Genomic DNA, 144,179 nt, shown 5'->3' with positions numbered 1-144,179 from the left:
CCGATTTTTTTAAATTGAGTGTTTTGTTAAACATAACAAAAGGCATTTTCATTAAAAGTATATTTTATTGAGAATTCAAGGATAAATTACAAAAAAAATAAGTAGAGTAGGTACATAATAAAATATTGTCACATTGTGTAGGTACATATAGCTTGGATGTATTATGTATTAAAACAATGATAGCCAAATTGATAATATTACATGATATTTTTTTGCCAGATTTTGAAATAAATAAAAATAGTTATAGCTAATATTAAAACATCCAAATAAACCAACGTGCTGATCAAATCGACAGTAAAATAATATTACTTTCATACATTCGAGTGTAGTATGAAAAGTTTGTTAAAAATCAAGTACATTTTTTGGGACACAACAATTGTATTATTCCACGTACCTACCTAATTCCCTTTAGAGCTACACACTTGTATAGTAGTTATTGTCGTTTAACTCAAGATGCTCATAGTTTCACCAATCTCGCGTACATGCATTCAGAAATCTTCAATTTTTCCGAGGTGACCTCAATTATTATTCAGGGCTCGAAATGGACCAGAGCGCACCGGAGCGCCGTTCCGGTTCATAAAGTCCCCAAAATTATCGCTCCGTCTCGTAGAATAATAACTGATTTGAGACCCCCTTTTAAATATTATAACAGACCGATTACGTCATCTGCGTTATAGTAAACACGCTACTGGTTTCAATGTTTACCAGTGGCGAAGACTCCATACTTAATGACGGTTTTTACTCCATGTATAAAGCTGTCAATATACTCGAAGAGGTAGCTGTTAATTTTGAGATCAGGCAGGTTCTGTGATTGGTTGAAGAAAGGTTTTAGGATTTAGGTATGATCCCAATATTGAAGCACGATATGATATACATAAAAAGGATTTCAAGTTGTACACATTTATATTTTTATAAAAATCGATGTTTTTTTAAAACCATCAATCTCCCGTACATGCATTCAGAAACCTTAAATTTTTTCCGAGGTGACCTCAATTTTATTCAGGGCTCGAAATGGACCAGAGCGCACCGCCGGGTCGTTCCGGTTCATAAAGTCCCCAAAACTATCGCTCCGTCTCGTAGAAACATTAATTTGACCGTCCGTGTTAGATACTGTTACTTATTTTATGTCATGTCGTGAACGCTTTGAATTTGTAATTTGTTATGTTCGCCATATGTAAAAATAAATAAATTTGATCCGATTTGAAATTTGATATGCCATATAATAAAAAAATCTAACACACTTATTTTTATAATATACACGTAGGTACAGTTAGATAACAATATTAACATAATATTATTTTCGTAAAATTATCGAGTGCTCCGGTTCGTAAAATTTTCCATTTTTAGCGCTGTTATTATTGGCCGTTCAGAGCGTAATTTATCTTCGTTGCGAGATTGGTTGCGAGTACGGTTACGTTTAAACTGATTTAGGTGCTCATCATCAAACAAAAATCAATAGTTCACGCCATAAACTAAAATATTTTATGCAGTCACTGATCAAGGCTGGAGATTTAAAGCTTTCTATATTATGTGGTTATGTAGACTTACCCTAAAAATGACTGACAGGGTAACAAACGTCCTTAAATGAATTTTAAAAGACCAAAAAGTTCTGCGTAGTCTCATCCAGAGAAATAAAGTACCTTGACCACGTTATGTGAGAAAGAAAGTATAGCATTCTCCAACTGGTTATTGAATAAAAGTTTAACAGTAAACAAACGGTCGGTACGAGTCCTGCTCTAGAGCAGATAGTAGAGTAATAATCGCCCTGATGGGGATGGCATTAGAATACGAAGAAAAACATGTAGACATGAAACTATTTTTTTCCATTGTTGTCAGCAACGTTCCCTCTAATTTTTCTATTGTGTGTGCAGATCATCAACGCATCTGAGCAGTGTCACTAGTCACCCAGTGCGGTAAATTTACACACCCCCCCCCCCGCCCCCACAAACACAGACATACAAATTTTACATTAAAACTTAATATTTTTAAGGTATTTATTAATTTCGTAATTAACGTATAAAATTAGCATTTTTTGCACAAATTTATCCGTACTTTCATCAACAATTATTAAGATTGTACCTCAGTTGAGGCACGGTCTAAAAAGATCGTGGCTAGGCGATGCGCGGATTGCGGGTCGCGGGTGCAATGACGCATTCGCCAAACGAAATATAATTTGTCATATAAATCTAACATACGTCCATTTTATGTTCTGTTTATTGTTCTATTAGTAACAATAATAATATATTCATTGACATGTTTTCTTTTTAAAGTAAATGGGTAACGTTTTTAGTCATCTTTACACGATTTAAGAATTAATACGCCCGTCGCCATCACGAAACAAAGTGACGTGTTTCCAGCTCGACGTTCTCTTTCAGAATGCGAGCGAGTCCAAAATTTTGTCGCGCCTATAGTTGAAAATTATTTGCCCTTTCACTGATGTATCACCTTAATGTATGAAACCCAGACTTCCGTAATTCATCAAAAAAATCTTTTTTAATGAAGGCATTAATGCATTCGACAAATTCGAGCGCATACTTTTTAATTCGCCAGCTTTCGGGAATATCTGTGTATTTAGATACATGATTATGAATATCTTGTACAGAAAGCATAGAAGCATTTTTATTTTTATAGCTAATTATCAATCAACATTATCAATTAGTACTTTGACTAGATCGCAACCAGAATTTTTGCGCTCAGCTATCTCAATCCTATTCTTTCATTCGTCGTCCTATTGTTTCCGTCATTATTTTCAAAAGTCCACCTCTTTTCAATTTCGTAATAGCATCCCGGTATACTTTTTGACTTAAATGCATTTTTAAAAATACAAACTCCATTCAATCCACTTTTTTCCAGATGTGAATTCTCCTTGCATATTTGCTGCGAGCGTATGGTACGTTTGACCCAATCATCTGTTTCCGAATAAACAAATAAATCACCAAATGATCGCATTTGAAATATCACATCTACTCCTTTTTGGCATTTTTAGGGGATAAGTTTTCTATAACAATTATTTCTATATTAATAAGTATAATTATTGTATTATATATGTAACTATGCAAGCAATTGTATTGTTCACTTGAATTGTTTGTTACGTACACTGAACACACAATATGTAGTTATTACTAAAATCTGGCAAAGGAAACTTTCTTTTACAATATTTTTGTGTGAGGACTGTGCGGAGGATGAAAACATGTGTGCGGACACATTTTGGAAGGTGTGCGCGCGCACACCTTACAGGGAACATTGGTTGTAAGTACGGTTCAAATAACTGTTCGATAACTACGCGTCGTATCCAACTGAAATTTTAATAGAAGTTGTTTGAATAATGATTCTTTTACTTTAGATTTTTACCCTCATCTCATAAAAATTTAACAAACTTTTCAAACTACCCTAGAGCATTTAGGCGTGGTCCAGTCGATAAGTTGTTCTTCGATGTCTTTGTTTACATATTATTATATATGGCAATCAACGAGTCCTGTGAGAACCAAGCATTGTTAGCAAAATCAGTGACATACGAATCGATCGCGAAAATATTTTTTAATTATTTTTATGTACATTTTTCACAGGCCGTCAGCAGTATCGGTTAGTATTTACTCAGTGAGAAATACTGACGGAAAAAATAATATTGTAAATAATTACACACATTTTTTTAGGATACAAATTTCTCACGAATCTAATTACCACTTGCAAATAAAAACGTTTACCTCAGTAATATTTATTATGTTAAAATGCATTTTTCACCGAAAGGCATGGGATACTCAGTGTCAGCATTATTCAACTGTGAGGGGTTTAATAAATAGCCTATCACGATTGAATGAATATCTCACTTCGCTTTTATCCTAATCGTGTAACTGTCACTCCATATCAGTCACTCAGTATTGTTGAGCCTCGCGCTAAATATCTCACTCGTTTTTATATTTTATGGTATTGTCTTTATTGTATCTATGTAAACTGACTCCGCTCATCATCCCTCCATCATCACACATCACCATCTTTCATTTACACACACGCCGCACGCCAAATCTATAGATATTTGTCAGAATATAACATAAGAAAACATATAATAAAATAAGTTATGTAATGATACGAGTACTTTGTATTAATATGAAAAATATTCATTAATCAGAGCGCATATACTTTGACGGATGTAACTTGGAGGTTCGATGCGCTGCTCCATGTTTGATTCCAGGTGGCCTGATTCTTCCAGAAATTTAACATGGCTTTCGGATCATCATTTTTCCAGGGTATATCATCCACCTTGTCATTGAATTCAGATCCTCCGACTGCCAGTCCAATCGCAATGTAGAACTGAAAAGATACAATTTGTAATAATATGTAGTAATTCGGTTATGATGGATTCAACCGTGTACGTAACACTGCGCAAGTTGCAAAATACGCACGCATACGTCGTGCGGCACTTGCCATGTCAGTCATGTATGGACCCAGTAACGTCCATTGGGGGTAGGCAAGCCATGCGTTGCTTAGAGCCTTGACTCGTCCGTAACAAGTTACGCGTTCACCAAGTAGTACACGTAACTAGAGTTGGGTATTGCCCGAGAAAATTCTGTCCCGAGATTCGGGATTTCCCGAAATGGTGAAATTTTGAATTCTCGAGATTCGGAATTTCTAGAAAAGAATTCTCGAGAATTCTCGAGATATCGCGAAATTTAAAAAAAACCTGTAAAAATCGTAAAATCAGTGTAAAAACAGACAAATTCCAAAAATATATATTTTTTTTAATTTATGTAAGAAGACAAACAAAATAGAAGTAGGAAAACAAAAATAATTCAAAACATTACTTATTAAAATAGGATTTTAAAAAACACAGTCTGACAATCGCTTACGTTTTTGAGACACAAAATTCCCTGATGTTGCAAAAATTGCGGTCATTTTGAGTCGACGTTGGCTTAATTGTGTTAAATGCCCCGATCAGTCTTTAAACATTTTGTATTTTCTGTCCACTTTTTTCATATAGAATTTTTTTTTTCAATTAATATTTGATAATAAAGAAATCCCGAATCCGAAAGATTCTCGAGATCCGGGATTTCCTGAAATTCCCGAAACCCAACTCTACACGTAACCCCATTGAGCCATCCACAAGCACTCGCGCCGTGACGATTGTTGCGCGACAAGCGCATTCTAGTCGCCAGATTCTCGAGCGCGCGCGACTTGTCTGCGAGTTGAGGTACCATCCCGGCAATAATTATTGCACCCAGCAATAAAGCGATCCTCAAGGTGCGTGGATGTGATTTGCCGGCTTGGTTTAGTTAGTTTTTTTTTCAAAATGAATGAATACAGCTTTATTTATTGATGAAGTGGAAAAAAGGAAGGCTGTATGGGACATGGAATCATCTGAAGTTTACCGGTTTGCTGATTAAGCAGTCGCATTGCTCATAAAGTAGGTAAGTGTGTTTAACTGGTAAACCGACATTATAGTGACGCAGTTGATGTTTTCCGTTAGCTAATTATTATGGAATACACGTTGGCATTGTTTATTTATTTTTTACTCAGTGTGTTGGTATACCTATTTAGCGACATTTCTCATTAGCTTATTTCATTAACTAACACATTAACTAGTTAAATAGTCTACGAGTAATGCTATTTTAATGTGCTTACATAGGTACTGAATTTATTACGCGTTTTTACAAACATTCAAAATGTTAAAAAATTGTTTTTATAGCTGATTCTTTACTTAGGGCGCAATGCAGAATCGTTGACGTTAAGTAGCCATTCTAACAAGAAAAATCCGTCACATGCTCTTTCTTTCTTCCACTTAGACGTTCTAATAAGAACTATATATGTTTTTCTCACTGAACTTAGGTTGTCGAAATCGGCCCATTAGCCGACTTTTACATCTGAACTTGCCTCGTCTACCGTATACATAGGCACCTAGCGACAGTCGCGCGTAATCCCTCGAAACGTAGATATTGTATGGAATGCGGTGACCGACAAGCTGGTATAGGAATGTCCAATTCGTAGGTATGTGTATGCAGTATGACTACTGGTGGCTTCGTCCCGCAGCCCGAGACGCATGCGATTTGTTGCTAGCAGCACTAGATGTTTTTGTAAACTATAAAGCCGCATACCACCAATGTGCAGAGCTCCATTTATTTTGGCAACGTATGTTTTGTAAATACCTAACGATGACTTCACATCGACATATTCGACACGTTGCAGATAAGGCGAGCTTAGATGCGAGAGCCGGCTTAAAGTTAGGCGCGTATCTTATGGACTTACGCGCCTAAGTATGGTTCTGCATCGCGCTCTTAGATAATAAGGAGTTTATCGTCTTTAATTATATTAAATAGCTATATACACAAGAATTAACTTTATTCGTTGTCAATGTCTATTTTTCATCGGTGAGTGCGCATAGTGCAAAAAGATGCCGAAAGGCGAAACCAGAGTCACAAAAAAACTTAAATGGAATAATGCAAAAATCAAATCAATTAGAATTTGTAGCCTTTATTTAAATTTAATGAATGGGTCCAGACGTGTTGCCAATTTTATTACATTGTTAACAATGTTGGGCCACTGCTTAAGGCTATACTTCAGATGAGGTATGGTCTAAAACGATCGTGACTAGGCGATGCGCGGAGTGTGCAAATGGTGCGTGCCGAACGAAATATAATTTGTCATAAAAATCCAACATACGTCCATTTAATGTTGTTTATTTTTATATTAATAATAATAATAGTATAATCATTGAAATGTTTTCTTTTCAAGTACATGCGTAACGTTTTTTAGTCATCTTTACACGATTTTAGAATATTTTCATCCGACGCCATGACAAAACAAATCGACGTGCAGACACCTCAGACTAGTGAGAAATTTCGTCGCACTTACTGTTGAAAAGTATTTGCCGTTTCACTGAAGTACGCTCTTAAAAGACGTTAGACAAATAAAATATCTTTAACTCACATGATCATCAAATGGAACCATTGCAGTTCGTCCTTTATTCAACCATTGCTGTGCGGCATCATTTGTTTCAACTCCTGTACCTCGATTTAGTCTTCCGTTCGTATCAGGAGATATGGTTCCGAAGTCTTCCCCATCCACGGATACAGTCACACTATCTGAAAAACATAATATTATATAAACACAATGAATGGTCAATCGTAGGTAGATCTCTAAATCCCCGAGATTATCTTTCCAAAAAAAAATATTTTTGAGAGTCTGAGGGCTCCAAAGACTTTTTCTTTGACCGGCAATATAAAATTTATAATATATTCATACATGGAATTCGATAAATATGTTAATATTTTCAGAAAACTATCGAGTGCTCCGTTACGTAAAATTTTCCATTTCGAGCCCTGGACTAAGATGCCATGACTCGCTATAGTGAAGCACCACCGTTAGAATTCAAGCGCTGAACAGGCGGCGCTGGGTTTAACCGTGTACCGATGTATAGCCATGAGTTCCAGACACTACGCATCGTATTTAATGTTGCATCAACTACTTCCATTTGGATAGTGAGCTCTTTTAGCTGTATTTCTTTTAAATTACTTCCACCAAGAATGACAGGAACGTTTTTAGTAAAAATGATAATTTTACTGATAACTTTAATTTTATATAACTAATTCACATCTGGTTACATTATGAAGATTTATTATGAAGACAGTATAAAAATATATGCAAGATATATTTACTCATAATTATTCAAATAGTACATGATGGAAAATCTAAAAAAAAAAATATTTTAGTGAAGGTCCAAACCCAAATTTATTGTACGCATGTGACATCTATCATTTATAGTTGAAAGCAATAAAATAATATAATATGCAATAAAAAAAACTCTAATGTACGCTTATTAGAATTTTTATTTTTAGAAGGTACTGTTACATTCCCAAATGGTCCCCATTTGGTGACGTCTCTGTGAATCTGGGGAGGACCAAATCGGTAGCAAACCAACAAATAGTAAGGGTTGATCACGAAAATAAATAATAATAAAGCCGGCAATGCTGTAAATTGCGGCCGTTTAAAAATATCTGCAACGTCGCCATTGTCGCCGTTTTTCGACAGCGCTTTCCGTTGAAAGCGAAACATAAAATGGCGGACAATACGCGGCAGACGGCCAGACAGTAAACATTGTTAACTCGCGTTACGCATAAAATAAATTATAAAAAATGTAACCATTAGTAGATATTAACGTAAATAAATCTCGTCGTTTCCACCACAATTCCGGTGTGTTATTTATCCACCTCCAAGTCCCGAATCCAGACGAAAAACCATACAAAGAAACAAAGTGATAGCATCTTTCCACTTTCGAAAATGGAGGGAGATGACAGTACCTACATAATATTTTATCATTAAAATGTAGTTTAATGTCTATCGAACACAGTAGGTTTTTTTTTTTTTTTTAAATAATTGAATCGTCGAGTCGTCAAAATAAGCTCTGGAAATTTGGTAAAATCCACTTAAAATATTTTTGAAAACCTTTTATTAAATTACATGACATTTGCTTGCAAATAAAATTATATAATATCAGTGGGTATGCAATAAAAATATTTTTTGTTATTTTAAGTAAAAAAAGTTGCCAGAGCGAGTTTGGTGATACGACAATAATTCAATTTATAGGCAGCAAAATCCAATATTCGATCCGTTATTGATACACATTACTCTGAGCAACGTTTGCTCGCAGTTAATCGGATTCCTTTCGACATTCTTAGAGCGACGTTTGCATTCATACACATACACTTCATCATAACACATATTTCTTGATAATGGGTCGCGCGAGCCCGAAACGTCTAGGAAAGAAGGAAGAAGTACACGCAGTGGAAACCCAAGAATCTATTGCGATACAAAACAACTGTGAAAGTCTCAAACATTATATCAATTCATATTTTTAATATAAGTATTAAAAAAAACATCGATTTTTCGATAAAATATAAATATTTATGAAATATGTTAGGAAAAGATATCAGCCGTCAGACCTGCGCATCTATTCTATACACAAGACTGCTTTTTGCCTTCACGGCAGCTAAATAGGGTAGGAAAATATCGAAATACGAGTATTAACACTTATTGCAACAATTGCAATAAGTTAGCCGTCAAAACTGTCTATCTCACTCTAAAATTTATCACAGCCAAGAGGTGCTGTTGAAACATAGCACTTATTGTAACAATTACATCTAACTTATTGTAATTGTTACAATGAGTGCTAATACTTGGATACTTTCCTACCCTAGATAGCGATCGAAAGCAATGTTGTGTGTAGAATAGATGCGCTGATGAGAAATAGGAAGAACAAAATATTGTTTCTTACTCTCCCTCCATGTCATGGTATAAGTATGAAAGTTTTCGCCCCAGTTCTGTCTCATAGACGTTGATTTCAGGTTGAGTCTCCTGACATCTTGATCATTGCTTATGATTACTCCAGCGTCCAATTTTCTGGCAAATCTCAGGTTTCCTTTAGTACTTGCTATTCTCATTAATCCAGATGCGTACTTTTGCTCCCCATACCTATTCAATTTTGGCTCCAATTGTATTTCTGAAATAAGTAAAGTTATCAACACTACTTTCATTTCCATGAGGTTGCAAAAGGTTAATAATATTAGTTAAAAAAAAAAATCATTTTTACTCCAAGAGAAAATATTAGGACCTGGATTTAATGACCTTTCTTGAGAATTGGTTAGTTAGCTATTCGACAAAAACACAAGACTCGCTCTCTTTTTACCACGTTTTTATTAGCTCGTCTTCTTGTTTATCCGGTACAATTTTTTTTCTTGTTTGTCCAAGATTTTAACTAACTTCCCGACTAACTAGACATTTGAAACTTTTAGAATACATCAGAATAAGACGGGAATGCATTTTTTAAATACTTTTGGTCATCTTTAAGCAGAATTGAATTAATTTTCAGTTAATTCTGTTTTGTATGTTACGAAAAAAATCGTTAAAAGTAGTATTTACTACTCAATATTATTGGTTGCTAAGGGGGTCCTAGCAACTAAATTATTAATATATACGTGCGTTACTATGGAAATCAATATGAAGTGTCAAAATGACATTTCAGTGTTCTATAGGTATTTATTAATAAATAGAATAATTGTCAAGTTTATATGATTCAGCAGAAAATTTAAGACCGTGGTATACAAAAAGTTCTTTTTATCTTGAAATTATTCTCTTTTACTTAAATATTTTTTATTTATTTTTATAATCCGTATTAAAGTAGTCAGAGGTATGTTTTGTCTCCCCAGTTGTTCATTATATATTATGGAGTACATAATGCGGAAAGCCCTAGGGCCTAGATCGTTGGAACAGCGGAATAACAATAAATTGGTAGCCAAAATATAAGTAACTTAAGGCCATCCGCTCACGAAGAAACTAAAATCTGACGAACTGGTTTTTGATGGAACTCATAAACTGGCCAGTGACTGATGCTCTGCAAATGGCGCTACTGAAACCTAATAACCTCATAATCTCAAACTGTCAAACACATTGTCTTTCTTACTTCATTCTAAGCCTTTTCCGTAATATCTTTACGGGAATATTCTGGCAACCTGTAATTATACAGGCAGGAGTATTTTTATCAACATCTGTCAAATATTTGAGATTAAAAATCGGTTCGGCCATCTTTAACTTTTGACGTCTTGACTTGTTATTGCTTGTTTATTTCAGTTCAGTACTAATTCTGTTTAAAAAATATGATTTTTCATCGAATATACTGATATTGGTACCACTGTTTAATGGGTGATTGGCAACTGAGAGACTTGGAGACTAGCATGTCATGTCTCCTCGGTTTCAGTTGCGGACGTTTTGAAAATGAGAGATTCCAGTCTTGCCGTCAGCGAGCCGCTATTGAAACAAATTAACTAGATAGTGTAGAGTCAGTCTCGTCTTTTTTGAGTATTCACGTGAGCGGATGGCCTAAGATTCGCAGATTCATTACATTGATCCATGTCGATGAAAGGAAACTCACCGAGAGTAGATGAAGACAGCCGTAAATACGGCCTCATTATTAATAGGAATAAGACCAAATTGATGGTTATTGATTGGGTTACTTGTTACTTTCCTACTCGCAGCGAGTAAATTTTGAGATCTTGAAACAGCGGCAAAGTTTGTGTTTATTATGTGATTGATCATAGCGAAACCCACGATGGCCGCGTGACTTAAGCGCCGGTCTATAGTATCAAGGGTCCCAGGTTCAAATCCTGGGTCTGGCAAGTACACATATTGTTGTTCAAATTGAGTCAGAGTATGAAACTAATAGATTGAGCAAGTGGCTGCCATCCATTTCTCGTAAAAATAACATTTGTTAATACAAAACCTCCACTCTGTGGAGGCCCATATTATGATCCTATTAGGATCGGACATGGTCGAAAGAAAAAGAAAAAGATCATATCGGAAAAGGCAGCAGAATAAGAAGGTGCACGCAGATTACGAAAAATGAGATCACACGTCTTACAACTATATGAAAGGATTAATGAATCTTGCTTGCATTAATGTTCAGCATATTTTTATATGCATGCCCTGATGGCAAGTGGTCGAAGACAATCGATGCCTTTGAAACGTGGTGTTGATACTGAATGTTTTGTATTTATGGGGTCATCACTATGGGTTTCATCACTGTGGGAGTAGAGTTGGGTTTCGGGAATTTCCCGAATATTCCGAATCTCGAAAATTAAATTTTTAACATTTCGGGAAATCCCGGATCTCATGAATCTTTTCTCGGGACTTGGGATTTCTTTGTAATCAAATATTAATTGAAAAAACGATTTTCTATATGAAAAAAGTGGACAGAAAACACAAAACGTTCAAAGACTGATCGGGACACTTAAGGTTGTACCTCAGTTGAGGCACGGTCTAAAAAGATCGTGGCTAGGCGATGCGCGGATTGCGGGTCGCGGGTGCAAATGACGCATTCGCCAAACGAAATATAATTTGTTATATAAATCTAACATGCGTCCATTTTATGTTCTGTTTATTGTTCTATTAGTAACAATAATAATATATTCATTGACATGTTTTCTTTTTAAAGTAAATGGGTAACGTTTTTATTCATCTTTACACGATTTAAGAATTAATACGCCCGTCGCCATCACGAAACAAAGTGACGTGTTTCCAGCTCGACGTTCTCTTTCAGAATGCGAGCGAGTCCAAAATTTTGTCGCGCCTATAGTTGAAAATTATTTGCCGTTTCACTGATGTATCACCTTAACACAACTAAGCCAACGTCGACTCAAAATGAGCGCAATTTTTGCAACATCAGGGAATTTTATGTCTCAAAAGCGTACGCGATTGTCAGACGCAGTGATTGACAGTCTGTGTTTTTTGAAATCCTATTTTAATTAGTAATGTTTTGAATTATTTTTGTTTTCCTACTTCTATTTTGTCTGTCTTCTTACATAAATAAAAAAAAAATCATATTATTTTCGAATTTGTCTGTTTTCACATTGATTTTAGGATTTTTACAGGTTTTTTTAAATTTCCCGATATCTCGAGAATTCAAAATTTCATCATTTCGGTAAATCCCGAATCTCGAGATTGAGATTTTCTCGGGAAATACCAACTCTATGTGGGAGTCATGGTTTTTTGGATGATAAGGCCGTTGAAAGGAGAGATTAGAAGTCAAGATTTGGTGGTTGCTCCGATGGATAAAGGAGCGAGTTCTATTTTCAGCGAAAACAGTCGGTGCAAGAGTATGTTATAGATCTGTTAACGAGAGTTGAGGCGAAGCAATACTCATACAGACGCATTGTTTACAAAAAAGATTTTTAAATCGACATCAACTTTATACGCATGTTGTCCTTTTTTCGCTATACGCGCAATAAGTAGGCGTAAGCAAGACAAACGGCTGCTCATATGATAAATAGGGTTTGCCAATTCGCATCCTGGAAGGCAAATCAGAGCTGGCGACTAAGTGAACGATCTTCTTGGGATTTGGGAACATCTTCATTCTTACCTGAGAGGTGGAGAGTTTTGGTCGCTCAAAAGATTGCTGCATTTTGAAGTGATAAACATTCACAACCACCAAGGAATGACCGAGAAGAGAAATTAATATTGAGTTTACCTGGGTAAATCCAATCTCCTATAGGGAGTTTGGCAACAACTTCAATTCTACCATAAGTAAAACTAAATGAGTTTTTGGTTGTAAGCTTTGCACTGATAACTGGAGGTGCAATGGTTTGTCCTGATGATATTGCGACGCACTGGTCGCTGTCAACGAGTGCGGTGCATCTGAGAAAAAAGAGAATTAAAAAATCGGTTATAAATTATTATGGATTTTGTTAAAAATAGACCGTCTCCACACCACTTTCCTTAGTGTGCGCCTATTTCCACATAAAACAGGTTTGTGTATTATTTTATACAAGTGGAAAATATGACCACCCAAAAAATCATAATATTTGCGACAATATTATGACAATCATAATTTATTATGTTCCCCATGCACAATACCAATTATGTAGATACAAATCGACCGCCGCCTCACCAACAGTTTAACTCATTAACAATTAGGAGAAACAAGTACTGGGTGACTCGTCGTGAGAGTGATAAATACAATCATAATCAAACAAGTGTACCAGTGCGTGACCTGGAGGCCAATTTTTGAACGAAGCGGTATCGAAATCATTCAATGAGAATAGCATAAGAAAGTGATTGGAATGTATGAGAATTTTTATTTCTAACTAGATTTTGACAAACGCTTAAGGGGCGGCTGAAGAGCTCCGTATTCAAATATAATTTAGTATGAAATCGACCTCGGCGTCGTACGCACGTTAATTTAAATCGATCTTTTGGCAAAAATCACTAATCATCGGAGATTTTATTTAAAAAAAAAATATTATTATTAGTATTATTACTATTGTCGACCTTATACATTATTATTATTGTGGACAATCTTACATTATTATTTGATAAACACCACCTGCACGTGTCCGCTGATCAGAAAACAGGACTGTCAAAATAATATAATATTTGTAAAATGTTAATTTCATCATAGTTTTTAATCAAACCTGTGCAAGTACATACTGATAACTTGGTTGGATATCGTGGCAAACATACTACTGATATATCTACGGGTATATTATTATTATAACCCAATTCAAATTGAACATAGGTTGATACTCAAATACTATTATAGTATCTTTATGATTTCGAGAAAATAATACGATGGAATATATTATATAATCCATTTTGGTTGCCAGTTTTTACTGCGATGAATCACTGTGTTCCTTACTGTCTTTTTTTATTCGTAGGTTTGTTTACTATGTACACCGAGAAATTTCCATTAATAATATCGGAAATGAGTTGGAATATAATGCAACCAAAACTGGAAAAATTCTATTATGGGTGTTTACTTTTTGAATTAGTTGACCCCAGAAAAACAGGTACATGCCACTACGTGAACCACAGTGGATATTATGCCGGGTCCAAATTGGCAACATGTTGCCGGCAACCTCGTTAAATTTTACGATAAGTATGATAATTATCGTAAAAATTTTTAAGCCATTATGATAATTATCGTATAATTTATCGAGGTTGTCGCGCGACATTGTTTTGCGCCAGTGTGGACCCGGCATTAGATGCACAAAACTTAAATAAAATATATTATAAATTAAATTTAAAAAGTACAATATAATTAATTGCGTCGGCAGCCCTGTCAGACACTTTTTCTAGCGACAGTCATTTTTTATAGTCATTTTTTATATGCCCGCCAGTCCTATGGATTAATAAAAAAATAATGTGTCTAGTGACTGTATGTTAATAATTATTTTTAGGCACTCTTAATATAATATATAATTTCGCCCATTGGCTTTACCTACCACTTGTTTCACTAGTATAAAAGTGAAGTTGCGCAGGCAATAAAAAGTCACTTTCTTTTTATAGGCAGACAGTAAATTCTACGTTTTAAAAAATATGCATTAGAATTAAACAATACCTATTATTAGTAGGTCCTAAACATTACAAATAAGCACTATTCATTAGTAATGTTTTTTGGATAGCACATGAAATAAAAATGTAGGTTGATATGTATGTCAACATCCTTCGTATGTTTAGTTGTCGGACAATTTCAGGTTAAAAAGTTATTAATATATTATTAAGTTTATATCGTGGCCAACACATAATCAAAAAAGTTATCATATCCATCATATCAGTTGCAATACTTCCCACCAAAGAACTGATAAACATATTGAATTTAGTAACATTAAATGTTATTAGTAAATTTATTAGAAAATAAATTTTATTAGAAAGTACTATTTTTTGGTCACCCCATAGCTTCACTTCACAAGCTTCACTTGTAGGGAGTTTATTGAGACAAACATTGGCGGCAACCTTTTTATTAGTAGATAGATAGTAGTAGATTAACTAGTAGACCAGTTATTATGGACCACATGTAAAAAAATCATATTTTCAATTCTCAAGGCCGATTCTGTAGAGCGTCCTCTTAAGGGCGGACATGCTCAGCGTAGGTCAAAATTGAGCTACCTACTTGAGTACCTAACCGATTTTTTTTAAACGGTACATGTTCAAACACGCTCGTTAACATCATTTTACTCCCTACTTCAATTATAGTGAGTCAATTTATGGCTACGGCCGTATAGCTTAACCACTGGGGAATGCCAAAAGAAATGGCGGATTTCAAAAAAATACTGCCTTATTCTTAAATCAATAATTATTATAAAGCAATCATAATTCGTAGGTTGTTTATTACACTTGAATGTTCAAAGACATAGCTTATAATTAGTATCTTTAGAATTATCTTCAAATGTGTTAATCTTGCCCATTTCTTGAATAATAAAATGCCTAATTCTTGTCAAATTTGGGATCACAGATATTATCAATATAATTTTTTAACGTAAATATTTCATTTCATAAATGCGTTTAAAAATTAATAAATGTAAAAAATCTTAACACCACTGCACATGCATGTACTGAAATATGACTATATTCTAAAACATTAGAGCGAGAGGTTTAAAAGAATACTATTTTATGTAATAAAAATACTTTATGCAGTCATCAAATGTTTAAAATAAATATAAAGGATAATAAGGCTTCAAAATTATATAAATAGATTATTTACAACCTTTAAGGAATGGCCAGGATCATGCTTTGAAAATGCAATAAAAGCTCAATTTTGACCTACGCTGAGCATGTCCCCCCTTAACCCTATCTGGCATATTTTTGTAAATGATAGTTGGCAACATTGTATTACCTCTAGTTTGTAGAAAATGATTGTTGTAAAATGGTAATACCTATATTAATTAATTTGAACGAACTATTCAATGGAAAGTATTTATTTATTGCGAATGGGTTACCACTTTTCGAAGACGATAAATAACTTGCATTACCATCATGATCTGACTGGCAATACGGGTATCTCTGATACTATCGGAAAATGTATGCACATCTGTGGGTCTATTCTATGCTTATCGAACACTAAATTGATAAATAGTAATATATATATAGCAAGATAGGTGCTGTTAAAATATAGCACTTATTGCAACAATAAAAACCGGCTTCGTGTAATTGTTACAATAAGTGCTAATATTTTGATACAAACCTACCCTAAGTTTGATACTATTTATCAATTTAGTGTTCGATAAGTATAGAATAGACCCACTGGTGTTGATACTTACGTCGCGCTCAAGTCAAGAGTTTCACGTGGAGACATATGACGGTCTTCCAATAGCTGAGGATGTATATTGACGGAACCTCCTTTGTAGAAAATATTTTCCTCACCCTTCATGTAGACGACGAATGGGTCCTGTAATAAATTTGACATTCATTTATTTGAAAATAAATTAGATAAAGTATACCTGCTTTTTATAACTTTGCACTGGTTTTATACTTCTTTTGGGACGTTTGGTAGAGAGAGAAATTGAGAGCTGCGCGCACACACTGTTACGTTAAATGGACTGGAGCGCATCGGAGCGCCGTTCCGTTTCATAAAATTCCCAAAATTATCGCTCCGTTTTGTTGAAAAATTAATTTGACCATCTGAGGTAGATAAGCCATATAACAAAGAATCTAACACTTATTTTTATAAAATACACATAAAATTAGTTAACTATGTATTTATAATATATTTATCTACGTAAATATTTTCGTAAAATTATCGAGCGCTCCGGTTCGTAAAATTTTCCATTTCGAGCGCTGGTCCATATGGTAGTTCATAGTTCTATTTTTGATCGTTTTTTAAATAAGTTTGTAGGACTGTACGTATTAGTGCAATTTTTCGTTCGCTAGAATAACAACGCAGGGCATGCATAGCGTGCGCATTGCGTGCCTCAAACCTGTTTCAAAATCGCCATTTTTCGTGTTGAAAGTGATAGCAAACGTAGCCTTACCAGCATTGGATTTATATTTGACATCATGTCAATGTTGTGAACTGAATAATTCCGTAATAGTAAATAATTATACTGTAATTTTAAAGAATTTAAAACGAAAAATAATTCGTGTACCCTAGTTTTTTCAAAACACTATAATTTTTAGGTATTTGTATTATAATCAGCAATTATTATAAAAAGTTGCTTACACTCCTTCCCGTGAAAAATTGAAAACTATTTGACGCACTAGTGAAGACAGTTAATGGAATGCGTCTAACACATGCGTAAAAAAGCAGAGTTAGGCTGCAACTTTAACTGAATTTAAATTGATGCCAAACGAAGGCAGCCATCAACGTAAATTGTTTGTTAATGCACTACTGCCTTATAAGAAGATCCGTCCATGTATGAAGTCAATTTCTCCAGCCAAAAGCGTTACATCTTGCATGAAAGACGCGCTCGAAATGAACAATTTTACGAACCGGAGCGCTCGATATTTTTTGGAACCTTGTGTTACGCCACCAAATTGTCATCAATTATGGGATGTCTCCTCTAGCGTCTAAAGAGGCCGGAACGATTTTCGAGCTGACTCAGGGTAATATGACCAGGGGTCGATTACGAGGAAAAAAATGCATAGAATCATTGTCGGTATTAATGTATGTAAATTCCTGCCTTTTTTCATACGTTAATTTAAGCATATTTTTATTTAAAAAAAATTACCATCAGTAATTAATTTAATAGCATTAATCGTAAGCATTAATTAGATAAAGGATTAAAATCAATGGTTCAGGCCTCTTTAGACCCCCAGAGGAGATATCCCCAAATGGGGACCATTCGGGGGTATAAAACTAGTTATTTAATTGTATGTATAAGTATATAATAAAACATAATATGTGTATTAATCAATTTTTTTTTTCGCGAGACGGAGCAATAATTTTGGGGATTTCTTGAACCGGAACGGTGCTCCAGTGCGCTTCGGTCCATTTCAAGCCCAGAGAAAAAGTTAATCTCGTGTCTTTATGATTTCTCTTATTGATATGATTAGTGGTAAATAATAATATGTGACGTGACAATGACTTTAAGAATATGAGTGCTTACATTTTCTATGGGGAACAGTACTTCTGGCGTAAATTTGGTGGAAGGATTATCAAAAGTTTCTTCGAAGATGAGTTCTCCCTGGCATACTTGGTTACTATTCAGTACTTTGGTAATTGATGGGATACAAGACACACGTGTCGGGAATACTACCGGTGTGAACTCAGTCGTGGTTGGTACTTGAGGTCGGTTACCATCTGGAACAAATGCTGGAATGGAAATATTGTATTAGAAGCGCTTAGTTTCAAATCCCCTAAAACGGTTTTTGAACATTTTTGAGTTAGATTTATGTATTTAGATGGATATTTTTGTTACATATTTGTTGGCCAAAGATTGAACTTAGACTGAAAGAAAAAAATGCCAAAAGCCGTCAATACGTATCGTCACTGTTTTGGCAGAAGACACTAATTCGAAAAAAATGACATATTGAGTTAGTACCAAAATGTTCATTATTTCAAACTTTACCGTCTGGAAACCTTCTTAATAAATAAACAATCTTTATTTTAAAGTCATCCTTTTTACGATTACTTAATAAACTCACATGATAGATCATTATTTCAAACATTTTAACAACTTCAAAGTCAAATTACTCAAAACTAGTATTCGCCAGTTAGTGTGTTCTCCCATAACAGAGACGTTATAATATAGAACATGCACATAAAGCACAAATAAATTAGCATTGTCTGAATTTGGAGGGCATTTCAAACTTCAAATTGCAATTACTTCATAACATGATTTCGAGACTTACCAACTTTTGGCTGTACCCCACGATTTATTTCATACACAAGTTATATTTTTATTTTAAGTTTTTAAAAATCAAAAAATACTATCTATAAAATATCTTAAATTATGCCATTAAATCATGATTTTGGATATTTTATAGATAGAATAATATTTTTTATCTATTCTAGTTTGGTTTAGGCAGGGCGTAATGAATTAAAAAAAAACTAACATATTGTGTAATATTTACCTATTTATAATTCAACGAAAACAAATAAGTATGAATGAAAAAGTGTGCACAATTTTGTCGGAACTTCCAAAATATACCAAAACTATTATGGTTTGGTTTAGGCAGGGTTTAATTGGTTTTTAAAAACTAACCAATAAACACCATCTGTAAATTATTGTAGTCTTAGTTCAATAAAAACCAATACGTTAGACTTCATAACAAAGCTTAATGTGAACTATTTAGTCAGATCTTAACAGTCTACCTCCACCCTTCGTCACTGTCATCTACAGCATATTATGGACCGCACGCTACTGACAAGTAAGTATGGATTCTTTTCTACTAATCATAATAGTTTTATTCAAGAACGACAAATAATGTGAACGTGAGTATGCTTTGTAATGGTAGGTGAGTGCTGTCGTTTAATTTGTAAATTTCAGTGCCCTCACAAAAATATATGAAGACCACAAGCTAATATCATTAACAGTCCATTTTTTGTATAAAATGAACTGTTAATGAATGCCTTCTTGTGGAGAATTTCTTAACGTATTTTTCTGTGTAAAAACATTTTCGGAAAAATAAATCTGTGTCCTATAGAAACGTGTTTCTAAGAAAGGTGGTCATGGAAAGATCATTTCATGTGCATGAATACTGGGTAATATATATTGTATTTTTGTTAATTATTGAGTAAATTTTCAAATAAATGGTAATCTTTATTAATCATATTTTTATGTTAAGTAAATAATTATAAAAATCGTTTAAAAATTAAAATGAAAGATTAATTGAAACAATTATTCATCTAAACAATAAAAATCGATTTACTTAAAATGATACAGATGTGAAATATAATGATATTTGCTTATGGTTTTCATATCGTGGACGTATAGGCAGAAGTCACTAACTCCAAATACACAGTTCTGAGATAATCAATGTTTTGTGTTTTTGGTGTTCTTAAAATGGTTGTAAAATCTTGATTTTTCGAGTTATTCATTACATTTATTTTTTATAACTGCCAATCAAGCAGCATAACTTTTTCTATATAATGACATCAAAATCTCAATTTCGTCAAAACTGAAGTTAGTGACTACTGCCTGTACGCCCACGAATGATGTATTACGTTTGTTCAAGTGAAAAATGACAATGAGTTAGTGTGGAAGATCACTGCCAGTTTTAAGATTAGATAGTAAATCATGGTATACATGAACATGGACTTGCAGGGATGTAGCATCACTTAAAAACGAGACCTTATTTACATAGTGTTGAAAAGTGTGTAGAATTTACAATCGAATATAATATATTTTGGATATTGATTTACAAAATATTATCATTGGTCCGGGGCATCAAAGAGACACTCACTGGCCGACCTTGGTGATGATTAGGGAATCCAATCCCGAACCAAAATTCTGATCCCGGGATTTCGGGATTACAATTTGACAATCCCGGGATTGGCATTTTTTTCCATTGTTAATATAAATTATTTATATTTACAAATAACATTGATAAAATCGGTCAAAAATAAATCTGGTATAATTTATTTAAGACATTTATTGTTAATATTGTATACGTTCAATCTTTTAATCAATCAAGTTTAAAGGAGTAAATAATATTGTTATATAAATAATAATGTGAATTTAAAATGAGATTGCTGTTTCTGATAGTAAGGACTTAATGAATGGGTTAGCGAGATTTAAAATAGTAAAGCAAATCATGGTGTACTTATGGCCTTTTCGCTTCATAAATCTAATTAGTCAGCCAAATATGAAACTGCCGTAAAACGTATGAGATCATGGTGGAATTACTTTGTTAATAGTGCGAAGCGTTGTTTTTTTCCAATATTTCTCAATTTTATTAATTTATGTGAAAAAATAAAATGAATCGGCAATTTACACATGGGTATAAATCAAACTTTATTCAAACTCAGTTTATTTCTAACGTTGTTATTTGTTATTAAAAGTATTTTTTCTGTTATATTTTCGTTTATATTTTATTTTCCATAAAAATTGATAAAAAATCAATACTGAAAGTTTCAGGATTATGTTTATCAATCCCGGGATTAATAGGTATCGAAAATAGCTCGGGATCCCGGGATTGGAATCCCTAGTGATGATTGACTTACTCGTAACAGTGAATTCCCCGTCTCTCTCGTATCCACGTTTCTCCTGTCCATCGAAGTAATCAACATTGATCCAATAATAAATCTTGTCTCCCAATTTGAACCTGGCACTTCTATCTATAAACGTCCACCTTCCGTCGACTGCCCTACGGATATCCCTGCTCCATCTGCCAGCTTCGCGGCCGTCCACGGGTTCGTTGAGTTTTCCGTGGAAGGCGAAGAGTGAGATACCTTCTTCATCTGTAAAAGAAAACATTTATCAGTTCAGTTGAGGGCAGTGGTTCTCAAACTTTTTCATACCACGACCCCCGAAATGTTTTGTCGCATTTGGGAAAACAGATCAGAGTGTATTTTTGGCGTGTGACGGAAGTTGCGCGCGCCGATGCAACACATAAATTATTATTATGATTATATTCATTTCGGTCTCAGGGGTCCATGCGCATCCGCATAGTGTCATTTAGTTAGTCGTTTAATACAACCAAGTAAACAGCACGTTTTGTAAACATAACCAATATTGTGTTATAATAAATATAATATATGTTTATAAACAAATTTCTGGAGACTAACATTATACACTGTTAATTTATATTCATAAAACTGTATTTGTATTGGAGTAGGTATATATTTATGTTTCATTGTAAAAAGTGTGTATCAAGATTTGAGGATTTATGTAAGTATTATTTATGAGTAAAATTATATATCAATAAATAAATGAATTTCGTGAATGTTTAGTTGGTAATTAATTCAAAAAATATATTAAAATTTGTTTTTTTATTAATTCATCATGGGCACTTCTGAATCGATTATAACCGCTGTATGGCAAAGATGAGTTTTGGTCCAATACAATAATTAAATTACAATCATCATGTGCTATGTGAGACACAGATGAATTGCGTACGTTTTCATCAACCTAATCCACTTTAAGGTGATTCATCAGTGAAACGGCAAATAATTTTCAACCATAGGCGCGACGAAATTTTGCACTCGCTCCCATTCGGAGAGAGAATGTAGAGCAGGAAACACGTCATTTTGCTTTGTGATGGCGACGGCCGTAATAATTCTTAAATCGTGTAAAGATAACTTAAAACGTTACCCATTTACTTTAAAAAGAAAACATGTAAATGAATATATTATTATTGTTACTGATAAAACAATAAACAGAACATTAAATGGACACATGTTGGCTTTATAAGACAAATTATATTTGGTTTGACATGCCTCATTTGCACCCGCGACCCGCAATCCGCGCATCGCCTAGCGACGATCTTTTTAGACCGTGTCTCAACTGATGTATGGCCTTAATATTAATAACTAACCTAACTCAGGTAACGGCTTATTTTGTGTTGTTACGCCAAAGAAGTATAACTTCTAACGCGCGTACATAAGTACATACACCGATTTTTTTCAATATGCCCAACGACATCTATCGTATAATTATCATAATAATTTTAAGATCTTTTCAATCTCTCAAAAGTTTAAAATAAGCGACATCTCGTTTCGCTTCACATTATGGATTGTATTCGCGTGAACTCGAAACATTTTTTTTTCATATGAACTTTGTTTCTCATAATTTCAAGATGTCTGGGGCCGCCTACATATTACATAAGAGCACATTTATTCAAAATAATTTCTATGGGATTCAATCACATTATATTGATTGTAGTTAAAAATATAAAATAATTTATCACATGATTTTTGTTCATACATAGACTAAGACAATTTATTCAGTTAGTTATGTCAGTTGAAATCTGATTTTGTACCTAAGTCTGTGTTTTAAATTTAGAAGTATTTTAAAATGTCTAGTTTTACTTGTTAAATTATAAATTGTTGATGACAATATATTTTGAGCGTATGTACGAGTACCTTGCATTTATAAATGTTTAGGAAAATACATAATTCCATAAATACCATCAGTGAGCTTTTGAAATTTCATCGATTTTTGTGTACCTATTCATCAGTAGTAATGTCGGATTATCTTCTTATTTCCCGTAAATATATCTGACAAGTGTGCTTTCTCCACTGCCTACCTGTTTCAAAAAATCATCCGACGCCACTGTCAGACACAGTACGGCACTACAGTTGCAGCGCGTCGAAACAGGTCTTACTTGATTCCAAATGTATACTATTTGAATCTCAAATTGATTTTTTTCCAACTAGAGATTTTAATAGGCTGCGCTTTGAAACAAGAGCTTCCGTCGGCAGCTGCAGTGATGTGTGTCTGAGCCATTAAAGTTTAGATGCACATTAAATTGCACAAATTCTACAATCAAGTTCAATGATTGGATGCGAAAAAGTACATACATCTTATATATAAAAATGAATATCTGTCTGTCTGTCTGTCCCGTATGGCTCCTATAACATTCATCCGATGGGACGAAACTTTCGTCAGTTGTTGTGCCCATACCCGCGAAGGTTTCTGAATTAGAAAAACCATCCACTTCTTCTTCTTCTTCATTATATCTTCTTTTATTCGTATGGTTCCTATACCATTCATCCGATTTCGATGAAATCTTCGTCAGGTGTTGTGGTAAAACCCGCAAATGTTTTTGAATTAGTACAACCATCTTCTTCCTCTTCATTCTATTTTCATTTATTCGTATGGTTCCTATACCATTCATCCGATTGCAATGAAACTTTCGTCAGTTGTTGTGCCAACACCCGTGAAGGTTTCTGATGTAGTATAACCATCTTCTTCTTTTTCTTCATTTTATCTTCTCTTATTCGTATGGTTCCTATACCATTAATCCGATTGCAATGAAACTTTCGTCAGTTGTTATGCCCACACCCGCGAAGGTTTCTGAATTAGTACAACTATATTCTTCTTCTGCTTCTTCTATTCTATATTCTTCTATTCGTAAGCGTTCCTATTCCATTCATCCGATTGCAATAAAACTTTCGTCAGTAATTGTACCAACACCCGTGAAGGTTTCTGGATTGGTACAACCATCTTCTTCTTCTTCTATTCGTATGCGTTCTTATACCATTCATCCGATTGCGATGAAATTTTGATCAGTTGTTGTGCACATGCCCGCGAAGGTTTATGAGTTAGAAAAACTATCATTCTATTTTCATTTATTCGTATGGTTCCTATACCATTCATCCGATTGCAATGAAACTTTCGTCAGTTGTTGTGCCAACACCCGTGAAGGTTTCTGATGTAGTATAACTATCTTCTTCTTCTTCTTCATTCTATCTTCTCTTATTCGTATGGTTCCTATACCATTAATCCGATTGCAATGAAACTTTCGTCAGTTGTTATGCCCACACCCGCGAAGGTTTCTTAATTAGTACAACTATATTTTTCTTCTGCTTCTTCTATTCTATATTCTTCTATTCGTAAGCGTTCCTATTCCATTCATCCGACTGCAATAAAACTTTCGTCAGTAATTGTGCCAACACCCGTGAAGGTTTCTGGATTGGTACAACCATCTTCTTCTTCTTCTATTCGTATGCGTTCTTATACCATTCATCTGATTGCGATGAAATTTTGATCAGTTGTTGTGTACACGCCCGCGAAGGTTTCTGAATTAGAAAAACTATCTTCTTCTTCATTATATCTTCTTTTATTCGTATGGTTCCTATACCAATCATACGATTGCGATGAAACCTTTGCCAGTTGTTGTGCGCACACCTGCGAAGGTTTTTAAATTAGTATTATATAAAATACAAAGTTTGCTATTTGTTTGTTCCATCCATTTTTTTTTTACTGCATATTAATAACGTTTGCATATTTTGGATTCGATTTTCATTTAGTATTCTTTTGTTTGGCCTTTACTCTTATTAGAATTACTTTCATATTGCCATATTGTATTACACATATATTTTAATATTAAAATTATTATTACTTATTATTATTTTTTAAATATCTAAGATAAATGTATGCACGAAGCGACCCTGTTAAAAATCCGGGCACATCAGCTTGTTCTTAATAAAATATTCAATACGTAACGCAAAAAGTAAAAAATATGTTATTTCATAAACCTATATTTCTAATAATAATAAGGTTTTGTGTTATTTTTGGGTGAAGAAAATAGTATAGTTCCATCTTCCTTTTTCGAATTCGAAACTCCAAATCGCGGGTCAAGTCGGTTTGTAATGATGTGTGCAGTTGCAGATAGATATGCTAGGATATGCATTTTATTAGTTTGATGAATTCGACCCTGAAACACTAGACCAGTGGCGAAGGGTGGAGGTAGGCTGTTAAGATCCGCCATAAACAGTGCACATTAAACTTTTTCAGACATTCATATTTGTTTTCATTGAAATAAGACTACATTTTAATAAAAGTGTTGGTTAGTTTTTAAAATTTAATTAAACCCTGAAAAACCAAGCCATAATAGATAATAGTCAAAAAATACATGTCTACCTATAAAATATCTAACATTATACAATTAAATCATACATAGCTTTGAATATTTTATAAATAGAATAATATTTTTTATTTATTAAGGTTTGGTTTAGGCAGGGCTTAATAAATTTAAAAAAATAACCAACAATATATGTAATATGTATTTTTAATCCAACGAAAACAAATAACTATGAATGAAAAAGTGTGCACAATTTTTTCGTATTGCCCAAATTAGACCAGAACTATTATGGTTTCGTTTAGGCATGGTTTAATTGATTTTTAAAAACTAACTAAAACCGTCCGTAAATTGTAGTCTTAGTTCATTAAAAACAAATACATATGACTAAAAAAGTTTAGTGTGCACTATTTATAGCGAATCTTAACAGCCTACCTCCACCCTTCGCCACTGCACTAGACACTCAGAAGTTTTACCTATGGCGTGACTTCCTCATCGCAAGATTATGCAAAGCATTGGGGTCTAGCTGGACAAGGGATCCTAAATCTCAGGTCGATGGCTGCTAATAAATTTCCTTTTAATAACTACGGAAAACGCTCTCGACATTGATTTGGGACAACACATAATATGTAGACCCAGTTTTTACGCCTGGAAACGTGTAATATAATGAACATAACAAATTATAAATTTAAAGCGTTCACGACATGACATAAAATAAGTGTTAACAATTTAAAAAAATATAAATACAGAGAAATGTGAGTTAATACAATAAGTAATAAAATAAGAAATACAATAAGAAAAGAAATAAAATAAAATAACAACAATAAAAGTAGATGGAAGCACACAGAGTAAACTTTGATAGACCCTATCTTAAGAACTTATAAAACAACGTCCACCTAAATTCACCCTCACGTAAGTGGAATATATCAATATTCGAAGCGATTTCTTTAAAGATGGTTATTGCCCTCCCAATTGGCATTACTAATGGCAGGTTAGTTATGCACCTTGGGAGAACAAACAACGGATGCCCTCGATTCCTACGGTAATTATCAGAGACACACAAGCCAACACCACCAAGAATGGTAGAGTTCACATTTACGCCTCGTATAAGTCTGAAAAAATATGTAGCTAAATAAAGATCCCTTCTAAATTGTAAGCTACAGTATGTAAGGTTACCTAAGAGAAAGTCAGTCGGATAGAGCCACGGATAATATCTATACAACCGAAAGTAAAGGAGTCTCAAAAATTTCTTTTGGACTCTCTCCACCGTAAGGCCGTACTTCAACTGATGCGGGGCCCAAACTATAGACCCACTCTGCTCAAGTCTGCTTCTAACTAAGGAGTTATAGAGAATTTTTAGTACCGTAACATCCGAATCCTGATCCGTGTCAGGAGCAGATACCCAAGACTGAGGTCACCACGCATTCAAGTGTGCTTTGACTGAGTTTACATAGACTTTCTAATGAAAAGTGCCCATGGGAGAGAGGAACACAGTGAGATAACAAAAATAAAAGATTCTTATTAATAAAATATATAATAAAAAAAACCCAAGACAGAAAAAAAAGAAATGGACCGGAGCGCACCAGAGCACACCGGAGCGGCATTCCAGGTCTCGACAATATCGTCGTTCCGTCTCGTGGAAAAAATAATTTTACCGATTGAGCCAGAATAGCCATATAACAAAAAATCTAAGTCATTTATGTTTATAAAACACACATAAGATTAGATAACTACTATATTCACATTTTCAGAAAATTAATGAGCGCTCCGGTTCGTGAAATTTTCCATTTCGAGCGCTACAAATACTGACGGTCAAAATAATGTTACCGAAAACTACGAGTCAATAATTGTAAAACTCGAATATAACATTTACCATTTATGTCTTAGGTACTACATAATAAAACTAACGGAATACGCGGCGTAAGTGCAAACTCTGCAGATTCCTGGTAGCGTTGACCTGTCGCGAGTGGAGAACTACGAGGTTCTAAGTGTTTGTCTTTGGAGAAACAAAAGTAACAATGAGGTAACTTAGAATACTACTTCTTTGTTGGGTTTGTTTTTTCAAGGACGAACACTTAGGACCTTGTAGTATTAGGCTCTGATAACTGCATTGGAAACCGGGAGCATCAGTTGTTTGTTCTTCCAAAGTGGCTTATTGACAAAACTTACCATTGGTGATACAAAGTGAGAGCGATAACTCTGTTCAACCAAATCGCTTCAGATATTGATAGATTCCACCACTACCTCTATACTTTCATGTACCTACTTTTAACTATTTTTTCAAATATTTTATAAATAAAAAGAATTTCAAGTTATACACATTTATATTTTTATAAAAATCGATGTTTTTTAAAATAAATATAAAAAATATTAAAACGATGAATAATTAGTTAAAAATCTAAACGTCAAAAAATTGAAAAATTAATAAACTAAATTTTAATATTAATATGACCATAAAATATAATGTAATAATAAGATGTGACCCTGCAACGAATTCACATTCTATTATATTTTTTACAATTGTAAGTTTATCTTCGAATTAAAAAAAAATCTTTTTAATGTTTTCAGATACATATTTATTAATTAATACAGTTGAAATTGTAAATTATCAAAAAAAACCTCAATTTGCAAGTTTCGTATATTTCCGCTAGGTTCTCGGTTGGCATAAATAGGGTACCCCTTAAGGGGGACAGGCACGCCAGCAGATAACCTAAGAAGGTTCGAGCTTCAATATTGGGACCATACCTAAAATTAAATTTGATATAAATAATAAGGATTTCAAGTTATAAACATTTATATTTTTATAAAAATCGATGTTTTTTAAAATAAATATAAAAAATATGAAAACCATGAATTAGTCAAAAATCTAAACGACAAAAAATTGAAAACTTAATAAACTAAATTTTAATCATAAATATGACCATAAAATATAATGTAATAATAAGACGTGATCCGGCAATGAATTCATATTTTATAATATTTTTTACAATTGTAAGTTTATCTTTAAATTTAAAAAAAAATCTTTTTAATGTTTTCAGATATACATTTATTGTTTAAAACAGTTGAAATTGTAAATTATCAAAAAAATCTCAATTTGTAAGCTTCGTATATTTCCGCTAGGTTCTCTGTTGGCATATAGGATTCCCCTTAAGTTAATAATAATAAAATTGAAGTTCTCCTGTGCGTTATACGTAAGAAGCACGGCTTCATAATATAGCTGAAAAATACACACTTTCTATAATTATTATATTATCTATTACTCTGAGGTTTTGACAGAAAATATGACGTAGTTAAAGCGACGCCGAGCGAGAGAAAACTATGCAATATGCTTCATGTAAGAGCAGTCAGAATTAATGACGGTAATAATTATTAAATTTATTATATATATTATTATTATGTAATTCGTGTGTACTAGAACACATCTAATTCTACGCAATTTTGTTGCAAGTTGTTCCACTATAATACCATGTTTTTCTATCAAGTATGTATTACCAGTGAACAAAATAATAATATAAATACATTAGATTTACTAACCTTCAGATTACATACTTAGCAGCTCATTTTAAATATAAAATGAATTATTATTTATTATTCAAACTAATTACGTGCTTAGAAAATACGTCCAATTATAATTAATTATTTATTGAATATAAACTTAATTGTTTACATTATTAAAATCGATCGAATTGAACTCAGAGACACTAAGGGCGAGATATGAACCGAAACGGTTTGCATAAATTTACATTATTTTTAGTTACTCACCGCTGACGTAGGAATTGCAATACCAATATTTCAAAAGCAGCATCCCAGTATTTTTCGATACCGAAATACCAGTTTTAAAAATCATACAATACCGATATATTCGGTATTGTCCGTGGAAATGAAATGTATTAATTAACATAAAAGGCTTTACAGGACTGTATTTTTTATCGGATTACGCGATGTCTGGTTTACTTCCGTCGCCCTTCATTGTCCATGGTGACCGGCAATGACATATCGTCGCTATAGGATTGGTTTGTCGAATATCCGTTTTTGTCGAAATCAACCTTTGAATGCAGAATGATTTTTTGTATCTAAATGGACCAGAATCATCCTTTACTTTAAATTGCTTTGACAGCATTCATATCTTGTAAAAACAACAATTTAAATACCTTCATTTATTTTAATATAGGATAATCAAAATTTGTTTTTCGTCTCCTGAACATTTGACATATTTTGGTCTATTCGACAAACCAATCCTAGAGCGACGATATGTTATAAAATATTAATATTTTAAAGAGATTTTGACATATTATATATTTATTGGTAGATACTTCTGTTTTTTTTCAATTATTTTACGAATGCCGGTATTCAATAGGAAGTACTGAAATACCGGTACTGATATTTTCATTTGGTATTGCAATCCCTAGTACGGCGGCATAGCTCAGTAATCTGTTATCCAATTATTTGTACTTTTGAATAAAAGCACGAAGATCGGCATAATGAATAAGCATATTGAAAGTTATTTTAAGATATTGAACCGTTTCAAAAAAAAATCCTAAGAGCCCCAAAGCAAAAATTCTAATATGGCGACAATAATTTAAATTTTCAATTATTACAGTTCCTAGGAGAGCCCTGATTATTCACACATGCAGCATTGCAAATTGTGTGGGTTTTTACCTTATATTATATTTATAAGGTAAAATAATATTTTAATATTATTATATTATTAATTTTCCTCAAAGCGCTCGACGTGGTCAAGTTGTAAAACTATCGGCTTCTAAAGATGGCGGTCTGGTGATTTCACATTTTATTATTCGTTGAATAATACGTTTTTGGATTTAATGAATGCATGTAATCAGCTAACAAAAACATCGGGATGCGGCCAAGAACCAAATAATATGAGACCCAATTTAAAAAAAATCGTAAATGGTTCCAATCAGGTAAGACAACATTAATATTAGAGCTGGATTACCCTACCGGGTGTGGTAGCAGTTTGAACCAGTGTTTCCCAACCTTACTTCTACCAAGCCCCACTTCAACGCTTCAAAAATCTCCTTGTCCCTATCAAAATTTTATAGTTAAGTACCTAAATAATTCTGAAAAAAAATGATTTCCTTCAAATAAAAATGCACATAGGCAATACTATTTTACAACGTTTTTCTTAGCTCGTATTCTTATTTGTCCGGTGGTTCTTTGTCCTGTAAAAATCTTGCAGTCGATTTTTAACTAACTTCCCGACTAGGTAGACATTTGAAACTTTTAGAATATATCAGAACACGATGCCAATGCATTTTTTAACACTTTTATCTTTAAGTAGAATTGAATTCATTTTCAGTTAATTCTGTTTTGTATGAAACGTTATTTCGAAAGAAATCCGTAATCCAATCCACTATTATTGGTTGCTAAGTGGGTGGTCCTAGCAACAAAATTATTAATATATACGTGCGTTACTATGGAAATCAATATGACATGTCAAGTACATTTTTTTTTGATCGTTTAAGCTAGTCAAGTCAAGTTTATATGATTCAACAGAAAATTTAAAAACCTTGTATATAAAAAGTTCTTTTTATCTTGTAATTATTTAATTTAAGTAAATATGTTAGGTATTACGTTACATGTACAAGTTGGAATAAAATTAGTGCGATCCTTGTGATATGCTTTGTCCTCAAATGATTTTCAAGATAACCTTTTTGCCCCCCAAAACATTCAAATTGCCTCCCGGTGGGGTGTAAGCCCCACGTTGGGAATCACTGGTTTAAACTGGAGCACAAAGCGCATCGACTGAATATTGAATGCGTATTACGTTTACGTGACAAACTTTAACGCATACTATTGAAATTAACATATTATTATTCTTTAACATTGTTTTAAGTTTATTTAATATTTTTCCAAACATCAGATCCGCACTCTGTTATACCTATTAATTATGTGTTTTGGTAATAAGGTCCAAATATTCGGGTAAAATCTAATTTATAATTTATCTAATAAAATTATGATTTATATTCGGGTTTATAATTTAAGTTTAAAATTGGCAATAAATTAATACCTGGAATAGAGACTCGAAGACCTCTTGGGGACAGGGCCTCGACGAGAGGCTCAGGAGGATTATACTGCGCGAGGCCATTGCTAATTCCGCTTGCGAGACAAAACAGAAGAAATACTGCGTGCCTGAAGGCCATTTTCTTGGGCAATAAAAATAAGGTAGGTAAATACACAGTTACGTGAAGTCAGACTGCTCACTCGTCGAGGTGTCACACAACTACTGTTCCGTACACTGTTGATGTTTACAATGTCATCTGACTCATTTAGTGCCCCCTGACTTCTAGAACAGCGCCCGGCAACCAATACCACGGGTGCCACTAGGTGGCACGAGAAAGTATTTTTGGTGGCATGCCAAAGTTTGTAGACACTTTAAGTAATGGCTTTGTAATAACTGATATAGGTAATGCAGAGCGTTGGAGCGGACCTTTTTTTGAGTTGCACCGGTCCAGCTCCGCTCCGAGACCTAATACTTGCTCCGGCTCTGTTCCAGGGTCTGCTCCACTCCGGGTTAAAAGTTTTAATAAGTATTAAATGTATACAAATGTTAAAAAAATAAAAAACAAGTAGTTTTAAAATAATCATCATTTTCATTATTAATTCTATTAAACAAAACGACAGCAAATCGTCTCTCCATTATATGAATCTCCTGTCAAAAAAGTAAGGTTATTTAGCACTCGGCAGTGTTGCTATATTTCAAATAATTCCAGTGTTGCAAAGTGTTAAATATACTTACTACATAGTTTCATTCGATTTTAGGTCGAAAATTTAATAATAAAAAAAAAAAACGTCCGGAGTAGTGGAGTACTACAAATTTTCGATGCTCCGGGTAAAATCCCATCGCTCCAGCGCTCCGTGCTCCTGCTCCGAGCTCCGCTCCAACGCTCTGATATAATGGATTATATATCAACTTTGCAGAAGTATTTCATAAACAGGTTTAAGGATTTACAAAAACACTCACCCATGTTCAAATATATTTTGCAGCTTGACATTAAAGACAAATACAAAATTGATAAAGAATGTTTTGAATTTTTGAACATTGAGTATATTGATTTAGAGTTAATCGAATTTAACGATTCTGAAATTTGGAAATTAAACTTCAAAACTGCTAGAGATGAAATTATGAAAAACGAAGACAATTTATTATCCTGACATGATAACCAAAACGTGGAATGAACTCCCAGACAGATTTCATTGCATGAAAAAAGTCGCATTCGCTCTTTTAAGTTAGTGTTTTCGGTACAACATACTACTAACTGTGAGCAAACATTTTCAATTATGAAATATAAACCCGTATCGAAATCGTTTAACTGAAGAAAAGTCGGAAATGTGCATAAAATTAAAAACTTCAAACTATGAACCAAATTTGAGGTGTTAGCTTCCAAAATTGAACCTCAAGGGAGTCACTAATGTTTAAATATTGTAATTTTATTATGTTTTTATGTAACGTGTATTATTATAGTCAAATAAAATTCTCTTACAATAGATTTACTAGTTTTATTTCAGTGGCACGCTGAGTGTCCAGTACTTTGAATTACCTGTTTTGTGGCACGTCAATGCGTTTGGGTTGCCGACCGCTGTTCTAGAGTCAGTGTTGCCATCTTTTTGTCACCGAATTATGGTACATGGTCCAAGTATTTACAATGTTTCAGAAAAATTATAGTACGCGTTGTTAAAAAAAAATTGTTTGTGCATTTGAAAAATTCCGAGGTACTTTTTGATTGAAGTATCTCTTCCCGCCAAAAATGCTTATCATAGAATTCAAAAAAATACATTTTAAACCAAACTCACGGGTTTTTTTAAAATCTATTTCGAGCAACTTTTTTTTCGTCTCGCCAAATTTGTACTTACTTTGCACCAATTTCTAATATTTCACATAAAAATACATATTTTCCGATCTTAAAAATTATGGTATTTTGGGCGTACTAAACCATTTTGATATCGTAAATAGTACGCGCATCAAAGCTATAGTATACATACTATAATTATAGTATTGATGGCAGCACTGCCCCCTGATTTCTAGTTTTGCATATTAGCCAGGTAGGGACGTCGAAACATTCAGTAAAAAAATATATATTCATTACCGAAGCAAATACATTTCGATAGAGTGAAAAGAAAATATATTATTAATATTTATTTTGATACGTTATTAGCGCTCGAAATGGACAATTTTACGAACCGGAGCGCTCAACAATATTTACAATAAGTGCTATGTTTTAACAGCACTTCTCTTGGGTATGCTAAATTTTAAAGTGAGATAGACAGTTTTGACTGTTTAGACGGTAATTGTTACAATAAGTGCTAATATTTCGATACAAACCTACCCTAGATAGCTGCCATAGCGGGGCCGAAAGCAGTATTATGTATAGAATAGATGCGCTGGACCAGTTTCGTCCGCCTCAGAGGGACATTTTTAACTAAATAATCTTTATACAACAAAATCAAAAAGTGACACAAATAATCAACCAATACTTTAAATTATCATAAATATATGTTTGGTGATATACTAAAATGTGTTGTAAATGTTTATTGCTTTATATTTTTGTTTTATGTTAATTATTTAGAATATTTTTTTCAGATTCCTTAATGAGGTATTATGAAATAATTATATCCAATTTCATTAATTTTAATTTAACTGTTATTGAAATAATATTATTGGATGGATAATCCAATGTATTGAAAGTAAAAAAAATAAGTTTCAATAATCTTATTTGCTTGCGTTGTAGATAGATTTTTTTACATTGGTAGACTTAAAAAAGGTTTTGGTTGACAAATTCCTTCGATACAATATTTCGATACTCTACCGACACCCAATATAGGTATTTCTTTTAGAGACTAGATACACGCTCGGATCGATAGCTGATTATCCATAGAACTGATTAATAATAAGAAATGTGAAGACAGTCACTATAGATCGAGATTTTAAAGTGAGATTTACTTTATGAATTAATGACAGTCATGCTAAAACACCCAAGAAATGCAAAGCCTCTGGAATGCTCTCAAATATTACCAATATTGAATGCTTGTTACGTTTCCGTGACAAAAATATTATAACTATTGAATATAACACATTATTAATTAATACATGTTTAAACTTATCCCATATTTCTCCACACTCACCCAGAAGACAACCCATTTCCCATTATTTATTGTGTGTTACGATATTATCATTACAGTTTTACACAATTTAATAGGATCGGCTGCTCGAAAGATGTGTTATTTGTGATTAAATTACAATTATTATTACCTGATATTTTAGAAAAAATTAAACATTAACAATTTTATACAATAAAATAAAGTTAAAAAAACAAAATGCAAAGTACATCATTGAAAATGTCTATGTCTTTAGGGAGCGCATTTACTAATCTTGCACCCCTCGCTAATGGTGCGTGATAGGCCTGATTCGAGGAAAGAGTTCTGACCCAGAATAGGTCATGGCTGCGACCACGTAGGTAATTGGAATGTGCATATAAATTTTAATTCTTTAGGACGCCAGGATTAGAAGTCCATCCCTCGTGATAGCAGGCAAAATTGTTCAAGAGCAGAAGTGACCTACGAGATTTAAGAAAGTGAAAAGTTAGCATGCCTTGTAGAAAGGCAGTCGGAAAGTAATCGTTTGACGAAGCATTAAAAGGAAAATAGTTATATGTCTTAAAGCAGCGATTTCCAAACTGGGAGGCGCGAAAAGTTTTACACAATTATTAATGCATAGATCATAAAACGGCCGCTAGTTATAAACTACATAAAAAAAGTACCATAAAAGGTTGTTTGCAAACCGGTCTGAAAATATGGAGCAAAAATTTATAATACCTCACTTCTATACTATTGTGAAGCGCACTGACTATCTCGCGAAAAAATGAAATAAAAGGGTCAAATCATAATGTTGAAATTTGAAGCAAAGTTGCTTAAGAACAATAATTTTATTGTTAAACTTGTCTATTTGGTTGATATTAAAAAAAATGGATGAATGAATCAATGCGAGGACCACTAATAAATGCATTCACTGATTTAAAAAGACAAAGTGAAGGCATTCATAAAAAATGGAGCTTTGGAAATCAAAATTACAAAAAAAAAGTTCGCCATGTTTCCACTTTTAAAATGATTTCTGCGCCAGATACATTGAAGCAAACAAAAATCTATTTACCGAGTTCTTGGTTAGTATGTTAATGCACTTTTCACATTATTTTATTAATACTAAAAAGTCGCCTGCGGCGCTGCTTTGTTTCAGGACTGTTAAATATTTAAAATATGTGGTTGCGTGTTGCAATTTGATGTGATACCTATAATATGATGATTGATATACTTAAATGATAACTCCCGTGTATAATTTAGGAAACACTACATTAGAGCACCACGCTGCCCTTAACCTCAGTGATAGGTAGGTGGGCCCGCCAAAGATCCTGGCCGGGGGGCCCGCTTCAGGTTGTGTAGCCCATGATAGAATCAATTTGTCAATTAAGGATTATGAATTTGGATTGACTACTATTGAGATTGATTGTGCTAATAAACTAGCAAATTCATCGCATGAAAAACAAATTAATTTAAAAATGAGTAATAATACATATTATATAAGTACATAGTATAAAACAATTATAAGGCCAGTGGTCACTTATGGCTGTGAGACTTGGTGCTTAACTCAAAACGAGGAAAACAAATTAGCTCTCTTCGAGCGCAAAATACTCCGCAAAATCTTTGGACCCACGTTGGGAAATGGGAATACAGAATAAAAATGAACCACGAGTTGGAAGAGCTGATTGAATAGCAAACAATCATAAGATACTGTAAGTCCCAAAGACTACGATGGGCGGGACATGTGGAGAGAATGCCTGAAGCTAGAGCGCCAAGGATCATGACAAAGTGGCTACCCCAACGGAAGAGACCCAGAGGCCGTCCAAGAAGGAGATGGGCTGACGCCGTAGAAGTGGAAGACCCGGTAACTGGAGAAGTGTGGCGAGAGACCGGAGTGAGTAGAGAGCGGTTGTGGAGGAGGCCAAATCCTACCCCGGGATGTAGCGCCGTGGAAGAAGATAAGTACATAGTATAACCTTGTTCATTTTTATATATTTTTTTATTATTGTATTAGTACATTTTTGAATATTTCAAAAGGTGTCTTATAATGAAATCAAAGGGGGGGGGGAGGCGCTAAGATTAGATTTTTTTAAAAAGGGAGACGTAGTTACATAAAGTTTGGAAACCACTGTCTTAAAGTAAAGACATCGAAGAATTTTCTTTTGGACGCACTCTAAAATAATCTTGAAGGAAACTTCATTGGGACTCCAGATAATAGACCCATATTCAAGAATACTACGCACTAGCGAGACGTAGAGTGTACGTATGATATTCGGATTATTGAATGGTTCGGCTTGTCGCATGTCAAATCCTAGAAGCACTTGCACGAACATAATGTAATAGGCCATCCATGGACTGAAACCGTATGCGGTTTCGGACCGTGTACCATACTAATCTTATCTTTTCTGTTCATGGAAATATATTTTCACAAAGTATGTTATAAATATCTGATCGTATCTGTTTATACTGTACAGTTACACTTACAAATTTAGTGAAAATATATTTTCATGAACAAAAATCATAAGTTTAGTATGGCACACGGATCTAAACCGCATACGGTTTCAGTCCATGGATGGCCCTAAGTGGGCTCGCACATCAGAACTCGCCGCATGCGTCTTACGACGAATTCGTCGATGTGACGTCATCGTAAACCAAGAAACAAACGTTATCAAATAATGGAGCTTCGCAGATTGGCCGATGCAACAGCGACTCTGTGACCCTGCGACATGCCTCGAGTTGCATTGGCCAAAGCTTGCATGTCGATCTCGAAAAATGTCGGCTCCGCGCAAGCGCACAGCCTGCGGCCATCAGCCATTTCTGTCTCTGTCTACACTGTCATTGCTCGCTCATCGCTGGTCACCGCGTTTGACGTTTGTTCATACAAATAACACAATAAAAATGGCAGACGAGAGATTTCTCCTTTTTCGCGTTTGACGTTTGCCGCTAGGCAGATGTGCGAGGTTGTAGCATGCAACATTCGTCGGCGGTCTCAGAAAATTTGATTTATGGCCGTCAGGCACACAAGGCGAGTTGTGATGTGCGAGCCGGCTAAATAACAGGGCATGGAGCCAATGAATACCAAACATAATGCGTAAAAAAATAATATTTACACTGTGAATGCCCATAACGGTTTATTACAATTTTTATCGAGATAGTTATCTAATTTTATATATATTTTTTCAAAATAAGTGTGTTAGATTTTTTGTTATATGGCCTATCTAGCTCAAACGGTCAACTATTTTTTTCCACGAGACGGAGCGATAATTTTGGGGATTTTATGAACCGGAACGGCGCTCCGGTTCATTTCGAGCCCTGATTACACGTAAGCCCAAAAGTCCCCCAAAATATTTTTTTATAAAATATTAAACAAAAACAGCCAAATTCATACCAGCGCATCTATTCTATATGTACACAAGACTGCTATTATAGGCCGCTATCGGCAGCTATTGAGGGTATTTTTTAATTTTTTTTGTATCGAAGTATTAGCAATTATTACAATAAGTGAGTTGTAATTGTTACAATAACTGCTATGTTTTAATAGCACATCTCTTGGCTGTGTTAAATTTTAGAGAGCAGTCTTGGTGTCATACGCCAGAGCACACCGGCTATGGATTTAAGATCTGGAGGTGGCGATATCTAGATATACTACTAAAGGAGAGGATATTGTCCGGATATACCCACTCCGTTACCGACCGCTTAATTTTCGGTGTCCAGACAGCGAGGTCAAATTGTCGAAAACCATAGCTTTAATATTCTGCTATAATACTTCCGGCTGCGGTTTGCGGCTGAATATTTACTGATTGGGGACCTTATCTTTCTGTGAGATTGTAACCACTCTGCGGTATGTCAACATTTAAATTACGTTTTTAAATGACATTTTCTATGTATACCTACATATTTATTTTATATTTTATATATATTTGTATATATATATATTTCTTACCATGTCCGATCCTAATAAGATCATATGCGCCTCCACAGAGTGCAGGTTTTGTCAACAGAATTTGTTTTTACGAGAAATGGATGTCAGCCACTTACTCAACCTATTAGATCCATACTCTGAATCATACACAAATTGAAAACCAGATGTGTACTTGCCAGACCCAGGATCGAACCTGGGACACTCGACGCTATAGGCAGATGCTTAAACTGCGCGGCCATCGAGGGTGATATATTGTCTATACACTGAACTCACCATTTACACGGTAGATACGTTCCACGCGATACCGTGCTAAAAAGTATGTATACTAAAATATATATTTTTTTCAAAATAAGCCTGTTTTCTCTTTTTTTTGCACCGTGTTATTTCGAAATCGTGTAAAAAGGGAGTTCAGTGTATATTAATTATGTAATAACATAAGCAGGATTATCTTCCTCTTAATCGATTTCCGCTCCTTGGAGCATATGGAAATCACGCGGCGCCTAAAAGAATCCCTATCGCATGCCAGTCTACTTGCGTCTTCTCAGGTCATACCAGCATCCTGCAGCTCCGCTATATATACATACTTACTCGGATAGTATTTAAAAACCTTCTTTTTTCTTCCAAGGGGTTTTTGAAGTTATGGCGTTTTATGGCGGTTTATGAAGTTATATTTAATTTAAGTTTTTGGCGCGTTTGGGAAAATAGATCACAGCGTATTTTTCGCGTGTGACACGCCGATGTAAGACATAATTTTTATAATTCACTAGCTGAAGTACCCGGCTTCGCACAGGGTCGCTTCGTGGTTATACTTATCTAAGATATTTAAAAAATAATAAGAGGTAATTATTTTTTTAATATTAAAATATCTGTGTTATACAATATGGCAATATGAAAATAATTATAATAGGAGTAAAGGTCAAACAAAAGACCACTAAATTAAAATCGATTCCAAAATATGCAAACGTTATTAATGTTATTAATATGTAGTAAAAAAAAATCAAAATTGCATGGAACAAGCAAACAATAAACGTTGTATTTTATATAATACTAATTCAGAAACCTTCGCAGGTTTGCGCACAACAACTGACAAAAGTTTCATCGCAATCGGATGAATGTTATAGGAACGCATACGAATAGAAGAAGAAGATGATTTTCTAATTCAGAAATCTTTGTGGGCATGCGCACGACAACTCACCAAAGTTTCATTGCGAATAGAAGAAGAAGGAGATGGTTATTCTAATTCAGAAACCTTTGCGGGTTTTGGCACAATTATTGACGAACGTTTTATTGCAATCGGATGAATGGAATAGAAACACATACGAATAGAAGAAATTCTTAGAAGAATATAAAATAAAAGAAGAAGATGGTTGTACTAATTCAGAAACCTTCGCGGGTGTTACCATAACAACTGACGAAGGTTTCATCGCAATCGGATGATTAGTGTAGGAACCATACGAATAAAAGAAGATATAATGATGAAGAAGGAGAAAATGGTTGTACTAATTCAGAACCCTTTGCAGGTGTTGGCACAACCACTAACGAAAGTTTCATCGCAATCGGGATGAATGGTATAGGGACCATACAAATAAAAGAAGATAGAATGATGAAGAAGAAGAAGAAGATGGTTGTACTAATTCAGAAACCTTTGCGGGTGTTGGCACAACCACTAACGAAAGTTTCATCGCAATCGAATGAATGGTATAGGGACCATACGAATAAAAGAAGATATAATGAAGAAGAAGTAGAAGAAGATGGTTTTTTTAATTTAGAAACCTTTGCGGGTGTGTGTACAATAACTGACGAAAGTTTCATCGCAATTGGATGAATGGTATAGGAACGCATACGGGACAGACAGAAAGACAGACAGACAAACAGGCATACAGACAGACAGACATTCATTTTTATATATAAGATATAGCCTATACTCTTCACCAGTGCTCGAAATGGAAAATTTCACGAACAGGAACGCTGTATAATTTTCCGAAACTAAGTACTTATGCTAATCCTTTCTTTACGTACGTACGTACTTTTGATATAAAATGCAACAATAAACTTTAAACTTCTTACGTAGATCTATATTGGGCAGGTTGGTAAGGATTGTCAGCGCCGCAGGCGAAATAATCTTGTTTTAACAAAGTATACCGTCAAAAATTGTATTATTCTTTATTCTTACTTTATCTACCACTATAACCAGTGCATGATACCTCTACCACCACTCGTCACTGATTATAACTTAATATATTACTGTCTCATTTGGGATAGATTAGTTTGTAATTAATTAGTCATAACAAACAACATATCCACATAAGTACCTTATAGATTCAAATTAAAAATTTATTTACGTACTTATAGAAAACTTTACAAATTCCATTTAAATACGAGCACAGAATATCAAACATCAAGAAATAGTATTTAGTGTTTAAAAAATAAAGAAATAGTATTAGAAAAAACAGTAAGTGCCTACCTATACCAAGAATTTATAAAACAACGTTCACATAAACTCGTTCTCACGCAGGTGGAATATACGATTATCCGAAGCGATTTGGTTGAACATAGTTATTTCCTGCCCAATTATCATTAGCAATTATTGCACCTTGGCAGAACAAACAACTTAGATTATCAAGAAAGTTATAAAATAATATATAATAAAATCAATACTAAGTACCAATAATGGCAGAGTTCTCATTTGTACTGGGTAGATATAAGTTGGAAAAAGTACGTAGCCTAAATACCTAGTTCTCTTTTTACTTTCAGAATACAGTATGTAAGCATACGTCTTGAGAAATCAATCGGATAAAACCATGGATAGTATCCACTATCCACACAGCTTTAAAGGATTCTCAAAGATTTATTTTGAACCTTCTCCACTATAAGGGGGCATAAGGCCGTACCTACTTTAAAAAAAAGTTTCAAGTCATCCAAACAACGTAAACATAGCATTATTTGTAATTAAATTACCAATTGTGTATCATTTTCATTTATATAAGATTATACATGACGGAAGGTGAAACTCAGGTTGCTAAGCGCGATTCTTATAGAATAATATAAAATTGTCATTAATTAGTACCTACTATATTCAACATTATAAGGACTAATATTGTATTGTATGCATGTTATGTTACAATGGTGATGCTTTGGTTACCATTATTGTAATATACATCTACCACCGTATGTATTTAATAATCTATGACTTAACACCACCTAAAATAATTAGATGTCCGCACTGGATACATAGGTACCTAATTTGTTAGTACCTACTTATTCTAAACGATTTAATCTATGTTGTTTGTCCTTCCCTACTCACATTATTATTGCCATGGAAATGTTAATAGGTACCTACATACAATAGAGATATTATGATAGTCGTACATTTTTATTAAAGGATATTCCTATTTTTTTTTTTTAACAAATTTATAAACAAAAATTAAGTGAAAGTTCTCTACACACTACCTATGTATTATTTCTATTATTTTTAAAGTCACAAGCTACAATGCATGTAATAATAATTGTAATACAATAGGAACGTCCCAAATAAATAAACTCTGCAGAAGGCTATTCAATATTTTCTGCCCAAACCGTCAATGGCCCAAACACATTTTTGTAGAAAAAATCATATTATTCATTGTAAAAATTGGGTTTTACGACTTAACATAAATATTTTTTTAACACGAGTCAAGTTGTTGAGATGATAATAATTATTGAATCACAGAACAGATGTTGCCACTGTATTGTCCACCGGAAAGAATTCCTAATGTTTTAGCAGATTTACACGAAGTACCTACTACGTAATTAAGGCTTCATTATTTTTATAAATATCCACAAAATTATCAAATTGTGCGTGTGGCCAGAATTATCTTAAATCAGTTTGGATACCAGCGACAATAGTATATATGTATATAATATGTAATAATATAATTATGTAAAAATGGCGAATTTGTATCCCACAGGAAAGTACTTATTAAAAACGATAATTGTAAGGGTGATTATCCACTTAGTGTTGAATAAAAAGCGAATTTAACATAATAGACTTTTTAAAATATTATATTATAAAGCCTATTATAAGGACAGTATTCATCCACAGGTAATTAATAAATAAATGTCAAAGGTTAAAAATCCTCCTCCTGTAAAATAGTATTTTGGTTAATTCGCCCATTTTACAATACACCGACGATATAAAGGTATTCCTATCGCCTGCTGAGAATTTCAACCAACTTTTAAGAGAACAAATTGTTGTTAAAAAATATGTTCAACACAAAGTTAAAATTAAAACACAAAACTTACCAGAAGCAACAAAATTCACTTACAAAAAAAGTATACTCATCATAACCTATGGCAAATAAATGAATGAATGTAGTAGTTATATCACAAGATTTATTGTACTATAGTCGCAATTCAACAATAATGTAAATTACAAAACAAATGTTTTAAAGATCGTAAAAATAGGGGTTTACGACACGTCATAAACTTTTTTTAACAAAAGTCAATTGTTGAGATGAATACCATCTGTTGCCACGTCAATGGTTATTGGAGTGAATTCCTAATGTAATGTGGTTTTAGCAGATTTACACGAATTACCTACTACTTTATTATACCTTCATTATTTTTATAAATAACCACTCAATATCATTTTTTTAAATGATCAAATTGTGTAGGTATGTGGCCAGCGTTACGTTACCTGCGACAAAATATTTTTCAATAGTTTCGGTTAACACGTTTCGCCTGATGACATTTTTGACCAACTTTTAGAACAATTTTTTATTAAAAAATCAAGTTAAACACACAGTTAAAATTAAAACACAAAACTTACTAGAGTGTAGCAAAAAAAACACCAAACTAATAATATAAACAATTTTGTTTAGAAACGTATTTATATCTTAAATAATACAAAATATTTTAAAAGGCAACTAATAGGAATATTATAGCGTAATTGCACGAGTCAAATTATCAAACTTTTTTGTATTAATTTATCCACCGAAAACACAATTCATTCACCCGAAAATAAATGGCGAAGTAATATTTTTTGTCACTCCGAATAAAATAATATAATAAATTAGTAGGCAAGTAAATTAACAATGCGCAATAGTCAAAGGCAAGATTGTATTGAGATTTGAAATGTTTCATCCTTAACAAATTATTAAACAATGTATACTTTATTTTTTAAGAGTTTTCAAATAGTGTCAGCAAGGCACATTTTTTTGGGTAATAAAGTAATTTACGCTTGCAGCTGGTTGTTTCTTGTTATTTAGACAATGCATTTAGGCATGGACATATCGACACAAAATAAGAAGGTTGAAAGAAATTTAGGGATGTCATAATTTTTATTTTTAACCCTTGCACGCCCGGCATAACATAACTTCGTTAATTTTTAATTTTGAGAAAAACTTTAAAAGATACATTCATATATAATTATCTCAATCTAACGAACCGCAACGCAATTTTAAATGAATCCACGAGCCGGAACGGTATATTTTGGAATTCCACGAACCACAACGGCGCTCCGGTGCGTTCCTGTCCATTCCGAGCGCTGCTCTTCACGGAAGTACAAGCAATAAGTTAACAAAGTTTTATCACAATCGGATGAACGGTATGGCAGTGCATTTAATACCAACAAACAAACGAACAAATATTAATTTTTATATATTAGAAGATTGCATTCGGGTTGCGTAATACTTTAAAATATTTATCGTTGTGTTAGGCGGATTAAAATTTGTTTCTTTTAACTTTCCTAACGTTATTTTTAATACTTATAATTTATACTTTTATTCGAAATAAAATATTGATCTGCCGTCTTGAAAGTTAAATCCGAATGAAAATGGTATTGATGGAAATGATCTATCACACGATAGCCGGATTATCAAAGATAGTCATCATGTTCGTTTAAAGCAGTGGTTCACAAACTTTTTCGTCAAAGGGACAATTTTCAAATCAAATCTATTTGGTGGGCCGCTTTTAAAAAACATAAGGCAAAAAAATAAAAAAATATTTCATTGTGTAAACTTATATTTTTCATTAAATACGCACTATTATTACTCTAATTAATAATATTCTAAAAAATAATAGTACATTTTTTGAAGTTAACTTCTTTTGGTAGAAAGTGAAATTGAGAGCTGCGCGCGAGCACCGTTGCTAAAGTGCGCGACATTATGAAGTTAGCTGCGAATTAGTGAGCTGTATACAAACGCAAGTTTGATAGTAGAATTGTTCCGTTGCCTAGGTAACGAATGTATTCTTGTCGGCCATTTGCAATTCCTTAAGTAAACAAACGATTAAACGTCAGAGTGACAGTTGTTACTTTAAAAATAAAAACAACGAGAAATAATTATATAATTTAGTAATATAGGTTAAAGTGTATAGCAATAAACCAACGGTTATTACATAACTTCTAACGCGCATACATAATACTCCGTTTACACGTGCATAGATTTACTGTGCACAGAAAGAAAATGTATGAGGAAACATGTATTATCCTGCAGTAGGCAAGATTGCGTGCATAAATCAAACAAGATTGGAAGCTTCCAAATTGTGATGATTTTTTCCGCGCAAGTAAGATCTGCGCCTGCGCAGTAGAACGATATTGGCTAACCTGCCGGTAAAAAACGAACTACTTATTTTGTGCTCCGATTTTCAATACGACCTGTCAGATCATCATGTCAAACCTCGCATCTCGCTTACTCTTGAAGAATGAGGTTGGATAGACAGTCAGCACTTTTACGTGTAAATAGTTATTGTCATGACAGTTTAACCCTTTGGCTTCTAAGATGTTGTGCAAAATCCGGTCAAGGATTGCTACCAATAATTGTCGATAAATTAAAGTATTGTATTATTTTTAGACACCTTACCATTCTAATTGATTCTGCGAAATCGGAATATTATGAAAACACGTTTCGTAAATAATTTATCGTTTTGAATAGATAATGAGGGAATTAGATATCCCCCGCTTCATTTGCCGTTAAAATTAATTGAACTTCTCTTTCTCGCTCTATCATAGACGATCACGTGTGCGAGCGAAACGAACTATCGAGTTTTGATTTTTAACAGCTATTGGAAACAATCGGTTACTTCTAAATATTGTTTTAATTCCATTCGATTGCGTTAGCTAAGAACACGTACCCCCATAACATCTTATTGAGAAAATAATTCCTCATTTGGATTATAATTTTAATTCCTGCAAAATGATTACGGACAGCGAAAGTGATAGCGAAATAATGGCAGCTTTTCGAAAAACTCGAAGAATTAGCAGCTCTACCAATTCTGATAGTGAATTTGTGGATAATAATCAACTCATGGGTGATAGTGACAACTCTTAATATGACTCTGATTTAGTATAATCTTTAGTAGGTATTTTTAGGGAAACACTGCTCTAAAATACTTTTCCCACTGTTTCAAATGTATAAAATTAAATAAAAAATTGTCATTCAACCTAGAATTTGACTGTAAACAAATAAAAAACGAAATTCGTTAATATTGTAAACTGAAATTTGTATTTGGAATTAATGCTTTTATTATAAAAATGCTGATGCGATGAAAAAAAATATAATAGTTATAAGTTCTAACCCTACCCAGTCACAAAACATATAAAAATCAAGTTATATTACACAACAATAAAACTAAATATATCAAAAATGTTTCATATTACTGGAGCAGTAGTATGTTCTAAAATTAACTTAACATTTCAGGCATCAAATGCAAAACGACGATTGTTGTTAGCATTTCTGGCCGTTATCAAAAACAACGATATATCGTTGCGTAGCATTCTAAGGGTGAAAATAAGCACAATTACCGACAGTAATTCTATGCATGTATACAGGCGCTATTAGTACATACACCGAGTTTTTTAATCAACAGAATTTGAGCTATTCAAGCAGCCTGCTTCGATTTTGTATGTGAAATTTTATTGCTGTTTCGATTTTTACAACCGCATATAAAAGTCGCTAAGGTTTGTGAGTTTCACATGCTTCCCCGGTAGAGGCGTTAGTTTATCACAGGCGGTCGTCTATTCTAATTTTGACAGATCGAGAACAGTGTTGCCAACTTATCGTTTTTCTTGCCAGATCTAGCATTTTTAAATATGCATCTAGCTTGTAAAATTTTCACATGACGTATGACGTTAATTTCAGATACGACAAATAGCTTAAAAGATTTCATAATAAAACTAGAATATTATATTATCAAGATTAATTACTTGAAAATCAACATGTCAGTATTGTGTACCTTATATCTTAAAAAATAAATAAATCGTTGCATACAAAACGACTGCAAACATTTAAAATTTTATGAGTTGTAAAATACAACATTATTCTTCAATATTTTGTTCATGTGAAAATAAAGTTAATAATTATTATGACATATTTTTTGAAATGCTAGATTTTAGACAATAATATTTTACAGAAACTTTACGTGAATATATACACTGATTGATCTTTAAGGGCTTAGGTCGAGCATTAAGAATGTTGACTATTTTTTAGAGTTATGTCTTAACAATACGTAGACCATGTAGACCTTGTAAGAAATGTGTAGATATATAGTATTTTTTGCCCTCCTGTGTACTTGAAACTATCATTTCACAAGAATAAAGCCATAGTTTCATACATCAGTCATCCGTGGTTGTAGCAACTTTTTAAATTAATATTTTTTAATACGTACACAAAGCATTTATTGACGTTTGCCATTGATTGATTTCTATGATGCAAAAAGTTAAGGCTTCTGGACATCTTCTAGATAAAAAAAACTATCTCTTCGTATAGGGCTGCAAAACCATAGATAATAATATATTCATTGATGTGCTTGTCATATTTTTCTTCTCATTTCTGAGACTAATCTTTGGTTTATATTTTTATTTAACTTGATTTATTCTATAATAATTAAACTTAACCAGTTAACAGTAACTCTTGTATTGTGAACGTCCTGAATTTCGTAATTTGTTATATGCACAATGTTTTTCTATTTAATAAATAAATAAATAACAACTTATACATCTTTAAATTCCAATGGATTTAAGTTTTGTATTATTCTATTTGAGTCGTTTTTTGCTACTCAGGTTTCGCCTTTCGACATCTTTATGCGCTATGTGTACTCACCAAAAGGCAAATACACACTGACAATGTATACAGTTAACTCTAGCTTATACAATGACGAGCTTATGTAACAAATTAACACAATAAAGTAGGTGGATATTTTATTACCCACCTATTAAGTCAAGGAACACAATAGTTTACGGCAGAGGGGGGCAAACTGCGGCCCGCGGGCCTCATGTGGCCCGCCGGGTATTTTTTTGCGGCCCGATATCATTAATTGTACTTCTGATAACGAATAACTTTTTTATATATTTTTTAAAAAATATTGACAATAGATTAAAATTTGTTTGGCAATAGTACGCGATCCATTTTCAATAGATATTGATAGTGTACCGACAGAGATACGACTTGAGATTATTGATCTGCAGTGTGACACTGATTTAAGAGAATTGCATCGTCGTGAAGAAATCTCCAAATTTTACAATGCCCTCAATTCAGACAAATTCGACCAACTTAAAGATTATGCAAGAAAAATGTTCGTTATTTTTGGATTAATCTATATATGTGAACAAACATTTTCGATCATGAACCTCGATAAAAATTCTTTACGATCAAATATCTCCGATGCCCATTTACAAGCAGTTTTGAAAATTTCAACTACAAAATTAACATCTGAATTTGAAAAAAATGTTCAAAAATGTACAACAGTTTCATTCTTCTCATTATTTTTTTTATAATGTTTATTTTTCGTGATAATAAATAGTGTATATCTAAAAATGGTATTTTACTTGCGGCCCGCCACTCATTTTGAATTCTTGAATTTGGCCCTCCAGCCAAAAAGTTTGCCCTCCCCTGGTTTACGGGATACGTGGGCCCTTAAAATTCATAATAAACGTGATACTATTTCAAATCGCTTAAGCTTAAAATTGTCCATGACCATATTATGCTCCGCTTGAAGAGCTAAAAATGCAGGAACGACGAAAGGAAGATGGTATATTATGGTTTTAAAATAATAATGTGATTAATTTTGGCTAGAGCGCATATACTCTGACAGATTTCACTTGTAGGGTCGGTTCACTGTTCCACGTGGGGTACCAGCTAAGTTTGTCTTGCCAGAAATCCAACATTGCTCTTCGGGAATCATTGCTCCAGGGCTTCCCCGGCAAGTCTTCGAATTCTCTTCCTCCCACTGCCACGCCAATCGCAATGCAGAACTGCAAAATACAGAATATAGGTACATAGTATAATTCAGTCGCAGATATTGAGTAGGATAATTATTATTCATTACTTTTACTTTTCCCCCACTTCTCCTAGCGTATCTATAGTTACCCTACTGGCAAATTACCTCTAAAATTGTTGACCAATTCACATACTTTCACAGCAGTGACGTCCCTAGGCAAAATGCCGCCCGTATGCAGACTCAGAATGCCGTCACCATTATTTTTTTGTTTAAAATTGTTTAAAAATATGTAATATATTTACGATACTAACTTAATAGGTCTGTATTCTATTATTTATTTTTGGCTATATTGAACAGATAAATAAACCAATCTTTAAACTTTATTGGCAGACGCATCATCTAATGAAAATTCGAGCATTGACATGAAATCCACCGTCAAACAGTTGTGGTTTTAGGCACGTTGAGGTATGTGGTGCTGATAGGTTTGGAGGCACTCTCACAGTGGGTATTATAGTGGGTACAATACAACAATAGTTATAATTAACTATTTTGTTTATTCAACGAATAATTCACAATATTTAAGAATCAAGCCTTCTAATTATTGAACATACATAATTTTGAAAACACTTCTGAGAAAATATATTATAACCAATAGAAAAAAAAATCTTTTTTTTTTTTTTAAATAGGACACCCAGCAGGATCGAATCTGCATCTCTCGGGTATCGCGCTCAGTGCATGGTAAAGATGGGAAAACTGATCGATTTTGAAGACTAAGTATACTTACTGCCAGTATAAAAAAATACTTAGTATAGAAACTTGTTCCAAAATACTTACTACTATTTGGAATACTATATAGAGCGTGCGTATGCGACAAAAGTTTCATACTTAACTGAAACTAAAACCAACTCCATATTAATTTTTGAAATACGTATCGGCTGAGGGAACTCAGACTGTGCGCTAAAAATATGCTGAGCTCTGCTTGTCGAAAAGTCCCATTTATTATGACATTTTCAACACATTTTAAATTTATGAGTTGTCTTTCTGTTATGTTACAATATTATTGTTAACAAATATGAATAAAAGTGTTTTTTTTTTAAATTTTAAACATGTTTTGAGCGGTCATAACAAGACTAAACCTGTGCGTCATCTCACCACTGTGCTACGATACAAAATTTATAACCTATTATTCATACATTCGAATGCAACAGACTAATAAATTAAGATATACATATATTGAAGTGCTATCTCGTTCGCGCGCATTTGATGTCAATAGTGTTGAAAGTCTACCAACTGGCGAGTTTATTGGGCCACACATACTGAGTATGGGTAGTTTCATCCTAAACTTGAGTACACAAACTGGTGACAGTATTTCCAACTCACCTCTAGTGCATGGTACAAAATTATGTATTTTCATCAATAGTTATATTGTCAGGATTTTTTATGCATCAATTATTTTTTAAATCGTCTGCTTCATGGAAAACCGCCACTGCTCTCAAAATTATAATGTTAGCATTCGTTAGCCTAACCGCACGTCACTGCTTCACATCTAGAGTCCACGATTCCATTATTATTTACTTTATTACAATACAGATATTGGAGTGACAGCCACTAACAAAATAACACAATCGAAGTACATCTACTGGCTAAAATAATACACAATTTGCAAGATAAGCTGACGAGAGGATCATTGAAAACTTACAGGTTCGTCAAATGGAGCCAGTATCGTGCCTTTCCGCCAAAGTTGTTCAGTTCTATTGGTCGTGATTTGTGTTCCCCGAATAAGTCCTCCACGGCCAGGAATAATGGTTCCGAATTCTTCACCATCGACTGCTACAGTTACGCTATCTAGAAAAATACATATTATTCAGGTAGGTTTCCCATACGTCCAGTATTTATGGGTCCACCACTGTGTATATCACTATCAGTGGCGCACCCAGGATTTAATATTAGGGGGGGGGCAAGGAGGAGAATGTAAATTAGTCCCATAGGCTCTTTTTCTTCTTCACAGCCTAATTTCTCGTTTATCGGTCATTTGTCTATTGCACTCGCTGTACCTACACCATGGTCCCACATCCTGAAACGGGCTCTCAGGCTAGATTATTTGGCGGGCCCCCTACCTACCGCTAAGATCAAAGGCAGTATGAAACACCACATTAACGTTTTTCAAATTGTGTTTTAGTTCAAATTAAGGATACTTATACAGTGAATTATTGGCGATTTTTGTTACATCTACTTTAATAATGGAGCTGTCGAGTATCGACACATAATAATCAAAAAATATATTGCACAATTATATAATTGAAAATGTTCATGGCCATGAAGTATACTAGCGCCGCAGGCGACTTTTTTTACTATTAATTATCTGGTCAACCCGACACGCCGGGCCCCCCACAGCCCGGGCCCCCAGGCTGGCGCCCTGTCAGCCCTCCCCAGCCATGACTTACACCACTCCGGAATTCGGGTGGACACCGAGAATTTTTTGACAGTTCCATTAGGGATTGGGTTTCTAAAAAAACCTGTCATTAGTGTTTCAAAATTTTTGTGTTAGATATTAAACTCTAAGAAATTTTTCTAAAAAGGGTGCTAGAGAATTACAAATCATTTTTTGCCGTGTTTTTATTTGTCCAAGCTCAAAGGTATAGTTTGTTGGCTTTCAATTTCGATGTTTAAAATCATTCTGATAATTTTCATGTTTGAGGGGTGCCAGGGCCCCTGGCTCCCCCCTGGGTGCGCCACTGACATGGCAATACTAGACATGATCACTATCATGTCTAGTATTCATATCAGTCATGTTTTCCTCCGATATTTTTATATTTTTAAGGCAATCAAATGCCAAATGCAAATGGATAAATAGCTCTGTAACATTATATAATTATAAAGGAGAGATGCTGATATACCTATATTTCGAACAATTCGTGTACCTTATGATTACGTATAATTCGGGTTTTATAACTGAAATAGGATTCAAGATTACATTAAAATACGTGTGATATAATATCGAAATAGTGACAGAAGATGAAAAATAAACGATATTATATAAAAACAAAAGAAAGCAGATTGTATTCTTCAGAGCAGTGTTGCCAAATAACAAGGTGGCATAGAGTATACCTACAACGTTATTTCACCAACAAAATATAATGCATTTAAACTTGCTGACGACAATAATTGTCCAAGGGGAAAACTTTCATGAATAATTTCAAGTCATCAATGAACAATAAAAACATAGCATTTTTAATCATCGTCATCAGCTGGGGTTAATTCATTGCTGGATGAAGGCCTAACTTGTCGAAACAGCAGTTGCCCCATAATAGATTTAACCGTAATCTTATATTATATCAAACTATTTTTTTATTCAATAAATAATTCACAATATTTAAGAATGTAACATTATTTTAGTGAACAAATATAATTTTACGACTAGAAAAGACAGTATTGTAAAAACATTAGTTAACTTCGCGGTTAGATAAGACACGTATAGTTTAGTGGTTAGATCACATGGGCGCCTGCCAGTGGCGAAGGGTGGAGGTAGGCTGTTAAGATCCTCCATAAATTGTGCACACTTAACTTTATCAGTCATACGTATTTGTTTTCATTGAAATAACACTACAGTTTACAGATGGTGTTGGTTAGATTTTAATATTCAATGAAACCTTGCTAAAACCAAGCCATAATAGATAATAGTCAAAAAATACTCATATATCTATAAAATATCTAGAATTATGCAATTAAATCATACATAACTTTGGATATTTTATAGAAAGAAGAATATTTTTTATCGATTACGGTTTGGTATAGGCATGGCTTGATGAATCCAACGAAAACAAATATGTATGACTGAAAAAGTGTGCACAATTTTGTCGTATCGCCGAAAGTATACCAAAACTAATGTGGTTTGGTTGGGCAGGGCTTAATTTACTTTAAAAAACGAACTAATACCGTCTATAAATTGTAGTCTTAGTTTAATAAAAACAAATACGTATGACTAGCAAAGTTTAATGTGCACTATTTATGGCGGATCTTAACAGCCTACCTCCACCCTTTGCCACTGGCGCCTGCATGGTGTCGTATTTTTTCAAAAAGATTTTTTATAGTGGTTATATATTTCTCAGAATCGTTTTCACATTATGTGAGTAATCTAACAGTGTAAAGAAATGAAAAAACAAAATATACTTCATTACCTAGCCTCCATATCATGGTGTAATTATGAAAGTCTTTGCTCCAATCGTTTATTCCGTTTTTGTATTTCATGTTGACCCCTCTTGCATATTTATCATTGTGCATGATTAGTCCAGCTTCTAAATCTTTGGCGTATATCCGGTTTCCTTTGGCAAATGCAATTCTCATTATTCCTGATGCATAGTCTCTCTCCCCGTACTTATTGAATCTTGGCTGTAACTGTATTTCTGTAATAAATAAAAATATAATTTATAGATAGATCGACCTCGGTGATGATACAACCCTATAATATTTATAATAATGATGGACCATATAATAAGAATGAATAAATGATAAATATCTTTGAAAGTTCATTAAAGTTTATCTTAGGCTCCACATGTGGATATGGCACATATCGTCGGCAGTCTGCGAACCTTGATAAAGCATAGTACTCTGATAACCAAGTTTGAAAGTGTGATGCAACGAAGTGCTAAGTAAAACATATTTTATTGTAAAGCATGCCCACTAAAATGCAACTTAAATGAGATCCTACAAGGTAAGGAAAATGTGTCTTTATCAAATTTCGGAATGACAACCTGCAGCCATTGAATATCCGAAACGATGAAGAAGAAGAGCGTAGTATGTACTTACAACTATAATACACTGCATAGTGTATAGTAATTCCATCATAATCTCTTAAATTTAATGTAATATTATAACGCAACGCATGGGAGTCCGAACACTTTCTCGGGTGTTACACAAAGTACCGTCCAGGCGCTTCCACTAACAAGCCACAGTAACGTTATCACGTAGAACAGTGCTCCGAAACCTTTTCTCACCCACGGCACACTAAAGGTCTTCCCAGAATTCCGCGGGACACTACACGGAAAACAATTTATACACCAAAATATGGACCCCACATACTCTAAAATAGCGTTTTTTAAATGGTGTTCGAGGTAAAATTAATGGTATTGATTGTATGTCTACCGATTTTTTTGTATTTATTAGTACATTCACTTCAATTATGGTTAGTTGTCGGGTTAAGAATAATTATTTGTCGAGTATTGACATATTAATAATAAATTGTTTCGTACAATCGCATGTTTTAAAATATTAATACCAGCGTAGGAAAATAGCGCCACAGGCGACTTTTTTACTATTAGTGAAAATTTATACTTTGCTTACTTGCTTGGGATATTTGCTTATCAAACTGGGATGCCAAGACGGTATTTTACGTCTACTCCCTTTATATGTGGTGCCTATCTCTGGTGAAAGCATGAATGTTTGGTGATGAGGCCCGGCCTCGGTGGCTTCGCGACCGAGCGAGGCCGGGTTTTTGATCTCAATGAATTGGTCTGGAGTATTTAAAAGTAGCGCAAACTTCACGCAGGCGTCCTTCATCTTCTGGCCGGCTCGCTTCCTTTTCCAGTCTATCTTGGAAATTTATAATTTGTGTTTATCTCACTTATTTGGTTGACCTGCCACACTGCCCCCCCTGAGCCTGGGTCCGCAGGCTAGAGCCCTGTCAGCCCCCTTGTGGGGGCCATGCACCACAATTACATTAATTTATATTTTATTTCATAAATAATTAAATATACAAACAACATAACACACGATGAAGAACTAAATGTACATTTCCATGTATAACTGACGTTGCTTCAATGAAAGTAAAAGTTTTATATATTTTGACTTGATATTTGAAAGAGCAACACGAAGTTCTCGGCCAAAACCCTTCAAGCAAGAGTACTTATTATTTTTAATTATAACTTGAGTTGAAAAACTTTTCTAACCTAGATATATGTCGTAGGAAATGGGAGCTTAACTGCGAGCCTTGTCGGAATCCGATGATATTCTTTATTAACCGAAATCCAGAAAATAACCAATGGAACATCGGCGAAGTTCAGTTTTAGCGTCCTATTGTTTCTCAATTCAACTAATTCCTCTCGAATTTATAGGGAAAGCACTTCTATAGAATTTTCGGTATTGGTTGCAAAGGGGTTTCAAATCCAGTCGTATTGGTTATGTAAAAGTATTTATGATTTTTTTTTGCAGCAAAGTTAAATGTTTTTGAGGCGTGTTCAAAATTAATTGTTTGTTTAATGGTAGCCTGGTAGGTCCTTTGGTACATTTGTGGAGATCCTTGTCTTAACTCCTTCTAATTTATCAGAGCTCGTCAATATATTTTCATTCTGATCTTGCATTGTTTTATTAAGTTCATGGAGGAGCTCAAATATATTACCACCCATTTGTACGCAAATTTGGCTATTAAGTAAGTATTGTATAATATAAAAAATTATTTACGTTTTTTTGGAAGCAATGCACCGCGGCACACCTAGAATCGTCTGACGGCACACCGGTTGCGGAGCACTGACGTAGAAGGCAGATGGGGGTTGCTAGTTCGGCTGTATAGACTATAGAGGACTGCTTGACTTTTAGAGCCCGTTTCAGGGCTCAAAATGGACCGGAACACACCGGAGCGCCGTCCCGGTTCGTAAAATCCCAAAAATTATTGCTTCGTCTTGTGGACATATTAATTTGACAGTTAGATAGATTTGCTATATAACGTAAAAATCTAAAACGCTTATTTTTGTAAAATACACATGCAATTATTAGATAACTATGTTAATATTTTCATCAACTTATTAAGTACTCCGGTTCACTTTTCACGATCATCGTGGAGGAATCACCCCAGTGTTAGCGTAAACGCACATTCATCAACAAATCATCTAAAGTGATCACCCGGAATCAAAACTAAATGAAGTTCAGCTGGTTCTATTTTTGATGACTACGGATGATTTAAAAATTACTGCATCGCGCACCCATATCACTGCCCATTCCACGCATGCGCACTGCATCCCTGAGTACTATCTTCATATTTCCCATGATATTACATCGCATAACCCATGGTTTTAAGGTTTTATTCACCAACGCCTCTTTTTCCTATTTCTCTTTCTCTCGATAAAATTTCTGCATTCATATAACACAAATAATCACAAATAGTTTGAATTCGGACCTGCACCGCAATTTCACTTGACGCCATTTTGGAATGAATTGAGTATTTCACTTTCGGTGAATCGTGCAAATAAAAAGTGAATGCCTGGATTCAATTCCCTGCGGATGATTATCCGCAGTAACTCATCTAAATGAGCCTTTAGTTATCAGTGAGTTCAGCTCAGTCTACCACCGAGCTTATCTAGTTAAGCGCCTTAGTTTTGCATGATTTCTGAAAACGAATACACTGTGTTCAGTTGCCCAATTAGAGTCAAGCGAGTTAGTTGATGAAATAGGCATATAATAAAACTAGTCGACGAATTATAATAATATAACCGCGTTCTGTTCATTAATATTGTAAAGTTTTTAATAAATCATACAAACGTCGATCACGAAATTCTTCTAAAAGGACCAACGAATAAATCTACGTCGCGCCCCTTAAAAGCTGCCATTTCGCGTAGTCAAATAAATTTACCGTCTGAGAGTGGCTTATCATCGTTTAACGAGCTTAGAAATCACACGACGTTAATTTATTTACTTAATTTAAAAAAAATAATTGAGAACGTACATAACAAATTATTAATTCAAGACTTTCACAACATGACATTTATAATGAAAAGAACAGTCAAATCAAGGATAGTCTTATAGAAAAAAAACAGTAAACAACAATTTTCTAATCAAAAAAATTCAAGAAAAAAAAAAATTAAACAATAAAGTAGAATTTAAAAAATAAAATATATAGCGCATCACTGAAAATGTCTCCGTCTCTAGGGAGTACATTGACCAGCCGCAACGTTCTCGCTATTGGTGACTGATAAGTCTGACACGAGAAAACAGTTTTCGTCCAAAACAGGTCATTGCTGTGACGAGAAGCATCAAAAGAGCAGAAGTGACCTACGAGCTTCGAGAGAATGAAAGGCGAGCATGTCATGAAGTCGTGTGAACCATGGAATCTATATTGTTTACCTGGGTAAATCCAATCTCCTACAGGAAGTTTGGCTACAACTTCAATTCTCCCATAAGTAAAACTGAATGAATTCTTGGTAGTAATCTTTGCGCTGATAATTGGAGGTAGAATTGATGACCTCGTCGAAGTCATGCGACACAGTTCACTATCAAGGGGTGCTGTGCATCTGAAAGCAAATGAAGTACCTAATGAGAGTTTAAATTGAAGTTAAAAGAGCTATTTATATCATGCAATACAAAAGCGTTTGAGTTCCGCAAGACGCCGCCGCGCCGCGCCCGCCAAACCACTACGGCTGAGCACTTAGCGTTTTATACGCATATTGTGGAGCGATTCAAATAACCACTAGGTGAGTAAAAAAGGTCGCTGTATTTCGTTCTTCAAAGCCGATAATGGTAACTTTATTCTAAGTATTATTACCACGTTTTTATTAGCTCGTATTCTTGTTTGTTCGGTACAGATTTTTTCTTGTGCAGTACAATTTTTTTCTTGTTTGTCCAAGATTTTTAACCAACTTCCCGACTAGATAGATATTTGAAACTTTTATAATACATCAGTACACGACGACAATGCATTCTTTTAATACTTTTGGCCATCTTTAAGCAGAATTGAATTCATTTTCAGTTAATTCTGTTTTGTATGTTTCATAAAAAAAATCGTTAAAAGTAATATTTACTACTCACTATTATTGGTGGCTAAGTGGGCTCGCAACTAAATTATTAATATATACGTGGGTTACTATGGAAATCAATATGAAATGTCAAAATGACATTTCAGTATTCTATATTTATTCAGTATTTCTATCAAGTACAATAAAAAGTTTTTATGAATACATAGAATCGTCAAGTTTATTTGATTCAACAGAGAATTTAAAAACATGGTATATAAAAAGTTCTTTTTATCTTGTAATTATTATTATTATTAAGTTAAGTAATATTTTTAAACACGTTTTCAGGTGTGATCAAGTAATGACTCATGTAATCATACTATGTATTCTGAAAAAATACCCATTTCTCGTTAATAAAATTATATTATACGAGGGTAGCCGTTTATATTTCGGGAATAACAAACAAAAACGAATTTTTTATCAATGAAAACAGTTTTATTGTTTTTCAAAATATTCTCCACGACAATTTATACACTTTTCCATGCGTTTGAACCAATCTGTAAAGCATTTTTGCCACTTTGTAGAAGGTAACTCCAAAACATGGTTTGTAAATGCATCAACCCCCTCTTCTGGTTTAGAAAATCGTTGACCATGCAATTTATCTTTGACTGTCGGGAATAAAAAGAAATCATTTGGTGCCAACTCGGGTCTGTACGGCGGATGACCAATCAATTTGATGTTTTGAGTGCTCAAATAGGCGCTTGTTTGAGCCGATGTGTGAGAGCTCGCATTGTCTTGATAAATGATGATTTGACGCCGACGGTTGCTTTTTCTCATTTCACCAAAAACTTCTGGAAAACAAATAGTTGTGTTCCATTCAGAATTGACTGTTCTATGAATTTCTAAAAATACAGTTGCGACATGGCCCGTTTTTTCCGAAAAAAACAGGCGACCATTTGCTTCGAAGTGCTTCGAGCGCGAGCAACTTTTTTTGGTTTAAACTCTTTTTGGAAGACCAATACGGTCGACTGCTGTTATTTTCGGGCTCATACGTATAGATCCAAGATTCGTCACCTGTAACAATCTTATTAACGATTTTTGAAGTACCTCGATCGTATTTTTTGAACATTTCCTTGCACCAATCGACACGCGCCTCTTTCTAAGCGATTGTCAAATTATGCGAGACCCAACGCGAACATAGCGTCCTTACGTCTAAATGTTCATGCAAGATCATATACACGCTAGTGTTACTAATGCCCAGAGATGTCTCATTCTCACGGTATGTCACATGACGATCTTGCATTATCAGTTTACGCACAGCATCGATGTTTTCTAGAGAAACAACGGATTTTGGACGACCTTCACGCGGCTCGTCTGTGAGCGAACGACAGCCACGATAAAATTCGCTAAATCAGCGATATACAGTAGTTTTTAATGGTGCTTCATCTCCATATAAAGCATTAAGTTCAGCAATGCACTGTTCCCGTGATAATCCACGTCGAAAGTTGTTAAAAATAATCGCAAGAAAATTTTCAAGAGTTAATTCCATTTTTTGGCCAAGATAAAATTTTCAAATGAATTTAAAAAAACAAAAGGCGTCCGTTTGTTAAAACGTTCTGAGTACTTTTGCCGTTAAAAATGTCAAACTTTAAAATACAGAAGTCAAATTGCACCTAGCAACACCAGTGTTGCAAATTCCCGAAATATAAACGGCAACCTATGTAAGTAGCTTGATACATAGTATATAACAGTGGTGGCGAACCTATGGCACGCGTGCCACCAGTAACACGCAAGATGATTTTGCATGGCACGCGTTTGAAGAGAGAAAAAATACTCATAATAAGATATCCCGAGTTCTGGGCTAGCTCAGAACTGTGTCGAACTCAGGATTCACAAAAATTAATTAAGTAAAAGTCCTTGTGTTTTTTTGGAAAGCACGTGGCTTTGTATTTTACTATGATTTTTTTTTTTTTTTACAAGAAAGAAACTTATGTTAAACAGTGACATATATATTTATTATTATCGTTTCTATAGTTCCTTAAACTTAGTTCCTTAATTAACTATATCATAATATCACTTATATTCTAGTTATTAATGGCCAACATTAGTTTTATTTTTGTGCGCGCGAGTTTGCGAACTCAATTTGCGTCCGCTCGCCACTCGTATTTTTTTTCGACTGCCTTTAAATAAAAGAAAAAAATCTCACTTGACAAGTTAGTGAGTGGTACAGTCGCTACAAAAGACTTACATGCTAACTCTCTTTCACGCTTACATCTTTTACACCCATCTCTTTCAAACTCAAACAGCAAAATCTTACATATAATTACAAACTATTTCTTTTTATCCAGATAGCCAAGTGATACGTCATAAGCCTTTCATATTATGTTAATTGACTATGTGACCAAGCTATACGCTTAGGCCTACAAAACTTTATTCCGGCTCCCCATTGAAGACGGGAAGTCCAGGAGTATGTCAATAATAATAATATATCACAGATCGCATTGTATAAAAAATAGCAGGCAAATACTCTTCAAGAATAAGCATAAGGTTAATTTGAAATATATAATTGCATAGGTCGGTCCTTAGACTTTTTGCGTCAAATACTTATAATATTATCGCACTAACCTCATTAGTTCAACCTCTAATGTTTATCGATTTACAATGCTTCAGATCACTGTAGCGAGAGAATGTATCTGATCGGAGCAATTCTACTGTCAATTTGTGCGTAAATTACCAAACTAATTAATACATTAAAAAACAATACCATTTCTATCCATAAAAAATGACTGCACCAAATAAGAAACAAAAACTTGGTGAAGCTAGTAGTAATTCTGGCACAGTTTCAAAATTGGTGGACCGAAATGTAAGTATGGCGTAATTGAAAAGCAAAATGATAAAGCTATATGTGTACAATGTTCTGTGAGTGGTATCTAGACATCATCATTTTTTTAATAGAATTTTTAAAAACTATTTTTTTCCAATAACTGCTCGGCACGTCAGACAGTTGAAAAATAATATTTGGGAAATTTTGGCACGCGTACGTAAAAAGGTTCACCAACCCTGATATTATATAATATGAAAAAGTAGGTAGGTGTGTATATTTAATAATTAATGACTAAACACCACCACCTAGAAAGTTGTCGAGCCGCCACTGGACATGATAAAACTATAACTTATTATAATGATAATTATTAATGAAATCGATTTAATTTTGTAAATAAATAGATAAAGATTTTACTCTTATAATGATAAATATGACGTATAACACGAACGTACAATTAATATGAATTAGATTATATTATCGTGACCTTAGAACAACAAGGTATCATCTGGCATTTATACCAAACTGAGATATTGAGCTCCAAAGTTTTGAATATGAATAAAGTCTTAACTATATGCAATGTAAATTGGTAGATATTAACAATATTAATTATTATTATTGCATTATGTTTGTATTTTCAAAGCATTTTATACTAAATATATCTGATATTATCTAATCCAGACATTAAAATTTTGTGATGGAACTTAATTGCTCTGAAAATCGAAAAAAATCAGAGCAACAAACCTTGATGTTGTGAAAATGTTTTGCTACAGGGCTTAATTATTGTGTTTAAAATTGAATAAAAATACCTTTTTCGATTAATTCTTTATTAGAACAATATTAAATTAAACATAGCTTATGAAAAATGACAAGACGTGGTATAAAAAAATGTTTCATAATACTGAGATTTAGACCAATATTAATAGTTTATAAAATGACATGAAAGTATCTTCACTTTCAAGGTTTTTGTTGTTAGAATCCATATGATCCATGATGAACTCTCCAGTGTACTCACATAACTTCACAGCTCTGAAAAAAAAAGTTTTTATGATAATAGACTGGCATAAAAAAAATACTTTCACAAAACTATTATTACAAAACCTCTCAAATTACTCCATTTTTAAATGAAACTTAAAGATATCATTGTATTGTCACTGCAGTGATTCATGAAGTAATAATTAAATAGTTTATGAAAAGAGCTATTGCAACTATTATTATTTAGTCAATATCATCGCCAACATCTATGTTTTCTTCGCAAACAACATACTCTGCAACTTCTCCAAGTACTTCCACCTACCTGAATAATAAAAAGAAGAATATATATGAAATTATGACATATTCTAGAAACAATTTATTCAGATGTAATGTCAAATTTACAAAATATGAGAGAACAGCAAATAAATTAAGTACTCATTTGAAAAGAAACATAAGTACCCAAAATTCTCATCAATTGTAATATCATCAGACAGTACCCATAACTTGAAGATCGTTTATATTATCCAATAAATTGAAATTGTTGCTGAAAATAATTAGATAATAGAATTACTTATATTAAATTTGAAACAAAATAGAATAATTAATTGCAATACATGAATAACAAAAATAATACATAACCTCAAACTTACCTTGTATTTAAAGCAACGATATTGTAGGTTGGTGAGGTATATTCGTAGTATTATCATCCTCTTAAATGTCCACAATACCCCTTTCACTTAAATTATTGCTCATCTATATGTTATTTTAATTAAATTGTTGAAAAATGAAGCGCGAATATTTGAGAGAAATGTACTAGTTTGACAGCTGAATATGAAACCATATTGCTCCAAAATTATTATTTTTACAGCAAATGGTCCATAGTTGCTTTCAAATTTTAAATGGAACCATGTTGTTCCAAAACAAATTACCAGTGCATCTGATATAGAAATTTGATGCCCTGCTATGTCATAAACCATAAAGATTTTTTAAAATCTTGTAACACAGTTTTAAAGAGAAAATTATTATAAGAATTTTGGTACCAAAAAGTCAAAATTGACCAAAATGCCAGATGATACGAGTACCTTATTGTTCTAAGGTCACGTTATGCACAGTGATGAATATATAATAGGTTTAAATTGAAGCAAATAGTGATTAATACATTACTACACAGGTGTCAAACGTTAGTGTTTAATTTCATTATTTTACATTAAACCAAGCCAGGGACGATACCTATAGTAAAGTAAGGGAGAACTACCCCATGAGTATTTTTTTTTGTAGATTATAACTTACTATACGTTTAACGATTTTATTGTTAGATTAAAAACGTTATAAAAAGAGTTTGTGGATTGTCACGATATTGTAAATACCAGGGAACTCAGAAATAATGGGAACTGAAATACGTAACGGGCAAGGCGAAGCAGGTAACCGACTCGAGTAAGGAAGAATCCGAGTTAAACTTACACACGTGTTAAAAATACGTTTTACGTCGAATACTAAAAACTGCTCTCGGTTTATGCATTTACGCTCATTTAATGTTGGTGTATTTCACACACTAATGCACGTGCATAATGCGTGCTTCATTTTCGTAGGACACTCACACATTCAAAACCCTGCATCAATATGCGGCGTATTGAATATGGACATAGTTATGCAGAAAGTAGCCAGTCCACAAAAAATAAAAAAAATGAGATTTGATATAGATCAGATGCGAGAAGGTTTTCTCTACGTTCTGCTGAAAATAGCCAAGCCGCAAAAAAAATATTCTTGAAATAAAATACTATTAACAATTTGACATTTTACATTTTTACATACATTTTTAATAATCATGTTGTTACTAAAGTGCTATTATTTCAGCTCGACATTATTGTGGACTGGCTACATTCTGCATAACTACGTTCATATAGCCTATCGGTATTCTATTTATTATCTGTTCTGTGGTAAATACATACTCATCTGTTAAGTCAAGATCACCGCGTACAGAATCGTAACGTTGCTCCAAAAGCTGCGGTTTTATGAAGACTGAACCATTTTTGTAGAAAAGGTTTTCCTTGTGCTTCATGTACACGACAAATGGGTAGTCCTGTAATAAACATTTATATAAGCACATAAACATTATTTGAATTTGCAAAGAATTAAAATACTACTTGCAAACAGACTGGTTTAGATCAAGAGAAAGCACAACTAAAGCTTGTGACTTTTCGACTCATTTCAGATTCTCGAAATTAAATAAATCTCAAATATAAGAATATTAGATTATTTACAGTTCAAAATTAATTTATTAATTTATCGAAATTTCTAAAGAAAATTTGAAAAAAATAATTGTCGAGATTCGAAGTCAAAAGCATATTTTTGCTTTCACGGGAAAAAATCTCCCGCGAATTTAAGATTGCAGTCAAGAAAAATCATCTAGGAACAAAGGGTTACCTCTCTTTCAGAATCATAGTCGAGAGTTTTTTTTACGTCTTACGGAAAAAGAATCAAAAGTCTTATGTGCCTGCCGGTAATAAGATTTTAAAGAAAAACGTCAAGTTGCTAATGTTTCCTAATCTATTTTTTTTTTTAAATAACTCGAGTTCTCCCGATTCTCATTCATGATTTCTCTACAAATGTGAATATGAAAATTTTTGAAAAATAAATTTATATATGTTACGCCGAATGTGCGAAATTGACTATTACATGAAATGGGCAAAATTTTGCCTAATTCATGTAATAGTCAAGCCCGTTGCCTTATTCATGAATTAGGTAAATTATCTGCCGAGTGCGTGAATTCGCCAGGGTATGGAATTCTTAAACTGTCAAAATGGCAGTAGAAAAGGTAAATTTAATACGGATGGTTTTATTAGTTATAATTGGACATACTATAATATTATAATTATTAGGTTAGGTTAGGTTAGGTTCTGTAATTCTGAATTCAACTTAATCTCCATTTTGAGGTTAGCTAACAAGTGAGTGTCATCAAACTATCAAATCATACTATCACAAACAAACAATTGACCATTGCACGATTGATACCCAAGCACGAATCAAATCGCGAAAATACTTTTTAATAAAAATTTTCCGTTATCATAATATTATAGTTCTAGATTTTTTTTGGTGATAGTAAATGGATATTAACGTCATTGTAGTTATTGATTGGTATATTTTTGTATAATAAATGACATTTGACACATTTGGTTAGTTTGATTAGTTGCAAAAAACACCACCGGAGCGCGACCATCTATTTTGACCAATGCATGAGCATTTGACACATTTGGTTTAGTTGCAAAAACACCACCGTAGCGCTACTATCTTATTTGCCCAATGCATGAACTAAGAAGAAAAATTACTGCTGAATTCACGTTCTTGGCAGATATTTAGCCTAATTCATGAATAAGGCAACGGGCTTGCATTTTTCATGGTTTTGGCAAAATTTTGCCCATTTTATGTAATAGTCAATTTCGCACATTTGGCGTAACATTTATATATACATACAAACATCAACTTTTCTTATTATTTCTCGAGAAATATTGATCATAACCTATACACAACTTGGCATATTATCGTATGTACCTAAAGACGGTTATTTATAATGTGACTATTCTTGAAGGTAAAAACTGCCAATACTGGTAAGGTTGAAGGTCAGTGAAGGCTCTCTCCAAATGGACAGATCAAATAAAAACTGCCAAAATTTTCAAATTGTTTGATACTTTGGATCACGCTGAATGCCAAGAGGGATGGAATAAAAATAAAGCAATTGAGAAGGCTATCACATGGTCAAACATATTGGTCACAATATGTAGTATATAGTAATATACTTAATTTAATTATTCATTATTCTTCCTCATTTTTCTCATGTAATTTTCTTACGTAATTTCTTTATATTTATGCTATTCTTAATCTCTATCTTGTTAGGCCTAACTATATTATAATGTATACATGGAATCTTTGCTGGTTGCAATAACTTTTCATTATTATATTTTAAATTTTTGTAATCAAAATGTAACTGTTTGTTTCCTTAATAAAAAAAAATAAGAAGATAACAAAAAAAAGTAACTTACCGGTTGATCAGCAAATGCAACTTCAGGTGTGAACGGTGTATGGGATGGCATATCAAAAGTTTCTTCAAAGATGAGTTCTCCTTCACAAAATCCTCCAGTATTATCTGTTCCTTCAGTCACTTTAGTGATTGATTGTTTGCAAAGCCCGGGCGTTGTAGCGGTACTAGTCGTTTTCGAGGTTCTTTCGTTATTTGTGTCGGGATTTATTTCTATGTTAATTTAAAGGAGAAGAGTGATACATAAGTATTCTTTAGTTTGCTGTGGATATATTAAATTCTTTGCAGTGACAAGGTGAGGAACTACTGCCTACAACCACTGAAAGGAAATTGCTGGCATGCTGGTCACACCGAATGCTGCTACTCAACGCAAGAAGCAAAAACGCCGGCACGTGGCCGTACCCTAAAATTTATCATGATTTATTTAGATTAGAGACCGGATTATGCTATTTTTATTTACATATATTGGAACTGAAATTAAAATTAATAATAACTATTGAGTAAATCTAAAGTCCTTTTTTGAATAAAAAAGAACTGTATGTCCCGAGTAATAATTAATACCCCTGCAGTTACATGTATCTGTATTTAAAAAATGAACTGAAAACTTTTAATGTGTTATAGTAATGATGTTGATATAAAAATAGATCTAACCAAGTATTAAAAATAAAATCATACAATAAACGTGAAATAAGGAACAAAAAAGGCATTTTTTATTTTGCTGACAGTCTTCATTTTCATTTTCCCCGATTCTAAAAATGATGTTAAATAATAATTTCACGTAATACGCTTTTTTTTGGCAAATTGTTAACAATAATATTGCAAAAGTACATATTTATTTTGGCAGTTTTGTCGTGAAAATAAATTTAGTTAAGTATATTATACAATTGGTGAACATTTAATAAATTCGGTATAAATGTAGTACAATATATTTATAATACAGTGCTTACTAAACCAATAGGAACTTTAGTAGGAAAATGTGATTACAACGTTTTTATTAGCTCGTATTCTTATTTGTCCGGTGGTTTTTTATCCAGTACAAATCTTGCAATCGATTTTTAACTAACTTCCCGACTAGCTAGACATTTGAAACTTTTAGAATATATCAGAACACGATGCCAAAGCATTCTTTTAATACTTTTAGCCATCTTTCAGTAGAATTAAATTCATTTTCAATTAATTCTAGTTTGTATGAAAAGTTATTTCGGAAGAAATTCGTAATCCAATCCACTATTATTTGTTGCTAAGTGGGTGGTCCTAGCAACTAAATTATTAATGTATACGTGCGTTACTATGGAAATCAAAATGACATTTCAGTATTCTATATTTTCTTGTTGTTTTTATTTAATAAAACGCTATTTTTTATAGTACTTATTCCACTTTTAATTAATATATTAGGATCGGTTTCGGCCTAATATATTAATTAAAGGTGGAATAAGTACTATAAAAAATTTGCGTTTTATTAAATAAAAACAACAATACAATGCAGTTCCACCATGAATTGACAGTTAACAAAATAAAAGAAACTATATTTTCTTTGTTTGTTTGTTTTTTATTTACTTCATATCAAGTACAAGTTTGAGAATATTGAGCATAATAATTGAACAGAAAATTTAAAAACGTTGTATATAAAAAGTTCTTTTTATCTTGTAACTATTTTTGATCTGTAATCATTAGATTTGGTATCTCACGACTATTTTTTATGTTATTTATTTAGAGTACACAGTGCATTGGGTTCAAAGTTTATTTTTGTAAACATTTAATTTGATCCTAATATTATATACCTGAAGCCAGGACCCCGATGAGGGACTTGAAAGCGTCGAACAGCGCGAGGCCATTACTAATTCCGCTTGCCAAATAAAGCAGAAGAATTATTGCGTGACTAGAGACCATTTCTTCAGTGATACTGCTAACTCGTTGATGTCACAGACTTCTGTATGACTGGTGTATCAGATTTCTTCTTATTAGATCTATATGATTTTCATTTTTCATCTTGTTTCTTGTTGACCTCTAAATAGAATATATTAAACGCGAACAGGTGTGTATTGGTGCAATAAATTAACAAAATCAATTTCATAACCGCGTATATTGTATAACTTATAAAAATTTTGACAAAGGACATTTAATGTCCTTTGTCAAAACGTGTAATTGGTAAATGTGCCGTAGAGGTAGCCATGAGATTTTACAACTTTCTTTTTAGACCAAACCAAACCTAACCTAACATAACCTAATTTAATCTCACCTACCCCAACCTAATATTACCTTATATAATCTTAGTTTATGATAATGGTGTATCAAAATGTATGAAAATTTCAAATTTTTAATTAACGATTTTTGGATCGAAAAGCCGATGCGCCAACAAAAAATGGTATTTATGATAATTGTCTACATGGAATAAACTGTTTTCGTAAAAAAATATAATATATAAAAGCTCATGGCTACCTTTGCGGCACAATTACCGTGTAATAAATAATTGGAATATAAATAAATGCGTTTGTCTGAAAATAAAATGCCGGTTGTCAGTTACTCATCCCTCGATTCGAGTTTGTGTCCAATTCTACCATTCCCCGCAAAGCATCATTGGCCGAAGTATCACAGTATTATGCATTAAATAACATATAGATTGAGGTGCTGAGGATGAAACGAGTAGATACTGTCCGACAACAAGATCTCGTCGATAACCGGAAGTCGCTGTAGTCGCATATGTGGGTCTATTCTATACTTATCGAACACTAAATTGATAAATAGTATCAAACTTAGGGTAGGTTTGTATCAAAATATTAGCACTTATTGTAACAATTACACGAAGCCGGTTTTTATTGTTGCAATAAGTGCGATATTTTAACAGCAGCAAGATAGGTGCTGTTAAAATATAGCACTTATTGCAACAATAAAAACCGGCTTCGTGTAATTGTTACAATAAGTGCTAATATTTTGATACAAACCTACCCTAAGTTTGATAATATTTTTCACTTTATCACTTTAGCGGTCGATAAGCATAGAATAGACCCAATGGAAGACTCTTCAGTGACGTACCTGCCATGGCGGCAACGCGTGTTTAAATAATGTATCGGCTCTCTTTTTAGATGCGACTCATTTTCTTCTTCGGAATAAACAAAAAGGTTACCTACAAATAATAAATTTATGTTACTCCTGATTTGGTGAATTTAGGGGCGTTTCTCATTTGAAACGGAAGTGCGATTAACTGCATAGGATGAGCTTGTTAGTTCACAGTTTTAACACGTGGACAAGAAGTTCTTGTTTGACAATACAAGTTACATTATATTAAAAATGAGTTAGTAGCAGTTTTCACGTCACACCATAGATACATATAAAAATTTAATTTTAAGAGCATACTTCAGTGAAACGGAAAATAGTTTTCAACAGTAGGTGCGACGAAATTTCTCACTAGTCGTCTATCGGAGACCGACCGTCGAGGTGTGCGCACGTCGATTTGTTATGTCATTGCATCGGATGAAAATATTCTTAAATCGTGTAAAGATGACTAAAAAAACTTTACGTATATACTTAATGCCCACGGTGGCCGCACGGCTTAAGCGTTGGCTATAACGCCGAGGGTCCCAGGTTAGAATCCTGGGTCTGGCAAGTACACATATTGTTTTTCAATTTGTAGGTGTCAGGGTATGGACCTAATAGGTTGAGCAAATGGCTTACATCCATTTCTCGTGAAAACAAAATCCATTAACTTGTACGTATAAAATTCGCCGTATCACACTTCACCGTGAAATGTTGTATCGGAAATATATGACCGTATATTAAAGACCGTCCAACATCTTTAGGTCGTATACTTAGTACTGACATAAAATTCATGTCTAAATTAATAAAACACGGTTCTTGTTGGTTTACACTTTACAGGAAGCCAGCAGCAAACAAATTTTGAAAATAGCCGATATACTGGATTATTTATTATGTTAGGTTAGGTTTGCATTGTTGAATTCATGAATTTTACCAAAATAAGCAATGAAAATTGATAAATTTAATTGAATTGGAGACCGTATAGTATACACCCACGATGGCCGCGCGGCTTAAGTGTTGGACTATAACGCCGTGGGTCCCAGGTTCGAATCCTGGGTCTGGCAAGTACACATATTGTTTTTCAATTTGTGGGTGTCAGGGTATGGACCTAATAGGTTGAGCAAGTTGCTGACATCCATTTCTCGTAAAAAAACCAAATCTGTCAATACAAACCTCTACTCTGTGGAGGCCCATATGAACCTATCAGGATCGGACATGGTTGAAAGAAGAAATGTACTTAAAAAAGAAAACATGTTAATGAATATACTATTATTATTAGTAATATAACAATAAACATAAGATTAAATGGACGCATGTTGGATTTTTATGACAATTAATTATATTTCGTTCGGCACGTGTCATTTTCACAATCCGCGCATCGCCTAGCCACGATCTTTTTAGACCATGCCTCAACTGAAGTATAGCCTTAATGCTTTGTATGAAGAAATATAACCATTTTATTGGAATATGTATTTCTCGTGGATGGGTGGTGTTTACAAGCTACATCCTAATCTGTGATGATATAATATGAAGTCGATACCTGGACGGTAATGGACCTTATGGATTTCGGAAGCTCGAAATGTCGCTGTGTTGACATACTATGAACATTTAAAAAAATTGAAAATTTACGAATCGGAGCGCTCGATAATTAAATTTACTTAAAATATTAATATTATTATTTATATATTAATATTCCTATTAGGTCGCTAAGTAGATAAACTGATAAAATGTCAATGGGCTGGACAAAAATTGCATCGCACAACCATAATTATATTTGAAAATGGTAATAACCCCGACATAAAGCAGGCGACTTTTTTTTTACTACTAGAGCAAATTTAAGATGCATGTTTATTTCATTTATCCGGTGAACCCGCCACGCCGCCCCCCCCAGAACCCGGCCCCCTTGGCTAGAGCCCTGTCAGCCCCCCCTTGTGGGGGCCATGATGTCAATAGTCTAAATCTAAATAAACTTTACTTCACTGACACTAAGTGAACAAATTTTGGCCTAACGAATTCTATGAGAGTGGGAAATGAAAGTGGAGTTTCATTATAAACGTGTTAGTTACACATGAGAATCTACAGCATTGGTGGCCAACCCGTGGCTCGCAGGCCACATGCGGCCGACTATGTGTCAACTTGTGGCCCGTGGAACAGTGAGAAAATAAAAATAATATCAAATGCTGCCGCTAGATATGCTAATTTCGCTTTCTAAGATATTGATGCACTTAGTTCTGCCACACAAAATCAAACTTCTCACTAAAAAAAAATATTTTTATGTTATTTTGTTTAATTTTTATTATTTAAAAAAAGTGAAGCCTAATAAATATGCTTGATTCTCATTTTTGTTTTATTTTATTAATATATATAATATATTTATTTTTTGTTTTGTATAATAAAAAAAATCGGATGTGCGGCCCGGCAGGAAATTTCATTTTTAGAATCTGGCCCGGCTGCTGAAAAGGTTGGCCACCCATGATCTACAGCGTCATTGGTTATGTTGTTTGGAATCGAAATACTAATTCATGAGTATTGTATCGTAGGAATTGTTTCAAGTCAGTTTGGGGTTTCGCCTTCTGGCGTCTACATGTTTATTTCCTATCTCGGGCTTCACATGGTGTTTTGCAAGATGTGTTTGGACCCAGATTATGAACCTAATAGGTTGAGCAAGTGGCTAACATCCATTATCGTAAATACAAAACCGCGCAACCTTCACTATGTAGAGGCCCGTATGATCCTCTTAGGATCAAACATGGTTTACATTTTTGAAATTGAATGGAAAATTATTTCTTTTTCTTGTATTGATGGCGTATAGAGTAAATTGCTAAATTAATAATCAAATAATTGTCTATTTTAAGTGTATAAAATATTAATATATAATATAAAATGTTTGGCCTGCTAAGACTGATTCTCCCTTTTCACTTATTATATCAAAAGTTCTTTAGGGTTAACTTGTTAAAAAACTTAAGCAAAAATCTACATTGATGTACGATAATAAATTATTAATATAAATATTAACCGTAATGTTAAATAATCAAGTATGTATCTTTACATTCATGGTATCCATTGAAGTCATATTATATTAAATTGAATGAAATTGAATGTATTTATAATATTATGTAACTATATTCTTAACTAACCAAGCTAAATAGTAACAATGTTATGTTATCTATCATCAGCGCTCGAAATGGAAAAGTTTACGAACCGGAGCGCTCGACAAATTTTCTGAAGATATTTACATAGTCATCAAATCGTATGTGTATTTTATAAAAATAAGTGTGTCAGATTTTCTATTCTATGTCTATCTAGCTCAGATGGTCGACATATTTTTTCCACGGAACGGCGCTCCGGTGCGTTCCGTTACATTTCGAGCCCTGTCTATCATCGAGAATGAAACACTGTTCAATACGGTTTTGGTGAAAAATGAGTTTTCGCGGCCTTTTTTGCCGCCTCAAGGAGACTTACACTCTGCCCGGTCATCCACTCTTCTCCAATCGATCACTCGCAAGGTCTACAACGTCTTTGGAATGTATTTTGATTCTTGGCGATACATATAAAACTCTGGCATTGAGAGTTTCTGCGTTTTATGTCAGTACATGGATTCGGTATTAGAAGCCACACATAATATACTTAACTGTATCCGCGCATTTTTAGTATGCACTGCTTGTTCATGGCGAAATATTGAGACAATCAGTGACGTCCCGTGGGGGAAGGCAGATTGAGCGTCGCTTGGGGGCGGCAGTTACTCGAAGGGCGGCAAATGGAGGAGAATCATTAGGTTATATATAAATTGCTGCCTAAACTTAGTAATACCGGAAATATCTTTCCATTAAAAAAATAGCTCACCGGTTGGAAACAAAATGGATTAAGTAATTAACATACCTACAAGGTTTAACAGGACTGTTTTTATGTCGGGTTCGCGATGTCTAGTTTACTTCCATTGTCCTTGTAGGTCACGCCCTTGATGACCAGCAATGACACGTGCAGATTATTGTTATTATAGGTACGTACATACTTGCCTAATTAAAAAAAATTCCGTGTATTTTTGCCAGTCACTCGCGAATTTTGGAAGTTGCCAGGTGTATTTTTAAACGTATCTGAAAACTAGGACCTAGGACAAGATTTCTATTGAAGCAGGGATAGCATTTAAATTAGATTTAGTAATATATATTTTGTCAGTAATGTATTTATACAACACATTTCTTAGATATTTTAGTCATGAAAGAATAATGAAAAATACTGTATAAAAAATAGGGCAGCCTTATTTCGCTGCCTATTGGCGGCATTTTGTCTGGGGACGTCACTGGAGACAATCAAACAATTATTGAAAATTTTGAATAGATGGTGAATTATGAAACTTTTTGAAAATAAATTTTAACATGTCACATTTCCATGTGAGTTATACTGTTTTACTGAGATGATGGAAGATGAAAGTACTTATAGATTCTAGAATATACATTTTTTATCCCATTATCCTCTCAAAAATCCACTATTCATTCTCAACCTTTTCAGTTACCCATGATGAAATCCTGATAATGGAAGCTCTTCTAATATGGTCATGAATTTGAAAGGTACTTTATTCAACAGAACTACCGATCGATATATGTGTCGCTACGTTTCAAAATCAGCCAAGTCCACCTTTAGGTATTCTTGACGTTTTTGTGAATTGCTGAAGAACTACTGCTTTCTAACATTTCTGCATTATCAAAATGTGGAATTTATTAATTTTAAATATTCTATACTCGAAATAATATAATCTTTCACCATTGTGACTGTATATTTGAGAATACAAAAAGCTGTTTTTCTCCTATTATCCTATGGACTTGGCTGATTTTGAAATCTAGCGACACATATGATTGTTAAATTTCTTGAAATTTGATACAATTTAAATGTTTTGTAGCTGCAGAATAATAGCGATCAGATATCTATTGTTTAATGTATCAAATTACTCTGCAGTAATATATTCCCAGCGAATCAATTTCCAGCAAACAACTCTTAGCTAGATCAGCAAGTTGATTGGCAATATTGAATACGGTATATTATTACATCATATCACAGCACATTATATCATTACGGTGTATTAGCCGAATAATCATTTTTCATGGTATCATATTTTCTTATGACTGTAGTAATAAAATAATATTTCACAAGCTACTTGATTTAAAACGCTGACTCTATAACTAGTCCAATATGATTATGTAACAGAATTTAATGTTAATGTATTACTTTTTAGTGTATAAATAACGAAGAATAATTTATCTAAATGTCACTCGAATCCAAGTACCTAGCTCGTAACTATCTCAGTAGATTATATGTACTATCATTGTATAATATACTATTGTACCGATACGCTGCTAATAAATCTCGCCCTGCTACATCGTATACGTCATTATCATCATCCTCGACCCACACATCGAACACCACACTAGTGACCCAACAGTTTTATTAAATTTACTTCAAACAATTAAGTTACTCGTAGTAATAACACGCTGACGTCTTTTGGTTTATTTTCAAAAATGGATTCATGCTAAATAATTATTGCATTCACTGAGTTCGACCCCGCTTCGCTATTTATAGAGATAACACTTGTATAGAGACCTTTGCCCCCCCGATCTTAACGTGGTACAAATCATGCACCACAAGAGCCGTTGGTGTATACACAATGATAAATTATCGCTTTATATGCGACCTGCCAGATATTGACTGCTTCCAGTAATGTCAACTGATGGCAAACGATCAATATATAAATATTAGAATACTAAGCACTCTGAAGTCGGGCTCGGTGACTAAATTTCTTAAAATAAGCTTAGTAATTGGCTTTTCAATGTCATTAAAAAACATTTTTCAATAAATTCATATTGTCTGAATACTTGTGTTGGTTATTAAAAATCTTTTCTTTTAAATTATTCCATCAGTTTTTATGTCAAACTTTTTCATTTTCACATTAATGTTGCCAAAGTAAATTAAAAATAACTTAATTTTCGATTTTTAGTTTGAATATAAAGTGCACAATGAGTTGATTTATTTAAATAACAATATCAATCAATATACCTGTGTGCGAAAGGAAGAGGGCGATAAGTCTGAAATTTGGTCAAATGAGTTGAGTATGCAGCGCTCGAAATGGAAAATTTTACGAACCGGAGCGCTCGATAATTTTACGAAAATATTAACATAGGTAGTTATCTAATTTTATGTGTATTTTCCAAAAAAGTGTGTTAGATTTTTTGTTACATGGCCTGTCTAGCTCAGACGGTCAAATTATTTTTTCACGAGACGGAGCGATAATTTTCGAGATTTTATGAACCGGAACGGCGCTCCGGTGCGCTCCGGTCCATTTCGAGCCCTGGGAGTAAGCAAAACTAACCTTAATGCATATATGCGTAAAGCAGAAAAGGGACCAGTCGAATTAACGCCGCTATGTAAGTAAATTTTGTATATTAAAAATATGCGATGATAAATATATATCTCTTGTAATATAGGTATGTACTGAATTTGTATAAATTGGAAGAACAATGCATGAATCCTCACTCAAATTGTCGAGTCCGTCACGAGATGCGCTACTATTGTCACTAGTTCTTTGCTCGACATAGTCAACCGCCATTCCACTCGAATCAAGTCTCTGAGTTCATTGAGTTCATTAATACCACCAAACCTTTGATCACTCTACACCGTTGTCTTACTACGACCATTGTAACAACTCTCTGTACTACTGCACCAAGATACATAAACATCCACATCCATCTACACTACCGCTGCCTCAATCAACATATCAACTGTTTCCTTATCTACCCCCAAAGTGGTGACCCCGACGTGATAATGACGTGAAATGACCACGAAAACTGCTTAATATGTGATAAGCCCATTTGATTGCTTATTTTGTCGAAGTATTCCGTTTTTTGGTATTTACGTGTTATGCCCCCTCGATACCATGGAGTGCTACTCTAAGTCACTGAACATTTTTTTATTGTGGTTCTGTTTCGCATGCATATGTGATTATGAGATTACGTCGTATGTTTTTTTTTATTTATTTATTAAGGAAACAAAGAGTTACATTTTTAATACAAAAATATGTTTAAAAAGAATACTGAAATTATAGTGCAACCAACAAAGTTTAAATCTATAAATTATAATATAGTTAAGCCTAACAAGAATAAAAAGTGAGAAAGTAAGAGTGAACACATGAAAAATGAGGAATAATTATACACTAAAATAAGTTATATTATGTAATATATACATACATTTTAAATTAGGTTAATATCCATTATACAAAATTTTGGAGATAGCGCGTTTAAACGAAACAGATGTATTATATAAAGGATCAACGGCGGAGAAAGACATATTGTAATTTAAAGAAGAACGCCGAATAAAGGAGTTTTGTGCATCATTTGAATCACTACGACTAACATGGTACAAAACTGGGTTTCGCGTAAATCTTGATGGACAGTGGAAACCCACCCTTTCGAGTAGGTTTGGTGGGTTAACAAAATCATTGATAATTTTGTAAAGAAAATACTGATCAGAAAGATAACGTCGACTTTTCAAAGATGATACCATGAAGGATGCGCTGGTCGAAATAGAATTAGCTTCGTCGTTTCTGTCATTATATAAATCATAACAGTAGGTTTTAAAATGTATTTAGGGGAAAAGTGGTATGGAGGGGTCACGTGTTGTAGGAGCAATAAAATTAAAAATAGGTATTCAAATTTCCAGCCTGAAATAGTTTTTTTTTTATATCTAACCAGATATTAATTATTGACGTAAGTATTATTAAGTTATGGCCGAGGTGATGCTAGTTTTTAAAATACTATACAAATTGGAGGTTTAGAGTATATTTTTCAAAACTTTTATATTTTTTTGTAGTATTTGAGTACCTGGTTGTGTATATTCTGGGCAACTACTTGGCTATGCCGATCATATAGACATAGTGGCAAGATCAGAACCAGCCTTAAAAGAGGAATTTATCGCAGTGGAAAGAGCTGCCATAGAAATGGGACTTAATGAAGAAAAAACAAAATACATGCCTGCAAGTGAGGCTCCTTCAAGCTCACCACTCAAAATTGACACGTATCAGTTCGAAAGGGTCGACGAGTTCATATATCTGGGATCACGCGTTATCCCTCAAAATGACATCAGCCAAGAAGTTAGCAGAAGGATTACTCTGGCAAACAAATCCTACTACGGTTTATAAAGACACTTCAGATCAAGACTCCTCTCAAAGAAAACTAAGATAAAGTTATACAAAACCCTCATCAGATCCATATTAACCTATGGGTCGGAATGCTGGACTTTATCAAAAAAAGATGAGAGGAAGCTGGATATCTTTGAAAGACAGATATTAAGAAGAGTCTTCGGAGCTGTATGTGAGGAGGATGGCACGTGGCGAGGAAGGTACAACCATGAACTATATGCGTTGTATGAAGATCCCCCTGTAGTCTCACACGTGAAAGTGGGGCGACTTCGTTGGGCAGCCCATGTATCAAGGACGGAAGACACCTAACCACCAAAGAGGCTTCTCTTCAACAGACCAGAAGGGAAAAGGAGGGTCGGGAGACCTAGACTGCGGTGGCTGGACTGTATAGAAAGAGACACATCATCCCTGAGACTGAGACGGTGGAGGGAGCTTGCGGCAGACAGAGGGGAGTGGAGACATCCCAAGACCCACATTGGGTTGTAGTGCCGATGATGATGATGGTTGTGTATATTCAGAGTAGTTTAAAAGTATATTTTGACACAACGATCACAGTATATTATATATTTTATATTAAAATATTAATAATATTATACAAATATCTTTTAATCGAAAACATTTAGTAGCTATGAGAAAATATATTATAACATTTATTTTATAACCAATAGATTTTTTTTTTTGAAAAAGTACCAGACCGCGCCGCTATACCCGAAAGATGCAGGTTCGATTCCTGCCGGGTGTCTTACTTTTTCAAAAAAGATTGTTTCTATTGGTTGTAATATATTATTTTCTCAGTAGTGTTTTCAAAATTATGTATGTTCAATTATTAGAATGTTACAATCTTAAATCTTGTGAATTATCCATTGAATAAAAGAATATTTTATTAAAAAAATATTAGCTATATTGTATATTATAGCAAGCACTTGGGTGTTAATCCGAGGATGCGCAGGTTCGAATCCTGCTGGGTGTCGTATTTTTTTTTAATTTTTTTTTTCTAGTGGTTATGAATTTCTCAAAAGTGTTTTCAAATTATGTATGTACCTACTATAACTGTGTTGAATTGTACCTATTCGTAATATAAAATGTTAAATGAAAATTCTGTTTTTAAATAACCACAATTACCAGATAGTTTTTAAATTCACCTATCCTTGGTAAGAAATTTCGCACAACCCTCTGTCGTCCATTCAAAGGAAACCCGAAACTTATTTTTACAATACATACATAATGATATATAATATAATAATATATTCTATCAAATAATAAGAAAATAATGTAGGTATATGCTTATTATTCAGTTTTATTCGATAATAATAATTACAGTGACTTTGAGTGAATGATTCCATCAAATTATACAAGTCTACATTAATATTTACAAATACCTATCACAATACTATTATTAATTTAATTTAACAAAACACAAACTCATAGGGATATTTTCAACTGTCCTGAGGCGGAAGATACCGGTCCAGATATCAAATGAAAGTTGAATAAGTAAAATTAAAAAATTGCGTCTTATTAACTTAAAAATACAACGCATTTCCACCATGAATTGCCAGCACTTCAAAATAAATCACAATGCTATTTGAAATTTTGATTTTGTTCAATCATAAGGCATATACTCTGACGGATTTTACTTGGAGTATCGATTCACTATTCCAAGTGGACAACCAGTTAGATCTATCGTTCCAGAAATCCAGCCTTGCTTTTGGAGAATCATTGGTCCAGGGCTTTCTCGCTATGTCGTTGAATTCACTTCCTCCCACTGCCACGCCGATCGCAATATAGAACTGGAAATTAATACAAAATGTTTATAATTGTTACGTTAAAAAACAAACGTGGCCACCTCCACTCATTGACTTTTTTGAGATTTTTGGTTGGTATGATTGTTTATGTTGTTTTATATAATAATATTTAGTTAAGACATGGCTATCTCCCCACTTTCTGCTTCAAAAATTCAAATAGAAGATGTGATTTTTTTCAAACTTAGTCATATCCACTGAATTTTTATATCAAACGTGGTCACATTCATCTTAGCCAATCACGACGTAGCACTTTTTCAAAATGGTCATGTCGTGGCATTTTATCAAGATGGCTCTCATTGTGATCAATATAATAATGCATCAGCAAGGCATGTCAACTGATTTATTTTTAAGATTGAGTTTTAATTTGACTAAATACAACTCATTTTTTTTTTTTTGAATATGGAAGGAAAGCATGCTTTTGATGGCCTCAGGGCTCGAAATGGACTGGAACGCACCGGAGTGCCGTTCCGGTTCATAAGATCTCCAAATTTTTCGCTCCGTCTCGTGGAAAAATAGTTTGACCGTCTGCGCTAGATCGGCAATAAAACAAAAGAATCTTACACACTCTTTTTATAAAATACGCATAAAATTAGATAATTGTGTTAATATTTTCGTAAAATTATCGAGCGCTACGGTTCGTAATTTTTTTCCATTTCGAGCGCTGGATGGCCTACAACATACAAACAAACAAAAACCATCACTAAACCAGTCCAACAAAGTGTTTTCTAAGTATAATTACATCACGTACTTTCGTTACTTGAGTTGCTATCGAATAATATATAAAAATGTCAAATCATATCATCTTGTTATACTCTAAACTTTTAGATTTCGTTATTTTTTTTAAACAAAATGTGCAAAATATGTTGATTTAGTTATCTGAAAATAGTTGGTTGGGCCAAATTGTGATCGCATTCATCCTTAGTCCCAACCTACTCAAATTCCCTTATTTATTATTGTCATATGACCAGACGATGAGCAATTACGGGTCATAATACGACCGTGATGGCGAATAAGGAGTTAGCTCAAATGATATGCAGTAAGCGGACGTGAGCAAGTTTGTTATAACGTTACCGTCGCTACCTACAAGCCGCATCGCGTTATACAGAATGATTTAAATGTTAACTCAAAACATATATATTCAAACTACGTTGCATTAAGTCTGTTACGGTTTGAGAGAACGTCGCGTCCATCAATAATCCACCCTGAACTTATCATAATCATCATTCATCAACCTCATAATATATCGTCCATCCGAAAGTGTATCGTCCGTTTACCAGTGCGTGAGTGAGTGAACATCGAACCGGTACCAGTGCGTGCCAGCCCTTCCAACATTAAAGGTCAGTGTCTGGCATATTGTGTAAACCCCCCTTAGATCCGTAATCCACCATCACCTTCAAAATTACAGTCCACTGCTAAAAGCGCCACCAAAAGTTATGTATAATAATATATAAGTTATGTTATTATACAATCCACTTAATAATTTAATCAACCAAATTTTGATTAGTAACCCATATACGCCAGTGGCGAAGGGTGACTTTTGGAAAGAGGTAGGCTGTGGAGTAACCAAGCTTATCAGATATATTTACGGGAAATAAGAAGATAACCCTATATTACTACTGATGAATAGGTATACTAAATCGATGAAATTTCAAAATCTCAATTAGTTTGATATAATTTGTTATAAATAAGCAATTCGATTGAATTATGTATTTTCCTAAACGCTTATAAACGTAACATACGCTCAAAATATATTATCTAACATCTTTGAAAATATCCGTTGTTGTGTATAATATGTTCCAAAACAATTTATAATTTAATCCGTAAAGCTAGACATTTTAAAATACTTAAAATAAAATAATAAATAAAAATCGCGAGATAAATTATTTTATATTTTTAACAACAATCGATTAAATTATCTTCTTATTAATTATTTTGAATAAATGTGCGGATGTAAGCGCTAACTAAACAGCCTATGATTTCGGAATAAAAAGCCAGACAGAGACTCGCGTCAGTGGCGTCACGTGACTAAAAACGCACACAAACCACATCTTAAATTCCCATCGAATATTTCATAACATAGTTGAATCCTTGCGGCAGTAGTTATGGTTATAAACCTTACTAATTTATAAAATAAAGCTATGTACTTCTGAATTTTGACGATACATGACTATCAATTATCTTGGGTTTTTCAGTGTATTTATTTTTTAATTTAAATTATTTGCTTGAAGATCCATTTTCCTTAGTAGGTAGGCTTTAAATAATCACCTACTATGGAGCCTTCGCCACTGAATACGAATAGGTTAAACTGGTTAGAGCGACGACCACTAATCAATAAATGGATCAAGTAACACCCACCGACTAAAATAGTATAATATTATCAGTAAGCTGAATATGAGGATCGTATAAAACCTACATGATCGTCAAATGGTGCCAATTTCGTGCCTCTCGACAAAAAATACTGTTCGGCTGTGTTAGTTTTCACCCGAGTGCCTCGATCAAGTCCTCCACGGGCAGGTCTGATTGTCCCGAATTCTTCGCCATCGACGGCTACAGTTATGCTATCTGCAAAAAATACACAAATAAATTGTCAAAAAATTCTCGAAAATTTAGGACTAATGTACAGCATACAAACCGGTTACCCGGGTGACCGCGCGTTTCTGAACCAACCGAAAACTGGTTAATTTTATGCGGTTAACCGACCGCATAAAACAAACCGAATATAAAATAGAATTATATAAACAGACACATTAACAACTGCGCAGTGTGGCATGACAATAAATAAAATCTGCATACGAAAGCAAGAAGGTGTTAAGTCTAAACTTTTAAAGAGATAGAAAGAAAATTGATTTTTGGACCATTTTGTATGGAAAATCCAATATTTCTGTGTACAATTTAATAACTAAGATGGATGTGGATTCAACTCATTCCTTTTCTCATTTGTGCATAATGATTATGTATAATATTATGTATTATTTAACTATTTTTTTGATTTTATCGTTTCCTATTTTCACCTTTTTCAAAATTTGCAATCTGCCATGCAATAAACCTAATTATTTTGGTTACATGTAAATTGTTACGTAAAATATTTCACCGTGGTACAGTTCGCCGTAAGCTTTCTTGTCGGAAAGAGATGACCGTACACTATACGGTCTCCAATTTTATTAGATTCAATCTTCTTCTTATTGTGCCATCCCCTAGTGGAGGTCGGCCACCATCAAGGCGATCTTGGATTTGTCATCTGCTATTCGGAACAGTTCAGTGGGGCTGCACTCGTACCAATGACGGAGGTTTTTAAGCCACGAAATGCGGCGCCGTCCTCTGCTACGCTTACCATTGACCTTTCCTTGAATGACAAGTTGGGGAATGCTGTACTTTTGTCCTCTCATAATGTGGCCGAGGTACTGTAGTTTCCTGGTTTTGGTACTTTTAGGTCGTTCCCCATTCGATTGAAAACTTCAACATTTGTTACCCTGTCAGTCCAAGGAATTTTGAGGATGCGTCTATACAGCCACACCTCGAAAGCTTCAAGTCTCCGTGATATCTCTTGGTTTAGCGTCCAATATGAATATTAATTCAATTATTGTCATAGCTGATTTTGGCAAAATTCATGAATTCAAATATGAAAACTTAATCTAACCTAACAAATAATCAAGTATACCGGCCAATTTCAAAATTTGTTTGCTGCTGGCTTCATGTAAACTGATAAGAACTGTGTTTTATTTAGACATGGATTTTATGTCAGTACTATACGACCAAAAGAGTTTGGACGGTCTTTAATATACGGCCATATATTTCCGAAACAACATTTCACGGTGAAGTGTGTTATGGCGAACTGCATACGTACAAGTTTCCGGACACGAATAACTACTATTGCTGGGAGCTAGTCATGTAATAAAATCTTTTTGAAATGCAAAAGGAATGTCCCCAGCGCTTGAAATGGAAAATTTTACGAACCGGAGCGCTTGATGATTTTACGAAAATATTAACACAGTTATCTAATTTTATAAAAATAAGTGTTAGGTTTTTTTGTTTTATGGCCGATCTAGCTCAGACAGTCAAATTATTTTCCTACAAGATTTTATTAATCGGAACGGTGCTCCGGTGCGTTCCGGTCCATTTCGAGCCCTGAATGTCCTCAAATAACTACTTAACTAGCTTCTCATCTTATGTTCAGTTGCTTACTCAAAAAATAAACCTAAATATATAAGTATAATATACAGATAGATAGGCAGGTACGTATTGTTTTAACTGATATACTATGGATCGAAATAAAATTGAAAATATAAGTATTTAAACATGCAACATAATATATGTGTTTTAAATATTACTGAATTAACCGGGCAACCGGTCAGTTATTCGTAAAAACCGCCAACCGGATGGTATTTTCCTCCATATTCAATTGGTAGCCTAGATTAGTCTACGGCCTAGGCCCTAGACCAGGCATGCCCAACCCGCGGCCCAAATGAAGATTTTTTGCGGCTCAAGGCCCAATTGAAGTTTTCTGCTTTCTATATTTTGCATTTTGGTATTCATACAATAAAAAGAAATCGTTCTCGTAAATTTACCACATTTAACGTGAAGGTGGAATTGGCGCCTCCAAATTTTACTAATAGAGCTAATAGAATTGCAATCAAGCATGCAGTTAAAGTGCATGTTCGAAGGGAATAAGTTTTAGTTTTATCAGAAATCTATCCTCGAAGACCAAATCCATGTGCAGTGCTGCATGCATCGACGCCGAAACTCCTCTCCAGGTTTCTGGTCTGCCCGTCGAGCTGGTGTCCAGATTCAAATACTTGGGTGCCACGGTTGCCGTTGAAAGTGGTATTTCTAGTGAGCTTGGAATCCGCATGGGTGTGGCGGGCTCTGCGTTCAACCAACTTGGAGTCGCATGGAGGTCAAGGCTGTATTCTGTGATGACCAAATGTCGTTTGTTTAACGCGTGCGTGCTACCTGTGCTCCTGTATGGCTGTGATACATGGCATCTTAATAAGCTTCAAGAGTCTCGGCTTTTGAGCTTTGAGAATCGATGTCTCCGCCGAATCTTAGGGGTACATTGGTACGACCGCGTTACAAACACCCGAGTTCGTGAGCAGACACAACAGCCTTCGGTGATTGAAGTTATCACGAAGAGAAGATTTATGTGGCTGGGACATGTATTCCGGATGCCGCCAAAGAGTGCGGCACTTCGTACCCTTGTGGCACAGCCTCAAGGGTTCCGTCGCCGTGGCCGGCCCTCCCTCACCCTGCAGCGATGCTACAAAAGCGACCTACGTGCTGCAGGTCTGACATGGGGGAGGCGCAGGAGTTGGCGATAGACCGAGGGAAGTGGCGCCAACTTGTGCTTGCCCTATGCCCCAACGTTGGGACGTGACAGGGTGAAACAAGAAGAAGAAGATATCCTCGAAGATAAATTTCCAAAATTAAAACGATTGGCAATGTGCATTACAGCAGTATTTGGGACCACGTATCGCTGCGAATCGTTCTTTTTGAAATTAACTGTAGTAAAAACGAAGTGTCGCAGCAGGTTGCTCGATGAAAACACAACCAATCAACTGCGATGCGCGCCGGGTAATTACCAGTAGATACGAGTATGCAACAGATCTTCAAGCCGACCGGATTCCGGCGACCTGGAAGGTCACTAAATACAATGTACAGAGTGTATACGGCGGAGCTACGGGATGCTGGTTTGACCTGGAACGAAGCAAGAAGACTGGCGAGCGACAGGGATTCTTGGAGGCGCCGCGTGTTATCCATATGCTCCAGTTAATGGGCGGATATGGCCAAAAAGAATGAAAAAGATATAAAAAATATACAAAAAAAGTGTCACATTAATTATAAGGCAGTAAAGTATTTTGAATTAGTCCTTTGTTCTTTTTTTATATGTGTGGCCACCTGAGTTCAGTAATATTGTTTTTGGTCCACCAAACGATTTGGGTTGGGTACACCTACCCTTGACTAATGGGAACATATTGAAAGATTCGCTATAAATTTAGGAACCTTTTTACTATAGTCGAATTCGGTCACAATGAAAAAGTTAATACGTATTCTCAGCTTAACAATATTATTTATAAATGAAAAAAAAAACGATGACTTGCTGTAGACTGATAGTAAAGTTTTGGTTACTTGAATTAACAAAAAAAAAAACGTTTGTATCAAAATTATTATCAATTGAAATATTGTTATTGTGTGGAACTTCTCCATCAATTAGTGTTCGGACAAGTAATGAAATAGACTCCAACACAAGCCAGAGATCAGATAGAATTTTGCAGCGAAAATACCATATCACAGCATGGAGAAGAAAAACAAAAATTATTTCGTTACCTGGCCTCCATATCATAGTGTAATTATGGAACTCCAAATTCCAATTTTTTACTCCGGCTTTGTATTTCATATTGAGTCCTCTCAAGTCTTGATCACCGTCAATGATGACTCCAGCGTCAAGATCTTTGGCATATTTCTGGTTTCCCTTGATTGATGCTATTCTCATTATTCCCGATGCGTAGTTTTTCACCCCATATTTATTGAATCGAGGCTCCAATTGTATTTCTGGAAATATTATAAATATATTTTTATTATTATAGTGGTCAATGACATCGGGCCTTGTCATCATTATTTCAACATTGTAATAATTAACAAGTCATTTAAACTATCGCACAATCGTCGCATCTACAGTCACCATATTCTACACGCGTGACATCAAAGTGAAATAATGCAGAGGTCAGCAGATTTCTCAATTGCAAACATCATCAACAATGACTCGCAATTTACCAAATATTCATGCATATAAGTAGCAGGTCATAGTTGATTAGGTGCTCAGTCTAAATACCTATTGGTATCAATCATAATCTCCATCTGATCAGTAAGCCTCGTGCAAGTCGCTCCCGTCCCACGAGTTCGGACCTCAGGACAATATCATAAAGTGTTATAACATAACGCTCTTGTAACATAATCTTACGCTGTAAATAAAACTCGTTCATGCATACATCGGAGCAACCACCACCAAATCTCGACTTTTCATCTCTCCTCTTGACGACTCTCCATCTACACCTCCTGGTCATCCCCAAACACTGCGGTCTCGCCCCTCAACCACGAGACCCGCAAAATTAGTATTTTAATTAGATCATAACTTTTGTACAACAGTACACACAACATCCGCCATAGGACCAATGCCACGGAAATTGATTCAAAATATAATCACCGCTATCACTATTACTAAAAGAAGGAACAGAAGAAAGGGAAATACAAATAAAATCAGGATTAAGTAAGTGGTTTTACTATATTATCAAATTATTCAGTAAATTGGTTTAATATAAAAATACTGAAGATTTTTCAACGATAGTTTTTTCGAGTAAATAAAATAGTAATACAATATTGGCGTCTCCTATCTAGTGGTCTCGCTCATATGATGTAATCGTTTAATCGATCCCTGGACTCGCTAATACTGGCACCAGTTATAGGTACAGTGATCACTTCATCATCTCTCTAATAAAATTTGACATGTTATGTAAATCTGTCGTTTGAGAGTATTTATAAACTTTTCTTGTTGAGATTGGAACAGGGTTTCGAACCGCTTTTTTTGTTTTGGTTTTTGTTCCGGTTCAGGTAAAAAAATATACATCAGTTCAGTTCCAGTTTTAGTTCTAAAAAAACACGGTTTTTCGGTTTTCGTTTTAGTGAGTGAATTGAGTGATTAATTTTTAAATGTTTTTGTTTGTATTAAAGATTTAATTCCTACCATACTTCAGAACATATTATGGTACTTGTATGATAGCCTGGCGCAACTTTCCGAAACCAATGGTTATGCTGTAACGCATGACCGTAGTTATAAATTTGTAAAATACTACAACTGAACGACAACTGGGGTGTAAGATCATGTTATTGTAGGTGTTTGAATATGTACTGAATCGAAAAACCGATATTTTTTTCGGTTCCGGTTCCGATTTTCGTTTTGGCAAAAATACCGGTTTTTTCTGGTTTTCGGTTTAGTTCCGGAAGCCCTGGTTTGAAAGTCACGCAATACAGAATAGTATGAATGTGAAATTTATATTTTTTACCTGGGTAAATCCAATCCCCTGCAGGCAGTTTAGCTACAATTTCAATTCTCCCGTAAGTAAAACTGAATGTGTGTTTGGTAGTAATTTTTGCGCTGATTACGGGAGGTAGAATTAATGCCGCTACCGATTCCATGCGGCACAGGTGGCTGTCAATGGGTGCTGTGCATCTGAAATAAATAATTACAAGATAAAAAGAACTTTTTATATACCACGTTTTTAAATTTTCTGTTGAATCATATAAACTTGACAATTCTGTGTATTACTAAAAACTTTTTATTGTACTCGATAGAAATACTCAATAAATATAGAATACTTAAATGTCATTTTGACATTTCATATTGATTTCCATAGTGACGCACGTATATATTATTAGTTTAGTTGCTAGGGCCCCCTTAGCAGTCAATAATAATAAATTTCCATACAAAACAGAATTAACTGAAAACGAATTCAATTCAAAATGGCTAAAAGTATTAAAAGAATGCATTGTCACTGTGTTCTGATATATTATAAAAGTTTCAAATGTCTAGCAAGTCGGGAAGTTAGTTAAAAATCTTTAATCGTTCAATACAAATCTTGAAAAAATAATGTACTAGACACACAAAGTACTGGACAAACAAGAATACGAGCTAATAAAAACGTGGTAATAAAAATGGATCAGCACTCGAAATGGAACGGAACGCACCGGAGCGCAGCTCCTATTTGTGCCTCCTTCCATTCAACCCCAAAAAATATCGCTCCATCTTATAGAAAATAATGAAGCATTAAAGTTGTAAATTTAATTTACTTTAAGTATATACTTTTTCAAAACTTTATACGAAACTTGTCGAATTCATCGTAAAAAAATATATATTTATGACATAAACCTCGATTTTTGTCTGCGACGCCGACAAAATAATGCCCTAATCTTGCTTGCCACAAGTTTACAGACTGTCATTTCATTTGACCGGCTGAGCTTGGTAGGTATGTTTATATATTATGATAGGTACATATAATTATAACATACATTATGTAAATATTTTCGGAAAGTAATTGAACGCTCCGGTTCGTAAAAGTTTCCATCTGGAGCGCTGATTATAAATACAATTTATAGTACAATAATATAAAGTGACGTTCTGACCATCTTAGGGGTGGAAAGAAACTACCCTCGAGTAAAAGTCTGAAAAAAAATTTTACAAGCCCAAACAAAAATTCAGACAATATCAACCTATTCTTAACAAATTATAATACAATTTATAAATGATTTTAATTAAGCACATAGGTACTGAAAAATAACCACGTGGCTTACGTGATATATTGAAAGCTCTCTCTGAAAATAGGTGATAGTGAAGAACTCTCCAAAGTAGTTTCTTTTAATAGCTCATGGAAAAAAAATCCATACTTACTTGGTCAAAAAGTAACTATGTTTGAGTTTTTTTTGACCATGTCCGATCGTAATATGATCACATAGGTCTGCACAGAGTGGAGATTTTGTATTAACAGATTTATGTTTTTACGAGAAATTGATGTTAGACACTAGCTCAATCTAATAGATCCATACTCTGACTGAAAAACAAATTGAAAAACAATATGTGTTTTGATCATAGATCGTCGTTTCACGTTTGTACAAGAATGAAATAATACTTTAATAAAGATGTAAACGTGATGATAAATATCGCGAGGTAATTATGTATTGATGATATCGATACGATCAAGTGGTTAATTATACCTAAGAATGCAGTGAGAAGCTTGATTCGAGTGGAATAACGGATGTACTATGTCAAGTAGAGAACTCGTGACAATAGCAGTACCAACGTCCCGTGACGGACTCGCTGAATGGAGTTTTAGTTCATAGATTTTTCTTCTTATTTAAATTAAACGCAGTATATATTGTCGTCATTCTCATATAAAACAAACACTGCTGGTCTAGTAATGATTGAGGAAACGATGACAACAATTATTGCTAATGTTCTGTTTTAATAACAAAATCTACATATTAAAGTTTGTCACTAATTTAATGCAGAGTAGCATGATTGCTACATGTGTATTTTCCAGACCTAAGATTCGAACCTGGGACCCCATGACGTTATACGCCGACGTTTAAACTGCACACCTTGCGATCTTGGGTTTAGTTCAATTGAAATAATAACTCAATACATACTCATCGGTTATGTCAAGATCTTCGCGTATAGATTTGAAACGCTCCTCCAAGAGCTGCGGCTTTATGATGACTGAGCCATCTCTGAAGAAAAGATTTTCCTCGTGCTTCATGTAAACGACGAATGGATAGTCCTGTAATAAATTTGATAAATATTTAATTTATTAGAAAATAAATCGATATTACTATACTCCTGTTATTGTAATGTCACCTTAGATTATCTAGCCCATTATAAGAGCCATTAGTTAAAATTTGTCGTAATTAAGTATGTTACCTTTATCATATTGGTCTATGTGCGTGGGCGCGAAACCCGAGAGATGCAGATTCGATTCATGTGGGGTGTCTTACTTTTTTCAAATAGATTTTTTCTATTGGTTAAAATATATTTTCTCAGAAGTGTTTTCAAAATTATGTATGTTCAATACCTTTTCAATTTAGTCTACATCTGGAGAAGAAATGAAAAATAAGTAGATATAGCCATCATCTACCTAAGCCGGCGCTCACATCAAAACTCGTCTCGTGTGCTGAACAAACCTTTCGAGAACTGAGATCCAGTGTTGCTTGTAAAGACCACGCACATTTACCTAGCGACAATCGCGCGTAGCCTTGGAAACGTACAGATATTTAAAAGCGGTGATCGGCGAGCCGGTATAGGAATGACCAATTTGTAGGTTTTTGTATGTGACTTCGACTCGGAGCACGGTCATGTCGATTGCAACAGCAGCTGTTTTTTTCAAGCGAAACAGTCGCATTCGACCAATCTGCGGAGCTCCGTTTGGCAACGTGTGTTTCGGGATTAACGATGACGTCACATCGACGTATTCGACATGTTTTAGCCTTGTCGAGTTTTGATGTGAGAGTCGGCTAAAGAGTGTTGGAACTTACCGGCTGGTCGGCGATTACGACTTCAGGTGTGAACTTATTTGCAGGTTTTTCAAAAGTCTCTTCAAATATGAGTTGTCCTTCGCAAACTGGTATTTCACTCGGCAATGTCGTGTCTGATAGCTTACAAGGCCCGGGCGATGATGTAGTAGTGGTTGTTGAGGGTATATCGTTATTTTTGTCAGAACTTACACTCTGCAATATGTTGTGAGTGTCGCCCGATCTGAACAGATTCGATAGTTCAGGAAAGTTTTCAAATGTGGGGGAAGTGCCGTTCGATAAGGAATGACTTTCTTTGTAGGTGCCGTTATCATATGTGAACGACTCTTGATATGAGCTGATATTCTTATTTTGTGAATCGGGTTTTGTTATTATTATGGTTATTTTCTGACTTTTGGTAATTGGCTCTGGACTCGCGTTGGAAATCTCGACCGGATTTCCATCTTTTGTCCTTAATCCGAACATATTGAACAGCGGCAAGTTTGCAGGCCTGTTTTGTGCTTGTGCATCGTGAACTTCCCGTAAGATACCTAAAAGTAAAAATATTTGCGTTGAAAATAACAATACCTACTACCAGGAGTGGCTTTACCTTAATTTCATTTTTTTTTTTACAAAGGTATCCTGGATATTACAAATTATAAGTTTAAAACTTTCACAACATGACATGAAACATTATTATAAAGAAGAAAGAAAAATAAAAATTATAATAAAAGGGATAAAAATGAAAATATAAAAAGAGAACATAATATAAACGTACAAAAGCAGTGAAAATACAATTATACATATTATATAAGTTCAAAGAAGTACACCGAGTTTGCTAAGAAAACCCTATTTTAAGAATTTATAAAATAGCGTCCACCTACTCACCCTCACGTAGTGGAATATATCAACACCTGAAGCGATTTGGTTGAAAAGAGTTATCGCCCTTCCAATTGGCATTACCAGTGGCAGGTTGATTCTGCTCATTGGGAGAATAAACAACTGATGCTCCCTATTTCTAAGATAGTTATCAGGGACACGCAGGTCAACAATACCCAGAATGGAATAGAAATACCTAATTTTTATACAACATTTACAATACTTTCTGGTGTGCCTCAGGGCTCAAACTTGCGGCCATTGCTGTTTACGATTTTTATAAATGACATAGCATTGGTAATTAAAAAAGCTATGTTTTTGTTGTTTGCTGATGACTTGAAACTCTTCATGGAAGTTTTCACCTTGGACGATTGTCGTCAACTCCAACTTGATATAGATAATATATAAGATTGGGGCTGGCGTAATAAACTGGAGTTCAATATTGATAAATGCAATGTTTTATCGTTTACTAAAGCCTCACGAGTATTGTTTTTCCAGTATTCGATTCATGGCAGAATTATCTCGCAAATATCATCTGTAAGGGATCTTGGCATTACGTTTGTCAGTAAACTGACGTTTAGTGGTCATATAGATACCATTTGTAAAAAGGCGGTAAAGATTTTGGGCTTTGTCTTGCGTACTTCCCGGGTCTTTTCGGATGTTAATAATAGTTATTAAAAACTCCTTCAAACAGCTTTGTGCCAACAAATGAGAAATTTTAAAAGAAGTAGTGGTGGCATTTTTATTTTTATTTACACGGTTAGTAAAAAACGTTTGCTGTGTAGATAGTCCTGATTTAAGTTGATCAATTTTCCTTTTTCTCAACTCTGCCGGGGGCGCACGAAAATGTGTCCGCGGGCGCACACGCGGGCGAACCCCTACTATTAGCCAACGCTTAAGCCACACTAGTTAAAATGTATCGCAATTAAGCATGGTATATATAGCATAGTGGTAATGCACAAGGCGCGAAACCCAAGAGGCGTAGGTTCGATCCTGCCGGGTGTCTAACTTATTTCGAAAAAGATTTTTTGGCCATATTTTCTCATGAGTGTTTTCAAAATTATGTATGTTTATTTAAACGATAACAATTAAAAACCAACTTTAATCTATCGTTTTATTTTTATTGCGAAGTCCGAACTCACTTGGTGCACGAGGCCCGATTGGGTCCTATTAATCCAATCACCCCAAAGTCGGGCTTGTATCTAAGTATGTATATAATAAATTACAACTAAAAAACAGGTCTACGATGCAAATTGCTCCTTTAAAAATATACCTGGAATGGAGTCTAGGAGTGCTTTTTCAGACAGAGGCCCGAAAAGCAGGGTAGAAGAGTTGTTCTGCGCGATCCCATTACTAATTCTGCTTGCAAAACAAAACAGAAGAATTGATATTGCGTGACTGACGAACATTTCTAGAACTGTTAAAATATCCACACACTGTTAACTGTATGATGTCAAAAAATCCACTGGTGATGTTTACAGTCGCTTCTGATTTAATTGGATTCCTTTGAAAAGTTTTTATTTCCTCTTATTTCTTGTTGACCTCTAACATTACTTTTTCAACGTGGTCACTCTGAACGAACGAAAGAGATAACAGATGAAATTAATTGAAGTTTATATTATATTTTTACCTTAGAGCAATGTTTCTTAACCTTTTTACATCCGCGAACCACAAAAAAATCAAAAAAAATGTTTTGCGGACCACCAACATTGTAATAAAATAATAAATATTTATATTTACACTATTTTTGAAACACTTGTCGAAATATAATACAACCCCACTTCAAATTTTTGATTTCTAGGTAAACTACAGAAAACGATTTATGGTTGTATTATACAATATTGTCATTCATTCCGGTAATTGTTAAATCATTGAGAACCCTTGTAGGTGCATGAGTTCTGAGAGATATTTGTTACTTGACATTTAATATAAACTATTTCTTTTATTCAACGAATAATTCACAAGATTTAAGAATGTATCATTCTTAAATCTTGTGAATTATTCGTTGAATAAAAGAAATAGTTAATTACAAATTATTAGCAAGTTCAAGTAAGTTACATCATAAAAAATATTGGAGAAATCCACGACGTCGGTTAGTAATCGAATTAATAGGTATCTACTTTGATTTAAGAAACAAAAATCGATTGCCAAAGTAGCTTGATTTGGAAGAGCGCTGATGAGTAGGTATTAAAATTGACCAATAGTTAAAATTTGTCGCAATTAGTATGTCACTGCGTAGCATAGTGGTAATGCACGGATGGGGCGTAAACCCGGGAGATGCAGGGTTCGATTCCCCGCCGGGGTGGCTTACTTTTTTCAAAAAAGATTTTTTCTATTGGTTATAATATATTATCTCAGAAAGTGTTTTTCAAAATTATGTATGCTTAATATAAACATTTAAAAATGGATACTAACTACTTTTGAACTGCAGAAAATTTTTGCGGCTCTCCCAAAAATCTTCGCGGACCACCGGTTAAGAAACTATGCCTTAGAGCCAGACTGCCTCATCTTCAAATATAACAGAAAGATTTTATTTTCAATAACGTATATCTCAGAGACCATTGGGAATTCGACAAATATTTATAGAAACAAATTTATAGAAAATTTAATTAGCTTTCATTTTTATAAAAAATATTTTTTTTCTACATGCACCGTTTCCGAGGTATAAGCGAAAAACTAAAAAAATGGGATCTTTCGGCCCCCCTCCCGCCATTAGCTCACTTCCCAGGGGCGGGGACTTTTAGTATGTTTACCTACTAACTACTCATAACAAAGTGCTGAAGTCAAAAATTCTCGCATATTCCAACCATTCTACAATATATTCATTGTCTGGACTATTATGCAACTGCAAACATTGTTACATCTAATAATTGGTTTTGAAACATTAAAAATACCGTGGAAAAGGTTGGTATCGGGGGGTGTTTGAGGTTGAGGATTTTACCCCCGATAATATATTTTGTTCAGACGGTTGCAATTGTGTGTGGGGGATGTGATATGGTAAGGGTTTAATTTACGGAAACACATGTGGGCGTTTATATTGTTTTATATTTACTACGGAACACAATTACGTATTACATGACAAAATAAGATGACAGTATATTAAACTATGTTCTAATACTTCTAAGGTTTATAATAATACTTTTGAATTTAGATAATTTAATAAAACAGACGAGCTGCTCGGAACATGTACATTTTGGAAACTCTGATTGACAACTGTGTACGTTTCCGTTGCGTTATTGTCTATGCTCTATAAATGAGCATAGACAGTAACATGTCAGTTGTAGAGTTGTATAAAACCTCTACACCGGAACGCCGTTCCACCGCGTTACATGACACAAAATCCTTGAGTATGGCCGACAAAATGTACACAATTTTGTTGGATCTTCACAACCTAGGGCTAGTTGAGGCAAGGTTTAATTGAATTTTAAAAACTAACCAGCACCAACTGCAATTTGTATTCTTAGTTCAATGAAAACAAATAAGTATGACTGACAAAATTTTGTGTACACTATTTATGTCGGATCTCAAAAGCCTACCTCCACCCATCGCCACTGATATATATAATATATAACATATACATTCAAATATATATGTACAAAAATCGTCAATAAGAAATTATAAATAATTATCCACAAAGTTTCTCGAAATGGCAGTCAATAAAAAATCAATGTCCTCAAACGAGTTTCAAAGGACCGGGAAATTCTGAGTACCAACTATAAAATAATCATAAATCTCGCTATACAAGGAAAGATAAACGATAAACGTAGTAGAGGTTGGACGCGGAATTCTTCGCATAATATCTGCCGCGACTAGCGCGAGTGCAACTCCACCGAACTGTTCAGGGCAGCATACGATAAAGCAACGATTGTCTTGATGGTGGTCGACTTCTGATATAAAATGGCACGAGAAGAAAAAGTATATTTTGGTAAATAATTGGAAACATCAGCTTTCAAGCGTTTCTACATAATGGAAGTCGGCGGTCTTGTTTAAATATATAATTACATTAAATACATATTTATGTGGGATTTATCAACACAAAAGGGAAAGCGAGACCTGCCTCGACAAAGCAATTATTAAGAGGAGTAAGATGAGAGAAAACATATTCCACGTAAGGCCAAATTCTAAATTTGAAAAATAAACTAACACGCAAATAAATGAATCGTTTATTGTAATCGGGTCGTGAAAGAAAATAAATGCTAGTATACGACAGATTTACGGAAAGGTATAAAGAAGTAATGTGACGTAAAACACGATTTTTAAAATGATACGTCTCTGAAAATGTCAATTTATATGTGAATCTGCTCGATTCATATTGAAGAGATTTCGTAGAAAGTGTTAAAAATACAGACATGTTTGTAGCGCCACATGGATTTTTTTAGTACATTAATACCCCGTTTACACGTGCATGGATTTACTGTTAACATATATAAACATTTATTATCCTGCAGTTGCCCAGATTGCATGCATGAATAAAAAAAGTTTTGAAGCTTCTGAATTTTCGTGGCGACAGTAGGATTTTTTTCGATCTGCGCCTGCGCAGAAAAATGATAGTGGCGTACAAAACTACGGATGAATTTTCAGGATGACCGATTTTCACTACCTGTCAAATAGTACGAAATAGTACCATAAAGTGACAACATCGCGTCTCGCTCACTCTTAAAGAATGAATAATTGGGGAGACAGTCAGCACTTTTACGTGTAAACAGTTATTGTCACGATTTTTTAAAATACTCACTATTGCTGCCAGTAGATCCATGCACGTGTACAGGCGGTATAATACTATGCAATTTTTATTTGAATTAGAATTTTATTTTATTGGTTATAAAGTATAAACCCAGCTTAGAATATGGGAAATACTGTGTATCCACGATATGATGATTATATTATATAAGTGGTTATAGATCTAGTAATCACGTTTTTATATTTCCTTGACATTTTACCTGTTGGCATATTATATAATGTTTTACTTGTCTGCCGCAGTCTGTATAATAATATTATGTAGGTTCGATGGCCAGTGGCAGCTCGACGACTATCAATAGGTAGGTTCGTATCTTTCAACCTGAACGAAACTAATCAAATTAAACCATAGACAATATGCGTACAAATTGTATGAGTAGAAAGTAGACCGGAAATGGTTTGAGATTTGACGTTTGGTTCAGTGTATCATTGAAAATCAAACCGTTCTCGGACCATCAGAAATGGTTTGACATGAAACGTCAAACCGATTCGGACGATCCATAGACTAATGGTAATCTGTCAAAGTGTTGATAAGCATTATTCGGCATTTATATATCGTGAGGTGTTCATATTAATATGTTAGACATTTACACCATAGAAGTTCACTTGAATTATGTAAATTATGGATTAATAATCAATACATATTATTCATACGTAACCATACGCGAACAAGACGCCGCTTTTGGTCTTATTACTTATCTCAAAATCCAGCCATATTTTCTATGCAAAGAGTTTGATTTAATATCATTACTATAATTATTATGTCAGACCAAGAATTTATTTTCATTTTATTTATATTTTGTAACTGAGATTCTAATTTACAAACTGTGTTAAATCAACCCGGAATGATCTTTATATTACCTACCTAACGAATTTTATCAATTTAATAATAATATGTTCGATTGTCATCTAAGTCACAAAATCATACTGTCGACATGAACAAGTGGTCAATTATAAAAAGCTCTCTTCAAAAGTAATTTTTAAAAACTTATCATACCTATAAATCTTATAAATTAACTAAATGGCTACATATTCACGAAGCATTCTTTATATTTTGTACATTTAAAATGAATGAATACGAATTTGTATTATTGTAGACAACGATAGGAGGTTAGAATTTCATAACAAGTTGACGTTTCAATAAATACGTTTCTGTTTTAGAGACTAATATGTTATGAATTAATTTTAAGTACTGGCAACACTAATTAGTCGTCAGAAAAGCGTTTCCGTGGACATTTACCAAACGGTTCCATTTCGTTTGTTTGATTCAGGTTGAATGATACAGACTTTAGGTGGTGGGGTTTATCCCAATTCAATTCATCTATCTTCAATTTGGAGAGCGCTTATGAGCAGGCCAATAGTTAAAATTTGTCGCAATTAAGCATGGAAGTCGTAGCATAGTGGCAATACACAGGGCGCGATACCCAAGAGACGCAGGTTCGATTCCTGCCGGCTGTCTTACTTTTTTGAAAAAAAGATTTTTTCCTCTTGGTTATATTTTCTCATGAGTGTTTTCAAAATTATGTAAGTGTTAAATTTTATATGCTAGTAAATAATATATTAAATGGGTGTAATACAGCGGTTTTTAAGCTCGGAGGCGCGAAAAGCTTAACACAATTAATGTAGCTACAGGTTTGCAGTTGGCAAATGCATAGTTTATAAAACAGCCGCTAGTTATAAACTACATAAAAAACCAGTCCTATAAAAGGTTTTTTGAAAACCTGTCTGAAAATATAGAGACTAATTTTATAATACCTCACTTCTATACTATTATGAAGCGCGCTGGCTCTGTCGCGAAAAAATGAAATAAAACTGTCAAAACATAATGTTGAAATTTGAGGCAAATTTGTTTAGGAATGATAATTTTGTTGTTAAACTTGTCTATAGACAAAGTGAAGGCATTCATAAAAAATGGAGCTTTGGAAATCAAAATTATATAGGTGATAACTCCTTAAATGATAACTCCTCTGTATAATTTTTTTTTTTCGACCATGTCCGATCCTGATAGTAGGATCATATGGGCCTCCACAGAGTGGAGGTTTGTATTGACAGATTTTGTTTTTTTACGAGAAATGGATGTCAGCCACTTGCTCAACATATTAGGTCCATACCCTGACACACACAAATTGAAAAACAATATGTGTACTTGCCAGACCCAGGATTCGAGCCTGGGACCCACGGCTTTGTAGTCCAACGCTTATGCCGCGCGCCAGGAAACAGTAAATTAGAGCACCACACTGCCCTTAACCTCAGCGATAGGTAGGTGGGCCCGCAAAGGTCCTTGCCTGGGGGCTCGGTTCAGGATGTGGGGCCCATGGTAGCATCCATTTGTCAATGAACGATGATGAATTTGGATTAACTACCAGGTATTGAAATTGATTGTGCTAATAAACAAGCACATTCATCACATGAAAAACAAATTAATTTAAAAATGAATATAAAATAAGTAGTAAAACTTGTTTATTCGTATATTTTTTTTTTCATTTTTGTATTACTCGTAGTACATTGTTGACTATTTAAAAAGGTGACTATTATAAAATGAAATAAAGGGGGGGGGGGGCGCTAAGATTAGATTTTTTTAAAGGGAGGCGTAGTAACATAAAGTTTGGAATATGTTTTATATAATAATATATTATACTTTTTATAAGATAATATACAGGAAGGTATGAATAAAGAAAGCATTGTTTGGAAAACTTTATTTTATTATTGGGTACTAGGTATCTTATTTATCTACATATTATTATGACAGCGTTTCCCAAATGTGTCCCGATTATTTATGTAGTGATCGAAGAAATCTTCTCTCCTTGTATCATCATTTCTGTAGGTATATGTTTTAATTTCTTGGACGAAGTAAATATTGGTGCGCTCGTCTGTCATTTTGTAGAAGATATGGCGACCGATGACGTTTGAATTAAAATAACCGACTCGTAGCGGGTTGTGCAGGCGTAACTGCAACACTGACGGCCATCGACTGCAGCGCGAGTCGCGTGAAATTTGTTGGTAACGACACGAGTCGGCTTATTAGCATATTTTAACATGGAATATGTTTTATTCATGATCTCTGACGCAAAAGCTTTACAAAAAATAGACGCGCAGCACGCCCGCGCAGCCCGCGGCCCGCCTCGATTACTTGCGCGCCGATTATTTTCATTTTACGTTCAGCGTTCAGTAGCCTACATTCGACGTATTGTTCGTCTGTTATTATTACTTCTACTTAGTTTTAGTATTGTAATTACACATTTTTCAGAAAAGTAAAATTGTTTGAATCCTTTGGATTCGGTTACTTTCAATACTAATAAATTTTCTTTCGAATTTGGACAACCAGCATTCAGAAAATCAGTAGGCAAAGCATGTTCCATGTTTAATAATTTTAGCCGTCAGGGTTTAAGTGACTATCATCTGAGGGGCCCAGTTCTTCCTCCACTCCGCTCCAAAGTGTCCACCCTCACCCCATCGGTCCACGTTTTTCACATAATAATTTTAGTACGTACCTACAGATAAATCAACAAATCATTGATAATTATCTAAGTAGCAATTAATCATAAATTTTGATTATTTAATATATTTTTAAACATTTTGTCGTTATCTGAAATTATATAATGTCTTGCCGAGACATGGTAGAAATAAATTAAGTATGTAACTCATGGCCCGCACATCCTGAAGCGGGCCCCAGGCTAGGATGTTTGGCGGGTCCCCCTACCTATCGCTAAGGGTAAAGTGTGACGCGCTGCAGTAGCGTTTTCCAAATGGTGTATACCTACGGTAAAATTAAGGTGTATTTTTAGCGATTTTTTTTTGTGTACATCCATATGAATTATGGATTTGTCGAATATCAATACACAGTTAAAAATCACATCGTACATACAATCAAGTATTTACATTTTTAATATTAATCAAGTAAAATAGCGCCGCAGGCGACTTTTTTTTACTGTTAGAGCAAATTTGTGATCTGTGTTTTTCTCACTTATCTGGTCGATTCGCCACGCCGGGCCCCCAGGCTAGAGCCCTATTAGCCCCCCCCTTGTGGGGGCCATGATGTAACTACTTTATTACTTAAAGGGAAAAGCAGTTTCATTGTGAGAGGTTTTCACTGTTTTTAAATTGTAATTTTAGATCTCAACTGCAAAGTAAAATAAGACAATATGTTTATAATGAATTTTAAATGAAATAAAAAACAATTTGTATTAGTGTTATCCTGCGTAATATAATAATAATAATCAGGCCATCTTTGCCTACTTCATTGGACATTTTCAACAAATCAGTTGAAAATATCCCATTGGTAGGTTCTCAACTAGGTACATACATATGGTGTTTTATTTTATTTAATACACTGTAAATTAACTATTTATTTTATTCAACGAATAATTCACAAGATTTAATAATGTACCATTCTAATTATCGAACATACATAATTCTGAAAATACTTGAAAACACCGTAACTCAATTCGGAGAGCACTTATGGGCAGGTATTAAAAAGGCCAATAGTTAAAATTTGTTGCAATTAAGCATGGCAGTCGTAACATAATGGTAATACACAGGGTGCGATACCCAAAAGACGCAGGTTCGATTCCTGCCGGATGTCTTACTGCTTTCGAAAAGGATTTTTTCTATTGGCTATATTTTCTCATGAATGTTTTCAGAATTATGTATGTTTAATACACTGTCTTTCCACCAAGAATTGATTGTCAATTTATTTATAGAGACGTTCTGTTGTTATTCAAAATATTCAAAAAAAATTAAACCCTGACGGCTAAAATTATTAAACATGGAACATAATCTGCCTACTGATTCTCTGAATGCTGGTTGTCCAAATGCGAAAGAAAATAAAATAATTTACGAGGCGCGGGTTTACACGTCATTCCCGAAGCGCCGTTCACGGCCGACTGGAGTGTCGCGGCTGCGCTACTTTTGTGACTTTATTTTTCGTTACGCATGTGCGATTTTTCGTAACGAATCCGCCTGGAAGGTCAAGACAAAAGCATGTATCCATGCTAAAATGAGTAACGCTGGCACAATATATTAGATAGATTAGTTATCACAGTTTCTTAACGTAAATCGAAAAACACATTCTCATGAAGTAGAAAATATTATAATATACATAGATTATACATCAATATCTACATGTCCTCATAACTGTTATAATAATATGTCCTCGTAAGTTAAGAATATAAACTGCTCTAGTAAATACTTAAATATAAGATTTTTTCATTAGCTCTACAATTCAATCTAGATTTTGGCCGCCACACGAAGAGGTTTCTAGATTTTTAAAACAACAAATGGATGTTACCCATTTGCTCTACGTGTCCGGAAACTTTACGTATGCAATTCGCCGTGAAATGTTGTTTCGGAAATATATGGCCGTATATTAAAGACCGTCCAACCTGTTTGGGTCGTAAAGTTGTGACATAAAATTCATGTATAAATAAAACACGGTTCTTGTCAGTTTACACTTTACAGGAAGCCAGCAGCAAACATTTTTTTTTAAATAGCCGATATGCTGGATTATTCGTTAGGTTAGGTTAGGTTTTCATTCTTGAATTCATGAATTTTAATTTCTTTTGTTTTGTTAACTGTCAATTCATGGTGGAACTGCATTGTATTGTTGTTTTTATTTAATAAAACGCAATTTTTTTATAGTACTAATTAATTAATTAATTATTTTTTTATTTTATTTTTATTGTAAATTTTGACTAATCATAATTATTTGTTGATATTAACGCTCTCGCTGCTGAATAGATAATGAGATTTTAATTGTCCCCTTTAAAATGCACGTTAATTACATCGATCGGCCGCCTGGTCATTACGCGCCGTGTGCGTCTTCCGCGTCCAAAGTATTAATGTTATTGTAAGTGTAGATTGTTTCATATTTTGTGGTTTGTTAATATTTTAAATAATTTGTTTAATGCCCCTGACGTAGTATGAAATATTAATGACCAACCTCATTAGTTTTAAATTATTCTGTTATTGGGAAGGTATTATTGGACGGATAATTATTATGTACCTATTGTTATATTATTTCTATCGCTTTGAATTTTGTTTGATAAATATTGTTTTAAAAAAATGTATTCAGTTGAAAATGTCCCACTAAGGCGGACGAAACCGGTCCTAATATATTAATTAAAGTGGAATAAGTACTATAAAAAAATTGCGTTTTATTAAATAAAAACAACAATTCATGAATTTTGCCAAAATCAGCTATGTAAATTGAATTAATGTTCATATTGAATCTAATGAACTTGGAGGCCGTAGAGTATAATATTGTCATCTCTTTCCGATAAGAAAGCTTACGGCGAACTGTTCCACGGCGAAATGTTTTATGCACAATTTACACGTAACCCCTTGCTCTACCTGTTGGGTCAACACTATGGTTCCAAGCACATCTTGAAAAATGCGAATTTACCATCATGCTGGGATACAGACACCCACGACTTCATAAGTGGACACGTCACCACCGTTACATATATAGTGGATTACATATTTTTTCTGAAGATTGGTTGTTAGTCTTTCAAATGCAGTGACGTCCCGTGGGGGTAGGCAGATTGAGCGTCGCTTGGGGGCGGCAGTTACTCGAAGGGTGGCAAATCGAGGAGAATCATTTGGAATATATATATAGAAATAGCTACCAAAACTTAGTAGGTACATAATAACGAAAATATCTTTCCATTAAAAAATCAGCTCACTGGTTTTATCGGGTTCGCGATATCTAGTTTACTTCCGTTGCCCTTCGACGTCTTTGGTGACCAGAGACGACACGTGCAGATTTTCGAATAATTGTAGTCTGATATTTTGTTAGTAATGTATCTATACAACACATTTCTTAGATATTGGACTTATGAAAGGATGATAAAAATACTGTCAAAAAAAAGGAGCGGTGTTTTGGCGCTGCCTAGGGGCGGCATTTTATCTAGGAACGTCACTGTTCAAATGGCTGTGATAAGAGTTAAGCAGTGGACAGATTACCCACCTCTAAATTCATGGTCACGAGTTGATTCTAATATAACAGTATTATTTTTGAATATATAACATAGTAACCGATGGCTAATAAACATTCTTCATACTATAGGTGTGTTTAGGCTATACTTCAACTGAGGCACGGTCTAAAACGGTCGTGATTACGCAACGCACAGATTGTGCAAACGACGCGTGACGAACAAAACATAATTTGTCATAAAAATTCAACATGCGTCCATTTAATGTTATGTTTATTGTTATTTAAGTAATAATAATAATATATTCATTGACATGTTTTGTTTTTCGAGTAAAAACGTAACATTTTTTAGTCATCTTCACACGATTTAAGGATTAATTCCGCCGACGCCATCACAAAACAAATTGACGTGCGAACAGGTCGACTATCAACGCATGCAAAATTACGTCCAACCTATAGCTGAAAATTATTTGCCGTTTCACTGAAGTATACTCTTAAGGTATTCCTCGCTCTGTAGTCGCACGCCTTCACACGCACTGATTTCTCACCCGGGGACTCCGAGTTCGATTCCCAGTGAGGTAACAATATATTCATGTGATTTTTTCAAAATAAGGGTGTTTCTGTGTATTTTTCACTGCTACTAAATGTTTTAAAAGAATTGTCTTTGCATCAAAAGTATCACACTTTTCTTTCAATAATAATTATTTTCAGCAACTTTACATGGATATCTACACTGATCCCATTTAATTGGTCCTTAAGGGCTTACACATACTGTTAAGGTCGAACATTAAGAATGTTGGGTATTTTTTAGAATAAAATGTAGATGTTGTAAGAAAAGTGTAGGTATATACAATACTATAACAACTTAACAGTAAGTCTCGTATTGCGAAGTCCTGATTTCGTAATTTGTTATATACCTACACACCGTTTTTTTATTTAATAAACAAATAAATAATAACTTATACATCTTTCCTACAAAGTTACAGATTGTTCAAAATAAACATAGAGATACCGCAGATTCTTAATAATTATTCGACGTTTACGGGATAAGTGGGCCCTTAAAATTCATAATAAACGTGATACTATTTTAAATCGCCTAGGCTCTGCATTGTCTATGACTATATGCTCCGCCCGAAGAGCTAACAATGCAGGGACGACAAAAGTAAGATGCTATATGACTGCAATATAATAATGTGAGTAATTTTGGCTAGAGAGCATATACTCTGACAGATTTCACTTGGAGGGTCGATTCACTATTCCACGTGGAGTACCAGCTAGGCTTAGCTTTCCAGAAATCCAACATTGCTCTTGGTGAATCATTGTTCCAGGGCTTCCCCGGCATATCCTTGAATTCGCTTCCTCCTACTGCCACGCTAATCGCAATGTAGAACTGCAAAATACAGAAAATACACAGTGTAATTCAGTTGTTGATATTAATAAAGATACTTCATTTCCGTTGCATCACTTCTTTATATCCCCTTTTAAGAAAACTATGGTTAATTGGATGAAAGTAATGGTGTGATGAGGATATGAGTCGAATCGAAGTGAAGAGTGAAGACCTGAAGTATGATTGTAGAAAGCGGTTGCATGTTTATTTGCGGGCTGAGACACGTACAGTGATACAATGATAAAAGATAACAGCAAGGTAGATATTGCAGCCCGAGGCACGATGATACAGAGTGACAGTAGTTATACAATACAAATGACAAGCGGATTGACTTTGACGCGACGATATGGAGTGACAGTTCTCTACCAATATAAAATACGGAGTGAGAATTTGATTTAATCGTGATAGCCTATTTATTTAACTCCTCAGGATTGAATAATGCTTACACTGAGTATCCCATGTATTCAGTCGAGAGTTAGTGTCAAACAACACTATCTACAAAAGTGCAACTTTACAGGAGAGCCAAAAATCGTTATTTTAGATTCTTGTAACTCAACAAGGGAAAGGTTTATTTAAAACCTAATGTTAATATTTTATAATTTATTGTGTATTGTACATTTATCTTGCTTATGATGATGTTAAAATTTATAGGGATAGTTTAAAAAAAATATGAAAACAAGGGTAACTTATGTAGTTAGCGTTACACTTTACTGACGATTTAATAAGAAATTAGAAAATATTGACATAACGTTGTTTGACTATCATGTAGCCATAAATGTAAAATAACGTTATCTAAAAAAAAAAAAAACACTTTTTTTTAGATAACGTTGTTTGACTTTAAGCACTCGCAGTGAGAAATGCATTTTAACATAGTAAATATTAATAATATTACTGAGGTAAAAGTTTTTTTTTTCCAATTGGTACTATTACCAAATACTCAGTCTCGAATACCGCATCAGGCATTTAACATTAATATCAAAACACCTCCCCAACTAAAAGGTTGCACAGCCCTACCTCACAAACATTATCTTTCAAAACGACGATGCGAATCTCGGGTATCCACGGGCAAAAAGGGCGAGTACCTAAGCCCAGCTACTAGGAAATGGTAACTTGCCGAGAGACAAACAAAAATTTACCGTAATTTTGTTTCATCCCTTTGCCCCTCCCTCCTGTCTCATCACCCATAGATCCGTCGGAGATAATTGCAGGCAGTACAAATTCTCCCGGGAGAGTGGTAGGTGTCTAGGACCACGCGCTCGGCGTGGCCTGGCCACGCTTGTCTCAATATGATAAATTAGTGAATCTCTTTCCCCGTTATTGTGTTAATAATAATCCCTATAACCACCTCAAAACCACGCGTCGCGTCCTCGATAAAACGCCTTCGCGCCAGTTTGGCTAATGTGTTCAAACACGTGCTCCCACATAGTGACTGTGCCATAGCTAAATCTAAGACTCCTTTAAGTGTAATTAATAATGTAATCCAACCAATGTCTGAAAAGTTAATGTAATTAAACGTCCCTGCGCAGGGAAATTGTCAAATTAAAGACGTGTTTTATCTTGAATTATATGTCCTGATGTCCACACAACCCTCGATCAAGGTGATGCTCGTGAAGAACGCTGCCAGCATACATGTGAGTTCTCCACCCATTCTTCTCGGTATCAGTACTTATATTCGTGTGAAATGCATGTGATAGGCAATCTTATTTTTCGCCGTCGGCGTTTGTCGTAGAGTAAGCATTAGCTGATATTGCTGACGGCTTGTGAAAAATGTATATACAAATATTAAATGATATTTGTTTGAGATGATTCATATGGAGATAACCGCTTTGACTCCAGATCCATTACACCAGTCAATTCTAGACTGGATAATATGGTGGCTTCGCTGGCAGGCTCTTTGAGCTTGGCCTTGTTACCAGTTCAACATGCCCATGTGGCGGAGAAATACAGGATGCAAACCACATCCTCTGGGAATGTTCTAAAATGTGTACGGAAAGGGAAGAGCTGCCCAAGTCGGTTCAACCAGTTGTTGGGCCCATTGTACCGTCCGACCTGGTCGCCACAAAGGCCTACTTTATTGCATGTAGATAATTTGTGGCGTCAATTGCCAACGTGAAGATCTCTTCACTTAGAATGTTCGGCAGTTTTGTATTAGTTTTAATTTGTTACTACAATTTTTAATATTGTTTCTACGCGCTCATCTCTCCCATGGGTACCTAAATTTAAAGTTATGTAAATTCAGTCAAAGCACTTGCCTGATTACCTCGCATAAAATTAAATCAACCGGTATTCACTTCTATTAATATATGTAGTAATAATTAAATAAATATGTAAAATAAGTATTTTTAGAATATATTACATCATTTCATCATATAGCAGGAGTGTATATTTATAAAGCATAATAGTATACTCTAATTTGCATTACACGAATGATAAATACATACCTACTCAGTATTCTTATATTAATTAATACACGTTATTTTGAAAAATATAGTCATACTTTTTGGTCAAATATCGCATATTATGCATAATTTCTTTTCAATTTATTTGTATAATCCTATGGGTTATATTTTGTATAATCCCGCTACGCAATTCGTAAATAATAGTCAAACTATCCAATCTGATCAGGGATTGCAATACCGGTATTCCAATATTTATCAATACCGAAATACCGGTTTTACAAATCCAAAATACCGGAATTTTTGGTATTAAGAAAGCACACTCGTTTACGTTTTTGAAAATGAATTATAAGTTATGTGCTACTAAAATGCAATTATATTGAGTGAATCCAACAGAGGTGAAAAAATAATAAAGCAAAGTTCATCAAATATATTTATATAAAGTAATTGTCGTGATGAATTATCATAATATTATTTCGAAATAGAAAACATCCGTGACAAAAATGTTCAATTACTCTATAACCGTTGAATTTAAGAAGCTTTTCCTGCAGCCGGACTTATTTGCACTTGACGAATTTTTGAGGGCTTTAGTTAAAATTATCAATATATTCAAATTATTTGTAAAAAATCACTAGTTCTACAATTATGATCAATACATATCGTCACTGTTCTGGCAGAAGACACTAATTCGAAAAAATGACATATTGAGTTAGTTATACCAAAATGTTCCTTATTTCAAACTTTACCGTCTGGAAACCTTCTTAATAAATAAATAGTCTTTATTTTAAAGTCATCCTTTTTACGATTACTTAATAAACTCACATAATAGACCATTTCAAACATTTTAACAACTTCAAAGTCAAATTACTCAAAACTAGTATTCTCCAGTGAGTGTGTTCTGCCAGAACAGAGACGATATTTTTAAATGTCAACATAATAAATGTAGGTATGTATGTTTTTGCTATAAAATAATATTTTTAAAAGATTTTAATAGCTATATTTATTGTTAAGCACCTACTTCTGTTTTTTTAATGTTTAAGAAATACCGGCATTCAATAAGAAATACCGAAAAACCTGTATCGATATTTTCATTCGGTATTGCAATTCCTAAATCTGATCGACTATTATTATAGGAAAAAATCCCGCATGTGGACAGGGCTATTGAAAACTCACAGGTTCATCAAATGGAGCCAGTATCGTGCCTCTCCACCAATGTTGTTCGGCTTCATTAATCGAGATCCGCGTACCTCTTTCAAGTCCTCCACGTCCAGGAATAATGGTACCGAATTCTTCACCATCGACAGCTACAGTTACGCTATCTAAAAAAAACACATATTGTTATATTATTTCTATCGCTTTGGATTTTGTTTGATAAATATTGTTTTAAAAAAAATGTATTCAGTTGAAAATGTCCCACTGAGGCGGAGGAAACCAGTCCTAATCTATTGATTAAAAGTGGAATAAGTACTACAAAAAAATTGCGTTTGTAGCGCGGGACCTCTTGCTTGCACCGAATACTTTCTCCCTCGCACCGCGGCCGTCGTCTACGGTCCACACGGGCGCCTCCCATCGAGGCGTTCCCTTCCTGCGCGCGCCGGCGTCTCGGCTGGACAGCGAGGAGAGGGTCGCCCGGATGGGAATATAAGGCGCCACACGGCCTTGAACAAATCAGTGAACCTTGGGCCAGCTTGGCCCTGACTTAGCATACTAGTCTTGCTTGGTTCTGAAAAAGATATACACGGCTTTCCGTAAACTCTATCAGACCACAGTGAGCTATACTTGCTGAACCCTGCTCAACGCAATAGTCTTGTTTACACTGAAAATGGTATAAGCGGCTTCCCGTAACCCTATCAGTGTACAGTGAGCTATTGTGGTGAGGTAGGTACGAGTTCAGGTTTTGCCATAGTTATACTTTCAAAGAATACAACGAACCCTTATAATATTTATTAAGGAGTACCTACACCTACCCTTATAAATTGGCGCCCCAACTAGTGGCTGAAAAATGAAAATGGCGTCCGTAAATCTGACAAGCGATCAGTTTAAGGATTTGATAAAAGAGCTGACAAAAGACGCAAAACATGGAAGTTTTGCGCAGTGTACAGCAAGATATGATGGAACCAACAATAGCAGCCAAGTGGAAGCATTCATCGCAACTGCGACTGTATTCAGGACGATCGAACACATCGACGAGTATAATTCACTGATTGGATTACAGCTTCTATTGGAGAAACATGCTGCTACATGGTGGATGGGAGTGAAAGATACCATCACTTCCTGGGAGGATGCAATGGCGGGGCTTAGGCACGCTTTTGCACCCAAAAGGCACGCGTACAAGGTATACACAGAGTTATGCACGATCAGTCAGAAAGCAAACGAACTGACTGATCTATTCATCAACCAGAAAAGAGCTCTGTTAGCAGAACTCCCAGCCCCGGCACACGCGGAATCAGTGCAGATTGACATGATATTTGGTCAATTGCACATAAAGATTCGCGATGGAATGCCGCGAAACACTGTCAAAAGTTTCGACGATCTCATCAAAAGGGCTCGAGAGATCGAGGACAAGCTGAGAGAAAAATCACACAAGATGCAACCAGATAAGAATCACCACACGCCAGCTCCATTCTGTTCGTTGTGCTACAGGAAGGGCCATCAAGCTGATACATGCTGGAAAAAGATACAGCATAACAGTAACCCAGCCGAACAGAACATCGATACACGCATAGCCGACAAGTTTGTATGTTACGGATGCGGCAAGCCTGGCGTAATGAGATCCAACTGCCCAAGTTGCCAAAAACAGCAACCATCATCACCGACAAAGCTAAGTTTCTATGCAGTTAATGCACAAGGACTATGTGACACCGAGGCCCGTTGCCGACCAACAACCGCAGACACTCAGATGGCGATGGCCGACCTCTCAACAGAGAAACCAATACCCAGTGAAGAGTTTGGAGTATACGGACCGGACATTCTCCTGAGCCCGATAACCGGTACTCCACAACATCAAGTGGACGCAACAACCTCAAATCTGCTCAAAACTGATGCAAGCAGTAATGCATCAGGAGCTGTTTCACTCCAGGGGGAGGGAAAAGAAGAGCAACCAGTAGAACCTGCTGGTCGTCTCACACACGCAGAGAGAAACTACTCGTTAACGGAGTCAGAGAATGTTATACCCGAGATAGCGTCGAATCTACTCCAACTCACCGACCTCTCAACAGAGAAACCAATACCGAGTGAAGAGTTTGGAGTATACGGACCGGACATTCTACTGAGCCCGATAACCGGTACTCCACAACGCCAAGTGGACGCAACAACCTCAAATCTGCTCAAAACTGATGCAAGCAGTAATGCATCAGGAGCTGTTTCACTCCAGGGGGAGGGAAAAGAAGAGCATCTAGTAGAACCTGCTAGTCGTCTCACACACGCAGAGAGAAACTACTCGATAACGGAGTCAGAGAATGTTATACCCGAGATAACGCCGAATCTACTCCAACTCACCGGAAGTCTCAGACGCACTAGGGTAGTACATGACAATAAGCATGATATCAGGAAGCAATATGCCGACCACAAACGTAGGCCAGACCCTGACCCAGACCCGGAAGACACCGTACTGAATGCGTCACATGCACCCAGCAACGCATCGGAAGGCTTCAATTCCAAGCTTTCCCCTAGTCGCAGACGTGGAAGACCGAAGAAAAGATCAACTAAGAACCAACATCAAGAGACAGATTCTGGATCTTCAGCGGGGCGCTTATCAGATCCAGAGGGGGAGATTGTAGCGCGGGACCTCTTGCTTGCACCGAATACTTTCTCCCTCGCACCGCGGCCGTCGTCTACGGTCCACACGGGCGCCTCCCATCGAGGCGTTCCCTTCCTGCGCGCGCCGGCGTCTCGGCTGGACAGCGAGGAGAGGGTCGCCCGGATGGGAATATAAGGCGCCACACGGCCTTGAACAAATCAGTGAACCTTGGGCCAGCTTGGCCCTGACTTAGCATACTAGTCTTGCTTGGTTCTGAAAAAGATATACACGGCTTTCCGTAAACTCTATCAGACCACAGTGAGCTATACTTGCTGAACCCTGCTCAACGCAATAGTCTTGTTTACACTGAAAATGGTATAAGCGGCTTCCCGTAACCCTATCAGTGTACAGTGAGCTATTGTGGTGAGGTAGGTACGAGTTCAGGTTTTGCCATAGTTATACTTTCAAAGAATACAACGAACCCTTATAATATTTATTAAGGAGTACCTACACCTACCCTTATACGTTTTATTAAATAAAAACAAAAATACAATGTAGTTCCACCATGAATTGACAGTTAACAAAATAAAAGAAAAAACACATATTATATTATTCAGGTAGGTTTGCCCGTGTCCGGAAATTTGTACGTATGCAGTTCGCCGTATCACACTTCACCGTGAAATTTTGTGTCGGAAATATAAATGGTCGTATATTAAAGACCGTCCAAGCTCTTTGTGTCGTATACTGTACTGAGATAAAATTTATGTATAAATAAAACACGGTTCTTGTCGGTTTACAGGAAGCCAACGGCAAACAAATTTTGAAAAAAGCCGATATGCTGGATTATTTGTTAGGTTAGGTTAAGTTAGGTTAGATTAGGATAAGTTAGGTTAGATTAGGATAAGTTAGATTAGATTAGGTTAGGTTAGGTTAGTTTAGGTTAGGTTAGGTTTTCATTCTTGAATTCATGAATCTTGCCAAAATCGGCTATGAAAATTGGCGCGGATTGGCGTCGTGTAAACCGACTTGCACGTACCCTGTACACAATAAAACTAGCAAAATACAAGGAAAAGACAGTAGAAAATAGGTAGGTATATTTTTTATTATAAATACAGGACAACGTGTATTTTTTATATGCTATAGAGATGACCGTATAGTACATATACGGCAGAAAGCTCACGGCGAACTGTGCTACGGTAAAATGCAATACGTACAGTTTGTACATGTTTTAAAAGAATTGTCTTTGCATCAAAAGTATCACACTTTTCTTTCAATAATAATTATTTTCAGCAAGTTTACATGGATATTTACATTGATCCCATTTAATTGGTCCTTAATTAAGGGCTTACACATACTGTTAAGGTCGAACATTAAGAATGTTGGGTATTTTTTAGAGTAAAATGTAGATGTTGTAAGAAAAGTATAGGTATATACAATACTATAACAACTTAACAGTAAGTCTCGTATTGCGAACGTCCTGATTTCGTAATTTTTTATATACCTACACACCGTTTTTTATTTAATAAACAAATAAATAATAACTTATACATCTTTCCTACAAAGTTACAGATTGTACAATACGTACAGTTTGCCATATGTCCTGTATTTATGGGACCGCCACCGTATATCACTATCATGTCCAGTATTCATATCCGTCATGTTTTTCTCCGATAATTTTATATTTTTAAGGTAATCAAATGCCAAATACAAATGGATAAATAGCTCTATAATATTATTATAATATAGACGATAATAAATAAGAGATGCTGACATATATTATGATCAATTCGTGTACCTTACGATTGCGTATCATTCGGCTTTTATAACTGAAATAGGATTCAAGACAAGGCCTGAACAAAAACGATGCATGAGTGCGAGTGAGAAAGTATTCGGCACCCTTACAATCTCTGCGACACGCGCTAGAGTAAGATAAAAGGTCTACATATCTGTGAGCTAGTTTCCAAAAGTATCGCCATCAAATCGGGGCGAAACGCTTCACATAGCGTCGATAACTTGCGAGCTCGAGTTGCTAAAATTGATATTTTTTGTGTTAAACATAAAGTCAATGGTAAATATTTTTAGTGAATTATGTAGAAAAGATGGTTCTGTGTGTTGTCTTAAAATGTGGTAGCCGTACTGATAAGCAAGAAGATGGTATTACGTTTCATAGGTAAGTTGATACATGTTCGTGATAATTTATTTGTATGTTATTATATATTATAATATCAGTGACCTAGTGTTTCTTTAAAATAACTAATATTATGGATATCTTTACCTAATGGTTGCATTTTGACCGCATAAAAATACTATATAACGTAAAAAAATAGAAAATTATATTTTAATTCTTAGCGTCTAGTGCGAGCACTTTGGGCGAGCACTAGCGAAATGGTCTATGGTCTCGAACATTTGTAGACGAATGCGTTCGCTCGCCTACAAACCAAACGCAAGGCACGCGGCTTCATTTAGCAATGCAACGGGTGGCGTCTAGATGTATCTATAGTCTAAGATTCAAGATTATATTCGTATACGTGTTATATATCAGAATAGTGACAGAAGATGAAAAATAAACGATATATGAAAACAAAAGAAAGCAGATCGTATTCTTCAGAGCAGCGTTGCCAACTATATAACAATTTGGCATAGAGTATAATATACCTTCAATGTTATTAATTTATCAACAAAATTTAATAATATGTAATGCATCTCAACTTACTGATGACAATTTATTGTCCAAGAGAACAACTTTTATGAATAATTTTAAGTCAACAGTGAACAATAAAAACAGCATTTTTAATCATCGAAACAACAATGGTCCCAAGATAGACTTAACCGTAATCTAATTAATATCAAAATATTTTTTTTTATTCAATGAACAATTATTCACAATATTTAAGAATGTAACATTATTTTATTGAACACATATAATTTAAAAATAATTCTGAGAAATATATAACGACTGGAAAAGATATTATAAAAACTCTAGTTAACTTTGTAGCAATTAGATAAGACACGTGTAGTTTAGTAGATAGAGCACATGGGCGCAAATCAGTTTTGAATCCTGCTTGTTGTCGTATTTTTTCAAAAAGATTTTTTCTAGTGGTTATATATTTCTCAGAATCGTTTTCACGTTATGTATGTAATCTAATATTGTACAGAGAAGAAAATCAAAATATACTTCATTACCTGGTCTCCATATCATGGTGTAATTATGAAAGTCTTTGCTCCAATTGTTTATTCCGGTTTTATATTTTATGTTGACCCCTCTTGCGTCTTTATCATTGTCCATAATTACTCCAGCGTCTAACTCTTTGGCGTATTTCCGGTTCCCTTTGGCAAATGCAATTCTCATTATTCCTGATGCATAGTCTTTCACCCCGTACTTATTGAATCTTGGCTGTAACTGTATTTCTGTAATAAATATATAAGCGTAGATGAGGAGAAGGTGAAGTGGGTGATAAAGGTAGCTGTAGCGGACATAGATGTATAGTTTATTGTTTGGATACAGAGTTAAAAATTGTAGGAGTAAGAATAATCGCGGTGAGCTATGCTCAGACCGAGTCGCGATCCGGTGGCGACGTCTACCAAGCTATTGTTAATGATAATACTGATAGCGAATGATGGTGCGCAAGTGTCGAGTGACTAGTGAGTAGTGACGGTGGTCGAGTGAGACTGCTTCCATCAATCGTCCTTCGCAGGTTGCAATTTCATAATAATAGTCATTGTCTAGGTTATGATTGAGAAATCTGCTGACAGCTGCCTTTTTTGATTTGATAACAAAACATAACTAGAAAAAAATCTTTTTTAGAAAAAATATCACACTCGACGGGACTTGAACCCGTAACCGCTGAATTCGCGCCAGTGTAGTTTTGCAATTAAGCAACTGGCATCCTACTTAATTACGACAATTTATTTTAACTTGTAGTTCTAACATGAAATGCTTATTAAATTGCTTTACAATATTGGCTCTCTGTTTTTGTATATTAAATCGAGGTAAGTATTAATTAAATCCCGTCGGGTGTCGTATTTTTTTTTTTAAATATTGTTTCTTATAAATACCCCGCTCACCGTACTATACCGCATAATGTACAGTAATTCCATCATAATCTCTTGACCTGAAACCTTGAATCTATATTCTTTACCTGGGTAAATCCAATCTCCTACAGGAAGTTTGGCTACAACTTCAATTCTCCCATAAGTGAAGCTGAATGAATTTTTGGTAGTTATCTTTGCGCTGATAACTGGGGGTAAAATCGATACCCCTATCGAGCTCGTGCGACATAGTTCACTATCAATGGGTGCTGTGCATCTGAAAGCAAATTAAGTACCTAATGAAAGTTTAAAGTGAAGCTACAAGAGCTATATTATTATGAAATACAAAAGCATTTTGATCATTTCCATTGGGTGATTTTTGAAACTAAAATTGAATGGGTTTGAAACATTTTTGAAGTTATACTTCTTTTGGCGCGTTTGGGAAATCAGATCAGAGTGTATTTTTGGCGTGTGACATGTAACACATAATTCATTTTTTCAAAGAAAAAAACACACTCGATTGGATTCGAACCAACGATTGTTCAGTTATCAGCCGAACGCACTACCATTACGCCACAGTATGATACTGCAATCGTGACGATTATACAGTATAATATTATAGTTTAGAATTGTTCCATTGCCTAGGCAGCGAATTTATTATTGTCGGCCATTTGCAATTATTTACGTTAAAAAACGATTAAACGTCATAGTGACAGTTGTTACTTTAAAAATAAAAACAGTTTGGTGATATAAGTTAAAGTGTATTGAAATAAACCAACGGCGTTCCAATAAGCGGTCCTTTTTCTTGAGTGTGTAATTTAACAAGATAATTAAGAGCTAGTCGAGAATCTAGTTTATCGCAAGTTTTGTTTTTGTTTTGTTACGCCAAAGAAGTATAACTTCTAACGCGCGTACATAAGTACACACACCGATTTTTTTTGTTAATTCTACGATATCTGAGTTATCGTAGTAGGTTTTTGGGTTTCCATTGTGCGTCTTTCTACCTTCTTTCCTCGATATTTCGGGCTCGTTCCAGAGGCCATTATCAAGAGATGATATGGTCTCTGCAACGAGCCTGGAGTTAGTAAGTACTTAAGTATAATTATATTTATCTGTAAAAGATTTTTATAATAATTTTTTTTTAAATACATATAAAATAGTAATATTTCTTTTCTCTTCAAAATGAAACATTCGCGTGCCATGCAAAATCATTTCGCGTGCCATAGGTTCGCCATTCCTGTCATAGATGATGGTTTATATCTTCTTCCGACCATATCCGATCCTAATAAGATCATAATGGGCTTCTACATAGTGTAAGTTTGTATTAACACATATTTTTTTTAAGAGAAATGGATGTCAGCCACTTACTCAACCTATTAGGTCCATACTCCGACTCATACACAAATTAAAAAACAATATGTGTACTTGCCAGACCCAGGATTAGAACTTGTGGGTGCGTATACATATTCTCTAAAAGGTAATTACTGATTAACTGCTGGTGAAGTTTTGTTAGATAAAAGAAGCACGCGCAGTCATGGAAAATAAAAATAGGCAAGGCAGATTTCCAATTTACCAAAAATTTATTTCTATTAAGATTATTAAAAAAGTATTTCTATTTATAATTTTTAAAAATTCTGAGAATTTTTTTATTATAATGTAAACAGATGTGAAATCCGCCTTGACAGGAAAACAACAAGATAAAACGTAATACAGCTGATGGACATAATAAAACTACAACTTATAATAATAATTAATAAAATCGATATAATATTGTAGATATTCTAGATAGATAAAGATTTTACTCGTACAATGATAGATAATATGACGTAAAACACGAACGTACAATTTATATGAATTAAATTATATGAACAACGATGAATATACAATGGGTATAAATTATTGAAGGAAACGGTGATGAATTAGAGGTGGGAAAACTGGTAGATTTTGAAGACTAAGTATTCTCACTACCAGTATAAAAAATACTTAGTATCGAAACTTGTTCCAAAATACTTACTAGTGTTTGAAATATCGGCTTCAATAGAATCGCTACGAATACACTGAGCTCGCCTTTTCGAAATGTCCTATTTATTTTAAAATTTTAAACGCATTTTAAATTAATGAACAGTTTTTATGTTAGGTTATAATATTTTTATTAACATAAAATGAATATTATATAATGATTTTTTTTATTTTAAACATGTTTTCAGTGGTCATAACAAGCCTGTGCCGTCATTTCACCACATTCCCGAGGGAATGCGCTGCTACACAAAATTTATGACGTATTGTTCATACATAAGATTATGTCATTCAAGTGCACAGACTAATAAATTAAAATATACTTGTATTCAAGTGCTATCTCGCTTTTTGGAACAAGTTTATTAAGCAACACGTACTGAGTATGGGTAGTTTCATCCGAGACTTGAGTACACAAACTGGCGACAGTATTTCCAACTCACCTGTATGATAAATACAAGGATACCAAACATTAAAGTATATTTTCATTATTTTACATTAAACCCAGCTGAGCTCGTGAGCAAATGTTTTCGTAGATTATAACTTACTATACTACTTAACGATTTTATTGTTAGATTAAAAATGTTATAAAAAGTGTTTGTGGATAGTCACGATATTGTAAATACATGCTTACTCCTCTGTTATGTCAAGATCACCGCGTACAGCATCAAAAGAATGCCCCAAGACCTGAGGTTTTATGACGACAGAGCCATCTTTGTAGAAAAGGTTTTCCTCGTTCTTCATGTAAACGACGAATGGAAAGTCCTGCAATAAATTTGATACGTATTTAATTTTAATTAACTATTTCTTTTATTCAACGAATAATTCACGGGATTTTAAGATTGTACCATTCTAATTATTGGACATACATCATTTTGAAAACACTCATGAGAAAATATAGCCAATAGAAAAAATCTGTTTTGAAAAAAGTGAGACACCCGGCAGGAATGGAGCCTGCGTATCTTGGGTATCATGCCCTGTGCATTACCACTATGCTACGACTGCCATGCTTAATTGCGACAAATTTTAACTATTGGCATTTTTAATACCTGCTCATAAGCGCTCTCAAAATTGAGTTACGGTAGGCGATCGATTTTTTTATTCTAAATTAAAGTATTTATTTAAATAGGGAAGGGGTTTTTACAAACAGTTCAACTACCTTTATATTAATTTTATTCGGACATTTGACTTGATAGATGGGTAATGGAGTTTTTACGTACTTATTGTATTGATTTGTTATATAAATTAGAGTTAATAGTATTCGTTGTCAGTGTTTATTTACCTTTTGGTGAGTGTACAGTGTACACAGTGCCTGAAGATGCCGAAAGGCGAAACCCGGGTCGCAAAAATCGACTCAAATGGAGTATGCAACTTAAATCCATTATAATTTAAATTCAAATTCCATCAAGTACCTTCGGTCGATAGTGTTAATATTAATGAAATCGTTTTATATTACACGCCTTTTACATTCTACCGACTCAATTCCCATCAGTGACGTCCCTAGACAAAATGCCGCCCCTGGGCAGCGCCACAATGCCGCCGCATTTTTTATACATTATGTTTTATCATCCGTGACGGTGTCGTTTCTAGTCACCAATGATGTCGAAGGGCAACGGAAGTAAACTAGACATCACGAACCCGACAAAAAATTAAAGTCATGTTAAACCTTTTATGCTAATTAATACATTTTGTTTCCAATCAGTGACCTGAATTTTGAAAGGAAAGATATTTTAATTCTTAGAAGTTTAGATAGTTATTTCTATATATACCAAATGATTCTAATCGATTTGCCGCCCTTCGAGTAACAGCCGCCCCCAAGCGACGCTCAATCTGCCTAGCCCCACGTGACGTCACTGATTCCCATGGGACTATGGTGCGATCGACGAAAACCCATCCCACGATCGACAAAGCTGACCTAGACAATGTTGGTGCTTACCGGTTGGTCAGCGATTGCAACTTCAGGTGTGAATTTATCAGAAGGGGCGTCAAAGGTTTCTTCGAAGATGAGTTGTCTTGCGCAAACTGGTCCAGCATTTAGCACTTTAGTACTTGAAGGTGTACAAGGCGTGGGTGTTGTAGGGCTTATTGAAGGGCTCTCGAATGTGTCTGATGCCTCATAATATGTGACGGGTGTATCGTAACGATCTGGTTCAAACATATTCGGCATGAAGCTTTCATTTGTCCATGAAAATGCTGAAATGAAAAAAGCTGTAATTTGAAAATATCGACACAACGAAATTGCAATTATAAATGTCAGAACCGCGCACAAGGGATATACAAGAAATAAAATTATGTAGTTGAAATCATTAGTGTTTTCTGGCTTTTTATCCAATATAGCGAAGGGTTGCATATTACTTGGTTACCACAAAAGGAGATCGCGAACAGTGCTTCGTAGTAATATGCTGAGTGTTAAAAACTCAATTAATCAACCGAAGCTTAGAGAGGTCTTCATCCAGTAGTTGTCTGATCTAGGCTGATGATCAGTTTCCAAATATTTATATTATAAACAATGACATTAATATGGAAAAATCATCTAGAAAATAAAATGACACTCACTTTGTGTCGGGTCTGCCGGATGGCGAAATTCATATTTTAATATCGGTATCCTACGCTCAAATGAACATTCTGCTTGCAAGCGGTCTGGCGACACCGCTGGGTCTGCCCATACAAAATTTCTGACTGTCAGGTTTTGACTCCACCGTTATTATTGTGTAACAAAATGCCAATGTGCCTAGTTAAAAATTGTAAAAAAAATCTACTAAATACTCCAAGAAAGATGGGATATCACTTTTCATTTGTTAGTATTATTTATTATTTATAAAATGCCATTTTAATGAATGCAATTGAATGACAGAAACCATTGGACAGTCGCCTGTGATGCGCTGGGCTCACTTGCGTCTAATCTCCGAGAAGTCGTAAGTAACCGAGAATCTGTTTCTAACGCAATGAGTCATGACACTAATACGCCATTACAATAAAGGTTATATTACTATAAATTCTCGAAGCTTGTATCGCATAATGGAAACGGATACGTCATATGGTCACGTGACATCTACCTATACATCTGTGAATGACTTTCATGCACAATTTCTCGTGCGCGCCGGGTATGAAGTGAGTTGTCCATTTAATAATGTCATTGATTATAAATAACAAAATAATTACCCATTTTTACTACAATATTTAAAAACACGATCGAGAATAAAATTGATCCATCAAAATTGTGCATTAAAACAATGCTCCTTCAAATATTATTATTGTAGAAATCTTTATAGCAATTATAATAGGATACTGAACCGTTCTATTGAAATTTCGAGAGCATACTTTTAAGCATGGTCCCACATTCTGGAGCGAGCTCCTATGCTAGTATCTATGGCGGCCCCCCCGACGCATCACTAAGGTTAAGGGCAGTGTGATTTTTTACAGTAGTGTTCCCCAAGTGATTTCCATGGAACCCCAGGGTATTTTGTGTATTTTTAACAATTTTTAAATAAATCCAGTTGATTAATTGAGTTGTTAACACAAAGCATATTAGTACGAAGTACTGTTCGCGATCTCCTTTTGTGGTAACCAACTAATATGCAACCCTTCGCTATAATGGATAAAAAGCCAGAAAACACACTTAAAATAAATATAAAATAAAATTCTACACGTGAATTATCATTTTATTATACAAATCATCATATACATCTATCTATTATATCCCACAGTCACATATGTTTTAATGTTAATAATCAATAAGGAAAATAGCGAATTTTTTACGATTAAGGGGGGACATGCTCAGCGTGGGTCAAAATGGAGCTTTTTTTCTATTTTCAAAGCATGACCCTGGACATACATTAAACGTTGTAGATAATCTATTTATATAATTTTGAAGCCTTATTTATTTACCGTTTAAAAAAAATCGGTTAGGTACATGTTCAAACACGCGCGTTAACATCATTTTACTCCCCACTTCAATTATAGTTTGTCAATTTATGGCTACGGCCGTATGTTGTAGCTTAACCACTGGGGAATGCCAAAAGAAATGGCGTATTTCAAAAAAACACTACCTTATTCTTAGGTCAATAATTATTATAAAGCAATCATTATTCGTAGGATGTTTATCACACTTGAATGGTCAAAAATATAGCTTATAATTAGTATCTTTAGAATTATCTTAAAATGTGTTAATCTTGCCCATTTTTTGAATAATAAAATGCCTAATTCTTGTCAAATTTGGAATCATAGAGATTATCAATATAATTTTTTATCGTAAATATTTCAATAATGTCGATATTAATTATACTGATGGTTTTATAAATGCGTTTAAAAATTAATAAATGTAACAAATCTTAACACCACTGCACATTTATGTACTGAAATATGACTTTATTCTAAAACATTAGAGCGAGAGGTTTAAAAGAATACTATTTTATGTAATAAAAATACTTTATGCAGTCATCAAATTTTATGTTTAAAATAAATATAACGGATGATAAGGCTTCAAAATTATATAAATAGATTATCTACAATGATTAAAGTATGTCCAGGATCATGCTTTGAAAATAGAAAAAAGCTCTATTTTGACCCACGCTAAGCACGTCCGCCCTTAAGGTATATTATTGTGGTGTGTGTTTTTCTCACTTAACTGGTCGACGTGCCACGCCGGGCCCCCTCTTAGCCCGGCGCCCCAGGCTACAGGTCTGTCAGTGTGGGGGAATGCTTTTAAGTCTACCTACTTTTCTATAACTGTGATGCATGCCATTAGTCATAGATCGGAGATCTTATACTAATAAATAATGCTTATTATTATGTGCCTATGTTTACAACTATATTATATTTTGCAATAGTTCTTATATTTCCCGCCATTTGACAAGTTAGTTCCGGTAGTATGCAACGTAGATACTTATATTTCAACATTAAATTCAGTTTGCATAATTAAAACCGTCATACCGCACAGTCGCTGCATACGGGTGCGAGTCATGGACGCTAAATGTGAAAGCAGCTGAAATGGTGGATTGCATTGAGAGAAAGATCCTGAGGCGGATATATGGACCTATGAATGATGGTGGGTAGTGGAGAATTAGGTACAACACGAAACTATACCGCTTATACCAAGATTCAAAACTCTCCACCTTCATAAAACTCCAGAGGCTGAACTGGGCAGGCCATGTCTGAGTCACGGATACCGAAGAAGATCCAGGGGGGAAAAGGCCAGTGGGAAAGCCACGCACACGATGGGGTGACAACATTACAAAAGATGCCAACCAGCTGCTAAAAATCATTAACTGGAAAAGACGTGCGGTGGACCGTTCCGGCGGCGGCGGTGGAGGAGGCCAGGGCTCGATTTGAGCTGTAGCGCCATCGAAGAAGAATCGAATTGAATATAATATAATATTTTTAATAATTGATATTTTCTGTGTATTTTGCCGCCCGGGTACTGCACACCCCCAACACTCCCATTTAGCACGTCCCTGGTAAGGGTATTTTTCTTTAGTTTACATACTTAATATTATATTATTGATTTTATGTGATAGAATGACAAAGAGGAACGTATAATTTATCAATTTGAAGACTTAACATTAATATCTAAACATTAATTTTTGCAGTATGTATAAATATCAGTGGCGAAGAGTGACTTTTGGAAAGAGGTAGGCTGTCGATATGGACTTGATAAAAAGAACACACTATTGTCAGGTATACCTACTTACGAGAAATAAGAAGATAATATGATATTACTACTAACTAATGACAACGACACACTAATTTAATGAATCGTCAAAAACTCACTGACATAAAATTAAGCGATCAGTTTAAATTACGTATTTTTTCAAAACATTTCCTACACATCAAAAATCATTAGATAAAAGTTTTTTTTATTTATTAATATTCGATTAAACACAATAGAAATTATTTTTTAAAATTATCTTATTATTAATTATTTACTTTTAGGCTCTGTGATCGGAGCTTACCTTAGCTCATACAATTCGATAGACTGGGCGGGGCTACGTGACGTAAAGTCCATATGAAAAAATTGAGAATTATTTTTAACATAATCCGACCTTTATTTACGTCAAGACAGATGGCGCGCTGTGCTGTATTTTTTAAAGCCTTTGGAGATTGTTTTGTAATTATTTGTGTAATACATTCCTAGACATACGGCATCTCTCGTTGGCAAAATAAATTAATTTATAGAATATATCAAGTGATTATATAAATAAGTCAATATACAATTAAAAAATATTTTTCTTAAGAAGGTAGGCTTCAAATAATCGCCTAGTATGGAGTCTTCGCCACTGATAAATATGTATAAGTATACGAAAGTTTATCGTCATGGCTCTAGGCTATAGTCTAGAAAATCCAGTATCGTATACTTACAGTATATTAGATCAAAATAATCCCTTACCTGGAAATAATTTCCTTAAAGGGGAAACTTTGGATACAATATTATGCATAGTGCTCAGTAATAACATAATAATAAAGAATTAACATAAAAGGTTTGATATCCTCATGGGAAGAAGCGAATCGTAACTCTGCGATGAATGTCATGTTTTAGAGGACATTGTACATATAGCACTGCAATGCCTTAAATATGAACTTCACAGAGAACAGCTGCGAAATACGGATATCTATGAGAATGTCGACGACGAGCTAGGCAAAATTGTAAAGTTATTTAACAGAATAGGAGTGAGGACCTGATCGACGGATCCCTTTCTAGAAGAGAAGAGGCGATATGACAGCGAGTCGCAGTCAAAACCTCAAAAAATCACAAAAAAAAGAATTAAAATTTATACATGCTGTGATAATAGCTGCCATCTTGAACAATGTCACTATAAAATATCAGTTCCATAAATTAAAAATTTAAATTCAAAATAAAAATCTGTTTTTTACAATTTCTCTCACACTACCACTCGATAACTGTTGCAGATACAATACAAATTATTCTTATTAAAGATGTGTATTTTTTTTACTTTAATCTAAAATATTTTTTCGATATTTTTAGCCGTATGAAGTAAGTGAATTAGTACATACATGAAATAGGGACTCGGAATCTATTTTGCGCCAGGGCCTTAACGAAAGCCTTTGAATAATAACCTGAAATACGAAAAATCATGGATTAAGAATCAGATACCAATATACCTACAGGGTGGGGCGTGGGAACTTCCTTTTTTTAAAACGGCATGGTGAAGTTAGTGGGGGTCACAGAGAGGAGAGGAAGGCCCCAATGAGAGGGGTTACATTTAAAGTTTGTGTGATTATGTAACCCGACAAATGTCATGTGAGCTGCCGGTTGACACCTTACCCAACGACGTACTTGTGTTCTCTGACGAGGCACATTTTTACCTTAGTGGCTGCGTTAACAAACAGAATATGCGGTATTGGAGTGAAACAAATTTCAGGGTACTTTATGAAAGACCCCTTTATTCGAATCTTGTCACGGTATGGTGTGCAATTTCAAGAGTAGGGATCATCGGCCGTTACCTTTTTCAAGAAAACCGTTGTGCTGTAACCTTGAATTCAGACCGATATCTGACAATGATCCAGCAGTTTTTTTTTGCCTGGTCTCGAAGAAATGGAGCTAGAAAATGTGTGGTATCTGTAAGATGGGGGCACAGCCCACACCGCCAGGGTTTCAATGGATTTTTTGAGACAAGCCTTCCCCGGGCGGCTGATCTCCCTGAGAGGGGATGTAAACTGGCCTGCGCGCTCGTCTGATTTAGCCCACTGTGATTATTTATTGTAGGGTTATCTCAAATCCTTGGCTTATAACAATCGTCCACAGATACTGGAATACCTACAGAACAACTTCCGAGCCGAAATTGCCAATATATAGGTCGGAATGCTTGAAAGAGTGAACCAAAACTTCCGAATTCGACTGAATGTGTATTAATTTGCCTGCCTATAACTATAATAGATAAAAATATTATTCTATCTATAAAATTTCCAAAGTTATGTATGATTTAATTGCATAATTTTAGATATTTTATAGATATAGGTAAGAGTATTTTTTGACCAGTTTTTTATGGCTCGGTTTTCGCAGGGTTTAATTGAATTTTAAAAACTAACCAACTCCATCTACAAATTGTAGTCTTGTTTCAATGAAAATAAATACACATGGCCGACAAAGCTTAGTGTACACTATTATTTATAGCGGATATTAGCAGCCTACCCCCACCCTTCGCCACTGCTATGGGGCATGGTGAGATTGACCAAATTTATTCATCGCGCAACCGACGCGTTGTTCATGCCTGTACTAGATAAAAAAATATAAAAAAAAAGCATAATGTAAAAAAATACTTTCAAAGTACCACATGTTGCCATAAAATTTACCTGGAAAAGTAAATTTGAGTCCACTTGGATACTGGACCTCGAAGAATGGAGCTGAAGTTGCGTTCTGCGCGAGGCCATTACTAATTATTACGCTTGAAAAACAAAATAGGATGACAATTGAGTGGCTGGCGGCCATTTATTTAGCTATCAATTAATGTGTACAACACTGTTAACTCGTTGACGACACTCCACTTAACTGAATCCCTTTGGTACTACTTTTTTCCTTGTTTCTCGTTGACCTCTAAAATTGATTAATGATTACTAAACGCGGCCAGGTGCGTATTGATGGACTCCGACCTTCCGCAAAAGACAATAGACGCAATCAATTAAAATTAATTAACATCATAACATACAATATACTAATTTTTATTTTATTTCAAGTCTATACCTATACCTACACAAGATTTGAGAATCAAAATTAACGCTTTTTGCAAAAAAACTGTAAAATTAATTCATTGCACAACTTAAAAAAATGGTACCTACCTACAAGTCGGTTATGGGAAAGCGAGCGGTAAACACATTTTGAATAATTACAAGATAAAAAGAACTTTTTTAAAACAACGTTTTTAAATTTTCTGTTGAATCATACTTAACTAGCTTAAACGATCAAAAAAATTTGTACTTGATAGAAATAATACTGAAATGTCATTTTGACATGTCATATTAATTTTCATAGTAACGCACGTATATATTAATAATTTAGTTGCTAGGACCCCAGACCCCTAGCAACCAATAATGGTGTCGAAATAACTTTTCATACAAAACAGAATTAACTGAAAATGAATTCAATTCTATTTAAAGATGGCTATGAATTAAAAAAATGCATTGGCATCGTGTTCTGATATATTCTAAAAGTTTCAAATGTCTATCTAGTCGGGAAGTTAGTTAAAAATCGATTGCAAGATTTGTACCGGATAAATAAGAAAACGAGCTAAGAAAAACGTTTTAAAATAGCCGATATACTGGATTATTTATTAGGTTAGGTTATGTTAGGTGAGGTTTTCATTCTTGAATTTTGCCAAAATCAGCTATGAAAATTGAATTATTAATGGTCGCATTGAATCTTATAAAATTGGAAACCGTATAGTATACGGTCATCTCTTTCCGATAAGAAAGCTCACGGCGATCTGTGCTACGGTGAAATGTTTTTCGTACAATTTACATGTAACCTGTTCAAACACTGTATAAGAGAGACAAAATAAATTGCAGTCAGCAAGACAATGTTGCACCAAACGACCACAGAGTTACCTTAACCAGCTAGATCGACAGAATCATCAAGTTTTACATAATATTAAGTACGCGATAGTGAACGCCAAAGTAGGGATGACATTTGACAGAGCTATTATTCGTACTTGTATTTGACAGATTCTGGCGATAATAATAAAAACAAAATAACTTGCAAATATCTTAATCACCGATATTAATATTTTTTTGTTCACTTTATAATTACTTTTTGGTCCAGTCAATGTAGTGAAGGCTTCCTTCCATGCATTTGTGCATTTGTTTATATAAAACGTGTGGGCTGAATTAATACCTCAACCCATCTCTGGAGTGTGGGAAATCTAGAGTGCAATTTTTTCCTGATAATGAATGATCAAACAACTCGTTTGTCGCGCTAGATTATAGATTCCTAAAGAGCTCGTCAACCTTTATATTTTCTCGCATGGGCAGTATATATTTTTTACACTCTGAAAGTGCGAATTTTACAGTCATTTTAATACGAAGTGCATTGCTACTAATAGTGCTACTAGAAACATCTTCCGACACATTATGAAACATGCAATATAATATAATAAGTAGGTATGTGTTAATTTTTATTTTTAAACATATTATTATTATGTATTTATTTAGAAAAGAGTATTATGGCATTACAGCGATTGGCCAATGCGGTATAATACATAATAAATACAAATTATAAAAATTACTTAATTACAATATAATAACCAATATAACAAAAAAGTAGAAAAAACAGTATGATGTGCTTATGTAGATTTTAAAGTAAAATGATAAATTCTTCTTCTTCGATGGCGCTACAGCTCAAGTCGAGCCCTGGCCTCCTCCACCGCCGTCCTCCAGCCGGAACGGTCCTCCGCACGTCTTTTCCAGTTCCTGATTTTTAGCAGCTGGTTGGCATCTTTTGTAATCTTATCACCCCATCGTGTGCGTGGCTTTCATACTGGCCTTTTCCCCTCTGGGTTTCCTTCGAGGATCTTCTTCGGTATCCGTGACTTAGGCATGAGCTGGACATGGCCTGCCCAGTTTCGCCTCTGGAGTTTTATGAAGGTGGAAAGTTTTGAATCTTGGTATAAGCGGTATAGTTCCGTGTTGTACCTAATTCTCCACTCCCCACCATCATTCATGGCTCCGTATATCCGCCTCAGGATCTTTCTCTCAAAGCAGTCCACCATTTCAGCTGCTTTCATATTTAGCGTCCATGACTCGCACCCATATGCAACGAGTGTGCGTATGACGGTTTTATAGAGCCGTGTCTTAGTTTTTCTGTGGACATTTCTGGATTTGAATATGGGCAGCAATGAGAAGTATGATTTATTTGTAGCGGTTATTCGGGCTTTTATTTCTTCCAGTTCCTCGTTCTCTTTTGTAATATTGGAACCCAGGTATGTGAACCGGTTGACAACCTCAAATTGATGGTTTCCAAAACTGAAACTTTGGCCCAGCCTACTCTGATTTTGTCGACTTTGTACCATGACTTTAGTTTTGTTTTCATTTACTCTTAAGCTAATCTCTAGTGGGGCCCTTTGGAGGTGGTCAAATTCTTTCTTCACAATCTCTACGGATCTGCCCATCATGTTGAGGTCGTCAATGTCAAAATGATAAATATAAATATAAATTGAACACGTCCACAAACATAAATCAACCTGTATGGTGAAAAAATAGTAAATTACCATGCTTTATCCTAATCGGGACATACTGGGGATGCATAGAGTTGAGGTTGTATAAACAGTTTTTCTACGACAGGAATAGTTCATCATTTGGCCGATCCATTACGTCATTGTACTGGGTCAAAGACTATTATACAAAAAATGGGGAAAATACCCTCGATAGCTGCCTATAGCCGTCTTGTGTATAAAATAGATGCGCTGGTTCTTACAATAAAGCTAACATTCTCATTTGGTCAGACGGTTGGATGGCGTAACCATCTAACATTATACGGCATCAACCTACACCATCTCAAAGAATTGTATCATACGACTCATCTACTCACATATTATTATGACCTGATAAATAATATGTCCGACGGCCTGACCAAATCAGAGCGTGTAAAGGTACGTAGTGTGAAATTTATTAAGTCAGAGACATCATAAATTAGTCATTTTTTTTATCGAAATAATATGACAATCGTCTGTATGTAACATTTGCCTTATTTTGTTCAATTAAAAGGGTAGGTACTTTATTAATCTCTAAATATCGTCTCAAGAATTCTCGAGAAAATGAGTGACGACGATTGTCGAATCTCGAAAAATATGTTTTCCCCAAATTTCGAGAGAATAAAAAGCTCGATAATTCGAGAAATTGTTACGAGTAAAACATAATATGTATAAAAATATTCAACGGGAATTTGGAACGGAAAATTTCTGCCGACTTTGGTTTGAAACGGAATATCGTAATTATTTGATAGAAAAGATTTGGGTTGGATATTTCTCGAGAAACGAAGAAAGTCGAGAAATCACAAGCACCAGTTGGATGTGACATGAAAATTAAGAAAAAAATTCGTGGTAGCTATGTGCTCCACTTATAGAGCAAGCAACGAAGCGGCGAAGGCAAAATTTCTTTTATTGTGTTAACAGTCAATACATGGTGGAACTGCATTCTATTATTGATTTATATTAATAAAACGCATTTTTTTGTACTTATTCCACTTTTTTGTTTAATAAATTTGGACCGGATTCGTCCGCCTCAAAGGGTCGTTTTCAACTGAATAATAAAACAGGTATTTACCACAACAAAATTATAAAGGCGATACAAATAATCAACTAATACATCGCATTATCCATCCAATAGTGCTTTGTCACTAACAATTTTATTTTATTAAATTAACATTAATGAGATTTGATATTATTTCTTACAAGGTACATCATTAAGGACTCTAAACAAATGAAGGGTATAGAAGCAAAGGCAGCAATCTTGGAAATATTGGCAAAATAACCTATGGATGTAAAAATATAAACGGTAAAACATTTTTGAAGCGCAATCCTTGCATTCTTTTATCCAAAAATCACTTTAAAAGTTCACATTAGAAGCAAAGGCTGCATTTTTCTAATTCAATATTATTCCGATACAAAAAAAGCACGCGACAAAATGGCCGCTCGGTACAATTTGGGAGCAAACACAGCAAGCTTTCAATTAGTTAGACGCAAAACCAGCAATCTTATACATTTGGAAGCAAGTGTAGCAAAATTGACTTTTATAATTAAAATATCTCAATAAGTGTAGCGAAATTACTGATTTTTATTATACAGATTATCTTTCTAACCTTATCTACATTGAAAAATAAAACAAAAAGTTTTGCATTAAACTTATCCGCCTTAAATTAGTTCTTTAGCTTTTTCTCCAAAACACTGTTGTAGTAGAAAGCTGTCTTTGCTTCTATACCCATCAAATATTCTAAAATTATTAAATTTAATAAAACACAACAAAAATTGAAACAAAAAGCATTTACAATAACATTCCAATAACATGACACAAAAAAATATTTACGATTAGTCAATATTTAATAAAATATTTTTTTCTTAATTAAAATTCATTTAAACATAAAATTTACAATGACAATAAAAATAAATAATATTATCACTCTGTTAAACAAAAATAAATAATTTTAGTTAATTAGATTGCATATACTCTGACGGATGTCACTTGTAGTGTCGATTCACTGTTCCAAGTGGAGTACCAGTTAGATTTCGCTTTCCAGAAATCCAGCTTTGCTCTTGGGGAATCATTGGTCCAGGGTTTCCCCTGCATGTCTTTGAATTCGCTTTCTCCTACCGCCACGCTAATTGCAATGTAGAACTGCAAAATACAGAATATATATAGTGTAATTATTCAGTTGTTGATATTAATTAAGATAATTCATTTCCGTTGCATCACTTCTTCACATCCCCTTTTAAGAAATCTATGGTTATTTGGATGTAAGTAATGGTGTGATGAAGAGATGAGTGAAGACCTGAAGTATGATTGTTGAAAGCGGTTGCGTGTTTATTTGCGGGCTGACATACGTACGGTGATACAATGATAAAAGATAACAGCGAGGTAGATATTGCAGTCCAAGGCACGATGCTACAGAGTGACAGCTATGTATGCTTACATACTGCAGTTAAGAAGAGATTTTTATTTAGCTACGTATTTTTTTCGACGTATACGAGGTATAAAATATAAGAACTGAGGCGTCTAATTACAAAAAGCGACAAGTCCACAATTCAACATTTTCGGGAAACAACGTTTTTATGTTTCAAGCTTCAATTATTTGTATTAACATGAGATTATTTTTTCCGTTGTATTCTATGTCAAAATTAGAACCAAATGGCCGATAAACTCTTAAATGTAATAAATATAGGCAACATAAAATTGGACGTAGCGCTATTTGTACCTCACTTTTAAATTTATTCCGCATAAGGCACATGTTTCCGTGGCACTGTCATGAGTTTACCAGATGCTACAGCATGGGAGACGCCCTTTTCAATATTGAACGTTCCCTTATTACACGCGCGAAATTAACCAAGCTTTAAATATTATGAAACACGGACTTGGCGCTTTTTGTAATAAATCAAGACTTAAAATATTTTTTTTCGTAGGTTTATGTCGCGTTTTGGAATTTATAGATCAATACATATTGTGTAAAATTATACAAAGAATACGTATTTTTTTCTCGATTTTCACGAAATGTGGACTTATCGCTTTTTGGAATTAGACGCCTCAGCTCTGCCATTCTGGGCAGTGTTGACCTGTGTGTCCCTGATAACCATCTTAGAAATATGGAGCATCAGTAAGTTGTTTATTCTCCCAAGGTGCAGAACCAACCTGCCACTGGTAATGCCAATTGGGAGGGCGATAACTATGTTCAAGCATATTGCTTCGGGTGTTGATCGGTGTGAGGGTGAGTTTAGCTGGACACTATTTTATAAATTCTTAAAATAGGGTTTCCTTAACATACTCGGTGTACTTCTTTGAACTTATATATCTGTATGTATAATAATTGTATTTTCACTGCTTTTGTATGTTTATAATATTATTATGTTGTCTACTTATATTTTTATTTTTATCCCTTTTATTACTTTCGTTTTTCTTTCTTCTTTATAATAATGTTTTATGTCATGTTGTGAATGTCTTAAACTTATAATTTGTAATGTCCACAATATAAATAAATAAATTGAATTATACAATACAAACGAAAAGCGGGGTGAGATATTCGTTCTTGGACGGGACGATACAAAACGACCGATATGGAGTGACAGTTCTCGAGCAAGATAAAATGTAGAGTGAGATATTCTTTCAATCGTGATAGTTTACTTATTTAACTCTTCGTGATTGAATGATGCTTACACTGAGTATCCCATGTCTTCAGTCAGAAATGCATTTTAACGTAGTAAATATTAATAATATTACTGAGGTAGGTAAGAGGTGAGAAGTAGGTTCAGAATTGGTAAGTGATTAATTTACACAATCGACGGATACAGCTAAGTTAAATATTAAGCTTTTGTGTGTTACCATCCACTGTAGTCTTGTATTATATTTTTCTCGTAACTTATACATATTATATAAATCCAGATTTACGAGTAAACTGATATAATATATTAAGTATCTTACTGGCTGGTCAAATGGAGCCAAAATTGTGCCCCTCCATCAATGTCGTTCGGCTGCATTAGTCGAGGTCCGTATGCCTCGATCAAGTCCTTCACGGCCAGGAGTAATGGTTCCAAATTCTACACCATCCACGGCTACAATCACGCGGTCTGCAAATAATTTCTCAATGGTTATAATTAATTATAGTAGTATCAACGGGAATGGGACAACTGGGCGCCAGGACAACTGGGCGCCGCACTGTTGAATGAAATAAATAAACGATTGTTATGATTTTATACAGCAAGTAGACGAAGAGTTTTAATCAGTTTCTATCTCCTCGTTAGAAGTTTAAATTCAATTTGCTGTTAACATAATGTTTTTTTATAATATATTGAGAATTATCATGCCTGAGGCGTTATATAAAAATTAAGGAGCTCTATTCTCGTTGGAACTAAAGGATATTCATAACTAAATCATTATTTACGTGTACATATCAAATAATAATTTAAATAATATAAATAATATGTATTTTAAAAGTACACGAACGTCTATTTATTTCTGAATAATATCATTCGATTGCCTGGCGCCCAGTTGTCCCGGCGCCGAATCGTCCTAGACCCGTATCAACATATTATTATGTACGTACCTACATAGTCAAGAGATCCACATTTTTTTCCAATAATATTGGTGACTTGTCCAGAATATTTTAGTTTGTTTGGCTGGGTAACTATATATTTTTTTTAATGATGTGAATAGCTGTCAATTAATGTTGAAAATTAATTGTATTAATTAAAATAAAACACAATAAATAATACCTACTAATTCCATGTTTTTTTTTTAAATTTGAACCAGTTTCGTCCGCTTTGGAGGGACATTAGTTGGCCGTTGTCCCTAAAGCGGACGGAACCTGTCCAAAATATTTAAAAAAAAAAGTGGAAATAGTACTACAGTAGAACCTTGATTATCCGGACCTCGATTATCTGGATTTTCTGTAGAAGCGAAATGATAAACGTGTGCCAAAAAAAATATTTTCATTGAATTAAGACTACATTTATTACAGCTGATGGTGTCGGTTAGTTTTTTAAAATTCACTTAGCCCTGCCTAGACTCAACCATAATCGATAAAAAATATTCTTCTATCTATAAAATATCTAAAATTATGTAGGTTTAACGGCATAACATATTCCATCTACGTAAGGATTAGTATTGTATAGGTGGACATTGTTTTATAAATAGGGTCTACTTAGCTCATTTGGTGTACTTCCATGTATCTAATTTATAATAATTTTTGTATTTACACTTTCTACTATTTAATAACTTAATACTGCATCTATTTCTTTTTTTATCTATACTGTTTTAATATTATTTTTTTGTTTTTAAATGTCATGTTGTGAGCGTCTTAAAGTATTAATTTGTAAAGTTCAATATAAGTAAGTAGGTGTGTAAAAAAAATGATTTGATCGTGGGCATATACGAGGGAACTGTCGTATTAGATTTTTGGGTTTCCACCGTGTGTCCTTCTTCCTTCTTTCCTCGACGTTTCGGGCTCGTTGCAGAGGCCATTATCAAGAAATGATATAGGTACATAAATTATCCGTCCAATAATATATTCCCAATAACAAATTAATTTAAAATTAATGAGGTTGGACATTAATATTTCATACTACATCAGGGGCATTAAACAAATTATTTTAAAATATTAACAAAACACAAACTATGAAACAATCAACACTTACAATAACATTAAAGTCAATAATAATATCAACACATATTTTTATGATTAGTCTCCACTAAAACCTTCTACAAAAAAATTGCGTTTTATTAAATTAAAACAACAATACAATGCAGTTCCACCATGAATTGACAGTTAACGAAATAAAAGAAATTAACCTAATCTAACCTAGCAAATTATAATCCAGTATATCGACTATTAGCTCGTATTATTGTTTGTCCCGTACAGATTTTTTCTTGTTTGGCCAAGATTTTTAACTAACTTCCCGACTAGCTAGACATTTGAAACTTTTTGAATATATCAGAACACGACGGGAATGCATTTTTTTAATACTTTTGGCGATTTTAAAGCAGAATTGATTTCATTTTCAGTTAATTCTGTTTTGTATGTTTCGGAAAAAAATCGTTAAAAGTAATATTTATTACTCACTATTATTGGTTGCTAAGGGGGTCCTAGCAACTAAATTATTAATAATATATACGTGCGTTACTGTGTAAATCAATATGAAATATCAAAATGACATTTCTGTATTATATATTAATTAATACATAGAATTGTCAAGTTTATATGATTCAAAGAAAATTTAAAAACGTGGTATATAAAAAGTTCTTTTTATCTTGTAATTATTTAAAAATTATTTTCCGCTGGCTTCCACTGGCAAGAACCGATTGATATTCTGGATAATCGTAGTACCTATGTAATACAAGAGGATCTACAGTTTTTTTAAAATTAATTCCTACATTTTATTTTTATGGCCAGTGTTCTTGTGTTATTTTGTTGTTTAATGTTTATCAGTAGCGAAGGGTGGAGGTAGGCTGTTCCTATCCGCCATAAATAGTGGACATTAAACTTTGTCAGTCATACGTATTTGTTTTATTTGAACTAAGACTACAGCTTACAGATGGTGTTGGGTAGTTTTAAAAAACCAATTAAACCCTGCCTAAACCAAACAATAATAGCTTTGGTATACTTTGGGCGATACGTCAAAACTGTGCGCACTTTTTCATTGATTTTTATTTGTTTTCGTTGGATTAAGAATACATGTTACACAATATATAGTTGGTACATTTTTTGAAATCCATTAAGCCCTGCCTAAACAAAATTATAATAAAAAAATATTATTCTACTTCCTACATATAAAATATCCAAAGTTAAGTATGACATCGAGTGCTTAAAGTCAGACAACGTTATCTACAAAAAAGTGTTTTTTTTTTTTTTTTTTTTTTTGAGATAACGTTATTTTACATTTACGGCTACATGATAGTCAAACAACGTTATGTCAATCTTTTCTAATTTCTTATTAAATCGTCAGTAAAGTTTAACGCTAACTACATAAGTTACCCTTCTTTTCATATTTTTTAAAAACTATCCCCATAAATTTTAACATCATCATAAGCAAGATAAATGTACAATGCACAATAAATTATAAAATATTAACATTAGGTTTAAATAAACATTTCCCTTGTTGAGTTACAAGAATCTAAAATAACGATTTTTGGCTCTCCTGTAAAGTTGCACTTTTGTAGATAGTGTTGTTTGACACTAAGCCCTCGACATTTAATTGCATAATTTTAGATATTTTATAGATATACTAGTTTTTTTGACTTATTATCTATTATGATTTATTATCTAAAATAGGGTCTGCTTAACTCATCCGGTGTAATTCCTTGTACCTATATAATTTTTTGTATTTACACATTTATACTGTGGAATAACTTAATACTGATCTATCTCTTTTGTTATGTACCTAATATTGTTTTAATAATATTTCGTTGTTTCCAAATGTCATGTTGTGAACGTCTTAAACTTATAATTTGTAATGTCCACAATATGTAAAATAAATGAATTGAATTGAATGGATTGGTTTTTGCAGGGTTTAATTGAATTTAAAAATAACTAATTAACATCATCTGAAAATTGTAGTCTTATTTCAATAAAAACAAATACGTATGACTGACAAAGATTATTGTGCACTATTTATGGCGGATCTTAACAACCTACCTCCACCCTTCGCCACTGGTGTTTAGTGAGGTGTTTGAAGGTCAATTCGTTAATGATAACGTTGTCTATCGCACTCACAAGAGCTTTGGTCACTTCATTTCAATTCGTCACTTTTGTATCAATGTACCAAAAAGTGTAAGCCCTCAGAAAAATAATAATACCATAGACTAGAATCTAGAAAAGGTAGCTAGAGAGAGGGTGTTGTCCGGCTATATGATTTGCGCATGACATGTTATTATTAGCTTACCTATGAAACGTTATCATATGTTATATGTCATCATATTGCTTTCGGCTTATGCCTACCATATTTAAACACAACAGAGTTAACCATCTTCTTTACTAAATTAACTAACTAAAAATATTTACCACTAACTTTATATTTATAGTTCTTTGGACATATGATTCGGTGTGAACCGAATAACCCAGAGAGACCAGTGGTTTTGGGTAGCCTCCAGAGAAGGCAAAGAAGAGGAAGGGCGTCGGAGCAGTGACACCCCTTGTCGAAATGCAGCCCCTAGGCAGCGGCAAAATGCCGTCCCATTTTTTTTAATCATCCTTTCATGACTAAAATACATATCTAAGAAATGTTGTATACAGTATACATTACTAACAAAATATATACCACTAAATCTAATTATTTAAATTTCATCTCTGCTTCAATGGACAATATTGTCAGTCCACGGTTTCAGATACGTTTAAAAATACACCTGAAAACTTTCAAAACTCACGATTGACTGGCAAAAATATTTGGATGAATTTTATAGGGTTTCCATGGAAATAAGCCGAACCGAATGGTTTATGACGGTCTCACCTTACGCCGAAACCGTTTATTGCCGTAATAAAACTTGTCGAGTGTTCACCCACTTAGCTTCGGATTTGTATATACGGGCGCCGCCGTGTTCCATTATGCTCTATGCAAATAACGGTGTTTGTACATGCGCGCCTATTTGAAACAAGTATTCCTTATATTAAAACAGAAAAATATTTTTTCTCTATGGTCAGTTTTTGATGTCTATGGGCACTTAACTGTCAAATAAATGACAATTTCTCACATTTTGCCGCTAGATATCCCTAGTGGTCCATATATTTTGAACTCGCTATTACATTTACTTTCATATTATTTCTTTTATTTTTCGATTAATACTACATTATGGCCGGATAATCCGAATGCCGAATCAACGTTATTGAATAAATAATCATTACAATATAAACAAATGAAAGTAAATGGTTATCGTGATAGTATACCTACCTACCATATAATTATTATGCATAAATCGATTCCAGCATAATCATGTGAATTGAGTTGTTCAAAATATTATATTACTTGTATTTATTTGATTTCATGAATCTGCGTCTGATGTGTATTTACTAACGAGACTCTTAAATTTGAAAGCGTCGCCTCTTTTACGAAATTTGCGGCATTGTAGATTAGCTTTATCTACGAAAGCAAAGTTTACTACCTATAAATAAAGCATTCATGATTGAATAAAATAAGCACCAATTATAGAATCAATTGTAAAATAGATAGTACCATTAGACAATAATCAAAATAATACACTGAATCATAATGAAATACGGAAGAAAACAAGAACCTATGACAATTATCAACAAACGCGGGCTGTCAGTTGCGATCTGTCAAAAATGGACTCTGCCGAATTTAGCAATCGGTTTCGCTAAACTTATGGTAGAGGGGCATTAGGTGTTCGGGTTCGGCGAGATGCTTATGTACTAAATTTGGATGAACGCAATTATACGGGCGTATTATCTGGCGTAAAATCGCATTCGAAAATTTTGGATGAACACCCTATTAAATTAGGTAAATATGTATCTACCTATAATTCGAAAATCTGCACGTGTCATTTCTGGTCATCAATGACATAACCTCTAAGGATAACGGAAGTAAATTAGACATCGCGAACCCGACAAAAAATACGGTCCTGTTAAACCTTGTACTTATGTTAATTAATATCTACATTTTGTTTCGAAGCAGTGAGCTGTTTTTTTTTTTAATTGAAAGATATGTCCATTATTACTAAGTTAAAATAGCTATTTCTAGATATATCTAATGATTCTCCTCGATTTACTGCTCTTCGAGTAACCACCGCTCCCAAGCGATGCTGAATCTGCCTACCCCCACGGTTCGTCACTGCGTTGGAGCGACCAAGCGAAGTAGCTGACTGGTGGCAACCTTCATGTTGCCCTGAGATAAGCAGAGGATCGAGAGTGGTGTATATATGGTAGTATGAATGTGGCTTATATTTGACATGATTCTCACATCTAGCAGATTAAATTTTACCTTTCATGTATTCACGTCAATATAATTATTATCAATCATTTTAAATCCACTGTAAATAAATACTTACCTGGAATAGAGACGCGGAGTCTTTTTGGAGCCAGAGGCTCAATTAAGGGCTCTGGGGGCTCGTAGCCCCCGAGTCCATTGCTAATTGAGTCGCTTAGAATCGTAACTCACATATTGCAATTTTGTCGTTTTTTAGTTAACTATGCCAAGTGATTTTAAATGAATTAATCTATATACCGAAAAATAGTTGAGTATTAAAAGTCAATTTAAACCATGAGAAAATCTTTGACAAAGTTCATTGTTGGTGTAATATGTCGTATATTTCAAAGAATAGAGTTTTGTCACCAACGCCTTCCTAACCAATCGGGGAGTTCTATTTCTCATAGTATGCTGTATGTCTGCAACGTTAAGAGTATTAGGTATATATATTTAAAAAAAAAAAAGTTATTCGACTTTCTCACTCATTAATATTCTAGGGAGTTCAATACTGTTCTTCTAATTACAAAAAAATAGTGCTCTGTTGGTTTTTAGCGATTATCTCAAAACTTGATTTTTGGAATATGTGAGTTATGATTCTAAGCGACTCAATTCTACTTGCGAAACAAAACAGAAGAAATATCGCACGGCTGCCAGCCATTTTATGTGTAATCTATGATCACGTCACTGTAATATTACAGACTTCACTGTTATGTATATTTATGTTTATGGTGCCTTCGATGATTGGTACAATCTGACTGTCCGAAGGTGACACTGGACAGCCCACCGTCTAATATGAGTGATGGCCAACAATTGATGTGCCCAACACTTTTATTAATAGTACAAATTTATCAATTTTCTAATGCTAATGATTCGTGGGCCACATATTATCATTAAGACAGTGTCGCAGGTAGTATACGTAGGTATATAAAAACGGGGAAATCCAACGCCATCTTTAGATTAATAAAGCCTGAGCATATCTTTTTGCATAAGCAACGAGTGGTCCAATTTTCAGCTGTCAAAATCAGATCCCAGATTGCTTGACATATTGATTCGCCCTTTTTCGTTTCAAATTGAATTATAAAAAATTCTCAAATCAAATATATTAACTATCAGTGTTATTTATAAATAATATATAATCCTGTTATTTATCAGCTGTCAAAGTCAGACTAGTCCTTCACACAAAACCGGTGGTAATATCGATTTCCAAAAAATATGTAGCATTAATCTATGCATTATATTTGTAGAAGATGTGTTAATGCTTGTGTATTATTTATCATGTAACTCATCTATCCAAATCAAACCAATCCCTGTGTGAACACGACAGACGCGTCAGTATGAGCACTCTATAGAACAATGACAGGCAATGACGGGTCATCCATAGACAACAACGGGAGGGGCGGAAAAGGTAGGACCAGTCGTTGTGAATGTATCAGCTTTCTACTTGAGTCGGCAATGGGAAATCCCATCGAAGGATATACAATAAAATATTTATATTCATATTCATTATTAAGAACTTGTATATTGTCATCTATAATGTAGGAACGTGCCGTGCCATGGGATTGCAATTCCGAATGAAAATACCAGTACCGGTATTCGTAAAATAATTATTAAAAAAAGTAAGTATCTCCTAATATACTCATATATATAAATTAATCACATAAGAATATTAATATTTCATAGCATGTGTCTGGTCACTAATGACGATGAAGGGTCACGGAGGTAAACCAGGCATCGCGTAACCCTACAAAAAATTACAGTCCTCTTAAGCTTTTTATGTTAATTAATACATTTTGTTTCCACTTTTAATTTCTTTTATTTTGTTAACTGTCAATTCATGGTGGAACTGCATTGTATTGTTGTTTACGCAAAAAGGCAATTTTTTTGAAAGTTAAAAATGTCCCTCTGAGGCGGACGAAACTGGTCCTAATTTATTGATTAAAAGTGGAATAAGTACTACAAAAAATGCGTTTTATTAATTTAAACAATCCACTTTCAATGCCGAATATATCGGTAATATCAGATATACCCACTATAAAAAATCATATTTGAAAAAAAATACGAAGCTCAACGGGGTTTAAGCCCGTATAACCACTGGTATCGCGCCAACTGTTGCATTAACTGCCGCAATTAGACTGGACGCTTGTAGCTCAAAAACAAATGGTATAATATTCTGTAGGAAAGATGATAATAATCAGAGCGTTGAAGCGGAGCTCGGAGCATGAGCATAGAGCAGTGGAGCAATGGGGTTTTACCCGGAGCAGGAGCGGAACCGGAGCATCGCATTTGTAGTGCTCCACTGCTCCGGGTGTTTTTTTATTATTAAATTTTCGTCAAAAAATCCAACGAAAACATTATATTTGACACTTTTGCAACACTGGAATTAATTGAAATACGGCAACACTGACGAGTGATAAATAACCTCACTAGTTCCTTCAACTCTCTCGGTCCTATGTCGTACGCTTTCATACAATTCAGCGGCTTTTAGGGCGACCCTGTGGCCGTTTCGTGCCCCTTGGGTACCATTAAATGACGGCATTTATCCAGCGGCCGTCCTTTCGACTAGCAATGTGCCCCACCCATCTCCATTTAAGCTGTTTGGCAACGTCTATTACATCGAGTACTTCTGTCTGCTTCCTAACCCATTCGTTTCTCTTACGGTCCTTTCGCGTGATGCTCAACATACACCTCTCCATGCCTCGCTGAGCGACACTTAGCCTTTGGACATCTCTCGTAGCCATACGTGAGCACAGCAGCACACATTGGTTAGACACCCTACGCTTAAAACATAATGGTAGGTCGTTCTTGAAGATAGTATTTAGTCGTCCGAAAGCATCCCAGCTTTGTTCTGCGAGCAATTTCATCGTGCATGCTTTCGTCTATGGGCACCTGCTGTCCGAGATAGACGTAGCTGCTGACTTGCTCGTGTTGGGTGCCATATAATACTATTTAACTTTAAATTACCCGGAGCGGAGCAGACCCTGGAGTGGAGCTGCAGCAAGTATTAGGTCCTGGAGCGGAGCTGGAGCAACTCAAAAAATGGTCCGCTCCAACTCTCTGATGAAAATAGGTTTCCGAATTCGGAATCCAGGGAAATGCGTCAGGACAAAACATCTTGTTCCAATTTTAAATCACAATACTTCACCGATAAAATATGTTAGCTATTATTATATTTTTTTTAGGTTTTTGGCACCGAAGTATTAAAAGGTCCGCCACCGCTGTCCTTATACCTAATTACTTAAACTATTATAATGTATATTGTGCTGTAGCAGTTATATCATTTATATTCCCAAGTGGCTCAAAATACTTAATTACGATGCGATTATTTAGCTAATATCTCACAATACTAGAGACGAATTCTCGATTTAAGGCGATGTCTTTACATACCAGAGGCACCTAACGGAAAAATAAAAAGCTTGGAATTTGAGACATTTTTTTATAATTTACAATAATTTCAACTTACGGTATTAATTAATAAATATGTATCTGAAAACATTTAAAAGAAAAATATTTTTTTTAAGTCAAAGATTAACTTACAATATTGTAAAAAAAATGTTATAAAATGTGAATTTGTCACAGGACTCCATTTTATTATTACATATATTTTATGATCATTTTATAATTAAAATATAGTTTATAAAGTTTTATATGCTGATCCTAAGAGATTTTTAGCTAATTCGTAGTTTTAATATATTTTATATTTATTTTATTTTAGGTATGGTCCCAATATTGAAGCTCGATTTGTTATAAATAAAAAGGATTTCAAGTTATACCTACACATTTATATTTTTATAAAAGTCGATATTTTTTAAAATAAATGTAAATAATATTGATACTGTTCGGTTGTACGGAATACAGCGGAAAATGCATTTTGAAAATAGCCGATAAAATGGATTATTTGTTAGTTTGGGTTAGTTTAGGTTAGGTTAGGTTAGGTAACCATCTTTTAAAATAAATATCTCTTCACGACAAGTTTCATTATTGGGCTCATCTGACCCAGCTGTGTTAACACTAAGTAAATATTATTAAAAAAAATAATGATGCCAGCTATTTTTGTTTGGAATAAGTTTATTTTTTCTTAATACATATATTCATTATTTGTCTATATATTTTGATTATCACAGAATCTTATGTAAATATTTGAAAAACATGGTCTTGTGAAGTAAAGAAATCATTAGGTACATATACCTACACGTCAGCATCGAATAAGTATAAACATCGCGTGAAATCAATTAAATAAAATTAGGTATAATACATAGATATAATTAACGTTAATTACATGAAACTCAATAGTTAGGTATATCTTAATAGGTGTTTTTAAAACTAGGATTATTAATTTTATTTCTATTCGTAATAGTCAAATCCCCAATATTTTTTTTAATCTTAATAATCTTTATGGTGTAACTCTGGTTCGATGAATAGTTAAATTTGATCCCAATAAAAACGCAATAGGTACCTACTACGAATTAAAAAAATCCTTATGTAGGCATGGGTAGGGTTTGCATTACCGATATTTCAAAACCGGTATTCTAATATTTATCAATACCGAATACCAGTTTTTAAAATCCAAAATACCGGAAATTTCGGTATTAAGAAAGCACACTCGTTTACGTTTTTGAAAATGAATTATAAGTTATGTGCTGCAAATATACTGAGTGAATCCAACAAGGGCGAAAAAATAATAAAACAAATTTCATCAAATATATTTATATAAGTAATTGTCGCGATGAATTATCAAAATATTATTTCGAAATAGAAAACATCCGTGACAAAAATGTTCAATTATTCTATAATTGAGCCGTTGCCCGGAATAATGTTGTATCCAACAAAATTGTCAATGTTGAGTTATTGATGGAATAATGTTGGGTATGTTTTTATGCATCGTTTAAGGTAAGTAGTATGGCAAAGAAAAAATATTTAGGCTTGTGGCAGCATTTTAAAGTTATTGGTTTGTGGAAGAACGTTGTATATGCGATTGTCAAAATGGCGTCGCCGTCCGTCGATATCACGGAGCATGGTATAATTCACTTGAATAAAGGCAGAAAACGAACATCTAATGTTTTAAACTGGACAAATATCAAAGCTAGGAAGCTGAAGGATGTAGGAAAAGAGTATTTATCCAGAAAAAATATTATTAAGCCTGCAATTTACCCGTCAAAACAGTTTTGTGGAATAATGTTGTATACCATTTGACAGTTCTGTTGATCTCATGAATAAAATTATTACGTTCGATATATTATTAATATATGTCGAACGTTAATCGATTGTATTCAATTGATTTATCCATATTGTTATTGGAAATGTTGTTTGATAATAATGCTGGCATTGTAATGCTCTATATATTGTGACTTAATCTAATACCGTTTCAATTTTTTTTAATCGTTCCTAGTTCTATTTTGCAAGGTCGCGTTTGTGCCAAAAATTTTTTTTATCCGGGATGTGTTCTCGATTTTAATATCAAGACAACTATTCAATTATCATTCAGGTTACTGAATCACAATGGATAAAGTCATCATCTCGTCTCATGTATTGAGAGTCGAATGTCGGACGCTATGTTCAGAAAGCAGACGAAGATAATTCTAAGCTCAAAGACCTCAATGACATGTGTGAATTCATGTTAGATGAGCATGCTGCCTTTTTTAAGACACTATTGAGTGAAGCAGAATGAATAAAATACATTTTGCGGAATAATGTTGTATGTGAAATTTTCATATACAACATTTTTCCACTAATTTACTATATTTTTTTGTAATAACTCCAAATTTAATTGCCTTTCTTCACCACTTAACATTTAAAACTCTTAATAATTGTATGTTTATTGTATTTAAAATATAAAATGTAACAAAACATAGCTGGTTTAATTTTTTCCATTTTTCTCAAAACAAGAATATTGTTGGATACAACGTTATTCCGGGCAAGGGCTCAATTATTGATGACTGTACAAGCGTTGAATTTAAGAAGCTTTTCCTGATGCCAGACTTATTTGCACATGGAGAACTTTTGAGGGCTTTAGTTAAAATTATCAATATATTCAAATTATTTGTAAAAAATCACTAGTTTTACAATTATGATCAAAACATATTTTTAAATATCAACATAATAAATGTAGGTATGTAGGTTTTTTCTATAAAATAATATTTTAAAAGGATTTTAATAGCAATATTTATTGATAAGCACCTACTTCTGTTTTTTAATGTTTAAGAAATACCGGTATTAATACCGGTATTCAATAAGAAATACCTAAAAACCGGTATTGACATTTTCATTCGATATTGCAATCCCTAGGCATGGGGATAACGGGAAATTTGTTTGGTAGTTATATTATTATGCTCCACTTGAAGAGCAAACAACGAAAAGGTCACGAAAGGAATATTTTTATTACAATTGATTTTTAAAAAAATGTGGATGTTTTCGACAAATTATAGTGCATACACTTTGACTGATTTCACTTGGAGGGTCGATTCACTGTTCCAAGTTGGATACCAGTCACTTTTAGCTTTCCAGAAATCGAGTTTTGCTCTTGGGGAGTCATTGGTCCATGGCTTCCCAGGCTTGTCTTTGAATTCGCTGCCTCCTACTGCCACGCCAATCGCAACGTAGAACTGCAAAATATGAAACTCTTATTAATGCATAATCAAAGGAGACTTCGTTGTTGCAGATATTTAAAAAAAATATTTAATAAAGTCATAATTGAGTGTCCATAAGTCCATTCTGGTAATTTTTGAGTATGCTAGGTTCAAACATAATATTTGAGTATTTATAATTGTATAAGGGTATAATTGAAATTCTGATGTATTATTTTGAGTACATTTAAGTTATATGAGAAGTCGTACCATTACATAATAAGAAATACCTACTCAAATGAAATGAGCTTACTCAAAAACAACCAGAATGGACTTGGTTCACCATGGTTGTGAAACATTCAATTATGAACATTATTTTATTAAGGGGGGACATGCTCGTCGTAGGTCAAAATTGAGTTTTTATTGTATTTTAAACCATGATTCTGGACACTCCTTAAACGTTGTAGATAATCTATTTATATAATTTTGAAGCCTTATTATCCCTCATATTTATTTTAAGCATTTGATGACTGCATAAAGTATTTTTGTTACATTAAATAGTATTCTTTTAAACCTCTTGCTCTAATGTTTTAGAATATAGTCATATTTTGGTACATAACTGTGCAGTGGTGTTAAGATTGTTTACATTTATTAATTTTTAAACGCATTTATAAAACCATTAATGTGGGCCGTTAATGAATGTTTTAATTCATATAATAATCTCGAGATTTCTCCAGAAATCATTAGCTTTCTCAAAAATAATTTTTCAAGATTCGCATTTTTCAATAAATATTATACAAGATTCTCGAGAAAGCAAAATCTACTGTCCGACAAGAAGATCTAGGCAATAAC

At 34.3% G+C, this 144,179-nt stretch overlaps 6 protein-coding genes across 9 annotated transcripts in view; 1 reads left to right on the top strand and 5 right to left on the bottom strand.

The window, feature by feature from the left end:
- Positions 1-3,549: 3,549 nt before the first annotated feature.
- On the bottom strand, positions 3,550-31,992 carry LOC147063688 (beta-1,3-glucan-binding protein 1-like). Of its 3 annotated transcripts, XM_085959856.1 has the most exons (9): positions 31,748-31,971; positions 21,419-21,655; positions 18,360-18,565; positions 16,575-16,702; positions 13,007-13,173; positions 9,263-9,487; positions 6,919-7,073; positions 4,120-4,308; positions 3,925-4,057 (listed from the first exon to the last, which is right to left on the bottom strand). In XM_085959856.1, exons 1-8 carry the CDS (start codon positions 31,878-31,880, stop codon positions 4,123-4,125), a joined length of 1,437 nt encoding a protein of 478 aa, XP_085815982.1. In that variant the 5' UTR covers positions 31,881-31,971; the 3' UTR covers positions 3,925-4,057; positions 4,120-4,122. The 3 variants fall into 3 exon arrangements, with proteins under 3 accessions (XP_085815981.1, XP_085815983.1, XP_085815982.1); XM_085959855.1 differs by having other exon boundaries at positions 3,550-4,308; positions 31,748-31,992; XM_085959857.1 differs by having other exon boundaries at positions 3,552-4,308; positions 18,360-18,553.
- A 16,070-nt stretch (positions 31,993-48,062) lies between these two features.
- Positions 48,063-67,411, bottom strand: LOC147063687 (beta-1,3-glucan-binding protein-like). Its single transcript, XM_085959407.1, has 7 exons — positions 67,253-67,411; positions 65,476-65,684; positions 63,388-63,518; positions 57,038-57,204; positions 53,104-53,328; positions 50,625-50,770; positions 48,063-48,959 (listed from the first exon to the last, which is right to left on the bottom strand). The coding sequence occupies exons 1-7, from the start codon at positions 67,359-67,361 to the stop codon at positions 48,777-48,779; spliced, it is 1,170 nt and encodes a 389-aa protein (XP_085815533.1). The 5' UTR covers positions 67,362-67,411; the 3' UTR covers positions 48,063-48,776.
- A 10,548-nt stretch (positions 67,412-77,959) lies between these two features.
- On the bottom strand, positions 77,960-91,886 carry LOC147063686 (beta-1,3-glucan-binding protein-like). Its single transcript, XM_085959839.1, has 7 exons — positions 91,690-91,886; positions 89,565-90,091; positions 88,683-88,813; positions 86,546-86,712; positions 84,813-85,037; positions 80,905-81,053; positions 77,960-78,476 (listed from the first exon to the last, which is right to left on the bottom strand). Exons 1-7 carry the CDS (start codon positions 91,823-91,825, stop codon positions 78,294-78,296), a joined length of 1,518 nt encoding a protein of 505 aa, XP_085815965.1. The 5' UTR covers positions 91,826-91,886; the 3' UTR covers positions 77,960-78,293.
- Positions 91,887-103,272: 11,386 nt separating this feature from the next.
- On the bottom strand, positions 103,273-107,434 carry LOC147063685 (beta-1,3-glucan-binding protein-like). Its single transcript, XM_085959439.1, has 3 exons — positions 107,383-107,434; positions 107,038-107,183; positions 103,273-103,471 (listed from the first exon to the last, which is right to left on the bottom strand). The coding sequence occupies exons 1-3, from the start codon at positions 107,432-107,434 to the stop codon at positions 103,289-103,291; spliced, it is 381 nt and encodes a 126-aa protein (XP_085815565.1). The 3' UTR covers positions 103,273-103,288.
- Positions 107,435-107,872: 438 nt separating this feature from the next.
- On the top strand, positions 107,873-109,798 carry LOC147063684 (uncharacterized). Its single transcript, XM_085959438.1, has one exon. It carries the CDS (start codon positions 107,873-107,875, stop codon positions 109,796-109,798), a length of 1,926 nt encoding a protein of 641 aa, XP_085815564.1.
- A 31,025-nt stretch (positions 109,799-140,823) lies between these two features.
- LOC147063683 (beta-1,3-glucan-binding protein-like) overlaps positions 140,824-144,179 on the bottom strand; it is a 21,191-nt gene continuing 17,835 nt past the window's right edge. Inside the window, exons 8-9 of one of the 2 annotated variants that reach the window (XR_015072128.1) lie at positions 142,687-143,366; positions 140,824-141,551 (exon numbers count right to left, since the gene is read on the bottom strand). Coding sequence is in view for 1 of the 2 variants with exons in the window: in XM_085959840.1 (XP_085815966.1) it covers positions 143,184-143,366 (183 nt within the window). In the remaining variant the exon portion in view is untranslated. Of the gene's footprint in view, positions 141,552-142,512; positions 143,367-144,179 lie in introns of those variants that run through there. The other variant, XM_085959840.1, reaches the window with a different exon arrangement.

Source organism: Rhyacophila brunnea, unplaced genomic scaffold (assembly GCF_057557595.1).
Source record: "Rhyacophila brunnea isolate RB1 unplaced genomic scaffold, BYU_Rbru_1.0 scaffold_9, whole genome shotgun sequence".
Lineage (NCBI taxonomy): Eukaryota > Metazoa > Arthropoda > Insecta > Trichoptera > Rhyacophilidae > Rhyacophila > Rhyacophila brunnea.
Note: the sequence above shows the minus strand (reverse complement) of the source record. Positions and strands in the feature narration are given on the sequence as shown.

Coding starts and splice junctions, on each gene's coding strand:
- LOC147063688 (XM_085959855.1), bottom strand. CDS start 31,880: ATGGCCTTCAGGCACGCAGTATTTCTTCTGTTTTGTCTCGCAAGCGGA. Junction 21,656..31,747: donor TCTTCGAGTCTCTATTCCAG/GTATTAATTTAT, acceptor TTTCTTTTACAG/ATGAAGAAGGTATCTCACTC. Junction 18,566..21,418: donor CGGGGAATTCACTGTTACGA/GTAAGTCAATCA, acceptor TTTCCATTCCAG/CATTTGTTCCAGATGGTAAC.
- LOC147063687 (XM_085959407.1), bottom strand. CDS start 67,361: ATGGTCTCTAGTCACGCAATAATTCTTCTGCTTTATTTGGCAAGCGGA. Junction 53,329..57,037: donor AGGAGATTGGATTTACCCAG/GTAAACAATATA, acceptor TATTTATTACAG/AAATACAGTTACAGCCAAGA. Junction 48,960..50,624: donor TGGCTCCATTTGACGAACCT/GTAAGTTTTCAA, acceptor TGTATTTTGCAG/TTCTGCATTGCGATTGGCGT.
- LOC147063686 (XM_085959839.1), bottom strand. CDS start 91,825: ATGTTCGTCAGTCACGCAATATCAATTCTTCTGTTTTGTTTTGCAAGC. Junction 85,038..86,545: donor AGGGGATTGGATTTACCCAG/GTAAAAAATATA, acceptor TAATATTTCCAG/AAATACAATTGGAGCCTCGA. Junction 81,054..84,812: donor CACTATGATATGGAGGCCAG/GTAACGAAATAA, acceptor TATTTTTTGCAG/ATAGCATAACTGTAGCCGTC.
- LOC147063685 (XM_085959439.1), bottom strand. CDS start 107,434: ATGGGAGGCGCCCGTGTGGACCGTAGACGACGGCCGCGGTGCGAGGGA. Junction 107,184..107,382: donor GCCGCGGTGCGAGGGAGAAA/GTATTCGGTGCA, acceptor TGTTTTTTTTAG/ATAGCGTAACTGTAGCTGTC. Junction 103,472..107,037: donor TGGCTCCATTTGATGAACCT/GTGAGTTTTCAA, acceptor TGTATTTTGCAG/TTCTACATTGCGATTAGCGT.
- LOC147063684 (XM_085959438.1), top strand. CDS start 107,873: ATGGCGTCCGTAAATCTGACAAGCGATCAGTTTAAGGATTTGATAAAA.